The sequence below is a fragment of the Numida meleagris genome, chromosome 17, assembly GCF_002078875.1.
Source record: "Numida meleagris isolate 19003 breed g44 Domestic line chromosome 17, NumMel1.0, whole genome shotgun sequence".
NCBI classification, from domain to species: Eukaryota; Metazoa; Chordata; class Aves; order Galliformes; family Numididae; genus Numida; species Numida meleagris.
Window position 1 is genome coordinate 6,789,163 of NC_034425.1, and position 142,611 is coordinate 6,931,773.

At 47.3% G+C, this 142,611-nt stretch overlaps 2 protein-coding genes across 3 annotated transcripts; one reads left to right on the top strand and one right to left on the bottom strand.

Annotated features, from left to right (window-relative positions):
• Window positions 2,284-30,342, bottom strand: GNA13 (G protein subunit alpha 13). Its single transcript, XM_021414612.1, has 4 exons — window positions 29,915-30,342; window positions 28,008-28,234; window positions 11,769-11,819; window positions 2,284-7,228 (listed from the first exon to the last, which is right to left on the bottom strand). Exons 1-4 carry the CDS (start codon window positions 30,195-30,197, stop codon window positions 6,656-6,658), a joined length of 1,134 nt encoding a protein of 377 aa, XP_021270287.1. The 5' UTR covers window positions 30,198-30,342; the 3' UTR covers window positions 2,284-6,655.
• On the top strand, window positions 30,419-69,183 carry RGS9 (regulator of G protein signaling 9). 2 transcript variants are annotated; one of them, XM_021414609.1, is made up of 21 exons: window positions 30,430-30,615; window positions 31,308-31,436; window positions 33,853-35,456; window positions 41,412-41,508; window positions 44,354-44,404; window positions 44,575-44,681; window positions 45,442-45,493; window positions 46,530-46,588; window positions 46,979-47,055; window positions 48,841-48,922; window positions 49,545-49,616; window positions 55,407-55,436; window positions 56,113-56,174; window positions 58,111-58,224; window positions 59,151-59,266; window positions 59,723-59,810; window positions 60,300-60,438; window positions 61,558-61,643; window positions 63,451-63,568; window positions 66,708-67,087; window positions 67,854-69,183. In XM_021414609.1, the coding sequence occupies exons 3-21, from the start codon at window positions 35,394-35,396 to the stop codon at window positions 68,005-68,007; spliced, it is 1,947 nt and encodes a 648-aa protein (XP_021270284.1). In that variant the 5' UTR covers window positions 30,430-30,615; window positions 31,308-31,436; window positions 33,853-35,393; the 3' UTR covers window positions 68,008-69,183. The 2 variants fall into 2 exon arrangements, with proteins under 2 accessions (XP_021270283.1, XP_021270284.1); XM_021414608.1 differs by lacking the exons at window positions 66,708-67,087; window positions 67,854-69,183 and having other exon boundaries at window positions 30,419-30,550; window positions 63,451-66,045.

Consider the following 142,611-nt stretch of genomic DNA (forward strand, 5'->3'; position numbering starts at 1 on the left):
TTTGAAGTCACAAGTGGGAAGTTGCACTGAACCAGAAGCCTCCTCAGAACAGCCTACATCAAATTCAGACTTGTCAAATCGAGTGCTCAGCAATTAATCAAACCGTTCCACTTCCTCTGCGGAGCAAAGCAGACATAGCAGCGTGGCCTTCAGTGCCTCTGACTGCATGCGGGAGTGGGGACCATTTCCACCATCTCAAGTGTACAACTCATTTTTGCTGGATGTTTTGATTCCTTATCTTCAAGTCACTGCAGCTTGTTTACTGGACTCATGTGTAAGGATTTTGACTCTGCCACAGCAGTTTTCACAAGCCAGAGTGTGAAGCTCACTCTAGGGCCTGGCAAGAGCCTTAGGGAGCAAGAAGCACAGAGCCCAGACAGCAGCTAAAAATGGAAGCTGCGCTCTACCAAGAAAAAACATTTTGTCCCTCAGTAAGCATGCATGAAAGCATGAGGGAAGAATGCAGAATAATTTATAACAATCCAATACTATCTAAAGTTAGGCTCAAAACAACCCATGCTCCTGCAGACCCTGTGGGACTTTTTGGACTGCGTTCATGTAGCAATTCCCATACAGATGAAAAGAGCTTGAGTGCATTAGGAAAGATGGTCAGAAGTAACTTGCACCAGAGCAGACTCACCCCGTCTCCACCCATATCCCCAGAACAGCTCCCACTCGGCAGCTGCTGCTCTAGCACTTTGCCATTCAGCTGCTCCAGAGCAGAATATCCATGTCAGCTCCTCACCAGGAGCAGGGCTCTTGAGGTCAGCTCCAGGAGCAGCTCCTGCCTGCAGCCACGCTCAGCTCAGGCAGCAAGCAGAGCTGCTTCAGCAGAGCTTCACTTGATTTTGGTTCCCTCGTGTCAGTTATTGCACAATCACTAACAGGAAGGAAGAGGCTCAAAAACCCAACCTACATTCACCAGGACACGCAGTTAGGTGTTTCGTTAAATAAAGAACTTTTTGAAAGCAAGGAGACTTCCACTTGCTCACAAACCCGGTAACAGCCCTTCCCTGCCCACGTGGCTCTCCCTGCTGCTGCCACACAGCACACTGCCACGTTACCAGAATCTGCAGGTTCTGCTCACGGGGCTTGTGTTTAAAGACCAGCAGCATGTGTATTTCAGCAAAGTCATTCGATGTTACCAGTACTTGTTACAACTCCCAACGAATCCTCAGGCAGGCCCTCCCAGCTAATAAGGAAAAGCTATTTCTAATGACAGCTTTATTCAACAAGGCCATAGCTAGAAGCCTAGGTGAACCTTGATGCAATTACTCTGGTAACACTACACTGCTGAGTTCTCTGCATGTTGTTAGTTCTATTCCGCAGGCAGCTGACCACATCTCAGAAAATAAGACGTATATGAAAACAAGCTTTCAACATTACAAAGACTGATTTTCCAAGTCAGAGAGGAAACATCACTGAGGCTGTTCCAATACAATTGTTTCAGTGCAAAAAAGTGGTCAAGTGCTAAGCTTCTGAAGAACCAGAACCACCTGCTCTAGAAACAGGCAAGACCCAGAAGCAAAACCGCACTGCAAAGCACAGCAACTTTTGGGGTTATCTCACTCCTGATTCCAGAGAGGGGAGGTGTCTCCATAAAAAAAATTCTGCTCTTCACAATCCATGCAGAGGGCTGGGGAGAGGATGCAGGTTCCTATTAATCCACAGCAGATTCACATCGACCCAAGGATTTTTACAGCTTATATATTAACATTACTAAGGCAAACACTCATGCTAAGAACTGCCCATATCAATCATTACTACTTGGACTGAACAATGTCAGAGGTTCAGTACCCACAGCATGCCAGCCACATCTGGGCTCTGATGGAGAAATTGAAGCCTCTCAGGCCTAAAAAAAAACCCAATAAGAAGAAATCAGTGTTTTGCTGCAAAACATTGTTTCACAGAGGCCCATTTCTGGAGGGGGCAGAAGCTGGCTTATTCAGAAAACAGCTGAAAAACAATGAAAAGCTGCAATACTGAGATACGTAATTTATACGGAAGCTTGCCGCTTACACCAACACACACAAGCATCATCAATACTTGACATATCAAGTACCAAACTGGTTGCCAAACACAACCTCAGCAACAACACAAGGATCTGGACGAGCCCTTGAAGCAAAGAGCTTGCTTGAGCCCAGAGGCTTCCACTGTTACCTATTTGATGTGAAGTGCAAGCTGTGGCAGAAGCTGGCCCCAGTCGCCCAAAAGACAAGCCATCTGACTGCCTCCACACATCATTTAAGTAGGAATCTGAAAAATGATTTCATAATACCGATGTGAGGCTGTATATGTTTATTCATCGTCAGTAATTTTGTACACAAGGCAAATATTAATAGCTGAAAGGCAACGCTTCTGGAGAGTATGTACAGAGCCATGTACAAGCGAATGGAAGAGGTTTTAAACTATAAATTGATTTAACCATTTTATAAAAAAGGAAGTGATGTTTTGTCCTCTAAGACCTCCCTTAGAAATAACTTATTGCCAATCTTTAACTAAAGCAAGGAGAAAAAAAATTTACAATAAAAAGTAGTCCCTGGAAAGTTTATAAAAAGTTAAACATATAAAACTGTAAGCCACAAACATTTATACAAAGCTAATACAAATCTTGGTTTTGTTAAAGATCTATGAGATTGTTACAAAATATATTTTTACATAAAGGTTTCACTTAAGGTAAGCTCTCACTGCTACTGAAAGCGCAGGAAAGCGGATTTAAATAGTCTGCAGTTCAACTTATCTTCAAGTACAATGCAAAGAAATTGCAAAATGGCACTGTATTGCAATGCTGTGTAATTAAAAAAACAACTATGTTAATGGTACCATCAAATAGACAAGACCTGTAAAGTTAACTTGTGAGCGACTCGGTATGACATGAAACTTCGGATCCTTTTGAAACGGGAAGCTGTTGGAAAATGAACAATCTGCAACTGACCTTGAAGAGAAATAACTAGGGAAGTCTTCGATGGCAACGCACATGGGAAACATGCATAGTTCTCAGCCGTTAAGCAGTGAGCTGCTCCTAAGCATCACGAGCAGATGCAGTCGGATAAGCTGTCTGAAACCGATCATAAATACTATTATTAGCCAAGTGTCACGAAGCTTGAAACACCTCATCTGAGCAATTCACTGGAATAATTCTGATATACAGCCGACAAGATGAATGAACCCACCTTTTTTTTTTTTTTATATTATTATTTTCTTTTTAAATGAGTGGGTATCCCAAAAGAAAGCTTTACATTTTACATAAGCTGATGGCTTACGCTCCCACATACAACACACAAAAAAAGTAAAATTTTTAAAGCCCTGATGAACAGCCACAGTTTTAAGGTGTCGATCAATGCAGTTGAACATCCTGCAGCAGGGAACAGTCATTAAGACACGGGTTTCACTTCCAAGTACAGTAAGCCTGTACAAGACAGTGGTATATCTCCTTATGGTCATCCATCAGTCATCTTTTTAACAGGGCTTACTCCACCAAGGAGAACTGAGAGCTCTGGGAGCCCTGCTTTGCCACCTTGCACCTTGACTTGGAATGCAGACTACCAAGCTGACTCTTCCTACCCAACGGTGATTGCTTCAGGGTAAGAACCAGCCTGTTCCACACCAGCAGTCCTTCAGCTCTTGTACCAAAATTAAATAATGCTGTACAGAAGTTATATTTAGAATAAAAATCTAAAAAGCAATACAACAGTACGCGATGTGCTCCTTTTCAGGTAGCTATTAAGTTTAAAGATGGAAAAGCCCAATGTTGATTCAGTTTGTTTATCCAGTACGTTAACATAGGAACCATGTAAACAGTTACATCAAGGTTGGTTGCCTCACTCCCTTTAAAGAAGTGGGAGTGAGAAATGCAAGTGATTTCACTCAGTCATTTCATTAAAATAATTCATTTTTGCCTGAGATTCATATAGTGCTCATCTCCCAGGGACTACTACTTTGTCAGAAGAGCCCCAACGCTGCGGGGTGCACCTCGCTGCCCTACAAGCCCCAGCATTCACAGGGAAAGTCTTCTGAAAGGATTAAACACAGCGGTGGTTTGTTTTGTGTGTGCTGGTTCATGGAGAAGCTTGCTGAGTATTTTCCTACTTGAGCTCATGTCACAAGTGTCTAGTGCCTTGGTGAAACTGACTACATCCTTAGACTGACATCAGTTGTGAGGATTTTTTTGTAAATTAACAGGTCCCTTGACACAGAAAATTATCAACACTTTATTATTATTATTTTTTTTTTTAGACAAATTCCTGGTAATATTCCTCATCATCCAATATCCAGTCTTCAGCCTTCTCTGTAACCACCCAGTCTGACGTCCCACAAAACACTTACTACAGACTCCCTCCAAATTAATTACTTTAATCAGCACTGACACAAGCCTCTTTTCAAAATAAACTTGTTCAAACAACTGTCAGCAATGGAAAAAAAAAGTCTACTCCTCCTCCTGTCGGTTTGTTCCAATGGTTAATTGCCCTCCCTACACGGGCGTGGATTTGTTCAACTTCTGCTTGCAAACAATGGACTTTGTTATGCACTTTGAGGCTGTGAGGCAGAGGTTTGTCGTCTGCTCACACAGTATTTACAGCCTGACCAAATCAACCTGGCATCTTCCCAAGAGGAAAATGGAGAACATTTGGACTGACACTGGAAGCATGTTGTCCAACCCTTCAAATACCCTCCACCAGCCTTCTCTGAGGTCTCCAGTTCACCATCCTTGAGCTGCTAACACATGAACTGAAGACATAAAAGTAACCGTATCCATGCCTACTACAGAGGCAAAATCTAAATATCCCCCTCTGATGATTGTATTGACCCTCTTGACATCAGCATTGCACTGACTTTGTTGATAATGCACTGTGGCTTCTCCCAAGCTCTTTTCAGAATTCATGCCTCCCGAAATAGTGCCTCATCACAGCAAAGGCAGACTAATCTATGTCTATTCATTGGATGATATCAAAAATAGAGGTCTTTCAAAGCACTTAACTAAATAAAAATACACTATTCCCCTTCTAAGAACAGGAGAACGAGGTACAGATGTTAGTACAACTTACAATCACAGTAAGTAAAGGCTAAGTTCAGAAGACAGGCAATTTTCCTATGTTCCAGCAACATGATCGCACCTGCAGGGACGTGCTCCAAGCAGTGAGAACATTATGTCACACCTCTTGCCACATACGTGGTACGCTGATAAAAATTCATTTTAACAAAACATTGGCCAGCATCACGATCCACAGGAATTTGCAGGTTCCACGGGGCAAAGTGGCAAGCTGAGCAGACTAAATGGAACTACAGCTCGGGGAAAGACTTGGAGCGGCACTACTTTTTCAAAACACATGTTGGCAAGCTTACTTTTATTTAGTAGCACACTGCATGGTGTATGAGGATTTCTAGGCAAGAAGCATTTTTTTTTTTCTTATCATTTTGTAATCACATGGCAACAGTAATACCAGCCCCCTACCCCTTTAAAAAAAAACTACAATGGAACTTTTGGTAAAATATTATTAGTCACAAGCAGCACTCTAAGGTACGCTATGCAACATGTTTGGCTCAAGTACACTTAGGATTGCTAGACCCAACTGGAAAGTCTCGGAAAGAACCTCATCAGCTGAAGCACGTTCTACTGTGATGTTCTTTTTTCAGAAAACACATTCATCTTCACGGTGTCAGCTACACAAGGCCTCTGCTGGGAACACACATTCGCATAAGGCCACTGAAAATACTGTAGGACAGAACACAAGGAGGCACTTAGGTCTGCAAGCACTTCTCTCCATCACCAAATCCTTACTGATCCCAAGGAGGCACACTGCAGGAAGTCATAAACCAGTGATATATTAAAGCGCTTCAAGAAAAGGTAAGGTACCTACATGTCACATCTGGTTTGTGAAGATAAGATAAACAAGTTTAGCTTGCTCTCCCTTCCCACATCAGAATTTCAAGAGGACCGTATCATAGTGCTCTGTGTTTGCCATGGCTCCAAGACATAGAGTACTTACAATGCAATAGAGTGAAACAGTGTACTGTGTCATTCACTAAGCCTCGCTGCTGGACTTCTGCCTGCACTAATACTTCCAGCCAGGTGTCTGAAGTTCCCAATCCATGGATTTTTAAAGCACATCCTAGTCAAAACCCATGCAAAGGTTTATACTTAATAGGAAGAACATTACACCCAGGAATCCTAGCTTCAGATGTGTGACTCCAGCAAGGGTTTTAAGGGTTTTCTAGCCAACAATAGACCTGAGAAATTTTAAGTCAGCTACAGTATCACAGTCTTCATTAGGAAGTTAGATGTGAAAGGTTTGCCCCCCTAAAATTACTGCCAAAGCTCAACAATTGCAACAGTTTCACTGAAGTTTGGACTCGGAATCTGAAGACAATAATTTTTTAGGATAATATACATGTTCTTACAACGTCAAATTTAATCACTTTACAGGTAACTTAGACATAGGTCTGCTATAAAATTACAACTTGAGTCAACTTGAAGCTACACTGGAAGAGATTAAGCCTGAAATTCTGCAGAAATTGGCAATATTGTGTTCAGCAGCAGCTTTTAGCCACGTATCAAGAAGTCTGACAGGATCTGGATTTCTCTACTCCTGCTGTAAACTTCTAGTTAAAAAAACAACACACAAAAGTTACTCAAATAAAAATGTCTTTTTGCACATCACTGTAGCATAAGCTGCTTGAGGTTGTCGTGAAGGATGGTATCCTTGACATCACGGAAAACTAGCCGGATGTTTTCTGTGTTAATAGCAGTGGTGAAGTGGTGGTAGAGGGGCTTCTGCTGCTGGTCCCGGCGTTTGGTACGAAAACAATCCACCAGGAATTTTTGGACATCTGTTAAGCAGTGGGGATCCCCTTCAAATTCGGGAAAATAGTCTTTGATGCTCACTTTTTGTACTTTTTCCTCAAGCAAGTCCGTCTTATTTAAGAAGAGAATGATGGAGACGTTGCTGAAAACCCGGTTATTGACTATTGTTTCAAAAATGTTCAGGGACTCCGTAAGGCGATTCGTTTGCCGATCCTCCATAAGCACTTGGTCAAATTCACTCGAGGAAACAAGGAAGAGTATTGATGTGACGCTGTCGAAGCATTCAAACCAACGTTTCCGTTCTGACCTTTGGCCACCTACATCAACCATTTTGAAAGGAACATTCTTTATTTCAAAGTTGTACTCGTGAATCCCTTTGGTGGGTCTTCGTGCCAGCAGTATATCTTGCTGTGAGGGAAGATAATCCTAAAAAAATAAAGCAGTTTGATGATTAGGACAAGTCACAGGCATGATGATCACAGCTGACTTGCAATTGAAAAGAGCTTGCAGAGGAACAGCATGAGGTTTTGAACAAACATACACGTGTATGTATATTTATATTCCGACACTGCAGCATTTTGCAAAGATCTGGAGTCAAAACCAGGAAACACACCCAACATTAAAGCAAAACATCTACTGCCCTGCAGAGAACTGAAGCTTTCCATTTGCCACATGACAAGCATTCGTAAACAACCCTGAAAGGTGCACCATCAGTTCCTCATGCCAGTTTCCCTCATTCTGGATTACTTTCTGCTTCATCCATCATCTTCCCACAAAGCTAGGAAACACATCTGACATCGACACAGGAATGCAGCAAATGGGGTCTAAAATTGGTTTCTCAAACCAGTACTCATGGTAGTATTCCATTCTAACTATGGGCATCCAATTTGCCTCATGTTCTCATGCATTCTGCACAGCTGCCTCTAGGCAAAAAAAAAAAAAAGAGCTGCTTCAGTTACTAATTTAAAGCAATCAATTAATTATGCCAGAAAAGCCAAACCTAAGCAACTTGCTGTGTTTGTACCACGCATATTTTGGACCCAGCTGAATCTGTCCAAAAGAACAAGGAGCGCTTCTATTAATTAGCTGTGTCCCTCCTGTGAGCTCCCACAGCTCGGTTTTGTCCAAACATCCTGCGCAATTGCAATTAGTAGAACAGAAGGAGAAACAAGTTGCTGATGACAGCAGCGCTTTTGCAGTAGCGTAGCCTAAGGAAACACCTGAGCCAGCTGTCCCTGCAGTCCTCCAGGCTGCCTTTCTTCCCAGAACTACACAGGCAGCGTAACAGTTTCTGCACTTCTTACACCATCACTGTCAGCAGATGCAGAGGCTTATGGAAAGAGGAATTCTTATTAGTCAGCTTTCAATGGCATGAAATTCAAGACTCATCGTTTTGGATATTTCTTCACTTCAAGAATTACACGTAAGTCTTCTCCTATTTAAAAACTGCACCTAAAGCAGACAGCTGGCTGATGCTGAAGTTCACAGCTTTTTTGTTCACTTCTTACTGAAACTCTTCCTTACATTTTTCCAGCATATCTCCTAACTTCAGAAAGAATAATTTAGGTTTCAGAACTGGAACTTTAGCCTCTTCTTAGTGATCTACACCTTACTTCGACACTGCCAGTTACCAAACTGGAAGCTTTTATAAAGACGTCCAAGATCATAGTCCAGAAAGCCTGATTCAACTAATAAGTAGTGAGTTAGGAGGGAAAATATATGGCAATTCAAATACTGGTATTTCCAAGTTTAAAGAGAGCTAGAAAAGTTTGAACCACAGCAAAAATTGTAAGGGAAGCGCAATGCTCCAATAATTTAATTTGCTTTACTTTGTAAGCTCAAAAGTGAAACTAGCTAGGCTGTTTTGTTTGAACTCCTTGCTCTCTTTATTTGAGCCGCCCAGGACTAAGGCACTGATTTTTATCTTGCAATCACAAAGCAGCTCTCTGAAGCACAAGATCCCCACCCTGCACTTTTTGCTGTACCACTAATACAAATCCCAAGCTTGCACCAACTCAGTCTGCAGGAGAGTTCAATAACTATAACAGTACCACGTTCTTTCCCTTCCAGCTGAGCACCAGACATGTACTTCCAGGCCCTTCTGATGAAAGAGAAGGGAATATAAGAAGTAATGGGATGTTTATATTAGTTACATTAATCTTGGATTTTTTTCTACCAAATGCTGCTAAGAGAGGGAAGACGACCAGAAACACAGAGCAATCTCGAATGGCGCTGGGTACACATGAAGGCATTTCGAGTAATGCTGACTGTTAACTTTTTGGCAAGAGAGCTCAACACGTATCCCATCTTGCAAACAGCCACATACAGGGTTTCTTATTCAGGAACTCAGTCACATTCTCAGAGCAAAACCAGAAGTCCTCGAAAAGCTCAGGAGTGGCTGATATTCTTAAAAGTACATAAATGAATAAAATCAAGTAATAGGAAAGGCCTCATATACTTTCCATATGGAAACAAGAGGGCAAAGCAAACTACTCTGGAAGCTGGCCCTGATTGTTGATTCAGTAAAGCTTTCAAGAAAAGGGCTTCATCCTAGAGTTCCTGACAAATTCCCTGCACACTTGCAACCACAGATAAAAGACTTTCAAGTTCTACATACACGGAGAAGACCTTCCACATTCTATCCTACGTAGCTGGCTACTGCTATCCAACAGCCCTCAAATGAGTGCACTGCAAGGCAAGTGCTTGCTACAGAGACATCCTTTGCTTACAAGAGACTAAATACAGCAACTCCAAAGAAATCTCCCAGTGTTTTAATGCTCTTTTTGAAGGATGATTTCGTTCTTTTCTCCCTCACACGGAGATCTTTGTGATACTAGCGGCTTGCTACTACAATTCCAAAGTAGCCCTTTCCTCACTGTTGATCCCATTCCATGCTGCATCCACTGTACTTGTCCTGCACCCACTCTACTCTTCTTCACTTTGTCCACTCTTCTGTGTGGACTGATTTCTTTGTTACCTTCCCTTCTTTCCCCTTTTCCTCCTGTGCAGCTCTATTTGTCTGTAAGCACTGGCTCTTCCCAAGGATACACACTGGCAATGATTCCTAAAACCCAAATCAACGTTTTTCTACCTCCCGCTTTCTTCTCGAATTGTCACCTTCCTCAAATTCACTGCAGTCTACTTCCTTCAACAGCACAACTTCTTTTAGTTATCAGGTAGCTCTTTTGCCTATCACATCACTGGTTGCCTACTTACAACTGGCATTCAAGGTACAAATAAGAGCCAATCACACCATGGAAACCATTGTCTCTCTGAGGTTCTTTGAACACATACAGTCCGTGCTGGCAGCAGAAGTAACAAGCAGTTGCAAGGAATGCAGCCGATCCCAGCCTCTCTTATTTTGCTGAGCTGATTAAATCTGAACAGCAAGTTCTTTTCCCTACATGCTGTTATCAGCAGCTCCCTTTTTGGCAACAGGCAAAAGAGCTCCCTTTTGGCAAGGGGCACACAAATCAGAGGTCTATCTGTTTATACACAATTCAGTTGCAGGCCAGCTTCCCTGTATCAGATGATCAGATAAAAGCAGTAGAATACTTACATTAATACAGTTTGTTGAAACAATCATTAGATAAATCTTGCATACAGATAAGAACAAACCAGAAGAACCTATCAAATCTTTCACTCTTAGTAACGCAACTTAGCCAGCATTTTTTTCCACCAAGATTTAATATTTTCTGTGACTGCAGATCTTGAAGAATCCTTTGTATCTCAGTAGTATTTGGTCTCGCTTTAAGCCGGAAATGTTGTCATCTGGAGTTCAGCACTCCCACAGCAACATCAGAAACACAATTTGAGTGTGTATGCATACACATATACACAGACGTACACAAATTATTTTGCCTTTCTTTTTTTGGACCAGTGACTTTTAGTCTCACGCTGTAATCAAAGAATGGAGGAAGGTCTCTCATAAGGAACTTTGAATGAGAGACTGCAAACATTCACACACAAGTGTGCATGAATATGTGGGGAAAAAAGCCCTCTGAAGTTAAAGTGGCATTGGATTTAGAGACTATGAGAAATCCACTGCTAGCAACAAGTTGAGTCGTTCATTAAAGGGAATTAAAGCAGTTTTGTATTCTCCCGTAACTGAAGATCAATGGAAATTCCAAGAGTGCACGCTAGACTGCAAGCAGGACACCTGGCAGCATGCATATTCCACAAGATGATTACAAGTGCTCTATTTAGAAAAAAAGAATTCACAGTAGAGAAAGTCTGGCTCCACTTTTTTTTTTTTTTCCCCAAATCTGTTAAAAAGTAAAATGAAATGAAGCATGGTGTAACAGCATTCATCTGAAGCGGCTCGGATTCCTCCAGTATTTGTTACCCATCTGCTGGAAATGACCACGGAGAAACGACCTCCCCACGAGCTGAAGCCAGCACTCCATTTCAAAAGCAATTTTCACGTGTTATTTCTGCAGTACAAGACTAATGAGCTCTGGCATGTAACTTCATCACTGAAACAGAAACCAGCATCATATCGACAAGACTTCTACGGAAGTTTCAGCTTTTTCCCCAGAGAAAACACATTTCATTCTGTACCAAATTTGTCCACCTTAAAATAGATGCTATAGAAAGGTACTTCTGACCTATATATTGGTTTAGCTCAGCATTCCTAAGTGTGTATACATATATACCTTTTGAAGGCATTTTTGGATATCAATTCATCTTAATGTGCTATTTTAACAACCTTCTGGGTGGACAGCCATTGGTAACTCGCTTCTTGCTCAATTTCCACAGAAGAGTTTTATTTCCCAAGTCTCTTGGCTCTCACGTTGCCCTGTGCTTTTGACACACCAGTGATGAACTGCTGGGGCAATGAAGTAAGCAAAGTTAACTGAGGTTATTTTAATAGACACTAACTACATTTCATCGGCTTAACATCCAGCGATCAAAGAATCCTTAAAACTCCCAAGAGAAGAGGAAAAAAAAACCACAAAAAACTTACCTGTTCTCCAAGTTTATCCAAGTTGTCCAAGAAATATTTTACAGACTCCCCCTAGAAACCAAAGCAAACAGTTATTTAGCAAGTGGCCCACTCGATCTCAATGGCTTATATTCTCAAATCCGGTTAATCTAAACTGAATTGTTGTAAGCTTTAATTTTTACCTTTTTCCCCTTAAAGCAGCAATCCTAAGAACACAATTGATGTTTTATTCAGGCCAGTTGATATTTAAGCTTCAAAAGCACAGTCAGCCGCATTTATAGTAAAATTCTTTCCAATTTTAGAATTGCTAGATAAATCCTACAGTGTTATTCACTGTTCACAGGAACAAGCAAGGAAGCAACCACGCCTTCACTATGAAAAGATGCATTCAATTCTCCCAGCCCTTTGAAGGCTCTGGGCACATGCATTCAGATGCACTGGAGGCAAGTTATAAATTAACTTTACTGCCCTAGGATCCCACTCATATGTACTCCCCCGAGCACAACAAATGATGAGCAGAGGAGGGGAAACAGAGGAAGAATTTGACTAGACTTTCCTGCCAAAGATCAAGTTGGAGAAGAACTCCTTACTCGGGGATGAACAAACTGAGCTCCGTGCTGCAATGATGTGTGATACTGCATCTACTACGTGGGCAGCCTTCCAATTCAAGCTGTCACTATTACAGTAACAACAGTTCTTAATCACCTCAATAACACAAAACTGAAGATTCTCTTTGTAACTGACTATGGTCAGCACTCCCAGACTCTGTAAGGGCACTAGGATCAAGGAAGAACTCTCACAAGGATGCTGCTGGACCCACAATTATTTGCAATAGGTAATGTACCAACTGAGCTTATTGAAAAGGAAATTAGTATCTTAGGACTCTCAGCATCACAACAAAAACAGAACACGCTTCCTTCTGACAGCTCTTCATTACCAAGCTGTAACATAACTTACTTTGTTATAAATACACAGAGAAAAGCATCTGCGTTCCCACTCTGTGGATGAAAGAGCAGGAGTTCTGACTGAATTCTCTGGATGAGAAAACCATGATGTAGCCAAGACTGGAATGGCTTCATCCAAGCCAGACACGTGAATTAGGACAGCAGTTACACCACAGTAGTAATGACTTCTCACTTGAATGGAGCTCAACAGATTTCTCTAGGAATTATATCAAATCTCAGTGTTAACCTGTGTCCTCAAAGCAGCAGCACCATGCCAGGGTAAAGAAACAGTGCAAAACGGGTTGCAGCAGACACATGAGCCAGGCACCTTTGCAAGGTCTGCAGGTCCTATAAGCCACTTAACAGGAGTAATGCTGCACCTTTAATTGGGCAATCTGAATGTCAACTTTTAATTAGGCAAGAGTGAGACTTCAGTTGAAACATGCTTCGTGCTTGACACACCTACAGGAACAGAGTCCAGCACGGACCTACCACTTTACCTGTCCTCTCTGCGGGGACAAAGTGCAGTGGTAACACCATTTTAAAGCCTGCTGATGCACAGCACGAACTGCTTGCAGTGACTTCACTAAGTATTTTATTATATTTTTCAGCATTTCAGAAATCTGTTCTAAACACGGCCCTGTAAGGAAAGCGTAGGTGGAACAGCATGCTTATTTCACAGGCAATAAAAACACAACTGTGGTACACAAACCTACCAGGAGTACCTCTGCTTCGAGCTTCCCAAACAGGAGTAACAGGAACACAACTCAGCCTTCCAAATGCTAAACCCACTGCCTTTAGTCAAACGTTCTGGCAAAATAAAGTCAGACTCAATTTTGTGTTTAGGTTCTAGCAGGAGCTGAGAACCTTCCTCCCCCACAGGGTTATGTAAAAAAACTGGCCAGATTTCAGATTCATTAAGATATTTATTCCAGAATACCTGGGCCCCAGGAGCTGTAGGTATGCGTGTGCATATATGTATTTTAATATCAGCTCTTTTATATACTACTTATGGCAATGCTTGTTCCCTGAAGCATTAACTCCACAGTTCTGGAATGCATGAGTTACTGCCTCTCCTTCAAATCCTGGGGCTTACTGCTGCTCAAACAGAGCCGGCAGCTCACGCACACAAAGCAGCCACAGCCCTCAGAGGTCAGCAAACAGCACCAGAGGCAGCTTCCCAAGGAGGGGATTTCCGGAAAACACGAATGCAAAATGCATCGTCCTGCAGCAGCCGTAATGCTCTACAGCCACACGTCCAGCAACAGCCAAGTAACATGGAGAAAGCCACTTAGGTTTCTAGGCTGCCACGCATCAAAGTCAGTGGCAGAGAAATATCAAGGTGGCCATTCTGAAATTCAAGAGATTAAACGATGAAAGTCATCAGGTGTAAGAACAGTGAAATTAAAAAAGCAGAGGTGCACCGAGCTTCCCTCCTCAAGGCCTTCGGATCAGTCCCTGGGCTCTTTCCTCATGAAAATCTTTTCTGACAACCAATAAGACAGCACACTGAGCAAGTGCCTGCCAGCGGGACTCAAACCTGGAGCATCTTTAAGCCGTTCACTCATTGGCTTTTACGTATTTGGATTTCATAAAGAACTTCCAATAGCTTCAAATACAGCCTGTTTTTCCTTCATATTCCAGATACCCCTACAGCCACAAGGCAGAAAACCACCTCAAACTACCACACTCTGACCTCAGCATTCTCCTATTAGCAGGAAAAGCACCACTAATTTCAGATACTCTTGAACACAGCGAACTATCACGATTAACAGATTGTTATCAGAGTGCAATACTGCAGAACTGAAGAGTTTAACACACTTTAAATAAGCTTAAAAAGGCAGCATCACAAAGCACCCAAGAAAGACTTCTGATGCTTTGCGAAGGTGTCAATCTCTGTATTTTATGCAATAATGGAGAGCAATCCACAGAAAGGAAAAAAACAAAACACAACCCCCAGGAAAGACTTAATCCCAGTAACCGCTAAAGCTGAGTAAGAAGATGATCTGTCTGCAATCTTGTCTGACAGCAGGTCCAAAGACAGCTTTCACATCAGGCTATTTCCTGATACTAGATACAGAACTAGATCTCGCACTGTGAACTGATGGCGGTGACTATATTTAAACGGTTGGACTCAACAAACATCTGTCACGTTCTAAAACTTCCCCTTAGACAAACTGTAAACTATCTGGTTTACCTGAGATGACTAGAAAAAAAGAAGCTGGGTTTCCCCGTGCCGCCCCAGCAGCTGCGCCCTACCTCTGCCACGTGGCTGCTGCAGCCGCTCAACTGCTCTAACATTCCCAGCTGGGAAACAGAAGAGCCACCAACGAGCAAACCGACAGCAGCTTGGGAAACTGCAGGATCTCCCTCTGTTAAAAAAAAAAGGCAACTTTTCCATTGCATTCCTGTTGTCTTCAAACCCGCATTCTGCGAGCATGTACCACGGGAAGTCCAACTTAAGGTCTAGTTAAAGCACGGTGATGCAGGGAGCTTACACTGGATGCCTCACGCTACATAGAGATGCCTGAACAAGTCACAAAGCCAGGAATCATGCATCTTTGATACTATCTTAATGGTTAAGAAGAGGACATCGCAATGCTTCTGTCAGAGTCAGGAGAGGAGGAAAAAGAAGAAAGATACCACACATACTGGGTTTGAAACCCACTACATAAACGTGAGGTAAGGATCAATTGCTCTCAGGTAACACGACCACGTTCACAAAAAAACCTCATTACATAATACAGCATATTTTTACTGTGCAGAAGTCACAGGTGTTGGGGCATTGGGGTACCACCAACGGCCTCACCTGGCCATTGCTTCCTTCTGCTCAGCTTGCAGCACAGCCCCAACGACGCCAGCATAAGAGGAGAAGTCAGACACAGGCCTCAGCACATTGCTTGTACACACGTTGTCAAGCAGCAGCGTGAACCAACAAGCACTGCAGTCAGTGCAGCAAAAATGAACGGCCTAGCTCAGCTTCAAAGACCTCCCAGCGTTAGGTGACTGTGCTTTTGCACCTTTAATACGGGACTAAAAAAAAAAGAAGCATTTTAGAATCGCAGGTTTTAAGCGATGGCTGTGACTGCTGGTACAAGACGCCCTTTTTACTTCAAACAAAGCGTATGCATTTCAGCTGCAGCCCTTCAGCCTCCTCCTGATTCAGAAAAGCATGTAAACCACAGGAAGTTGACTGTTAAATAACTTTACTCATAATTGTCAAGTATTCCATTTTCAGAAAGGTTTGATTCAGAACAGCTTGTGTGCCTCCCGGAGCCCTGGGATCCCTACGCTGAAGTCAAGCCAAGTCATTCTACTGTGAACTCAGGAGTAATTCACAAAACACAACTAAATCATATTCTTATCGAGGTACCCGACATTAAGACAACAATTTCCCTCACAAAACCGCATTTATTTTAACTAGTCCTGCCTATGCCTGTACCATGAAGGACCTCGAGTTCTGTGCGATGCACTCTTTCTGCAGTGGTGATTTGCCTGTTGGGCACCAGTTCATTTTAACTGCTGTTTTAATTCAGAAGACCAGGAGATTAAGAATCCTTCATACTAAAACATGGTACACAGACAGACTGTCTAACACATCACCAGTGAGTACCTACAACACAGCAACCACAAATATTTTGTGGGGAAAAAAACCTACATGAAATACACGGCAGATGAACACCTCTTTTAAACCCAGGAAGTGGCACCAACTTACTTGGTTTCCATGAAAACAATATCAGCAATCAAATGTGACTTATTGATACCTTAAGATAGCTGAATGAAGTTCTAGGGGAACACAGACATTACTTTTTTTTTTTTTTCAAAAGCTATAAATTAAAAAAGGGAGAGAAAAAGCATCAAATAAAGATGAAAGTTCAGCGGAACATACTGAGTTGACAAGACCTAAGGACCTGGAAGAGTAAATCAGGTATTTAATGAGAACAGGAGATGCAGCTTGGTAACTAGAGTAGGATGATAGCAAACACCAATCAGTTTCTCCTCCTGACCTTCCTTGAATTTCTGGGAAAAGAGAAACCAAAATTTCCACATCTATTAAAAAGAAACAAACAAACCCAAAAAAGCATGTTTTTTAAAGCCTAGTTTACAGGAAGAACAGGTAACTACAATGGTTTTGGGTTGCTATGTGTATGCCTAAGCTGACATACAGAGCAAACTGCCTATAACAAGGGAAATGCAGCTTGAAGAAGGAAAAGATGCAGGAGGAACCATTTGTTAAACAAAATTCTGCATCCTACCACACCCATACACTCAAGTACTTGCAGCTACTGCCATTAGAGGCTTAATCCAGATAAAATCGTATCTGAGGATTTTTACAGATAGCCCAACAAAAAGAATCCCTAACCTTTATTTTCTTGAGCTCCCTCTGCCCCAGCTGATTCAAAGGAGTTCTGACTACAGATCAGTGGTGCTGCTCTTGATGTTTCACCAGAAGTCTTCTGAAATTTCAGCAGTAAGCACAGGAGCAATCCTCAGAGATGTCTGAGTCAAGCCAGTGACGCTTCCTAGTGAGACAGGCAGGTAGCAGCACTGCAGCTCACCCCTCACCCCATCCCCGAGGCTCAAAACACTGCAATAAAGAGTCAGATGATCAAGATGACACATTTATGCCATAAACACAGCTAACCCTAATTAAGCTATCCATCGCCAATCTCAAATTATTTTGATAGTTAGAGCAGTTAAAGCTGAGCCAAGTCTTATGTCCAGACATTAAACCTGTTCCGTTTCTCTCACTAGCCTCAGAGTGAGAAATACTCCCTGGCCATTCTCAGCTTGGACATTTCTACAAATGAATTTCTCTCATTGTTCACTCATCCCAGTGCTTTTTAATGGGGGTTCCTCTTTCAATCACACCTTGGTCAAGAGAAAAGGATGAAACACGTTCTACACGTTCATACATGTAACTTGACTGTTCTGATTAGAAGAAACACAGACACCTTCCCTACTTTACAGGAACATTTCTGTCATTTGCTTGGTGTCTCCTATGGCTGGGGAAAACTGTTTATTTCCCAACTGCCACTCGTCTGTTCTTACACTTGGTATATTGCTTTTTGCTTAAAGAGAAACTTTATTAGCAGTGTTTCAGGAGTTTGCAGTAAGAATATACAATAATTCCTTTTTAATAAAGTACTTGGAGAAAACTGTCAGTGTAAGCAACCGTCCATTTACTTACTAAACTGAAAGTCTAAGCTAACAGAGCAAACAGCTCCCCAGCAGAAATACATCCCCTTTCTTTAAGTGTTCATTCTGAACAGCGTTACGTTAAAACCAGCACAAACTGGCGGTCTCACCAAGACAAACCGCCCCATTTATGCCCACAGAAGCATAATCACAGCCCTGTGGTACAAACAGATCCAACATCTGATCCACGTTAAACACATTCATCCCTAAGAAGGGATGGCAAACTGCTTTAAAGCAGGGCTGTGTTAGAAAAACAGCCTCAGGAGGGCTGAAGCACAGATACCTTATGTCATTATTAGACCTTTAAGGATCTCCTAGTTTCTTTCTCTCCAGCACAACCATTTGAACAGTCAGCTTCAGTCTGTTCTGCCTGTTTAAGATAAATTTTTAAGCACACTGGTATTAACCACAGGTTTTTGCAAAAGAGCAGAGTCTCAGATACAGACTACATCTGCTTTTACGGGGGGTACAAAACAATCCTCCACCAACACACGTCACAAATGCGTCACAGCTCGTCCTACCTCTGCACGGCACTATCCTATTTCCTCTTTTCAGCACTTCCTGTGTGCAGCTCACGTTGTATTTGACTTTTCTTCAGAGCCAGCAGAAACGCATCACGCAGCGTGCAAGCGAAACCGCGTTCAGCCACACGACTGAGGATCTGTCCTCAGAAAAGAAAGGCTTGGGTCTTGATTCATGAAAAGGAATCTTTTGTAAAACCTTTGGGTAGTAGAGCCGAATTTGGATTTGGAACAGCTGGATGCAATTTGGTGGAGGGCGCTCAGTAGCACGAAGCTAAAAATGAACCAAGAAAGGGAGGAGTCCCGCTGAGTTCACTCCACGCCTGACGTTTTTACCTTGTACAACAGCACTAACAGCAAAAGGTGAAGGAGTTTAAGCAGGGTTTTTAACCCAATTATATCCCTTTAATCTATTACTCCCTATTTACCAAGTAATCCGATTAAACAATAATTCTCAAAATGTGGTTAAGAAATGGAGGCAGACAGAGCACGTCAACCCGAGCACGTGCACCGCAGCGAGCGGGCAGCACCTGTGGGCTGCTGGATCCTGAGGACACCTGCACAGGCTGCCATGCCCCAGCAGCAGGAAGGGCCGGCTATGGCAGGCCACCAGCACTCCAGCCTAGAACGGAGTATTCCTAATAAGGCTCTAACATCTGTTTTCTTCCTGCACTGAATATGGTTTTGAATCATCCTGCAAAGTGCTTCATTGACTTAAACCTCCTATTTTGTTAGCTAGGTATCCTTCCTATCTCCCGAAGGAGTGATTTAATTGCCCGCTTCCTAATAAAATTTGCTTAGGAGATATGAAAATACACTACAGCTTTTAGGCTAGAACAGAGATAGCTTTCCATTAAGGCCTGTAAAACTACAGTTTCTTCCACGCATGTCCCTGAGTTATGACATTTCCAAGCAATTCTGAAAGCCTACTTGGAAAGCAAGATGTGCCATACTCCATTAGCAGCTGAGAATTTTAAGAAATGGAATAATTTGGAGTTGTACGAAGTGATATTCTGTTTGTACAACTCAAGAGCAAAACCCAAGAGTCTGCTGAAAAGCTTTCCCACTGCTAAAAGCCCAAGCAAAACGTAGCACTTACACTGGCATGCCATGCATCCCTAGGACCACTCTAAATGATGCAAACAGAGGTCAGAGCCAGGTTAGCAAACACCATAAACAACACATAGGACAACATCTGCAAAACCAGTACATTGAACAAATGTGCTCATGTTTGCCAGAACCTGAACAGAAATCAATCCTTGAATGCAATTTAGGATATACTGTTCACAAGATTGGGTACACTTCTTCAAAGACCATCTTCACTCACTCCCTCAGTATTTACAATCCACACTTGCCTTCCAGAAAGTTTCCTTTAAGGAAGACACTCAACTCTTTGCAAAAAGTCTTCAAAATGTCATTGATGAAATGGATCTTTCAAGTCAAAACACACAGAGACCTAGCAAGAAGCCATTTGAAAACAGGCACTGATGGAGACGGAACAGCCACCTCCCAATTCCTATTTACACTCCGGGAAGCATCTAAGTAAACTTCAGATGTTTTGCACACAAAACAGACTGGAACCAGACTGTAAACATTTGTTCCTTTCAGTGCGCTGACCCACTGGCTCCATGACTTCATGTGTTTGCAACTCAAACTGCATTTGATCTAATGCTGAAGCAGCAGTGAGTCTGCAAATCCGCCATCCATCATTTAGAGCTTTGCTCGCTTCCAAGTCGTACAAGACTGGCAAAGGCTCCAAAAAAAATGAGAAGTATTTGGCATGTGGGAACACATCAGCACTAAAACTGGTCACGTTGAACTTTAAGATGCTTGAAAATCCCGTTATTGCATATTCAGTAAACCAAATCATAACATTTTAAAAGCAGAACCCTAAGCTAGATACTGATGCATGCACTGAGGTATCCCTAGGATTCAGTTTTATAGCACACATTTGGTTTCTATTTCAGCCTCGTGAGAAATCCAGGCGACCAAATGCTTTTTAGTTCTTCCTCTGCCTCCATTAGCAGAACCCGTTTCAATTAAGTTCTGATATTTCTGTTTGCAAACAGGGCTAAACCAGCAGAACTAAGCATTAGTACCATACTAGTATATCAGAGCTTGTAAGAAGATATCAGATGAGATTTAGTGATAAATTTACTACCTTTTAGAAAGATCTACAAGTGCTATTAGATGAATGTTAATTTCTTTAAGATGTAGCAAAAGCTGTGTCTAAAGCACTCAAAATAGTCGAGTCCCAGATCCTCCCTTAACAGCAGCAATATCCAAACATTTCACATCACTTGTAGAACTTCACACTGGAAAATAACCTACTAAAAGAACTCTGCAAGTGTTGCACATGCTTTTGCAGAGATGCTCTGGATTACAGAAGGTATCCGCACGCTGCATTCCCTTGCCTGCAACATCCTTGTCCTCTCCATTCAGTCACCGTGGGGTGACCAAGCACCATGGCTCCTGCAGAGAGAAGAGCTCCCAGCTGGCTGCTGAGCCCCCCGGCAAGCTGCTTAAAGCCATTTCTCTACCACAGTAGCCAGTATAGTTACTCTACGGGTTTTCTTATGTATTAAGGTCAGCTGCACTTTTGCTTTCTCACATTTTCTTAAGCAACTTCCTCAGCTACCACAAGTTAAAGCTTCCTACCATTTTGCTGCTTCTGCATAAGAGGTACAGCATGAGCAGGGTACATTTAAGCAGCACACATCTCAAAGTGAAGTCCAGGCCGATAAAGACAGCCTATGCAGACATCCCAATACAACCAGAGTATATACAATGTGTGCTCAGCAACAGCAGACTTGAACCAGCCTCCAAGGCTGAAATCTTGCTGCACTAAACTCAAATTAGGGAACAGCAGCATGAATCAGTGCTGCCCCTGGCACTGCACCTTAATCCTAAAGGATCCCACGTTGGCATATGAAAAAAGATCACTCTATATTCCTTGCCTCAGGTGTAAAACTAATTTAATGTATATAAATGGAACATCACTGCTGCTTTCACACCACGTGTTTTGCCAGCATGGAGATTTGCTGACTGCTGCGAATACTGGGATCTCGCAGTGCAGATCAGCTTTATACTAAGTAATTTCCAAATGGACAGAGAAAAAGTCCCAACTGCTGCCACATCAAAACTGTGTGAAGTAACAGCGCTCCAGGTGCTGACATGCAGGTTAGGAGCCAGTCAGGAAATCGGCTCTTAGCCCATGGTTGTACCAAGGTCTCACATTAGACTGGAGGGAGCAGAAGCAGTAAAAGCTCATCTAACACTTCTGCACAGACTTAAAAGAATCTGCTGAGAAAAGGTTCACTCACTTACATCATACGAAAGGCTGAGAAAAATCTCTTCCTCTGAACTCTGTAGAGGTTGCTGACATGTACAGTACATTCAGAGCAGCACTTTTCTTTTACCTTTACTGTTGATTCTAATCAAGGCTCATTTATAGAAATTCAGACTTTTGCAGGAAGTCCAATGTCACCTTCTAGTCTTCTGCAACAAAACGATTAGAAAGCTAAGGCACACCATCAACAACACCGCATTGACTGTTCAAGAATGAATTTGCATAAGAATGTGGCTCTGCGCCCTCAAACTATTGTGGAAGTCAGTATTTTAAGAGCAGTTCTCCATGAACAGAATCTGGATTGAGTTTTAAATAAGAGTTCCACCTGTGCACTGAAACCGCACAGAAAAGATATGCTGGTACAAGCCAAATGTAGCACACCAGCCTCTAGAAAGCTGCTAGCATTCTCCTGGGTGGAAGTCAGCTCAGCAAGCTCCCATCTGATGTGTTCTGACATAACACATCCACACCAAGACAGCCTCCACTGAAAAGATCTCAATCCAGTCACATCTGTACATTAAAATAATAATAATTTACAAGCATATACATACACTTTCATTTGGAGTAGTTGAAAAGAGCTGCTTATACAGCCACTAGCTGCACCAAACACATCAGCAGTATGCAGCGTAACAACCACGTTATCCACTCAACTTCGCCAGTGGAGACAAAGCCCATACCAAGGTTACTTCTAAACTTGGAAAAAAAAAAATCAAACTGTTGCGAGTAACAGCAAATCTACGTCCTAGGTGTTCACAAAAAAAACACGACAAAGATGTCCAGCTGTAAAACCAGGCCAGCTTACACTACAAAGCTAGCTGGCAATACAAGGCTGCTGCTCTCCAGATATTTCAATACCTTTCTGCTCAACAGCAGTAGCTGTAGCAGGCAGAAAAAGAAGAATGGCAGAAAGGAAAGGAGGCAGTCCCAGAAGCGGCCATTCGAGGCACAGGAACTCACAGAGGTTGAAAGAGAAATCCTAATCTGAATGTGGAAAACGATGTAAGTCGGCATTTTGTGTAAAATTAGGATTAAAAGTTCATTTGAAGGTAATTCAGCTCCATTACAATATTATGATCAATCCCCATTACCCAAAGCGCTCGTAGACATGTTGGAAGGCTTTCTAGACAAAAAAAAAATAAGCCTCGTTACTGTTTGGCTCTAGCGTTAATCTCTATACAAAACCTTATTAATATAAATCAACATAATCTTGTCACTGGAGCAGGAAAAACAGCAGAACAACGGAGACTCCCAGTCTTCTCTGAGGATTTGAACGATTCGTTTTGTAGAAATGAGTTTTGTGGAAATTCGTGTTAGCAACAAGCTTTGATAAATCCTTTTAATACAAAGTAAGGACAGAAGATGGCAAGTAGCTCTAACCTTTCCAAGGGTTTTAAGGAGTCATGCTCACTGTACACATGCCATCTTGTCATGTGATGTTTAGCAGACCTATTGATCAGGGAAAAAGGGGAAAAAAATCATATTTCAGCGTTGACAAGGCAGCAGCAGCTTGTTATTTTTTTATGCAAAAAGTTCAAGCAACGTGCAGCGCAATCACAACATTCTGTTTAAACACACTAACTGAATGAAGTCAATGCACATTTACAGAAACACCGTGTGATTGGATCACGAAGAAGATTCTTTCATGAGTCAACAAAACTTTTTGACAGTCTGTGCACTGAAGCTTGCCCTCCAGTTTGGGGAGGATGTAGAGGATAAACGGTGAGAGGAATACTGACACATTCCAGAGGGTACAAGCTGTTGAAAGCCTTCTGAAATTCAGAATCACAAGTACGATGTAGAAGACACTTCTGATGAGGCGTGGGCAAGATATCCTGTGTTTTTCCACGTTCTACTCTGGCAACTTCTGAGATGCTGAAGCACTGACTTCACAGCTGCCTCTAAGACATGACTTCCTCTTTCTCATGCGTGGATGCATCTGCTACGTCAAGCAGCTCAGTCTACCTTCAAAGCATTGGCCTTCTCGGGATCACTACTCTGTAATTCAGCATATTTCAAAGATACGTTGCCTTCGGAGCTGAAAGAACAGTAAATTTTGCTAGTACTTTGCAGAGGCCATCTGAGGACTGATTCTTTCCATAAGAGCTCATTTAATGTTCTCTTACACACAAGAGCCCCATCAATATTCAGAGGCAGGAGCTAGAAAAGCTCCAGAAGAATAAAATGAAATACAATCTTCCAGTAAGCTGAACAACACTCTCCAAAAACGCTACTCTGCCAGACAAAAAATACTACAGAGAAGCTGCAGCAAAAAGAACTTCACTCTGAACACACCTTTTCCTGTCTTCTATAATCTGATCAAGCACTTGCAGACATGTCACAAAAGTAAACAGGACCCAGAGGTAAACACATATCCAATCATCTGTATGTGCTATCCGTGCCTGCAGTTCTGGGTGAATGCTGCCAGAATGAAATGTCATCACTGCCTCCTCACACTGAAGGGTCATGGCATTAAAAAAAAAAACAAAACTATCTGTGTAATCTGCAAGTACGGCAAGAAGCAAGTATCTGAAGATCAACAAATGCTGGTAACAAGCATCGAAACCCACCCAAAAGTTATCTTTACCGAGAACAAGCCTTCAACACATTCAAAGCTTGTCATGCAAATGAGGAACCCAGCTCTCATCCCACTCTTCCATTCTCAGAGAGAAGCAGGCTGTCTCAGAAGCAGCACTCCACACAAGTGCTCTCCTCAGCGTTACTGGATACACGGCACCAGAACGAGATGCCTCCTCAACTGCCACTGCCTGAAAGCAAACCTCAATGAGAACAGCAAACCTGTACAACTACGGAATGAAGGATCCCACGGGTATAAACATAAAAGCAAGGAAGTCTCTACTTAAGCACTCAGACATCCCTCACAATTTGTTAAAAATACCTCTGCTTCCCTCCTCCTCCAAATAAAGCAATACAAATTTCACTCCAGCGCTCAAGCAGCAGCTTCCCAACTGACTGAAAAACCAACTTGCTTTTGTAGTTAAATCACCGGTCTGCAAGTCACAGAATTAAGAGAATGGATGGGTTCATCCAAGTCACTTCAGGAGACTGCATATATGTATTTACTGGAAATCAACTTGTTACGGGAAACCCAAAGTGTTAATGAGATGACAAAGCATTAGGGTGACACAGACTAACTCCATAGCTAATCCATGCTTGCTGCCAGACACAAGGTCACAGTAGGAAAGCTCCACAGATGAACGAAAAGCTTGAGGATGACCAAAATCCCAAGAGCAAATTACAGGAACTGACTAAGCTATGGAGCCAATAACCTGTAGTTAACCGTGTTAGTACCTAAATAGTTTTGGTTTGTAGTAAAATTTGAGGGATTATAATACTAACCATCAGAGAAGTACTAAAGTAGCACGTATTGCACTGTAATCTGTCATTAGTTCTTTTCAGTTTTAAAGCATTACCCAAGGATGAACTAATGAATTTTCATAAGTACTGCTGTGTTACTGACCAGAAGGCCCTTATTTTTATATAGAGGGAACTAAGAGATATTGACTATTCCCATGACCACTTAAGTTAACAAAATGAGGAAGGACACTAGTGAACTAGGCATGGAAATGCTGATTTCTAACTCTATTAAAATACAACCGCATTCCTCCCCCCCTCCCTCACATTGCTATAAAAAGACTGTGCTGTTTCTTTAGGCTCCTAGCATCGTCTCCAGTGCTACGAGTGAAAGATGGAGAAAAACAAAACAAAAAAAATAGCTCAGCGATCTCTCACAAATGTACAGGCATCTTCAAATGCTAACTACACACGTGCATAAGCTTTCATCTTAATCTTTCCTATTCTATACTTATCTGCTTAGGCTGTACATGGCATCCAGAATCACACTCCTGCATCCTTCCCTCCAGAACTCCTATGCAAGTTTTTGTTGTGCTCCTTATCCATCGATGCTCTGTTCTTCATTTGCTCACTTTTGCCTTCGCCCCAAAGTGCCTTACTCCCATCACAAGCATTATTTTCCCAGCATTCCTGCCTGTACCCTTATAATACCAGCCATGTTTTTCAGCACAGTGTCAAACTCAGTGCAGCTAAGCTCGCTCACCACTCTGAAGTTAGAGCATACACAGGCAAACAATACTCTTATCTAATTCTTCTATTGCTGACTTCTCTCATTACAGGTTTTGCTACATGCAGTTGAACTGGATGTAGAATGGTATTTTACTTTTATTCCCCGCACTGCAACACCATCTTCAGTCTTTAAGCCTTATTTGAAGAGTCAGAACTCAGTACAACTGAGCCACCTGCGTGCGTCTTCCAGCTCCCCCTGCTCTGCCTCAGGTAAGCCCCGAGCTCCTGTTACCTGTTTGTCTTCCTTCTACACCACTGCGCACACCTGGACTCCCCAAAACACTCCTACAAAGCTGGCCAGATACAACGGAAGCACATACTGCTTTCAGGAGTTCTCTGTCATTCTGCTGACCATGTGTATCTGTCATAGTCTAATGGTGAAGTGTACTAGGGTAAAATTGAGACTCAGTGCTTGGGCAGCACTTACATGCTGCGATGACACCATTCAGCTTTTTTTCTTTTCATGTTTATAGCTTATGATAAATAAATCCTTTCAGAATCTCAGCACAATTTGGGGAATAAGGCAGTGTAAGTATAAATAGAGCAGTTAGCTGATCTGCAAAACTTATTACTAGGACAGTACTCAACTATGAATAGCACGTTAAGAAATACTTCAAATTCTGCCTAAAGCCCTAATTGTAATACGTGTTTTTTGCAGAGACCATTACACAGGTTTAGGAACCTCCACAACAAAACTTTCTTTTCCCCCTCCCTTCACAGATTCAGTAGAAAACGTTTTCAGCTCCTACTCAAAGTGAAACTCTGCACATGGTTCAGTTATGGAAAGAACCTACTTGTCAGAAACCCAAGGTGGCAGAAGCAGAAGCAAAGGAAAAGGGAGCTACTTAGCCTCAAGTCATTAAACATGTCTAATAAAAGACGAAACGTTTTTACTTAATGGATTTTAAAACAGATCACTCCAGCATAGCAATTATGTCAACTAGAAGTCACATTTGCACCAGATGAAGATCTTGAATACAGTAGTGCAATTACCCCTTCGTGATAATTTCCAATGCAAAACGTAAGATGCAACAGGCCTCATTAAAAAGCTACTGAAATAGCACAGAACAGGCTGGGCAGGCGATAAGCTAGTTGGGCACCTGCCCCCTCAGGGTCCTCTCCAAGACATTCCAGGATCCGGGCAATACATATTTATAAAGAATATTTATACAACCTATTTAAGCCAGCCTGTGATTATACAATCGTTCATAATAGCTCAACAGGAGACATCATCAGCCATTGTTCAGATACACATTAACACAAAGGTTATTTTTAAGACATAAAAACACAAAGCCAGTTAGGTTTAAGAGACCTACAAGAACAGATTTAATCTATTTTAAGGTTGTCAAACCCCACCCTCGCCCCTAAACAAGCCTATGTCATTGGCATTTATTACACAAGCCTACAATACAATAAACAGCAAACATTAAGTCTTCATTTCCTCTTGCACTATTAGCATGGAAACGGAACGAAGGGGCTTTAGCTGTCACAGACAGTTAATGCTTCAGCTCGAGAATCAAGACAATCCCTTTTCCTTTCCAATCCCACTATTGAACTGTATACTCCAGCTTCAGCTGAGAACTTCAATCTAACAAAAACCTCATTACATGAGAATTAACGCAGACATTCGAAATTAAACAGGAAGTATACAGAGGGAATGTTTGCTAGATTGCTCAAATTGGAATCGAGAAGGGAGTGGTTTTTAAATTCTTCTCATTAACCCATGCATATCTTTTCTTAAAAATCACTTTAAGTCTTCCTTTATTGCAAACCATGCTGTTTTTTTTTTTTTTTTTTTAAAGTTAACACACTGATTAGAAAAACATAAAAATAATCATACGTTAAGAACACTACACAGTTCCAAGCTTTGTTGCAGAACATAAGAAGCAATCGATACTTCAGCTTTCTCACATACTAAGTAAGGACAATTATGTCAGGAGCTCTACGTAAATCTTGGTTTTGAAAAAAAAAGGGGGGAAAAATGGAGCTAAATGCATCAGTTTACAGTAACACAGTAACAGACTACCATCCAAAATGCTGAACATCCATAAGGAGGGCACGTAGCAGAAAGCGCTACACCAAAAAGCAACGTAGGAACCAGACAACACACACAGCCCAGACTAAAAACACAGAAAAACAATCTTACCAACTGGAATTCTCTGCGCCTGTCGTACGCGTGCTGGATCCCACTGTCTGCCCATAGAGCTCTTATGGCTGGAAGGTACTGTAAAAAAACTGCCGTCTCCACCATTCCTTGCACCACCGTGACTGAGCGGGTATCAAAAGCCATCATCGTGTCTCCGTTACTCTGGTTAACAGGATCTCCCCAGGGGATATGGAGTTTCTCTCTGGCATCCACGAGGACTCTCACACCTTTGACAACATGAAAGAGCACTGCAATTAGAATTTCTCTGCGTCTGCGGAGTTATAGGCTAGCAAAATGGTAAAGATTCAAACGATGTGCTTACTCTGTACAATCAAAGCTCAGTAGGACTTGGAACCCAGGAGAAAAATCAGAAAGGTTCAGAAGAATTGAATTAAAGTACTTCATTTCAGGTAACAACAGAACTCAAAAGAGCCGCTATCAGAAAAACAGCCTTGAGAAACAGTGTAATATCTGAAGTACAAGTTTAACACTTGCAAAAGTGCAATTTTTAAATTACTCAATCCCCAATCCATGGTATTATGTAAATATATTTTACATATATTTACATTTTCCTCTGATCTCCAGAACCATTTTACAGCTGTTATATTTACTTGGCAGGAATACAAGACAAACGAAGCACATTTAAAAGTTTATTTCAGAATAAGTTAAGCCAGTTGATGGCTTAATTTTAAGGCTCCCTAGTCCTTGTAATCTTACTACCTTGTTACATTGTTGTATTGAATTGTAGAGGGCTGACAGCCTTTAACATTTTCATGATGTGTAGACTAAACTCACTAAAAACACAGCGCTTTCTAAACTGTGTGGTTTTACTGCTTAAGAGCAGATGGAATTGCATTTACATGAAGCCTTTCCCACACTGACTATAGTTCAAAAAAAGTAAATAGTCTCTAGGAGAAATTGAGCATCTTGAAATTGTATCACACAGATCTTAGAGGAAAAAGAAAAAAATGTGTTGATACCGATCACATAAATAAAGGCAAATAAACTCTAGTATTAGGTTTGCTAGTAGCAAAAAAAATAAAATCTAGAAGGAATAAGCAACCGTAATAGCATGGGGAAAGTTTATGTATACTAATGGAAGGATAGCAACGTGCTTCTGAAATACCAAAGCATTCTTCCAAAATTCATTCTCTTTCTGTCGCTGGTGTGTCTGTCAAAAGTAATGACTACAGCAAAAGATCTGCACTTCCTACACGTATACTTTTACAGTAAGAATCACCTGACTTCACTAACAGACTATCACCTCAATATTTCTGCTCGTGATTTCTACTTCCTCGCTACGTTTGAGTTTTTCAGCCTTGATTTGAAGCGGTGTTATGAAACAGCTCGTTAAGAATCGCCGGCATTCCGGAGCCCCATTCAGGAGAGGGGCTGATGCCTGCCCGCGATTCGTAGTCTCAAGAAACGCGGTGAAGATTGTACCTAAGCACTGCAGAGCTCAAACTCAGACCGCGATGAGCGAGCAGGCCGTGAGCAGGCAAGGCTGCCGAGGGCCGGCCGGCTGTCAGCAGCGTGGCGAGGCGCCCAGCCCTCACCCGGCGCGGGGGCCGTGGCAGCGCTGCTCCGAGCGTGCGGCTCTGCCCGCCGCTGTCAGCCCGCGACCACCGCTTCTTCCACGGAAGCAGAACGCGAGGCGAGCTTCCTCCCGGGCGCGGGGCACGGCCCAGCCTCAGGTGCACCTCTTCCCCATCCACCACCGCTCGTTACCAGGAAACGGCCGGGCGGGCCGGGACCTCGCGGGACGGAACCGCCGCTCCCCCCCCACGCGGTTCGGGACCCCCCCCGAGCTGAGGGCCCCGCACCGCCGCCCGCACCGGGGCTGACAGCCCGGGCCGCCCCCCCCGCCCCGGACCCCGTCGCGCTCAGGCCGCCCCCGGCCGACGCACCCTTGATAACGTTGCTGTAGATGGTGGCCCGGAACTCCTCGCGGGCCGCCCGGTCCCAGTCCTGCCCGTGGATGATCCGCATCTGCTTCAGGAAGGTGGACTTGCCGCTCTCGCCCGCGCCCAGCAACAGGATCTTGACGAGGCGCTTCACGTAGGTTTTCTCGCGGTTGAGGCACTTATCGATCTCCTTGGACTTGCGCTGCTGCTCGGCCTCGCTGCTGGTCAGCAGGCAGCCGGGGAAGCAGCCCGACAGCACGGAGCGCGACGGCAGGAAGTCCGCCATCTTAGCGAGCACTGCCAGCGAGGGGAGCGGCCGCCCGGCCCGGCCCGCACCAGCCCGCTCTCTGCCCGCGCATGCGCACCCGCCACCCCACCCTCGGCGTAGGACGTCCCCTCCCGCCTCACACGCGCGCTCACGTGACCGCCTGCGCCCGCCGCCTGCGTCACGTGACGGTTCCAGCGCACCCGGCTCGCTCGCGCCGGGGGTGTCACGTGACCTCGAGTCGCGCCTGCCCTGGGCGGGGGCGCCGCGCAGCAGCGGCTGCTGACGGGAAATGGCGGGGGGCGATGGCTGAGGGGTTCGTTGCTGTGGACGAAGTGACTGAGGGAAAACGAGGCCTAGACCGGCCGGTCCAGGTAGCAGCACTTTCACCACGGCCTGGCACGGTGCTGGGAAGCTGGCAGGAGAGCGGCCGGGGGAGGTCAGCCTTCGGTCAGGGGAGCAGGATGGAGCTTGCCAGCTCAGCGGTTTTTGTTCTCGGTACCAAAAGAAAACAGTTTTGTGAAAGCGCTCCGAACGGTTTGGCACGCACTTCCTCTTCGCTCCTCTGAGAAGAGCTTTCCAGTAGTGCTGCACTGTGGCACAGACTGAGCAAACCACAGAGCACACACCTCACGGTGATAAAAAGCAAGTGGAATGTTTATTTACTAACATTAAATGAGCAAATACAGCGTTCTAATGTGTTTGGTAGTAAAGTTTTCCTGAAAGTGGACAGCTTTTCACGTGGTGGGTAGAGCAAGTGATTCCTCTTGGATTTAAGTAGTGTTCAGTGAATAAAAATCCCCCCAAATGTTTATCCTGTGTTTATTGTCAGTGAAGTGAAACTGCCAGCTGTGCTTTCCTTCAAAAACTTTAATGTTCTTGATAAGGGAAATTGAACATCTATTGCATCCTAGTGATGGAGAGAGCTAAAAACAAAGCTGAGAACAAAGCATAGAGACCATACTGGTTGTCTCCTTTTTGAAAGCGAGTTAATGCCCACCAGTGAAGTATAACAAAAAGGGATGTAATTAGTCATAGAAACAGGTTAGGAAAAATAAGAGCTGGGCAGCAGAAAAGAAAGCTGACAGTCACGGTTGTGCGTGGATGCTGTAATGAGTCCTTGCCTTCCAGGCCAGCAGATAAATGCACCTAAAACCTGTGCTGCAACAATAACGAGGGAAAGAAAGAAGAAAGAAGCTATTTACTGATGTCTCCCGATGGCAATATCAACTTCCTCATCCAGGATATCCCTCGCAAGAGGTAATTGCTGCTTTAGGACAGACAAGTGTCTCCTAGTGCTACCTGCACTTTATTTTAAGGCTACTTCCATCTCCTGTTGCCTCTCCCTGGCAGTCTTAGTTTTGCCTTTTTCCTTCCTCATTTTCCTCCTTTCACTTCACTTTCCCCCATCCACTTGCCCGCCCGGTTACTTTGCTCAAACCCCTCCCTCCAGCTGCTCCTGCAGCAATCACGCTCTGTCAGCTGCTTCCTGCTGCCCCTCCCTGTGCAGGTCCCTATCTCAAATCTGTCACCCAATTTTCCGATACTGCACCGTATGTTTCCAGCTATCCAAATCACCAAGTGCTGGGTCATCCTTGGCCTCTTCCCAGCACTGTCCTCTCCTCTCCTCTCTGTACTCCCAACAGCTGCCAAACTCTCCAAAGCCGCCTAGGTGTGGCATTCCCCTCCCTTGGCAAAGCAGCATGGTCCTCAGCATGCTTCAGCAAGAGGGGCCTATTCCTGCCCCGAGGATGATGGATTTCCCTGGAGAGGATGCTGAAGTGGGCTGAATGTTATTCAGCTCAGCACTACATTAAGCGTGAGCCCAGCTGCATTCTCTCTCCCCAGCAGCAGCCTGGTTTCATCTCTGAGGCATGGTGCATAGAATCTTTCTCTGTTTCCCTTTTTTCCTTCCTCTTCGCCACTTCTTTGCCACTCCCTGGAAAGACCAGGAGTGACGGGAGACAAATGCTTGTTGGCTATTCCTGCTCACCACTCTTATTTGGCAACTAAGGATCCCTCTTGTTTTGAGTGCTTGTGCTCTACCAGATGGGACAGTGGACTCTGTAGATAGTGCTTCCACTGTTGCCTTACTGGGAGACCTGAGATTAAGTCATGTCTCTGTCTGTGCCAAGTTTACACTATTTTCTGATAAACTACTTTGAAATCTTCCTGGAAGGAACTGCTTACTGAAATTCAGCCTGAGCTTGACACTCAGAGTGCCATTCATTTACGTTGATTCATTTACGTTGATTCATTGATTCATTTACCTACCCCTTCCTTCCCCTCACAGCTGTCCCCAGTTTCCTTAGATAGAAACGTAGTTACCACACGTCTTTTGTGTTGTATGATTCAACTTCTGATGTGTGAAGAAGGGGCAACCACTTAGGAAATGTGATCTTTAAAAAGGGGGGGATTCCACCTGCAGTACTTTCCACAATAGAAAGCAACAAGGATGTTGCCTTCGCTGTGAAGGTATCTTGTGAGAATGATCATTACTGAAAGGGGCTTCAGAAGGATGTCAGTATTTAACACGGGGAGCTGGAAATAAGCAGGAAGACGGGGAGTGTGCATAGCTTCTGCTGGCACTCTGCTGCTCTGCCCTGCTGCACAAACCCCTTACTTTCTTGACTGACAAATTCACCTATAAATCTGCCAGATTATCAGGGACAGAAAAAGTCTGTTTCCTCACCACAAGTGAGGGCTTTGTCATTAGAAGCCCAGGTCTGTCTGCCCTTTATGAGCTTGTATAATCTGATTTAAGTGCCTCGTGCTTCACGTGGCAAAGCTGCCATAACGCATTAACTGCTGGGGTAATTCACCTGGGCAGCAGGTGAAACATGGTTCATCTCTGATCTCTCTTTGGTGGTTTACGTCATTTCCAAATGGTATCCAAATATCCAATATTCCAGATGGTTGAGCTTACGTTTGGCATTTTTGTAACAAAGACATGAAACAGATTTACAATACACAGAGAAATGCTCTTACATTTTATTTTAGCTTGTCAGAGAAGACCAGAAACTGAAAAAATCCAAACCTGAGCTATGAGGGAGGTATCTAGGGTGGAACAGCAGGGTTTGAAATTACCAGGAGGTTTGGAGCTCAGCAAGGTTAGAGCTCACACCACAGCTTGAGCATTTTCAAGCTATTTCTCCTGGATCTCCTGCAAGGAAATTTTGTTTTTCTGAATTCATTTGTAGACCCAGTTTTCAAGTGTTTCTCCTAAATGGGCCACCTGGATGGCTCAGTGGAACATTTAAAGCGAGCATTTAGGAGTGGAACGGCCATTTTTGCTCCTCTTAACTATGTGAGGCACATGTGGTTGGTGGTGACTGATCCTTTTTTTGGCCAGTGGCTGCATGTCATCTGGAGTACTTCTGGGTCCTTCCACAACACAGCAGGGGCAATGCCAACAGCCATACAGAGAAACCTTTTGCAGTTGGTCATGAGTTTTCCCGGTTTGCTTACAAAGCCAAGACATTGAGCTACATCTTTTTGAGGGCCTTTTCTCCTGATACCACGTCCAAAAGAGTTACTTACATTTATCTGTCTCTCTCAGAAGTGGAATCACTTCTCGTAGTTACCACCTTCAAAATGCCCGCATGTTTTCACTGTTATTTCCTTTGCCTCTTCTTACTCCACTTTTAATTCCCTCTCTCCTGCTGTTTGCCTACAGAACAGTCTGTGCTACTGGAGTTTGTCACCTTGGCAGTATCAGAGGGCCACCAGGATCTGAGCTTGTTTTGAAAAACCAAGCAGCAGCTCAACACTGGAATTACGAGACACTGCAAATGCACGAAGAACTTCTCCTTCTGGCAGTCAGCTGATGCCTTGAAGCATGAGGTGTGATAACTTTGATATCAGTGGAATGACAGGTTACTCATTGTCATTACACTGGCTGGCAGCACAGAGCAGAGAACGGTGGAAAAGCCTTTGGAAAGTAAGAAGTGTCTGCAGTCCAGCGGCTGCTGTGACTCACTGGGGGATTTCACATGGGAACGACTGAAAGCAGACACAGAAGAAAGGCCTTCCAAAGCACTGGCTTGTTCAGATAGTATGAAAGAGCAGAGATAAAGATAAAACCCTTCAGTGAGGGCAGCAGAGCGACTGGGAAAGCAGCCCGTGCCCTCAGGGTATTGTATGAATGGAGAAGCGCTCCGCTCTGTATTCATGCGCTTTCCTCAAGCGCTTGAGCCACGGATTGTAATGTCAGAGCAGCAGCACTCCTTGAACTGGGGAAGGCAGTGCCCTGAGAAGCAGCTAAGCACGCACGTGTGGATGCTCCAATGCATGACTTCAAAACGGATGTGTAGCGTGTGAATGCACACGAGTATGGGTGGGGTGTAGATGTGCCTGTATGACCTCCATCTGTGGGGTGTACGGGAACACGCCAGCCGTGCTGGGTGGGGGAGTGAGGACCTCCTCTCCTCCCGGCTGTGCTGTCTGGCTGAGCCTTGGCAGCAGGAGGAAATGCCACCATTCTCTGAAGAAATCAGAAACACAAAGCTCTTGGTTTCCAGCGCTACCAGTCAGGTTCTGTTCCCCCACCCACTGGCAGGAGCCAGCTCTATCGTGAGGAAGCGCCCTGTAACCCTGTGGTCTTCCTCTGGTCACCGTTAGTCATCATTTCCCCACATGACAAACCCGTTGAGTTCCCCAAACCACCCTGCTGCCTGACAGGCGAGTGGCGTTCCAGGTGCAGCTGCCCGAAGCCTGCCCGCCTGTCGCACGCACGCGTTGCTCCGTGACAGCAGCACAGCTGTACGTGCCCTTGCTTCACCCCGGCTGCATACTGCGAGCGTTTTGGGAAGACTCCTCTCTTCTCCCCAGGAGCGAGCATTGTGGGGGGGCTCTGCCAGCTGCTGCCTCCCCCTCCTTAAAGCCAGCAGCACACTTTACAAGGACAGCTCCCAGCGCGCCCAGCAACTTCCGTGCTCGGCATCCCCCAGCAGCAGCCTGCACCCCGCACCCCGTCCGGGTCCCGCTTGTCTCGGCCCCGCCCGGCTCTCACTAGCGCCCCTAGGCGGGAGCCGTGCCGCTCTGCGCCTTCATGCAAATGAGCGTGGAACGGCAGGTACTGATTGGCTGCGGCGCACAGCGCCGGCGCCACCCCCGGCGAGGACAGGAGCCGGTGGCGGGGGGCTGCAGCCAGGTGCGCTGCCGGGACTGCTGCTCTGCCCACCCGCCTGCCGCGTTGCCCGCTCCATCGGCGGCACCATGACCGTCGCACGGCTGGACCAGGGGCAGCGCTACCGCCCGCGAATGGCCTTCCTAAAAAAGGTGAGAGCTGGGGAGCTTCGGGTGACGGGCTGCACCGCTCTGGGCGTCAGCACCGGGGACACGCCGGGATCACACCCGAGCTGACGGTGCGATGCGATGCGGTTCTCAGGGCAGCGCTGTGCGGTGCTCCGGGTAGGGATCCCCGTGTCCGTATCGCGCCCCAACCCTCCGAGCATCCTGCCGGGAGCTGCTCCTCAGAGCCCCCCCCCCCGGCGTGTGCGGCCCGGCGGGAACAGTCCCGTCCCCAGGGACATGCCGCGTGGCCACGTGGAGCCCTCGGCACCGGGGCTTCGGCTGGCGGCTGAGGGGCAGCGTGTGCAGAAGTCGCGGGGAGAAGGAAGCTGAAATTCTAAAGTTATTTCTATTTTTATTATTATGATTCTTAGCTTAGCTGAATTGTTCGGACAGTTTTCCTCCCTCTCCTATCTTTTTCCCCAAATCCCTACAACCCAGTCGTTCCCTAGGGGAAAACTCATCTGCAGCGCCGGGCTGCCCGCTGCTGCTCCGGGCCGTGGCCGGGGCTGTCCTCACGCACTCAGCTGCTATCTGTTTTATGAGCGTGTGTCATGGCCAGCTCCTTGCTTCCTGTCTCCTTCCACTTTTTCAGAGACGAGCGTATTTGTGACCAGAAACAGTTGAAAGAGTGGGAGGACGTATGCCTACGCTTTTGGATGTGATGCGTAATGTTGTAAAGCATTCAGTGCTTTTTTTTTTTTTTTTTCCCCTGTAGCATTCATTCAAAAGTGTAACTGGTTTTAGTGCAACCAATATCTGCAGAGATTTTCAAAAGCAGAGCGTTAAGCTAGCTTTTCTTCCACCCACCTCTCCTGCCTGTGGCTTATCTTGCTGAGCGGAATTAGCTGAATTTCCAGTGACAAGCACAGCCAGCCAGTTGCTATTCAAGTCAGCTCTCCTGCAACGCCTACGACCTACAGAGACAGGAAGGTTCCAGGGACACAAGTGAGGAAACTGGGGGCTATTCAGTGCTGAGGTGTGAACCTAGCAGAGCTTTTCACGCTGAGGGAAGGAGGGAAGATACATTCCTTGATACTGTGTCTTTCAAGGTACACTTGGCAGGGAAGCCCCGCGGAGAAAATAGACAGGGCCAATTCTGCACTAAGTAATGCTTAGTGGGGTTTCGTGCAGAGGTGTAGAGGAGAGGCTGCATGCTTTGCGAAAACAGCCTCCCACAGCTGTGCTTCAGCTGCTCAGTGGGTGTTAGCACTCTTTGCAAAGTGCTCTCAGCTCCTCAGGTGGGAAGATCTTTTAAAATACAGCACTGCTTATGGAGCATGCGCAACTCACCCTGCAAGAAGCAGAGGGTTTGTGTAGTTTCAGTGCTTTGGGAATATAAGGCCCAGTGGCACTGTGAAAGGAAGCTCAAGGATGCTCCACAAGCAGGCTTTGGCTCTCTTCTCTGCTTTCCTTCCTCCTCTGCTTTTTCCAGTCCTTGGAGAAGCCATGGACGGAGCCTCAGCTGTTACACTGCAGCGTGTGCACGGTGATGGTTGCATCCCCTGAAATACTGAGTCCTTCAGCGTTGTCCCAGAGGGGAGCTGAAGATGCTCGGCACACATCCAGTGAGCACTTTGCAGGCTTAGAGCCTCGAGGAGCTAAAATCGTAAAGAGAAGCTTTGTTAATTGCTTAAGTCCGTGCTCAGGCTTTGCCACGGGCTGACACGTCTGCTGTAGCCGTGGGTTTGTGCCAGCAGCATGGAGTGGTTTCCTGTGGTGCCCTCACAGCTGCAACTTGTCTCCACGTGCTGGTTCTCCAGCAGGCAGCTTCTGACCGATCCGAGGAGGAGAAGAGCTTTACTCACGAGCTAATGCTTAGGTTGATGTGTTATACTTTTTCCTGAACTGCCATGGTAGAAAGAACATGGGCAAGAAAGCCTATCAGGACAGGGAAAAAGCCTCCAAAATGCACGTTTCAATATGTATGCTTCAGCCCAAATACTGTGCGTGTTTGATAGTCTGAATCAGACCAAGCTCACGGTGCCTGCTACCCCAGCAGTGAGGATCTGGCCCTGCAGGGCAGCAGGCAGCGATGCACGCAGCGGCATGGGGCTGTGCTCCCAGCACCTGGTGGGCTCTGTGTTTTCCTCTGCTGTGCTACATGAGCTGCATTGTGACTCATACGTTGTGGGCTGGGCTGATGGATGCCTCTTGCCTTTTTCTCTGCCTCTTTCTTATTCAGCTCCTTGATGTCCAGGCGGGCAGAGATGGGCCAAATACATGGCGTTGCCTGGGGCTTCTCAGCCCAGCTCCATCTTGGCTTGAATTCTCCCATCTGAGACTGTTCAGCACTTGCTTCTTGTCTGTCTGGATGTTTTTAGAGGGGTCTTTGTGCTGGAATTGTGTTCTGGCTGGAAGAAGCTCCTCTATAGGCTCCTGCTCTTGTTTAAATGAGGCTCAGAATGTTGCCAGAGCTGAACTGTCAGCCTCTTGGCTTCCTCGGCGCTGTGTGTGTTTTGTCCCTTCCCCATGGATGAGGCAGCCTGAGCGCACGGGCAGGGGCAGTGCTGGCAAAGGGCAGGTGATTCCCTTCCTCATTCCCTGCGCTGTCTCCCAGGTACGAGAAGTTCATCACCGAGGCATCTCACAGGGCTTGGCCCCTTCCCATCCAGAAATGCCGGTGCTGTTTGTGTGAAGTGCTGCACAAAGTGTGAAATGCCATGAGCATCCCTGGCGAGAAGCGGTGTGTGCAGCTGGGCAGGGCTGTCTCTTGGTTTGGTTTTGCTTCCTTGTAGGTTTAATTTGGAATGGGGATGGTGGTCCAGTGAGAAAGGACAATGCGTGACACAAGAGCCGGCTACAGCCCCTTTTCCCTATTTGTGGATTTACTTCTCTTGGATGTGGGATTGCTTTGCTCTGGTGGGGTAGGAACAGTCCTCCTCCTGTCAGCCTTGATTAAGGAAAAGCAGGGAGTTTTAGCTGGTTAACAAATAACTCTTTTATGTCTTTTTTTTTTTTTTTTTTCCCTGATCATCTATGAATGTGCAGAGCAGGGCTGTTAATTGCAGACCTAGAAAACTGGTTGAATTAGTCTTCTGAGCCCAGAGTAGCAGTGAAAGACTGTATTGCTACCTGGGAAGTCAGAGCAGGGAGGGATGATCTTTACTAGGCAGTGAGTGGGACTAGAACTGCGCCAGCATTCCTGATGGAGAAGGCAGCAGATGTTTAACTGTAGCACCAGGAGTGGGCACTCTGCACGAAGCTGGAGCCTGCTGGGAAAATGTGTCTAACGTCACGAATGGAGATGCCTGTGCCTGGCATGAGGGGGCTGAACTCTTCCCTTTGGCATTTTACTGTTGTGTGTCGGACTCAGCACCCAGCTCACCCTGACCCTGGTGGGTGCCCAGAGGGAAAAGCCAGGAGAAACAGGCATGGGAAGCATGCCCAGGCAGCTGGCCAAGCTGCCACCAGCTGCCACTTGTCCCCACTGCTCCTTCCCATGAGAAAGCCTTCACAGGGTTGTGGTGCCCTGACAGTGGTGCACTGATTGTCTGCCAGTGTCCCCAAAATACAGTGATGCTTTTTCTTATGGTTCGTGAATGTAAGAGATTTGCTTAGCACTTAATGAACCCTCTGACTTGCAGTTAGGAGACGGTTTTCCTGTTGTCTTCTCTGTGGCTTTTGGGGTGAAGTCACGTCTGTGACTGATTCCTGTTGATCTGATGGGAGACCTGAGTGGGGTTCATGGCTTTTGGTGGCTCTGTGCTTGAGGTGAGCTCACCCCAGAGCCCGGCACCGTTAGCAGTTTTCCTGCTGATATTTACTTCTCTGCACATCTCCACCCATCATCAAAGGCAGGAAGTGGCTTCTAACTGTACAAAATTAAAGCCAGACCATGCTTCTCTGGCTGAAAGTGTGACAAAATGTGTGAAAGCCCTTAGCAAAGCAAGCAAATATTCTTGCTGTATTTTAAGCAGCCCTTCTGGCCTCCCGCTGGCTGGCTGGTGCTGAGAGCAACTCCTGCCTCCAGCAACCTGCCATAAAGCAGTGTTCCCTTGGGAGGTGAGGAACAGGCAGGCAGAGTATTGATCAGCAAAGTGCCTGGTTTGCAGCCAGAGCAGCAGGCACCCCTAGCAGCAGCTCTCTGGCTCCTCTCACTTGTTTCTTTTTAATATATGTTATTTTTCCGGTGACGAGGGGGAGCCCGGCACAGAATGAATGCGACGGCAGTCAGGAGCTCTTTGCTCATTAGTGGAAGCAAACACGCTGTGCTGGGAGGTGTGTGTGGGCTTCCAGACCAGTTCCACGCTCTTGGCTGCTAAAGACCTGTCTGGAACCCACCGAGGAGGAGAGGGCAGCCCTGGGGTGCTCCAGCCACGCAGGCTGGGGCAGGGAATGCTGCACTGTACTGCTTTGCTTGCAGGCAACAAGTGTGGCTCGAGCCAAGGGATGTGTGCCGCAGTCCAGTGGTGGTGGGCACTGCTGTGTCTGCCTCCCAGTATCCCTTGGGGTGAGGAAATAGTGGATCTGGCAGAGATGGTGCTGTGGGCAGGGTGCTGGATAAGTGCACTCTGTGGGTCCTTCAGCCCGACCTCTGGTGCCACAGCCCAGGAAACATAGGGTTCGGTTAAAATATTACCAAAAAAATCTTCATGTTCCATTGGTCTGGGTCTGGTTTTGCTGTCTTAAAGTATTTATGTAAGTATTTAAATGCAAGCGTTTGTGTGAATTTTGACCAGATTTCTCTGTTTTAGTATTAATTTGTTGCTGACGTTAAGAACAGCTGAAAATACATTTTTACTGTCAAGCCTAGATTGCATCCTGTCACTACGGGCTTAAATCCTCACTGAACTTGGCAAGACTCGGGACCAAAGTCACTGTGGTGCCTGTGAAAACAATGCCCTTCATTGTGCATAAGTGTCATCGAGTCACATTTGTTAAATCCACAAATCCTAGTTTAAAAGCTGCAGCCTCTCCTGAAGTGGATGTGCAGAGAGACCAAATTGGTCTTGTTGGACCAATTCTGATTTAATGTCTCTGGAAGCAGAAGCAAACATCAGAGCATCTCCCACGATGCCAGAGCTCTCGCAGCCCTCAGCTGAGCGTCACATGGAATGAGGAGGTGGGGAGCATGTCCCAGGCCCACCCATCCTGAGCACAAGCGGGATGCTCTTGCACTTTTAGGATGCTGTTATCAGGAAGTCAAGTGTAAGAGAAGGAAAATGCCTTTCCCACACGTAGGTGCTGGTCCCTGTTGTAATCGGTCCATTGCCCGCTTCAGAGGCTTGGTTCCACCGTGGCTGTGCTTCCTCAAAGGATGAGCCCTTCTCATCTCTCTGGTGTTTGCACCTCTTGCTCAGCCCCAGAGCAAAGCAGTGTGCTTTTCCTGCTGCTCTTCTCAAGTCTTGTCTGGTTATTATCCGCAGACCAGAAACAGAACCTTTAGTGTTTGGTCACCAGCCAAAATACTGCTTTTTTTTCTTAGTGCATGATACAGTATCTGTGAGTCTGTGCACAGCTGGGGTATTTGTGCAATAAAAGCAACTTTACAGATTTTATTTCCTTCTTTTTTTTTTTTTTCTTCTCTTATTGCCCCGGCAAGCAGCCCACGGAACCAGAGAAAAACTTCAATGGGTAGCAAATATTTCTGTCAATAAAACAAAATCATTGTGGTGCTATGCCTCATTTAAATGGGGAGGGGGAAATAAAACTGTAAAAAAAAAAAAATTCTGACTTATCTCTTCTGGAGTGATTATCTCCTGTCCCTCATGTGCAAAGCCTATCTGTGCCATTTGTAGGTGGGAGTGACACTGAGAGTCGTTGGGAAAGCTGACATGGGATGAAGTAGCGTCTCTAATGGAATGGGGAAGTTTGGAAACAGCTGTAGTCACTGCATCCATTCCTGTGGCACTCACCCTGGGATGCTGCACAGGGCTGCAGTGGTCCTTGGTGTCCTCCTGTCTGCTCCTGTAACGCAGCCCATCCCACCATGCTTTGCAGATTGAAGCACTTATAATGGAGATGCAGAACCCAGACACGGGCATCAAGACGCAGACTCAGAGGGTGATGATCACAAACATCCCACATGCCGTGGCAGGTAAGAGCTTCTCCAAGGGAAGGGCTGCGGCCAAGTTCAGCAAAGCAAAGCTGTGTGAAGACCCCCTGTCCATCCCCAGGTGGATGCTCAGAGAAGTTATGGATGCCCTGTCCCTGGAGGTGTTTAAGGCCAGGTTGGATGGAGCCCTGGGTAATCTGATCTAGTACTTGATCTGGCAATTGGCAACCCTGCCTGTGGCGGGGGGGTTGGAACTTGCTGATCCTTGAGGTCCCTTCCAACCCAAGCCATTCTATGATGGAGCCCATGTTCCTGATGAACATTTGCTGTATGTCCTTTGAGACATACCTGCCCCTTTATCTCATTCTCACTTGTGTCTCATTTTATTCCTAGCTCTTGGAATAAGAGACAAAGATTTCTAATCGTGCACTTACAGCTGTCTCATGTGAGTTTCACTCAACTTGCTGTGCTTTTTCTTGGAGTAGAGGTGAAAAGGTGCTCAGGCTCCAGACCCATTGCATTCCTGGTGTTGCTGGATCACAAATAAGGCTAAATATTAGAATCTGATTACAAGAGGCAGAGTGGAATCAAAATGAAATATTGTGCTTCAGAAATGAACAGCAAACCATCACTCTCCTTTTTAACGTTTTCTGATAGTTATCAGTTTTCTTCAACCTGCAGGAAAAGAACAAAATACTCAGCCCACTTTTCTGCCTCTAAATGACAGCTTTGCCTCTTCAAGCAGGCAGGAGGATAAGCAGACAAGTAGCTGGGCTGTGATGTGTCACATCTAGTGTTACAGGCAGCTCTTATCACAGCCCTCCTTTATGAGTGCTAGCTCCTTGCACAGGGCAGCAGAATGCACTGTCAGTACCTCTGCTGCCCTGTTCTCCAAGCCTCCAGAGCAGCACTAGTGAGGGATCCTCCGCTATAAATATTCACACATCCTTGTACTGGTATTTTCTCCTGCTTTGTTTTTTTTTTTTTTTTTTTTCCTGCAGCACTTTGAAATTCAGAACAAAAACTCCTGCTGAAACCCCTGAGCTTGCTCTGGGCAACTCAGGAAAAAGTTTAGCCTAAAAAAAAATTAATTCATCCTGACTGTTTTTGTGAAGCCCTGCAGGCCCTGCATATAGCTTGCCTTTTTTTTTTTCTCCCCTCAATGCAGAAGCAGAGGCACACAGATTAAGTCGTTTGCCCATGGGTGCAGTCAGAGTCAGTGTAAGGAGATATCTGAAGCTTGTTTGGAGGAGCACCGCTGTGCATTATGGTGCATCCATTGCCTGCCTTGCATAGCTGCTACGAATGAATTTGGTGGACTGTTTTGCATCTGCAAAAGATCTGCCCTTGCCTCCCCTAGTTCCTATTGAATGTTAAGGCAGTGCTGTAGAAAAGTTGCCCCGTTGCTGTAGATGATGTGCCAGCTAGGTGAAGTGCACTGGGAGCAAGTGCTTCTCTTGATGTCTGACCAATAGGAAATACCACTTCCTAAAAGTCTGTGGCTAGATAATGTGGAGGGAAGATGCCCACTGGTGCTCGTTGCCTTTGTGTGCTGTCTGCTTTATTCTGGTTCCTTAACCAGAATTGTTATGAGTTTTCTTCTGTATAAGTCATAAATTATGGTCAACTTCTGATGCACAAGTGAGTTACAGTTGCGTGGCAGTCATCACTGTCTAAACTGGTATTTTTTAGGGCTGCAAAACTTGCATATGTACTGATTGGTTTCTGGGTGTTGCTTGAGAGATTAACTCATTTTTAATGATGGAATGGGGAAGATAGTAGAACAAATCAGTCAGTGGACGCACATTCACTGCAGAGAACTTTGCTGTTTGTGTGCAGGAAGTGAACGGGGTAAATTCCATATCAGTAAAATGGCTTACAACAGAAAAGGCAAAGAAACCTCCTTGTTAAATGTGCACCTGTGGGAGATAACACAGAGAGAGCTGTCTAAAAATGATTGACGAGATAATCCTTTAATTTCATCTATTTCAGGAAGCAGGCAGTAGGATAAGAGTTCTCAGCCCTTATTAGAAAGTTAAGTCATTGCTGCAATGTCAGGAAAGGTTAGCATCAAGATCTACAATCCTAGGAGACTTCGGGGAGAAAAGACCAATAGCTGATCAGGGGTTGAGTACATTTTTGCCTGGTCTTACCAAGCAGAAGGAGGTTCATGTAATCTGCCCCCCAGAACATGAAAATAAAACCAGTGGAGATCTGTGCTGACTTTGGGTATGATTGACCACATCCCAAGAAAAGAACTGGGAGAGCTGCAGTGTTTGTGAATCAAGACAACTCACTTGCCTTTGATATATCCTGTTATCGCTGCAGCCTGGATCTACTCAGACATCCCTTCTGCTCTGAAGGTCATGTTCCTTAAAGCACCAGAGGGGACCAGTCGTTGGTCTCTAACTAAAACTGAGCCAGAACCGTGCTCTGTGAATCTGGAGATACTGTGCAGTGAAACTTCAAGACAAGATAGTGCAAAACAAGGGACGCTTACCCTTCCTTGGGGGTGTAAGCTGTTGCATCACTTAAGTCCTTTCTAAGCCAGTGATTAGGGTTTGAGTGTTGCTCAGGCCACGTGGGTCTCCTGCACGCTCACAGTGTGTCATCCTGAGCTCATTGCTACCTTGTGCTCCCGCTCCCAAAGCCTGGCTCCTGCTTGGTCAGAAGAAAGCCAGAGTGACAGCGTGGCCAGTGAGACGCTGGTTGTGCATTTTATCTGTGTTTCTCTTGCATGGCACGTTTGAGAGCACGTTTGCAAGGAGGAAGCTGTAGTCACTGGGTTCCCAGGCTGTGTTAGGGGTGAGGACTGGAAAGCTATCATTTTGGCCCACAAATTGTACACTTCTGGTTTCAAGTCCCTGGTATTTTCTTTGCTTTGCAGGTAATGATATATTTCAGTGGATTCTCCAGCGTTTGCAGATCACTAATGAAGGTGGGTAGAAATGTAAGATACGATGCCTTTTCAGATTAGAGTTGTAAAACTTTAATATCTCCATAGACAAATCCTCCTGGATGAATTCTTCTCTCCTGTGCAGCAGCTCACTTCTAAATTCCAGTGCAGTGTTCCTGTGCAATCAAAAATTCTGCCTTCCCTATTTTCAGAGGCATTACACCTGGGGGACCTGTTTGTCAAATATGGATACATCTACCCTCTTCAGGAGCCAAAGAATCTCACCCTTAGGACAGATGGCATCCTGTACAGGTTTCAAGTGAGTTACGCTTTGCCTAATGCCACCGGGAGGGAGTTTAACACAAGTTTTGAATACAGGCACCTAGGGCAATTCCCTAGGAGCCAGAGCCATGAGTCCCAGCTGTGCAGCCATGCTGATCACCAGTGCATAGGAGGAACAAGGGATCTACAGAGAAGCTGGAGGCCAGTGCACCCAGTCAGATATCTTTTCTGTGTATCAGAGCACAGATTACAGGCAAACTAGGATACTCCCTTCAGCTAAGTTAGTGCTCCAGCTTGACTTAAAAATAGCTGTGCTTTCTTCCAAACATGTGTTTCCTTCCAGGTTTATCATAGCAAATGGAATACAAGATTGATTGTAGAATGATCTGGGGAGAGTGAATAATGAATACACAAAACCCATGGTGATAATGAGATTTTTATCAAAGTTCTCAGTTGGAGAGTTTCCACTCTGATGGGAAGTTAGGGTACTCTCATTAATACTTTGAATGAGAAAGTACTAATGAGCCAAATCACGCTCCAGTGTCTCAGTTCATGCGGCAGGGAAAGGTCGGACACGCTGACTGTAGAGCACAAGTGGATTTGATATTGTCAGTCTGATTTCCATTCTCATGCTGTAGCTGGCCTGCACCACTGTGCACACTGACACACAGCTAAGGAGCTGAGGTTCTGGGTATAGCAGAGAAGCTGTTCTCTCCTTCCATTGTGGGCAGCGCTGTGTGCCACTTGGCATGAGTTCACAGCTGCTCTGCACTAACAAAAGACTTGTTTTTCTGCAGACCCCGTATTTCTGGCCCGCACAAAGCTGGCCTGCTGATGACACCGACTATGGTAAGTGATAGCTTTGTATTTAGGAGACATAATTCTGGTCCAAGTGTTTGTGTAGGCAGTCCTGCATTGTGCTTGCTCTTCATCTTTTCATGCTGTGTTTCCTCACGGTATGACCAGCCCTTGTGTTCTCTTTCATACTATCTTGTGAATGACTGCAAATAATGCTGAACTGAGGGAATGCTCTGGATGCGTGCACCTTGTGTGCCTTTGATGTAAGGGGCTTATCCTTCTCTTACATTCCAACCAGAGCCATAGGACTGGAAAGCATCTAAAATACTCTGCTGGGTTGGGAAGACTTTAAACACAAGGTTAGATTTCCCTGAGTAGTTAAGAGTATTCCTGGATCTGAGCCCAAAGCTGTCTTCTGTACATTTGGATCAAGCCCTGCATTCAGAGATGAGTCTTTCTTTATATAATGTGCACTGACTGCCAGCATCTCTTGACACCTCTTCCCTTCGATCTTTTGCTGCCATTGTAATGCCTTTTACTGCAGGGCTGGTCACGAAACTTGGGCTGATCAGCTTAATTTGCTCCTCTAGGCTGTGCAGTTCGCAGATGGGTTTGTTTATACCAAGGTTGTCCTCTGTGGTTTTTATCTACATTATGCTGTAGATCTGAAAAAGAGCACATTCTACGCTGGAATGTTTTTAATATAACTTGAAACAGAACACTGGCCTGTATTTGGAAAACGTGGAGGGTGAACTCTAAGAACCTCAGTATCTTAAAGATTTGGCTCAGTGTGCTTTGGCCCACGAAATCCTGGCTGAGTTCCTAAAGGAGGAGCAGCTGCTGGTGGAAGGCGCACAGCACCAATTGTGCATGGCTGCTCCCACCATGAGATGGTTTGTGTGGCACTGATGGCGAAGCAAAGCACAAAGTTCTTTTTTCTTCAGTGAGCTTTTGTGAGCCTGGAGCTCATGCTCGGAAGGATACTGTAACAAAGATTCCTGTATTTGCCATGTAGGCAATTTATTAATTATTCTTGGAGTTGTTTGACGAAGTAGAACTGACTGCTTATTTGTTTCTCCCTCCACAGCAATTTACCTAGCAAAGAAGAACATTAAGAGGAAAGGGATTTTAGAAGAATATGAAAAGGTGAGGAGATTCTGTACTTATTCCACTGCAAGCCCTTCATTTGCTAGAGCTTTAGCCCTCTGCTGCTGTGAATGAAGCATAGCAAAAAATCACCTCTTTTCAATGAGGTGTTACTCCAGTGGTGTCAAAAGCCAAAACTGTCAAAGTGAAAAATTGGCTGGTGCAGAAAAATACTCTGAAGTCAATGATAATTTTAGCAGGAGTAATTGCTCTCCTTGCTGTGGTATTTTTAAACTGTTGCAATTCATATAATTACATTCAGAACAATCCAGATTTCTTGGCTCAGTTAGCAGCCTGGCCTAGCTGAGCTATGGAGAGTCAAGAAACCCCTAGCATGGGAGTGCCTTGTCCAGAATATTCACACTAACTGCTTTTTTATTTTTATTCCAGGAACATTACAACATGCTCAATAAAAAAATAAACTACAAGTGGGATTTTGTTATTATGCAGGCCAAAGAGCAGTATAAGTGAGTTGACTCGTGTTCTGTTATTTGCATCAGAGGGGAGGGTATGAGAAAGCAGAGCTTCGCTGTCCTGCTACATGGTTAAATTACAGTTTAAAGCGTAAGCTGCAGTTTTAAAATAACTTGCAAGTACCCCTCGCAATTGTGAAACAAACCTGCCTTTCATATCAGGTTGCAGGTTTTTCCATTTAATGTGGAAACTTTGTTCAAGTTGCATTTCGCAAGGGAAGGATTGCAGCCGTTTTCGGATGAGTGGACGCCTGCTTGCAAAGTCTCACTCTCTCCTCCTGCATCTGCCTTTCTCTCCCCGCCTGTCCTCTGACCACCGAAGATGTGAAATCAGTGGTTTGTCAGAGTGAGAGCATGGGTGGGGGTGGGTGACTCAAGGCCATGCCTCTTTGTGAGTGACTTTTGCACATGGTAAGTGAGCTAGAGGAGGCTTAGGTTTTGCACCTGATGAGATTTCTTTGAAGAAGCCGAGGTCTGATGCTGCAGCATGCAAGCCCTCATGAGCTACAGCTTCTTTTAGCTCAGGCATCAGAGATGTCCTTGTGTAGCGATGGGTCAGCCCGCTGGACGTAGGAGCTGTTATTGGTCTGGTTTGATTATTGTTTGCACATCTCACAGCAGAACTTCAGGCCTGAATCAAGAAGTAAGTGTTGCTGGCAGAGACTTCTGGAGAAAACTGAAGTGCATTCTTAGGTACCCAGCCAAAATGGCTTGATGTGGGGAGCTGAATCCTTTAAATTCCCATGAAAATTAGTGAATTGGGATGGGATTACTCCTTTGAAGATAAGATCTTTCCTAGTTCTCTGGATTCCTTCTACTTTTTTTCACCTGCCACCTCAACAAGCACAATCTCTACTGTTCAACAGCCATTTCTGTCCCCACTGGGATGGTAGCCAAGTCTTCAGAATACAGCTCATCAAATAACTGTCTCATTAAGCACAAGACTGTTGTTCTTGTAAATTGAGGTCAGACTCTGGCTAAGAGATACCAAATGCAGTTTTAGAGGTGGATACTGAGGCAGTATCTGAAGTAGCAGATTGAACGCTTCTGGGGCTGTCTGGGGATGCTCCAGCTGGTGGTGCAGGGCAGCCTGCACTCCCCCTGCTAAGCCACAGCAGGGTGGCCATGTGCAGACAGCCTGTTGGGAATGCTCCCGTGGCCATGCTCAGCGCTGAAGTGTGCCCAGGACTTGTCTTGGGGAAAAAAATTACATGGTTCAGGCCCAAACTGTGCTAGTCCCTCTTCTATTTAATTGTGGAGATGATTGAAATGTAGTGCCTGGGAACACTGGTGCTGTTTCCACATCGTTTCTGTGAGAAGTGCCCCACTGAGGGATGGGTCAGACTGTGTATGGGTAGTACCTCTGTGTAGGGGCCCTGGTATACTGCCTGGTAACGTTTGAGATGGATAAACATCAGGCAGCAAGGCTGACTGCAAGTAGTGGGTTGCTGGCATGAGACTCTATGAAAGGGCTGTCTGTCTGCTCTAAAGAGGATGTGTCTGCTTCCAGCTGAGCTCAGGAAGAAGATGATTTCTCAAGAGCTAAGAGCAGGGAGGAGTAGCAGTCACGTGTGACCATGTGAACTGTGTGATCTGCAGTCCAGAATAATCTGGGATAAGATGTGGTCAGGAGCCTGTATCAGAGCATCATGCAGGCAGACTGGAACCCGCTGGGGAGGGGAGGTTGGGGGTGTGCCCCCTTTGTCATCCTACTGGTTTTTGAAGAGAAGAAATCATGATTTCTTCCGATAGAGTGAAATCCTGTTCTTGACTTTTCAGGGCAGGAAAGGAGCGGAAGAAGGCGGACAGGTACGCTCTGGATTGCCAGGAGAGAGCATACTGGCTTGTGAACCGAACTCCTGTAAGTTGAGGATGACAGTGTGCGGCTTTTGTGTCTCAGCAGGGCCCTCCTTAGAGCCCCTGGGACAAGGTTCTGCCCTCCTGGGGATCAGCCGTGGGCATGGGCCCAGGTGTGCATCCCATTGCTTTGCCACAGGGAGACACGTGAGAAAGGCAAACGGGTCGAGGAATCAACTGACTCAGTGACAGTCCTGGAAAAGAGGCTTGAAGGGATGTTGTATGTACAGACAGAGGGAACATCCCACAGCTTTCCCAGCCACAACCAGACTGGGGTGCAAAACAAAGCCCTGACTCCACACCACCTTCACTGTGATGGTTTTCAAAGCTGCAGGGGAGGGAGGTTCAGCTGCAGCATCCGTGTGGAGAGGGGAGTGTTCCCAGGGAGGGTGTCAGGCTCTGCAATGCCAGGCCAAGCTGTGCTGCTCGCAGCCTGACTGGGCTGTGCTGAGATGTGCTCCCTGCCCTCCAGTCAAAAACATTAATCTCATGCACTGGGCAAGGTCACAGTGGAGAGTGACGAGTGACAGCCCTCAGGCTTTGGGAATCTCCTCATGCATTAGTGTGTCCAACAGACTTGAAAACAAACAAGTGGCAAAGCTTTTGATGTTTCCTGTTCATAACAGCCCGGCATGCTGGACGTCCTGGAATATGGAATAGACCGTGTAACGGATCCCAATGAAGATAAGGTAAACCAGGTGAGGAAGCACTTTTTCTGCTGAATCTGTTTGGGAGGATCCAGGCAGTGTTGCTGGCGTCGTGGTTTTTTTGGAGAATGCAGGCAGAGCAAGCCAGCTCAGCCATGACAACCAAACAGCCCAGAAGCTGAAGCTGTCTCATTGTCCACAGGGTGTGGAGCCCTCAGAATAGGCTTTGGCAGCTTCTTTTGGCTTTCAAGTACTTTATCAACTTTCTTGCCACATCAGTTAGTGTGAGTGTGTAGCTACGGGAGATGCTTTCCCTGCTGGTGAAGCTGAATGAAGGAATCCTCTACCTGTGAATGCCTGTAGCTGCCTTGTTATTAGTGCTGAATGAGCTCAGTGTGGAGTTGAGGGGTAAGAAGAATCAGAGGAAAGATCCAGTTTTAAAATATATAATAACAGAATACCCCCCAAAAGGTAACGTGTGGCAAAAGGTGAAGTTGGTGTGGTGGACAGAGGCACAAAATGTTCCCTAAGAATGCATGCTGTGCTAGACCATAAAGAAACAGAACTGATGAACTGAGACTGGCGGGTCTGTAGCTGGTTTAGAGTCCACAATACAATGAAAGCAGTGCACGAGGAGCTGAAGGCAGCCTTCTCTACCATCAGTCCTTAAAGGGATCCTATATTTGTGCACTCAGTGGTGTTCATTTGAAAGTGAAGTCAAAGTGTGTCTCAGCAATTAAATGCAAATGTTACTGCGATCACACTCACTGTTTTCCCACAACTTCTCATTTTTATAACAGCCTTTAAACATCTCAACAGCCAGAGGCAGGATAATTGCTTTGGCCAACTGTGTTCTGTTACCATAGAGACTGAAAATGAGCAAAATGTAGGTTTGGGGTGGTTTTTTTGTTTTTTTTTTTCATGCCATAACTAGCAGCTGCCGAGAGCAGGAGAGGAGGAAAGAGAGAAAGGAGGAAAGAGGAGTAAGCCAACATCTCGCCCACAGTTTTACAGCTGACACGGAAGGAGAGTTTCAGTTTGCAAACAGTCTGAAAGCCCATAGCCATCTGCCAGCGGTTTGGTAACACACAGAAGTGAGCTGAGGGGTCTCAGTTCAGCTCCCACCCAGGGCACAGGGGAAATGGACAGTTCCCCCTCCTCGACAGGGACTGAGGGTTCCTAGGGGCCAAAGGACACCGCCTTTGGGGTGACTCACTGCCTTCCTGCTTTAAACCGACCTCTGAGCTGTATGTCCTCTCTGGAGGCTGAGCTGCAGGGGGAAAGTTCTACTTGCTTCACTTCTTGGTTTTGAAAGAGCAATTGGCAGTGCGCAAGGCAGCCTAAAGCTGACATCCATCCATCATTGGGCTTGCAGCTTTTTTTTGTTTCTGCAAGCAGAAAAGCACCTGTGGCTCAACAGCCTTTGTTGAGCAGGAAGGATGGCCCAGGTTCTGCCTGTGAGTGTGGAGCTGGGCTGTGTTTTGTTGGACATGCCCTACCCCTGCTAAAAGCAGGTTATATTTATTGTTTTTTCCTGTGAGCTCAGCCTCTGCCTCTGACAAATGTGAAAGAATGGAAGCAGAAAGTAAGTGCGTGAATCCAGCACCCATTTATTTGATTTGTGACTCTGTTCCCACTCAGTCTAGCTTGGCAACACTGGCCAATTAGTTTACTTTTATCTTGACAGCTGAGTAAGAAAATATTCCCAGTGATAATTCATTTCTGACATCAGAATGACTTCTTTGAAGCTGATATTGGCACACACATCTCCTTTCAATTGCCTCAGACCCTTTGGTGGGCGGCTCCCTCTCTAATTGATAGATAAACAGGTGCTCAGCCAAACGTTGCACAATTTTGAAGGGGACTTTTATCGCTGACCCGTGGGCATGCTGTTATAATGAGTTAGGAGCTGTAGGTGGACAGACAGAGTAAGGCAGCAGTAGCTGTCCATTGATCAGCTAATTAAGGGCTGCTTTAGCCTTTTGTTACCCAGGTCTCAGGCTCATGATCAAGCGTCACTGCTTAGTGAGTTACCAAGCAACTGCAGAGCCCGCTGTCTCCTCTGTACTTACTGCTTCTGCATTCTTCTGTAAGCAGAAAGCCATTCTAAATGGTACTTAGGTTGGCCGGGATCACTGTGCTAGATCTGGGGACTCCTGAATGAAATACTCCTGCGTGTTGCATGCAACAACTCCTTGCAGTCTTCTTCCTGCAACAATTCATGGCAGGACGTTTTTAAGTCTCTGTCAGTTTGGCTGCCTGATAAACACATAACTTCCGCTGCAACCCTCGCTCTTTTTGAAACAACAGGATCAGAAGAAAATAAACAAGATAGAGGAAACCCAGCTATTCAAAGGAAACCAGACATCTGGACAGTTAAAAATCTGATTTCCAGCTGTTGGAGTGGAAACACCAACGCAGCAGAGGTGCATGTTCAGATGGTCTTATGTTAGATGAAGGCAGAATTGGCCTCTGGATTGCACTCTCACAGTGTATATCTGTGTGGTGGATGGAGGGCACTACCAGCACTCAGGAGAGGCAAACTGCAAGGCACTTTTGCAGTGACCAGGTCTAAAATGACCTCTGGATAACCATGTTCTGCTTGTTCTTTGCTCCAGGCTCTGTCTGGGCATACACACAAAAGCTGTTGTCCAGCTGTTCCTGGCCTCTGTAAATGCTGGACAGTGGCCAGACAGGCAAAAACACAATCACCATAGTCTCCACAGTGTGGTCAGAAAGGCCCACACTTGGAGCAGAGGAGGTCTAGCCAGTTGAAAATGAGCAGGAGAAATCCCAGCTCTTGTAGGAGCTCTTGGCTTCAGCCATGTGGGTCAGCTCCGGGCGCAGAGCCTGGGCTGGATCCCAGCTCTGCCTCAACGGCTGCTTTGCAGCAGGGGGTGATGAGGCTGTGCAGGGTGTTCAGGTCCTGCTGTGCCTCTCAGGGAGGAGCATGTGTGGCACTCAACCTGAGACAGACTGAGGTTTATCACTAATTGCCATTTTGATTTGAAGCCTGAAGGGCTGGGGAGCTTATCCACAGTAATTGCAGTAAGTCACTCGTTAAGAGCATTGCAAAATTAATCTCATTATAAGAAATGACTCCTTTGTTCCAAATGTTATTTCCAGTCAAATGATGGAGGGGATGGGTGCTGTGGGATGCTTTGGCATTGCTGTCAGTAGCTGGAGGTCAAGATGGGGAAACTGGTGAAGACAACTGGCAGCATTCAAAAGGACACAGAATATTCGGGGTATCTTGTAACAGCAGTAAAGCTAGAAACACTGGTGATGGGAGAAGGGATGGGATATGTGGGAGAAAGGGAAATGAAATGATGCTCAGCTATGGGGTGAAACCGCTGCGATCCTTCCCAGTTACAGAGCTGAAAAGGGCTGAGCACAGCCAGCACCTGCAGCCCTCAGTGGGGTGGGCTGATGGATGCTGTGCTCAGTGCTGGGCTTGTTTGGTTCCTCTCCAGTTCAGTGTTGGCCACTACTGAGTGATGCTCAGCCCTTCTTTTCCCGTAGCGTCCTGCTCTGTGCAATCCCTTCCCCACCTTGAGGTACCCTGCCAAAGCCCCCCGAGCTTCCCAGGACCTGTGCAGAGGGCTGACCTACCTGCTCAGGCTGTGACAGGAGGGATCCTCGGTGTGGGATGCACTTTCAAAATACTTTCTGTTTGCAGATGTGGCATAGGCTTTGGTTTTTTTACTTACGTACTGCTTTTCTGCAGTAATGACAATTTAATTATTATTATTTTTTTTTGCTCTGTGTAACATTTAACTTACTGGGTTCTTCTTCTCTTTCCCATCAGCTGGTTGTCTTGTGTGTGTGTGGTGTGCTGCATGCCTCACTAAGACCCCCGTAGAAGACTAATACAACTAAACTACCACCTGAGCTGCCTTCAAGCTGCTGTGCCGGCATCCGCCTTCTCTTCACGCCACTGCACCGCACCTGGGCAAGGAATCCACTTGACAAAACAGAGGAAGACATGAGAGGCCTTTTAAAATCATCTAGTGATTTTAACGTGTTGATTTCCCTAAAGTAAAAGCCCTAGCCACCCTTCAGTTTCATCAAATGGAACAGATCAGCTGGCACATTGTAGATCTAGTAGGGCCTGATTTGTATCTCAGGTTCCCCAAGGAGGTAGTGAACTCCTATTGTGCAGGAATTAGGTGGCCTGAAAAAGAAACAAAGTTCTCTGAAGAGGGCATTTCTGGGTCAGTAAATGCAGCTCGTTTCGCTGTGCAAGCAGGTGACTTATTTTGCCTTCCATTTCTACTGCGTATCTGAAACAGTAATGACTGTGTAAAAAAGAGGGGAAGCAATGATGCCTGCGTGAAAGCTTGCCTGGCATCAGGAGTATGGCCAAGAGCCAGGAAGGGTGAAAAGCTGATATTCGGTGTTTGTATCTTCAAATCGTTCATAAGATGTCCCAGGAACCTTTGCATCAGCAAGGGAAGCTGCACAACCCTGTGGCCAATGATCCTATTGTCCAGCAGCTTTGTGCTCCTGTTGGCGTGTCAGCCCTTAACCCCTCACGTGCGGTTCCTCGTGTGCAGCCAGCAGGGCACCTCTGCTGGTGCAGCTAGTGTTTGCTTTCCTGTGTGTCCCAGCTGGGATTATGCAGTCATTCAGAGTTGGTCATGGTATTTCCAGTAACAAAAGCTTCCTCCCATTGCAATGCCACCACAGTGAGGATTCCTGTTAGTACTACACCTGCCAGGCTAGGTTTGTGTTATGATCAGAGGGGATGGCTTTGTGGTGGTGCTGTACAGATTGGCTGATCTGCTGCATATCTGGCTCCTGGTACTGAGATGGTGAGTGTGCCCTCTCAAAAACAACCACATCGCAGCAAAATGTGCTCGTTTTTCTTCCAGTTATAGAATAGTTTCTCTCTCCTAGAAGGACTGCTGATCATGCTTAAAATGCAAAAGCAGATCTGTATCAGTGTCTCCACTGCAGTCCCCTCTGAAAGCAGCCCCAGGAGAGCATCCTGCCTTCCCCAAGATAGGGGCAGTGCAGTACAGGTTCTCTGGTGAAGAGAAGCAGGCTGCCCGTGTCGTTGGACTGCAGATGTGCTATTCCTCGTGGCTGACAGACACTGTGCTTCCACAAGGCGCTCTGCAGGCCACAGTCTGCCACAGGGTTAATTAGATAGGATAATTCTGGGCTGCACATTATCTGTGTGGCTCTCGTTAGCTAGAACAGGAAACGCAGAACTGAAAGCCTGCAAGAGCTTTTGAAGGCTTGCTGGGAGCATCTCCGACTTAGCCTGTCTTTCCCTCTCCTTCTTCAAGTTTACTTCACACAAAGTAACTGTGCTTCAAAGGAAGCTGTGTGAATAAACACCCTGCAGTTAATTTCTTGCCTTCAGTTGCTTGCTCATTTGTGGATGACGTGTAACATAGTCTGAGTTACTCAAATCACAACGTAAGCACCCTTTGCACAGCAGATGCTGCTTCTGAGGCTTTTAATTGTGGTGTTTCTATCTTGCAATGTGTTGGTTCCTGTCTCCTTTACCTAATATTGAATGATCTAATCTGTGTCTTGTAAACGAATCTATTTTAGCTCCATTAGAATACCCCTTTAATTGAAGGCATACAGGCAGGCTGTGATGGAAGAAGCAGTGCTAACAGTAAATACAGCTAATGGAACGATTTACGGTGTGTGGATGCTCTTAGCTTTGATGATACCCTGATTAGCTGAGCTGCTGTGTTTGATTTTACTTGTAATGAGAATTAATTGGAGAGCACTGCACGACAGCAGCCGTGCAATGGTGTTTTCGTGTCTCAAGATGAGTGAAAGCACCCACCCCAATTTCATTTTTTTTTCTTTATTTTACAGAAAAAAACAATGGATGTTTATAGGAGAGAGGTAACTGATCATTCCTTCATTACTACTCATCCAACCTGTATGCATTGCTTATATCACTGTTCCTCAAGGGTCGAGAGCCCCTGTTTGCAGGGGATAATCTGTTTTAAGAATGCTTTGGTTTGGCTGGCAGAGTCTCTGCCCCACAGAGCTTTAGGTCAGTGTGTTTCCAGCATGCACTGCAGCAGGCAGGCAGCAGCTCTCACAGTGACATGAAGAAACACTGAGGGCTCAGCAAGGGCAGGTACCGGGGCTAAAATCCAACAGATCAAAATTAGTGGTGGGGAAATCATAGGAGAAGCATCCAGTGGCGCCGCCGGTGTAGAGACAGCCAAGGATCAATGATAATTACATGCTAAATCATCCAGAGCATTTCTAAGTGCCTAGAATGGTAGCTCCTATGCAATTTTTATGTAGCATGGAGACTGTTTTTTAATTAATTTCACATTGAAAAATGCTCTTCTGGTATTTTCAGTGAGCTCAGTGAGAATAGCCATTTTTCTCTGACAGTTTAGGGATTTTGACGTTCCTTGAACATCCAATAAAGTGCTGGGAGGAGGTGCTCCTTGTTGTAGATAGCCTTGCTGCCTTCGGGAGGGCATGTCTGCTTTTTGGATGGAGTTGGCCTTGTCTGCATATCTCATTTCTCCTAACCATGGGCACGTCTGATCCCTTTCAGATCATGTACTATCAGCAGGCCATCATGAAGTCCAGAGTGAAATCTTCTGTCTCCCTTGGAGGGTGAGTCCCGATTTCCTTCTGTCCGCAGATTAATTAATCTTCGTTGCTCATCTCTTAGTGAGATGATGGAGCTGTCTGTTCTGGCAGCTGGTGACTCAGTCAGGGGAATGGCAGCCACACGGCCTGTTGTTTGTGTGCTGGTGGCCGGGCTGTGTGCTCCTGTGCCAGAAGGCACAAGGCAGAGGTGGGAGCAGATTCCTAGTCTTCAGGGAAACTAAGCAGCTAAGGCGGGCTTTGCTGTGAACGTCTGTAGAGCAGTGTCAGCCTCTCAGTCAAGATCCCCTTTGAAACAAGAGATGTTCAGGCTGACTGAGGCTGTGGCTGATGGGACTGGCACAGCTCTGCAGTTTGGAAGGGTTTCTCACCTGGAGTCATGTGCTGGGCAGCTCCTTGGAAGTGCAGACCACGCCACCAGCCCGTGTAACATACATGTCATTGCCATCCAGCAGTTCCTCTCAAATCCACGATAAATGTGGAGCTCAGGCCTGTTCCCTCCTAGAAAGATAGTCATGGATGAATGAAATGGGAGGGAAAGTCTAGGAAGTTGTACCAACTTCTGAGAGCCACAGCTTGCAGGGCACAAGCAATTCTGCTCCTTTGTCTGTCATTTACAGCCAGGTCACATAAAACTCTCCTTGCCTTGGTTATCTGAGCTGTGAGATGGAGCTGTCTATCTTTCAGGAATTCTGGGTACTTAAAAGGTTCCTTTGCCGAACAGTTACACGTTAGTCCTAGTCTTATAAAGGATTGTGCCCAATACTTGGAGCAAAAAACACTCGGGAAAGTTGGATCTCCATCTTCAGCTGTGGGATTGGCTCCAAATCAAATTATTGTTGACGAGGATAAGATCAGTAACTAGATAGTGTGCATGCATCAGAGCACCACATTGATTTAGGAGGAGCTGCAAAGCATTAATCATTAGAAGAACAGAATGATGTTACCTGAGTTGACAGGTTTAGATTTGCAGCTTAATTAGAATGTATGGACTGAAGAGAATTATGCAGGTGCTGAATGCCTTGGCATTTCCAGTGAAAAGATAGGATCAAGCACTTGTGTGCCAAACCTGTGCTATACTTTGTGCAGAAGCATTGTATAATCCCAGGATCTAGGCCAGGGTGCCTGTTAGCAACAGCCCCTTGGACAGTGCACTCCCTGGTTTGAGCACATAAAAGCAGTTTAGCCCGGAGGGAATTTTAAACAGAGAAACCAGATGATTTTTTTCAAGAATGAAAAGGGAGGAGAGAATTAAAATTCCAGGACATTAGTGAAATTGGCTGTAATTACAAGTCTCACCAACTTAGAAGATAGAAGTGTTGTCTGGTTCCTGGTAGGATAGGGAGATTTTTGTGTTGTGCTGAGCCCTCACCTTCATGTGTATGGAAATGGGCTTTATAGTACGTGAATGGAGAGAGAAGGAGAAGTCAGGATGTGCCTTGAACACTGCCTCACCTCTTCCAGAACTTGCTGGGATCTTGTACACCTTGTGGGGAGGCTGCAGAGGATCCAGTCTGAGCGAATGCAGTGCTTGCTTTCCTTTTCTCTGCAATGTGTGGCACAAAACTGCATGGGGGGCAGGCATTTCTTTATCTGACCTATTGGCTGGAGGAGACAGCAGTCTTTTGGGGGCTTAATCCCACTTCCTTGAAGAGAAGAGGCAAAAGGAGGTGACGAAGGAGTCTTGTATTTCCCAGAACTTGACCTGACAAAATCACTGCTCTGGAAGACACTTGGGAGATTTCTGTTTGGGAAGTACAAAAAGTTACTGCACTAATGAATCAGTTTTTGCAGTTAGGCAAGGGCCACATTCCAGATCTCCATGGTAAGGCAGCAACTCTGAACATACCCACAGTCTGTGCAGCCATTCATTTGGTTGTAATGGGGCTGGCTGCAATTCTGTTGCAAATTAAGATTTTGATTTTGTTGGATTTACTTGCAGGCTTGTGAAGTACTCTGAGCAGTTTCTCTCCAATGATCCTATCCTGTCTGGATGCCTCCCTAGCAACCCTTGGATCACAGATGACCCTGAGTTCTGGGATCTCAATGCAAAGCTGTATGTAGTTTTTTTGCCAGCTTGCGGTTTACACTGACCTTTGTGCTGATAGAAATCAGAAAGGGGAACCACTGATCTCATCATGATACCCAGTCCGTGATCATGAGCAGGGAAACAATTCCCCTTCTGACATAGCTGAAGTAAGTGTCTGTGGGGAATACTTCATGCTGAACTCGTAACGTGATCTGCTTCTACTTGAAGTGGAACTTATCCTTAACACCGTGAACATTCCTAAAATGTTGGGAGTATGCACTTAGAAGCTGCTCAATGGGCCTAACCCTTCCTTGGATGAGTTCAGTCCAGTTTTACTAGCACAAGAGTGGAATATGACCAATTATGCTCAGGTAGAGCACTTGATTTACTGTTAACCTTGCCAGTTTAGCCCCTGCCAATGGTGTAGCAATTCAGAGTTCAACTACGTGGCTTCTTAGTAGGGCGTTTGAACTGGGGACGCGTACATCCCTTCTCTGGGGTCTCCTTTGGTTTCTATTCAGATAGTATTTGCTAATTATATATTGGCAACTCTGGGGTTGAAGCATACAGCATATTACTGGTTCTCATTTGAGACCAGCAATCCTGTTATAGTGATAATATCCCATTAAGACAGCCCCAGAGGATACCTTCACAGAATGGAAGCTTTGAGCAACAACGATATCCTCCACCAGGATGGGACTGAGTCAAACCTCCAGCAAAGCTGGGCCGGTGTTGTGAGAGCAGAATAAGCCCAAGATAAATCCTCATCCCATTGTGTACCAAGTTGTTTAATTACTGCTTCCTTAGCTGGCTGCCTTGAGGAGCTCATTACAGCATTCTGGGAAACAGAAAGCGCTAAGTCTCCTGACATTCCAACATTTTGGTTTTAATTAATCTGCCATTTAGACAGGCCGCATGAAACTGGCAGTACTGTTTGTATTCAACCTTTGCAGAGTGGAAATCCCCACCAGAATGCGTGTGGAGCGATGGGCTTTTAATTTCAGCGAGCTGATACGAGACCCAAAAGGTCGGCAGAACTTCCAGCTCTTCCTGAAGAAGGAGTTCAGCGGTGCGTGCCTTGTCTCTCTTTCCCAATGCCTGGGCCACGCAGCAGGATGCTGCTCAGCTGAGCCAGGGCACCAGGAGAAATCCGTGCCTTTGCCATAGATGCTGGGAGCTGAAACAGCGTTAGATCGCAAAGTAGAGCGACTGTGCAGCCAGTGCATGCAATACCACCTAGTGGCACAGGGCGCACAGTACAGCTGCACAGGGCACTCGTAAGGGGACTGTTGCAGACAAGCTGGAACTGGTTGGATTTGCATGCTCGGACAGGTTTGTCACTGAGCAGAGGGCAGTGGGAAGTTGTCCCCTCCTTCAGTCTCAGGAGATTTTTAGGGCGACTGTAAGAATTAGAGAGACTCGGGATTGGGGCTGTCTTGTACTGAATCAAACAACCTCAGTTTGGGAGTTAATAAATGGGGTTTCCTTGGTCTCACTCTGTACTCACTGAGACCTTGTTGTGCAGGAGAGAACCTGAGTTTCTGGGAAGCCTGCGAGGATCTCAAATATGGAGACCAGTCCAAGGTCAAAGAAAAAGCAGAAGAAATTTACAAGTGAGTGTGATGATTTTACATTCTTATACTCTTTCTACATGAGTCCCGTATGCTCCTTCCACGTGTTGTCATTCCCCAGGTGATTTATTCCTGAGGCTTTGCTATGACCCCATGTAGGTAGGGAGCTTGTGAAGATGAAAGCTTAAATACTGTTACATAGCTGCTTTTCTCCAGTGTAATGTTTAAGAGAAATCTTAGCTTGTAGTTTAAATACCAGAATAGCAAATGTCTTGGGCTTGTTACAAAGCAAGTGGAGAGACCCTTTTTGCTTCCAGAGGGCTAAAATTTGGGGGTTATATTGTGTGTTTCATTGCGAGAGGAAGTGACTGCATGTCACAGCTCACTTTGCTGGAGAGGAGATTAATTGCCCAAGATCAATTACAGCAGATTGTAGTGGGAAGTTGAAGGGACTTTTCCTTTCATCCACAGACAGAGGAATCTCCGGGAATTCACTTGTTAATGACACTGCTGATCCACCTCTCCTTGTAGGCTCTTCCTGGCCCCGGGAGCCAGGCGTTGGATTAACATCGATGGCACAACAATGGGCATCACGGTCAAAGGCCTCAAGCACCCTCACCGCTATGTTTTAGATGCTGCTCAGACCCACATTTACATGCTGATGAAAAAGGTTTGTTATTTGTTGCCAAGCCTTAGGGGGATTCCTGCTCTCGGGGCCTTTCCGTGCCTTTAACTGTTACCAGCTGTCACTTTCGTGGCCTCTGTTTGAAAATCCCTCAGATTTGCTGACTTAAGCAAGCACTGGGTCAGGCCTTTGTATTTTGCTGCTGCTTTTTCCCCCATGGTGGCCGTGGTTAGGTGTCTGCTAGAAGTCCTGCTTTCTAAATATCTGCCAAGTCACCAGCTCCTTCAAGGTTTGAGCAAACCTTTTAGCTCCCTGACTGAAAAATGGAGATGCTGCTGCCTTTTTACTTGCAGAGCTGACATGAGACTGAGTGTTCATTCAGCACCTGAAAGTGTTCTATAGATTCCTGGCATCAGTATTTCATATAGTAGCAGCTGTATTTTCTCTTTAGGGTCATCCTTTATTCACTCAGTCCCACTGTGGGTGCCACGTTGGGTATCCCTGTGGTGAAATGCTTGTATCCAGCTGTTCTAGCAGTGGATGGAAAAGGTAGTAGCAATTGTGATATAACTGCATGAGTCTTGTACTGAGAGCATAACCAGACACAATTCCTCTCTCGGAAGTAAGTTTTAATGATTTTTTTTTACACATTTTTCTGTGGTTATGTTGATGAACACCCCTTTTTTAGGTCTTTTGATGGCCAGCATACATTGTGTCACAGCTTTCATTCAAGCATGAAGACCGCAGGTAACCTGTCATTCCTCCTTTTGGGTGATACAAAATGCACTCAGCAGGAAGGAGCAATGTTGGTCAGATCAGCAGCTAATGCAAACTGACAGTGGAAAAAAAAAAGTTGATTTTAAGCCAGTTGCTGAAAGTTTTTGGCTTCTGAAACATAAATTCTTCACCCTGCAATGACCGTGGGACACCTGGATCGTACCTGGGAAGCTTCACTAGGAGATGAAAAATCTTGGGAATTTTTCAAGATGAAAGGGTATTGGTTTAAGTACCTACATTTGCCTGAAAATGCAAAGTCACTGGGGCTGCTGGGCGAGATTATCCAGTTCCCAGCCTCCTTGGCTCCTGAGCAGATATATTTGGTGGTGATTTTAATAAGTGTATTTGCAGCCCATAACTACCAATTTCCCTTTTTTCTCCTAGTAGGACTCCTACGGCCGCTATTTAAAGTCTCCAGTGTACAAGGAAATGCTGGCCAAGGCTGTTGTGCCACAAGAAACTGTCAAAAAAAGGCAAGTGAAACTAAATGCAATTGTGGGTTTTGCTTTTCTTGGAACAAGGGTTGAAAAAGCCCGAGTTACAGCAAAATTACTATGATTTAGATGTTTGCTTAATTAAATACATTTTTTCACTAAGAAGATGCCTTTCTTTGAGATTCATTATGCTGTTTATTTGTGAGCCCTTTGGAAATGGCTCATGTGCAATCAGTATCTGCTTGATGATAACTCAGCTGCCTTGCCTGTTGGGTCTTTTCAGAAATGCTGTGATTGTTGCATTAATCATGGCATCTTTTTTGGAAGGAGAGAGCGCTGTGTACTGGGCATGAGAAAACTCCCAGCCATGAAACACTGGCTGCCAGAGGGGATGCAGAGCTGCTGCAGGATCCTCCATGGTTTCTGCTCAGCTCTGCCTGGACAAAGCTGTTTATGCCCTACAAAATGAAGGTGAAAGGCACCTTACCCATGAATGATACAGAAGGGACAGGCTTGAAATGGCTTTTTCCAGACAAAGGTGAGAGTTGCATAGCAAACGCAGGCAGTTTGAACTGCAGTAGCTTCTTAGAACACAATGTGCAGTGTCAGAGCCAGACTGGGTGATGTGCTCTTCTCTCTGTTCCTCTTCCAGTCATCAGCCTAGCAAGTGAAAAGAGGAATCATGGACTTTCACACTGTTGTTTCTTCTAAAGCCCAAGTCTGTGGCGGGGGGAACACCCTCCTGTTTGAGGCTGGGTTAGTTTTTCCCTGAGCCACACAAGGTCACTGGCAGATGCTGGTTTACCCCGGTGATTACCATCATGTCTTTCAGTGCCTATTCTGGCTACACAACACTGAGACAGCATCCTGTATAAACTAGAGAGCTAGTTCCCCATCCAGAAGTGATTTAACATTTGTTTTCATTGCTGCTGGTCATGATTCTGCTGAAGCTGGTAGCAGGTGTTTTTTGGGGAACCACCTATACTGGACTTGATCTGATGGCCACTGTTTGTGCTCACACTGAGTGTTAGTTATTCTCATAGAATCACAGAATTGTAGGGTTGGGAAGGACCTCTAGAGATCACCATGTCCAACCTCCCTGCTTAAGCAGTATGGGGCTTCCTGTGCTCCAGTTTCTGCCCGTTGCCCCTTTTTCTGTCGCTACATGCCACCAAAAAGAGTCTGCCCTCATCAGCTTGACTCCCACGCTTTAGATATTTATGAACAGCTATGGGATCACCTCTCAGCATTTCCTTCTCCAGACTGCAGAGTCACAGGTCTCTCATCTTTTCCTTGTGTGGGAGATGCTCCAGGCCCTTTCAAATGCTTAAAACAAAAAGAGTAATGTTCTAGATATCGTCCGGCTTTAGTGTCTCTCATTAAGATCAGGAACAATGCTGCCTTTACTCTTTTAGTAGTTCTGCAGCTGCTATATGACAGTCACCAAGCCCTGATTTAAACCACTTAGTCTGCGTTTGCACTTCCCTGTTGTTATGAATGTGACAGCATCATGTATGTCTCTTTATCTGAGCTTGCCCTCCTCATTAAATGAGCTTATGGAGTGCTTGCTGGCTTCTCTCTGGGAGAGATTTTAAGAGACAAAAGTGTTTAAGAGGAAAGTCAGCCAAAATGCTAAGATACACCTCTGTATTTAATGAACAAGGTGCCTTTCTTCTGCCTCGTCAGGTAGCAGCAGGTGCTCTGACAAGTGCCTCTCTCCCCATGCCTCAGGGATTGAGCCCAACAGTGGATTTTCTGATTGATGACTCTGCTCTACCTGAGGTCATCCAGCTATGCAGGGTTTCTACCTCTCAGTAACATTCTGTTTCCTTCTCTTTCTGCCCAGTTCCAATTTCCCGTTTGGACGCCGTCATCTCCGCTCCAGCCCCAGCCCCATCATCCTGAGGCAGCGGGAGGAGGAAGCCAAAGCCAAAGAAGCCGCTGCCACCGTGGACATCACGCAGGTCATGAGCAAGCTGGATCGAAGGAGCCAGCTCAAGCAGGAACCTCCCAAGTAGGCTCTGAGCCCTGCAGGGCACAGCGCAGGGAAAAGACAAGCTGAGGGCGGTGTTGAGCTTCGTCTCCCCTTCCTGAAGGTGTCAGTGCTGCTTTAGGTTTCCCAGGCCAGCTCTCTGCCAGCAGCCTGCTTCCTGCATGTTGCCATGGCTTCTGCAGCAGCAGATGTCACTTCCCAGGCACCTCGGGCATGGGAGTGCTGCTGAAGCCAGGCTGCTGGCTGTGCCAGATTCACAGCATGGGGCCAGAATCCCTCTGTGTGCACCGTGATGGGGGATGCCTTCTGGCTGCCCCAAGCCCCAGGAGACTGGGCAGCCTGTGTGCCTCTCTCTGTCTTCTGCTCCTCCAGGAGCTGGGATGGCATGAGGTAGAGTGAAGCTGTGCTGTCCCAGACCTTTGGGTTCATACTGACCTTCCTTGGAGCAGCAGTGGAGGACTCTCAGGGAGCAGAGCAAGGCACCCCACCTCAGAGTGTGTCCGTGCTGTGTCCATCCTCTCAGCAGGATGTGCACCCTCCTGTGGGGTGCCTCCACTGAGAGGAGCGGTCACATAAATTCTCCATCTGCTCTAAGGCACTTCAGGTATCCTGCACCTCCAAATCAGTGCAAAGGAGCTGCAGGCAGAAGAGCTGGGTAGACTTCTTGTGAGAATAGTACAAGGAGCATTTCTGAAGATTTGGGTGTCCCTTTGAATTTTAATGACAATCCCAAGTCCCGCTGGCACGCTGGAGATCAGTGGAAAGCTCTGCTCTCTCTCCATTCCCCTGCACACAATGAGCTAGGTGTGCAGGCTTAGAGCTGTCTCTCACAGGAGCTTGCAGGAGTGCTTGAGAGATGCTGCCATATCTTTGTGCTTCTTTTATCAAGTCCTTTCTGCCTCTTGTCTTGTCTTTTTCCTGCTATTCTGTTTTCTGTAAAATAAAAAATAAAAAAAGTAACAGGAGGTAGTTCCAGTCACTGGTTTGTAGCCCAGAGGCAAAGAAAAGTCAGGGCAGAGGTGTTAAGAGCTGATTTCAAGTTTAAGTAGTGTTTTTTTTCATTTGTGCTGTCTCTTTTGCTCCTTAGAATAAGGAAATCTAAACAACTATGTTAGCACTAAAGAGCTTGGGGAGATTCCAGGCTTTGCTGGGAAGCCCCAGCCTGTCTGGACCAGGCTGATGATTATCAGAACTGGGAAGATTCCTGCAAAGCTCGGTAAAGGCAATGGGGTGGGGGTGGTGAGGCAGAAAATCTTGTTTGTTAGAACTTAGGGGAAGCAGACAGGAAACTTCTTAAATCCTCTTTGCATTGTTCATCCATTTTTACTACTGGAATGAATTTGCAGGAAAACGGAGATAGAGAAACCTGTGTGTGAGTGGGAACTCTCAGGTCCATATAGACCAGCCTCTCACTGAGAAGGAGACAGCCAGGCCTTAGGCCCAAGCAGCTTTGAACAGGATTCTTGCTCTCCCTGTGCATATTATCGGGGCAGAATTAGGGCTACATGATCTGATCTGGTGTCACTGCAGAACCAGCCTCCGTTTTGCAGCTGAGCTCTGGAGATTTCCATGACCTCTGTTAACCTAATGGTGACATAACCTTTTTAGAGGAATTGAAAGCAAGTTGCGTGAGTCTTTTGCTCTGATGTCAAGGCCTGCTCGCTAAGTCTCTGCTCCTGTTCCCAAAGGAATCAATGGTAAATTTTGCAATACCATAAGGGGGAGCAGACTCAAATGAAAATGCTTAAAACCACAAGGCTTATTTACACAAGGTAGCAAGCACCATCCGCTTACCTTGACAAGAGAGCACTGAAGGGTACTCAGGAGCTTGGCGGGGTTGGTTTAAAGCTGTTTGGATGTGATGAGCTCTATGCTCTTTTCAGTGTTTGTGTAACATGGAGCACTGAACGTGTTGGGATTGCCAGTAGTAGTAACATGTGGAAGATCAAGTCAGGATATAAATAATAAATAACAAATCTGTGTGTTCCAGTCAGTCCCTCTGATTCTACTTCTGTTTTGTCTGTAGCTTTGCTTTTTATGTTATCTCTATCCATTCCTTTCTCTGATTATTTTTTTATTTTATCATCTCAGCTTTACATTGCTGTCCCACTGACAAGGGTTAATGCTGCCTGTTCTGGAGCCCCAGTACTTGTGAAACACCAGTCCCACACTCACAGGCAGAAGCTGGCTCTGTTCTGCTTATAGGCTGAATAAGCTGGTGTGATGCAGTGTGCCACTCCTTGGTCCCTTGCTGCTCGGTCCCTAAAGAGGAAGGTTGTGTGGTACAGAGTGTGACCGTGGTACAACTTGAACTTCACTTTATGTCAGCCAAGAAATTGTTTGTTTCCGTTGGAAATCGGAGCACTATGTTGTTTGTTTCTTGGCCATTGCTTTCATGCATTCATCTGTCTAATGAAAATAAATGTAGAAAATGAAAAAAAAAAAAGAGAACTGTTCATCCTTCTCTGTCGTGTCTCAGCGTGTTCATCCTTCACTGCCATCTCTTCACCATGCATTTTCTGTATGTACTTCTGCTCTCAGTGCTTCCATTTGAACCCTTGAGCTGGTTCATCCTGCTGGCAGCGAGGCCCTGGGAGCTGGGTGGGGGACCCTGGCTCGCAGCCTGTGCTCTGTGGATGAATCTCTCCTCCTGCTCAGCCCGAGGGCTTTGGTAACTGAGCCTGAGCCATCGCAGCACCAGCTGGAGACATGGGCTTCAGTCTGGGATGTAACACCACTCTGTGCTGTCAGTCACAGGGGCTTGAGCTCATTGTCCTATTTCTTGGGCACCACAGCAGCTAGCACCTTTGTACCTCAGGTTTAACATGGTCGTGCCATTCGTAGCCACATTCTCAGGATAGCAGGCTCTGTGTGTTGACAAACTGATGTCTCCTACAGCAGCGTGTCAGGCTGCAGCCTGGTCCAGCGGCCCCACTGAGGCCAGCAGTAACGAGCCTGGTGCATTCCACGTGCAAACAACTCCTCTGCGTGCAAGCAACAACTCCGCTCTCCTGCAGGAGCTTGGGGACCGGCAGGCAGTGACAAGGCCCCATCCCCATGGCTGGGGACACAACCAGCCCTGACCAAACCTCTCCTTTTCCTCCCCACAGCCACGCCTCGTCTCCCCGACCCCTCACCCAGCCATCTACACCGGCACCAGCAGCCTGCCCCATGGCCCCACAGCCCTGCCCCACAGCACCGCCTGCCCCTCGCCCATCAGCACGGCCCTGGAGAGCGGCGAGGTGCAGCAGGAGCCCAGCACTGCCGGGCACAGCCGCTTCCCCTCAGCCACCGGGAAGGCGGGAGCCATGGCGCCGGGCAGGCCTCACGTGGCTGCGCTCTCCTTCGGCCGCTTCCTGAAGAGGGGCTGCCTCAACTCGCCCGTCTTGGCCGCGCTGTCGCCGAGGTGCCCGGCCGTGCCCCATGTGAAGGTGCAGCCGCTGGGCGGGCGGGAGCAGCAGCTGCGGCGGAACACGACGGCGGTGAGCAGGTAGGCGCCATGACGGGAGCCCGCCTGCGATGGCGGCCGCCAGCCGCTCTTCCGAAGCCAGCCCCTCACGTCGCTCCCTGTGCTTGCTTTCCGTGTGGAGCGTTTCCTCTGGTGAGCGGGAGGTGCTGGCGGCTCTGCTGCACTCGTGCCTCCTGGTGATGGTGCAAAGCTCCCAGGTTTTCCTTCAGATCTCCAAATTTTGAAGGTCGTTTGTGTGTGTGTGTGTCTGTGTTTGTTCTCGAGCTCCAGTTGAGGTGTGGTTTAATGATCCAAAAGGCAGAGGAGACCCAGAAGTAACGAGGCAGCAGAAGTCTTGAGAGAGAACCTGAAAACGTTTGTTGTTTTGGAACAGGATGCTGTGAGAATGGGGATTTTGGGGCAGCCTGTTGCTGCTGAGGCCAATTCCTGGCCTTGTCCCTTAATAAATTAATGTGCTCTCAGCCTCTATATTAATATATGCATATTTTATAACTGCCCATGCTGCAGACTGAGTGGATGAGTGCATACTATAAATTCAGAATCTGAGGGCCTGGCTGTGCTGGGGCTGTGCTGCACAGCAGTTCTGCTTCCAAGGGATCAGAGTGCACCATTTCTGCAATTTTCTTCATTTTCCATCTATGTGGGCTTGTGCCCAGGGGTTCTGCTTTGGGATTTGGGGGTTGAACTGTAGGAAACTCAAAGCCAGGCTCCACGCTGCGTGCACGCTGCCTCAGAGAGCACATCAGAAAATGCCCTGTGCGTGACGAGTCTTTATTTCACAACACAGCTTCTTCCAAGTAAAAATGGACGTTCCTCTGGAGAGCCCAATCTGCCCCATAGACTCTGAGGAAGAGGGCAGGCACCACCGGGCCCGTGAGGACTCTGTGAAGGAGGTGATCTGCCCGTGGGAGAGCCCTGCACAACAGGGCAGAGCTGGGTGACCTGTGGTCCCTGAAGCAGACGAGATATCCCCTGTTAACGAATGCTGCTCACCGAGATGACGAGCTCTGCCGCGTTTGGTTCTGTGCATGAGCCACGCTGCTGATGAAGTGCATTAGAGCTGTCCTTCAGCATCAAGGAAGCTCAAACAACCACAGCTGTGAATAATGGGCCCTGATATACCCATGTGCTTGCAATTCAAGAATTTGAAGCATTTCTGGACTTTTTTCTTCCTGTCTTTGGTATATTCAGATCCCTTCATTACAAACTTCCTCTTGATAAATGAAGCTCGTTTCTTGCCTTATAGCAGATGGAGAATTTATGTCCATATATCCTGGGAAATGGTCTTATCTGAATTACTTTCTTGGCCATGAGGTGTCAGCACGCTGTACACAGCACAGCTGGAGCAGAGCTTGCAGACATTTCTCAGAGTGGGACTAAGACTTCAAGCACCAAGTTCGTTAAGAGACAGCTAATAGCTGGGGACAAAAAGAAAGCAACCTTAAACCCTTCCTGTGAAGCCATGGAATGGCATCATTCCTTAATCAAAACCAAAAAGGATCCCAAAGTGCAAGCAGTGCAGGAGAGCAGCACCCCCGAGCACTTCTCTGTGAACACCACTTTCCCTTTTGCAGCTTCTTGGTGCCAGGGTGGGTCCTGAAATCACAAATTGGACCGCACCCCTGCAGCATGTGGGGAGGGCAGAAACAAGTCTGCGTTGGCATTTTGAGCCTCTCCAAGCTTAGACTGAGGCATTGCCACCATTTAAAACTGTGTTATTGGGAGTGTTAGAACACTGCTTTCCTCACCATGTGCCAGTGTTTCAAGATGGTTTTTTTTTTGTTCAAGTGTGGAGGGGTTTCCCAGATGCGCGTGGTGTGGGCCGTTATTCTGTGAATTGCCACGTGGCCTTTGACTTTCAGTGTTGCTGTTTTGTACTTCTAAGTGTAAATGGAGCATTGCCTGTGGGGCTGACATGGTCCATCGTGCAGATTTTTGCTGTCGGATGTGGTCTCTCCTCCATCATGCTCAGTGGTCCCCACCCCCATGACAGGAGGTAAAGCTGCTGATCAGTGCATTGTACAGGGCTGACTTTGCAGAGCTTGGAATCGTGGAATCATAGAATAGAATCATAGAATCATTAAGGTTGGAAAAGATCTCCAGGATCCCCAAGCCCAACTTCAACCCAACCCACCGTGCCCACTGACCACGTCCCTCAGTGCCACATCCCCACGGCTCTGGAACACCTCCCTGGGCAGCCTGTTGCTGTTTGTGTGCAGAGAGCACAGCCTGTTTCAGTAGTGTCAAGGCCGCAGTGGGCAGGCTGTGTGGGCCTGCTCCTAAATTTGGATGCTCCAAAATCTGTAGCATGGTTCTCGCCTTCAGAGTTCTCCTAATTTCAGGGCACCTGGGGAAAAACAACAGACTGTGACATCTCCATGGCCAAAGACTCTTTCCCAGAGGAGCAAAACCCTGCACTACCCCAAAGCAGAGGTTCAGCAGGAGGATGCAGCCTGCATTGTCCCCATTTGTGCTGTGCAGCCACTAGAGGTGGCCACCTGTTCCCAATGAGAGACAAATGTGGTGTCTTCTGTGATGATAGGAAGACATTGTGGTGGAGGAAAGTTATCACTTTTAATATCATGCACACATGAACATTATAACAATGATTACAATATTAATACTTCTCCCATTGATCTGGGGTTCCGGGATAAATGCCTTCTAGTTCAGGAGTCAGCAGATGCAGTGGATCTGCAGTGTGTGTTGGGACTGGGACCTGTGCCATGCTCTGTGGGGATAGTAAACGCCATTACCTGGAACCCTATCGCCTCTGGTTTCCTTCTCATCCACGTGCACGGAGGGGCCTGGTCCATGCTGACCCTGCGGCTTCCTGCTGTGCCAGGGCTCGGGCACCCTCTCACCACCATGCAGTTACACCCAGACAAACAGATGCAGACACATCCCATAGGACAGCACTGGAGTTTCCCATCTTTTCTTTTCTTTCAATCCCTCTCCGTTAATGGACTCGTATATATTTTTCCCCTGTGTGGTCGATCTCAAACCTGCACTGCTTTCCTTCCTTATGCTCAGCCCTCGTGGTCTGCAGACCCTGGGCACCCACTGGCTGAGGGTTGGAAACCAGAGCTCCCGAGGCCCCATGTCCCTACTGCCACTCGGTGCTCGCATGGTGACATCTGATGCTTTTGGCCCTGTTGGAGGCCGGGCATGCTGGAGTCAGAGTGCTTTCAGCTCCGGCAGTTCAGATCCCCTCGCTGTGCAGCAGCCCATTTAAAGCTGCCTGGAGTCACCTGGAAGAATTAGCTCACTGCAGCAACTTAGACATCCAGACTATTCTGATAATGTGAGGGATGTGTAAGGTTAATGACTGGAAAAAGTGATGGCTCCCTGTGGGCAGTTTCTCAGAAAACTCCCCGCTGTTTGGCTGAGAGAAGAAAGGAGGCTGCGGCAGCGGAGGAGCCCAGTGCCCTGCTCGCTGCTGCTGCGGGAGGGGCACATGGCACGGGGAGAGCTCTGTGCCTGAGCTGCCATGGTGCCATTGGACTTCAGGTATGGCTGCAATGCACGGGGAAGAGCAAAGGACGGCGCTGAATTCATGAATGCGCTGCTCCCAGGTGGCGGTCCTGTGCCATGCACCAGTTTGGGCTCCTCCAGCCTCCTTTGCTCAGCCTGCCCCATGAGCGCCTGGGTTTGTGGCATCCCACGTGAAGATCTCTATTTTTGTGATTGTATGTTTCTACTTTCCTTGCCCTCGCTTGGCTACGAGGGCAGCTTCTGGGGTTCCCCACTTCCCCGGCTGCCTCCCAGCATCCTCAAGGGGACACTGTTGGGACAGGATGGGAGCAGCAGGCAGGGCACTGCTGGCAGCTCTGCCACTTCCAGGGCTGCTCCGCATCGGGCACGCAGCGCTGGTATGACCCAAAGGCTGGAGTGTGGATGACCCTGTTAAAATACCCAAATTAAAACTGTTCTCCAGGTGATGGACGTCTCTCAAATCTCCCCTCCAAACCTGACGTTTCCCTCTCTCCTCTCCAGCTGGGATGCAAAGCCCAAGTGCCAAAAGCACCAAGCACCTCTTTTTATCTTTTTCCCTCAAGTCTCGGACTCTGCCTTGCTCAAGCCTCATGAATTCAAAAACAAAGAATGTTCAGCATCCCACAGGATCAGGCCTCGGGAGCAGGAAGCACCAGTTGGCTCAGGAGAGAGCTGGTTCCCATGAGATTTGCGGGGCAGTTTCGGCAAGCTGCATAGCTGGGATGGCTCTGCGAGCAGGCACGTCCTGCCTGAAATGCAGGGCATCACTGCATCCCCCGGTGAGATGGGGCTGGCAGGAACCGTGCTGAGCCCACGGCAGATCAGTGCTGTGGGGGTGGAACTCAGCTCTGCTCAGGGGCTGCAGCGTCGCATCCCGCTCAGTCCCTGGGATAGGATCAGTTCGGAGCACGCTCACCCCGATGTCTGAACATCTGAGTACATGAATGCTGATAAACACACTACGGAAGAGTCTCCGTGAGTCAGCTTTTTTGGGGTGCGGAGCCTCGGGGATGCAGGAGGAAATCCAGGCAGCGGGGGAGTTTTCTCCTCGCCTACAGGGATATGTTTTATGCATTTTGCACTACGCCCGGCCCGGAAGCAGAGGTGAGCACCTCACAGGATTCCTTTTGGGCTACAGGTTCCCAGATCTCTTTTACACCACACCAAAGAGGCAAAGATAAGCTCTTGCAAGTCAGTTTACCTTTTAAAATTCACGTTGCCATAGCAGCTTAGCACACTGTCTCAATTCCTCCTTCTTGCAAAACTTTGATCACCATGAAAACAGAATTATGTTGTTCTCCAGCATGTTCTACATGTAAATATACCAAAGTTCCCATGGTTCATGCTTCAGCACCTCTGCTAAGACCTCTTTTATTTCTCCCTCACAGCATTTCCCAGGCCAGAGGACAGCGCTGTGTATCTGGGTGCACTGGCGATGCAAAGCCGTGCTCCCAGTGCTCATCCACCAGCTGAGGTTCTGCTTCCAGTGCTTTCCAACACACGCTGGTAAACCACAGCACTGAGCTAAGCCACCAGCCCTGCCCCATGAATGGCATCAGTGCTTCCTCCCTTGGCTCTGCTCTCTGCCCACCAGCCCGATCCCTTCCCCAGAGCATTACAAGGGGACACCTGAATTTATTCTCAGCATCTTCCTTGGTGGAGCAGCTCTTGCTCCTCTGCCTTCCCTCTCTTGCACTGTGCTGGGAGCAATGGAAGGAAGTTTCATAAACGCCAGCACTTCAAATCCTGCTCGGAGAAATCCTTTTGCTTCCATCGTGTGTTCCATTTTCTGGTTGCATTCATGCAAACAATACTGGAAATGACCAAAAAAAAAAAAAATCAGGCTGGACAGGGACAAATTTGCAACAACCACCTATGCAGTCATTGGGTTAAGCAGCACATTAACCCAAGATACTGTCTTGCTGCTGTTGTTCGTATGAATCCATCTCCCCACCCCAAGTGAAACCCTTCCAGGCCAGGACTGGGAGAGGGCAGTGGGATTTCTATTAATGTGCACAGCCGGACTTCTTCTTGTCAGCTTTTTTCTTCTTCTTCTTTTTCCCAATCAACTGAAGGGAAAAAGAAAAAAAAAAGAAGAAGGAGAAGAAAAAATTGGGGTAAAAGTTGAAGAACACTTTAATTTATAAGAAAAAGAACTAAATAATTGATGTAGTCATGGTGCCAAAGGTAATTTCTGCTGCTCCCTCTATCTCACAAAGACATTTAGCATTGATTGAGATCAAAGTATCAAAAACCCCTGCTGCTGAGCTGAAAGGCAAAACTTTCGGCTGCCTTTCTCCGCTCTAATAATATCGTCTTTATGTAGTTAATAAACTGCACACTTCAGTCAAACTATATCATTACAGAAGACTTAGGGAGCTAATAATTTAAAAGCAAAGAATTGCCTCTGTTCTTCGCTTTGAACTAAACAACATTCTGTTGAATGAAGGGGACATCAAAGCTTTGTTACTATTACCAATGTGGCTGGAGCATAGGGCCGCACAGAGTGTGTACTTCAGTCATCAAGAGAAAAAAAAAAAAAGATTAAAGATATTGGCTTATCAACCCACAGGCAGAACCAGGTGTTTTCTTTTCTGCTGTGCAAGCATCAGGTGGTTTGCTTATCAATGAGTTTTCTTGTTAAGTAAATGTACGTGACTTAGGCTGATCCCTCCCATCCCGGCTGTGGTCCTTTTTATTTTCTTTGGAAAACATGGGTTGGTGGCTGTTCGTTGGCCAGCCAGGCCTTCTCGCAGGGGCTACTTCCAATTGCTGCCCCACTGCCCACTTTGCTCCACGTGCGCGACACAAGCTCCATGGCCACAAGAAAGGTCTGGTCCAGCCCTAGCTTCTTCCCCTTGGCCATTGCTCCATTGATCATTTCTGAAAACACTGACACAAGAATGAGAACTGGGTGGATTTTCTTCGGCCTTTCCATAAATCTGACTAAAACACTGAGAGTTTTCCCTGGAGCAATAGGAAAGTGAAAGCGGAGTCCGAGGGGACTTTCCATGACACCAGGCTGGACCTTCCACACCCTGAGGCCGGCGATGCTCAAACACGGGGCTGCGGTGCAAGCTCTGCATTGTTCTTTTGGTGACTGATGGGGTTAGCACCTGAGAACAGGGCCTCTCACCCCTCCTGCTTGTGCCTCGCGGCCCTGATGCTCCCCTGGGTGTTCCAGGCAGATCTTGGAGCTGACAGTTTGGTGTGGGCTCTATTATGGGATGCTTCTACTTCTTAAATGCTGCTTTTCATTTGCATCAAAACCTCTCCTTGGTTCTTGGCGGTCTGGATCTTATCCCCTATTAAAGACTAGAATTTAAAGAAGCAGAAAATAATGGCTTATTTCAAAGTAACAATACGACTGCTTTTTGAAGCGGTGTCCTCATTCAAAACCACTTAAATTTATACATATTTCTAAGTCTTTATTATCCTCTGAGGCTGAACCAATTTGGATCTTGATTTCTGCATCAGAAAGTTGAGATGTGAGCAGATGGGACGTTAGCCGTAGGTAACAAATGGCTTCCTGAGAACTATTGCTTAAGTTATTCCTTGAAATACTTTGCAAAGCCTATTAATCTGGGGAGAAACTTCGTATCAAAAAGTCTTCTGCAGAGAGGCGATCTTCTGCTTCCCGTCCTGTCGAATCGTGGGCTGGAGCTTGTGCCAGAGCACGTGTAATCGTGTGAAGAAAGTCTTCCAGCTCATGGCTGACATGCATCTTGTGACCAGAATAATGAAAACTGCCCTGTAGACAGAGAGGAGCTTGTCCATCACTGCTTGCTTTCTGCAGGAGTGATGAAGACAACCTCATGGGTCGTCTCTCAGACAACCTGAGCCAAAGGACCCCGACATGCTCAGCTCGATGTGTATGGACGGTCTCTAATGGGATCTGTTGGGCACAATATCCATGATTTGCACATAGAAATTAATGCTCAGTGTGTATTTAAGTCAACCTGTAGAGCAAAGTACCCAACGCAGTTTCTGGAGAGTAGTATCTGTCCATCTGCCTGTTTATCTGTCTACCTACAGGCAGATTCATTCACGGAATGGTAATTTCTGCCGCACTTAGAAGTGCTCCCACATCCACACAGTGCTGTGAGCCAGCACGGTGCTGAGAAAGCCTTTCCAGTTGGGCAGAGATGCAGAGCTAAAGGCTCTTGAGCCAACCTGCGCAAGATCTGGCAATACAAAGAAAAGAAAGTGACTCTGATGGGAGTGCAAGGCAGAGTGAGGCTGTCTTTAGCCTTTACCAAAACCACTGTCAGTGCTTTTGCCTTTTCACAGCACAGCTCTTCGCAAAGCTAATTGGGTTAGTGCCTTGCAGGGGGTTTTCAGTGTCTGCAGGAGATGGGCTGCTGCAAACACCTTCCCCTTCAAGGCGCACAGCGTTGCCTTTTTCACACCACAGCTCTCTCCCTGGCTTCTGTTCTCGAAAAGCAAAAGTCCCAGGCTGTTCTTCAGTATCAGCCATTACAGCATTTCAGTTCTTTCCTCCCAGCCATTTTCAAATGTTCAACTTAAAAGGAAGATGTTTCATTTTAGGCCAAATTCCCCCCTCCTCTCCCTTTCCCCTCTCTTCCCCTTCCCCCCTCCCGCCTTTCTCTGGAAGAAGAACAAAGTCATTCAAATCAGGAAGCTGAGGAACTCCATGTACACTTTCCACTGGGACCTCAGTCCCTACTGGTTTGGCTTGATTTGATTGAAGTGTAATTTAATCCTTCACCATTTGTCATAATGTCATTTATATATAAAAACAACACCGCATCCAAACGTCAGATCAGCAGTGAGGAGCTCCCCGGGAGGCACGGAGCCCAGCGGGGTGGGCTGTGTGCTGGGGCTGGAGGGGCTGTTTCCCCGTTGGGGTCGTTGCTGCTGGGATGGAGGGTCTGTGCTCACAGCACAGGGACAGGATGACGGTGAGCACATCCATGCACGTGTAGGTGAAGATACCATGAGAATAGTGCAGTGGTGGTGATAGCAGTGGGTATTGCCCTCCGTTGCCCATGGGAGCGTGGTAGGGCTGCACTCTGTGTAGCTCAAACCATTGAGTGGAAACCACTATAGTGGAAGGGAAGGGCACTGCAATGGGAATTCCCTTCCATCATGTGCAGGCTTCTTCCATCCCTTTCACAGTGACCTCTACATTTTTGGGGCTCGCCTCCAAATGTTCACATCTGCCACCGGCCCAGCATGAGGGGAATGGAGAGGCACTGGGAAAGGTCTCAACCAGAAGCTCTGGGGCTTTTGCTTCAGCTCCATGTCTTTCTGGGGCAGCACTCAGAGGAGCTGACCTGGCTCAGTACCATGCAGGATTGCTCCCTGTCCCTCTCCAGGCTCGCTGCCTCACTGCCCAAGGGCTGCTGGCATGGTCTGGCCTCGCAGCAAGGTGTATGCTGGGATGCACATGGACTGGTACCTCAGAGCAGGAAGGTTGTGGCCAACCTGCACGTGTCCCACAGGGTGCTTTCACACCGGGGTTTTTTTCAGAGATGCCAAACATCTTTATTTCCCCTTTCCTATGCATTCACCAAACACCCTAAAAGGAAGTACGAGCGAGGGGAAGAGATAAGCTTGATCCCTCAGAAAGAAAACATTCCTGCAGTCATAGTGTATAAGCCAGATACCTCCTGCCTTTCCAGCAGCCAGAGCCGGGCTCTGTGCTGGGGCTCAGGACCAGAGCCAAAGGTCTCAGCCCTGAGGTACAGTGCCTGCAGACCCCCATCCCCCTGCCCCCCCTGGGGTCCAGGATGCTGCGAGCTGCCCAGGGGAACAGGGGCTGCTTGGAGGCACTGAGCAGCAGGAGAAGCATTGAGGGTCGTGCAAGGACCCCCCAGCTCCCCACTACCCTGCTCTGTCCCCTCGCTCTAATAGCAGTGCAGAGTATCTATGCCCAACACTTGTCAAAAATTAAAGCAGAACCTTCCTTCAAATGCTCCGTCTGTGCTTGACTGCCAGAAAAGCGATTCTTCCTCCCCCAAAAATTTGCATTTAAAATTCCAAATATGCACTTTTCTCAGACGAAAGAATGTGTGTTCCCGCTTTCAAGTCGGGCTCTCCGTGACCTCTAAGTTTTAATATTTTCAGCAAAGTGTCATTTGACAATTCAAATACAGTCAGTAAGCACAGGAAAGTAAATGTCCTTTAAGATAAGCGCGTATTATATTGAGAGCTGGTGATGAGAAGATTTCACCTACAGCTAGAGACTTCACAGCAATATGTATGACTCTCTGCATATTAAAAAACTGCTTTGGTGAAATATTGGTATTTCCAGATTTCAGCTTTGCCGGTGCTAATATATTCCCGCTGTTTAATTCATAGGGAAGCGTGTGGAGAGATCTCACTGTTTGGCTTCGGCTTTTCAATTAAAAAGAAATCAGTGCTGGAACGCAGCTTGCAGCAGATCACAGCGGCAAAGGACCCCCAGGTCCAGAGGGATGCAGCCACGCTGCCCACCCTCTGTGTCGAGCTGGAGCCGGGTGCTGGGCCCCTGTCCCTCAGCTGTGGGTGCCCTGCGCTCTCCCCTGGGCTCCCCAGTTTCCTTGCATCCCTTTGGCTTCATGGCTCACATGGGGCTTGTGCGGGTCCCGCACACCCGTCCCTCCAAGCACCACTCGGCACACAGATCTTGTCACAATAATTAATAGACCTCCCTGCGGCCCCTGGTAATCCATCCCAGGGCCGCACAGCACCGGCTCTGTTTTGCTTAGGTACGTGTAAGCCTTAGAGCTGCCCCAAACAGAGCCTTTTTCATGGAGCTGATTCATTCAACACCTTATAAGGGCTGCGGGCGCAGGGAGGGGGCACGTTTACACAGATGCTAGTGTCTCAGGACGTGCTAGCAGGTGTCTCCTAACTTTACACAGACCACCCTCACACTAAAGGGACTCTTTTGCTTTGAGCCTGTTTGAGTTACAGGGCTTTGGTCTTCGAGTTCCTGCTCAGCAGACGATTTATGGCGTTGCTCATTGATAACGCCCCTGGAAGCAGAGGGCTGGGCTGTCAGCCCCCGGTGTGGGTTTCAGAGTGGCCCCTGATAGCTGAAGTTCCCTGAGCATGCCATTCCCGCAGCTTTCTAGGGCAAGGAAAACAACAGCAGCCCAGGGGCTGAGGGGTTTTTGGCTGTTTGTTTGTTTATTTAAAAAGGGGGATGGGGAGGAAGAGCTAATGATAGGTTTAAGCAAACAGTTTCCTCTGAATTTGGCCATTTTCTCTTGCTGAGGTCATATGACAGCTGAGATTACACGATTAGGGACATTTTAAGGCATTCTTGCACCCTCAAGAGGGGAGGAGGGCAAATATTTGGGGATTGCTCTGTGTGGCTCAGGAGCACACATCTGAGCAGCTCTTCCGCGTGGGGCAATGGCGGAGGGCAGTGCCTCTCCAGGGTGGGGGGACGAAGCTGAGGGAGAGCAGGAGGCCCCACATGATGCCAGGTATGGGACGGGCTGCTGCCAAGCTGGGATCATTTCTTGCTGTTCTCTCAAATCTCTCCGCCTTTTCTGCATTCAGATCAGTGAGGGCACCACTGCTGGGTGCTGGGCTCCAGCCGTGCTAATGCAGAAGCAGCGTGTCCCTTTGCCACTGCAGAGCAAACCTGGCCTACCTCCATTCTCCTTACGTGTTAATGGTGAGAAAGTGTTCCTGGTGTGACTGTTGCGCCTGGAAACCTCACCCCAAAGAGCTGGTCTCTGCCTCAACTCCCTGCTGCAGGCACCTTTCCTTCATCTCCATCATGTTGTTCATTGCTGGATTCATTGCTCCTTGTCACCCCATAGCCCTCGTTCATTCCCTTGCACTGGGAGAAAGAAATCAGCCTGGAGACATCTGGAAACAAACATTAGCTCTCTTTCACATGGGTGTGCAATAGTGCTCTGACAGCGATAGAGGCACTCACTGACCACACTGACCACACTTGGGTCAAGTACCAGACCAATGTCACCTGGTGCCACGTGTGAAGGGTCCCAGGCAGCTGGAGGATGTCTCTCACACCCAGCTCCCTGCCTCACACCTGCTCTTCTGTGCCGTAAGGGGTGAGACTGGACAGACATGATAAAAAATAAATGAGTTCGTTGTGCGTTTGGAACGAAATAATGCTTTAATAGCAGAATCCTTTTTCAAAGTTAGCAGTTAAGAGCAAGCAGTACTTTAGGCAATCCAGGCATCTGCTGCAGGGACTTTCCCTCGTAATGAGTTAATGAGCTTGATGTACTTTTCTCGTCTAATTAAGATGCCATCTTTTCAGAGTGGTGAAGTTTTGAGCCCTATTGGAGATGGGTCCCTGCCTGGCCCCAATCTGTGCATCCTGGTGAGCTGGCAGCCACCTCTTCCAAAGAAAATGGAGCTAGACCAATCCCTGCTCATTTCTATGAAGAGCTCCCTGGAGCTGGGGGAGGCTGTGCCATCAGTCCCACGTCCACCCCTCATGTTTCTCCTTGTATGTTCTGTCCCACATGCGGTGTTTGCACCCAACCCAACTGGATGCCTCTTCAGACCTAACAGGACTGGGTGGCTGCACTGGGGTTTCTGTCGGCCTCGTTCCCCAGCTGACCCCATTTCTGTATGCTCCCCTCTTCTCAGCTGGGCTCCGAAGCCTGGATGTGTTTCCTCCTGGCCTGCCATCATGCTGATGGGATTTAAATATGAAAAGCATGACTCTGTGCAAGTTCAGACTTTGGCTAAAAGTGCAGGATGTGAAGAGGTGCTGAATTTTTTCAGTCTCTCATAAGGTCTTTTTTCCACATATCCTTTTGAGATGGCCTTGAAAGTCTCTGATATAATGATCTCACACACAGCACAGGCTGTATTTCTCCTCCCAGTATGTAGAGTTTTCCTAGCTCATTTCACAATAAATTTCATTACACTGCCATCCTCAGCCACACGCTCTGGAGGATCTCACTGCCACACGGTCCATGTGGCTGCTGCTTGTGTATCTGCCTTGAATTAATGCAGATGGCCTTTGTCTCCTGCAGCCTTTTGGCAAAGCTCAATGAGCTCATTCCTTGTCCTGCAGGATAAGGCCCCAGAGCCACCCAGATCCCCTCCAGTGAGATGCCTCTACCCCCACCCCACAATCCAGCCTTGTCTCTGCAGCCTCTGAGCTCCAGTCTGAGCTCCCCTGGTTTGGGAAATGGAAATGCTAGAGCCTTGGACAACCAGAGCAGCCCATCACATACTATTGCTCCTTGTGCCTGCATTTGGAGGAGTGAGGTTGCAGAAGGCTCCTTTCTCCCTACAGAAGCTTCAGAATAAGGGGAGAAGGAAAGAAAAGGAGAGCACGCATGGATTTAGGACAGTCACCACCATAAGCCGCTGCCTTCTCCAGCCCTTCCCTTATGTTTTCCAGAATCCCCCAGCCCAAGGCCTTATGCACAACCCAGCACTGTCAGTGGTGTTCTTCCCATTGTCTTCAGCTGGCCATAAATCCCGGTCCCTGAAGGTGAACCCCCAGCCACATCCCCTGCCTTGGCGCCAGGCATGACCCGTGCCCTCTGGGGTGGCATTTCTTGGCACAAGACCCCACCTATATGACAAGGACAAAGGGGACCATGGGTCACGCAGCAGATTTTTATGGTCGCATCGCTTCCTCATGCCCAGCCAAGAGAAGATTAATTGAGGATGAGGGGAGGAAGAGAGAACAAGCAGAACAAACCACATGAGGAGGCAGTCCAGCTCTAAGCCACACCATCGTGTGGGTGCCTCCTATAAGCACACATACACAATGCAGGGTTGAACAGGAGGGAGATTCTCCCAACCAAGCAGCACAGGGATGAGCTCAAAGCACCACTTCTGCTGCTGTCTTCCATCTGCAGCTGTTCGTGCATGTAAAGGCACCGCTCTGTGTTACAAGATGTCTGTATACCTACCCTCAAATTCAGCTTTATGTGGATTAATTGCTGCTTTTCCATTCTTTCTGCCATGTTTTGCTCTAACTCTCTGTTTGAACAAAAAACTAGAATTACAAAACCCAGCTGAAGCTTAATTGAAAACACCAAGTTCCATCTGGCCTCGAATAAATTACAGTCAAAGTTGCCATTTTAAAGAACAGTTGTTGTTGTTGTTGTTGTTTAATGCCAAACTATAAATCAGCTCAAATTGAGTTCAAACCAGCTCCAAATTGGGACCAGGTTCACTTGCAAAATTTGGGCAAAATGTTGAACTTGGAACAAGCCAGGCAAGCATGGGGCTGTGTGCTGAGCATTATCCCAGAGCTGAATGGCTAATGCTTGGAGCTGATTTGGGCCAGGTGAGGCTGTGGGGGGATGCCTTTGCCTCAGCAGGGAGGCACACAGCCCAGGTGGCTGCACCAAACACAGATGTCCTCGTTACACCCTGATGATGTTGCTGGTTCTGCCTAGCACTCCCCGAGCTGTCCTTAGTAGTGTTCATAGCACTGCCCAGCTCCTGCACTGGGGTGTAGGGGACCACCAGCACCCCATCCTTGTGCTGGAATAGTCCCATGCTAGCACAGTTTGCTCTGGTGAGTGTCTGCTGTAGAGCTGAAGGACAGTGGGACCAGGAGAGCCTGACGCTCGAGCTGTGCAGGTAAGATGAGAGCACTGTGCGTGTGGAGATGTGTAAGGGCTGCTGCAAAGGTGCTGGCAGAGAGGTGAGTGTGTGTGTCCAGGAGAGCCTGGTCCCTGTGGTGTAGTCTTATTTATTCTTAAAGTAAGTTGGTCTGAGATTTGTCTTTGTCTTTTTTTTTTTTTTTCCATTAAAATCTGTTGTATAATGCTCACTTTTAGTCATGGAAGCAATGTAAGTCTGTGTTTTACATCCTCCCCTGGCTTTTACTCCCTAGCCAGGTTTGGGTGCTGGGCTGGCACCAGTGCTGTGAGCTGCAGAAACGCTGCCTGAGTGTAGGGAGAGCATGGCCCTGAGACATCAGGTGCATTCTACAGCCCTGTCCTACCTCTCTGTGGCAGAGTGGCTGTTGAGAGGCTGCGAATAACACAGGAGAGGTCCTGTGGGATGGTTTTGTTAGAGGAGTCAGAAGTGAGATTACTTGGTGACGTGAGCAATGAAAGCATCTCTGAACACACCGGTGAGTGGTGGAGTTAATCTCTGCGTAAAGCACACGTAAATTGTCTGAGCAGAAGATGCTGCTGCCCTTGGGAGGGTGAATGCGAGATATTTTGGCATTTTTCTTTAAGGCTGCACAACTCCAAGGCACAAACACTCAGCTGATCCCACTTCCTTTTTGGCTGACTCTGTGCCTTCTGGAGTTGAGCATCCTCCTGTGATGTGTAAATGATGAGTGACTTCTGATGATCAAAGAGCCTTGATAGACATATTTCAGCTACCTACTTGATACCCAGACAGCGTTTCCTATCAGCGCTCACATCCAAATGGATATTTCCAGAGCACTTACTACATTAATTCTCTTCAGGCAAGCAGGTAGATGGGATCCAGTCCTTCTCCAGGCTGCATTCCTGCTAGGTGTGTGGGTGCAGGTGGCCTGCTGGTGTGGCATTGCCCCTGGGGCCCAGGTGTGCTCTGGGCAGGAGTGGGAACGAGCTATTGGGAAAAGCATTAGTGCTGTGTCATGGTAGTGTGGATATGAGAAATACACGTATGTGCATGTACACAATTTCTATATATATGTAAAATATAAAATATGCATACTTTAAAAAGGGACAATTAATGCTAGTGTTCTCCTTGCTTTATCAAAGGAGGACTCCAGCTCATGGCACGTGGGGGAACGCGTTGCTCTCTTCCCTTTCTGATACTCCCTTAGCTGGGGAGAAAAAACCAAAAGGCAAAGCAGCGTGTGCAGCTGCTGGAGGGAGCTGCTGCAAAGCAGGAGCTCCCTGCACAAAAAGCAGCGATGCTGGAAATAGCTTTCCTGCACCATCTTGAGAGATGGGACCAAGGTGGTGGGGCTGTGTCCTGCTACCTCACCTTCCAAAGTGAGGAGAAACCCTCCCGGCCTTTGAAGGAAGCAGTGTGTGGCTGGCACTGGCTCCAAGATGCTGCAGGAGTTGCGGGGGCTTTGATCTCTCCCACCTCGTCTGCACGTGGCTCAAGATTTTTCCCAACATTGCCCTTCTTCACGTAAAAATTCACCTTTGTGTTGCTACACGTAATGACCGAATAGCGGTAATAACAATAAAACTCCCGGGAAGTCTCCCTGTGGCAAGAAGTAATTGACCCAGGAATTCTCCCTACAAGGAATTATTGTGATTTTATTTTTTTAATAACTGCGCAGCTCCGGAGATCCGCGCGTCCGTCGGGGGATGCACCACCATTGTTCTCGGCAGCCCTGATGCTTCGCCTTCACCCTTTGAGTTTTCTCAAAGGATGGAGATTATTTGGTTCCTTTGAAGAACAAAGGAGGAGGAATTTTTTTTAGATGACTGGCTATTTTGATCTGCAAGGTCTGCGCGCAGTGTGAGGGAACAAACATCACTAAATCATTAAGGGGGAAAGGAAGGGTATGCATAATGGAAAGGAGGAACACAAAAGCCCCCGCGCCGTGGTAGGGCTGGGCGCTGGGTGCGGTGCTTCTCTGGCCCCGGGTTCTCTGTCACTTGGCAGGATTGCTTTCTGACTTTGTCAGGTTATATTCCTTGGTTATAACTCCTTTTCAGTGCCTTGCGCCTTTAGAAATAACGGGCATTAAGCAGGATGTCTGACTTGAGCAGTGCTCTGCTGCACGGTGCAGACCCTCGTGGGGGGTCTGAGAATCCCCGCAGGGCAGGAGCTCTCCCAGCCTCAGTAACTGCCCAGGGCCGGGGGTTGGGTATGGATGGTCTTCAAGGTCCCTCCCAACCCAACCGTGGTCCTGTAGCCATGGGTCCTACAGCCTTGCCCCCATTTGCGGTGCAGCGCAGCTCGCCCTGCCCGCCAACAGCGCTGTCAAAAACCAAGATTGCTCCTCAAGCTGTGTGCCATAGGATAACATACAAACACATGTCCTGTTCAGATGTGCCTCTTCTGTTTTGGGAGATAAGAAAATACCACGTGAGCAGAGGAAACAGGGTTAGCCTGTAATTAAGCAAAAATCCTTCTATTTGGCATAATAATTTCTTAAAAAATTAGAGTGTTACCTGCTAATTATGGGACTCGAATATACGTAGGATCACTGAATCATTAAGACATTGCTCTCTGTCCGTGCTGCCTGGGCTGAGCGCCCTCTGTGTGATGGTTTTCATCTGGACCCAAGTTTTGCAGCGCAATTCTTGCTTAGGACCTACAGTCATGTTGAGCTTGTTCTGGTTTTGTGAAAAACTGTTAAAACCTGGTGTTGTTTCCACCAAGTCTGGGTATCTGCAGTTGAGTTTGGACCATGTTGCGGTTGAACTTTGCCATTTCTCTGTGGATCGTGGGAAGTGACTTGCTTAAGCTGCAGAGGGTGACTGAACTTACTTTCTCTAAATGCTGACCCCCCCCCCGTTACTCATCAGTTTTAGATTTAGTTCAGGATTCTGCAAGCACTTAGGCACATGTTTTACTTACTTGCACACTTAATGGCAGCATTCACTTATATACCGTTAAACACATGTACCGTTCTTCATGGGATCCGAGAGCCTGCCACAAATATTCCGGGTTCAGCTTCCACTTTGCATCCCCTGGATTAGAGCTGGCCTTGCTTCAGGAACAGCCCAGTGCCCTGACCGGTTGTTCTGATGCACTGATCCCCTCCCTGCTCTCTGTAACCGATGTGAGCCTGCCCCTAATCTCCAGTAGGGATTTATTCCAGTGACTTCAGGTTCTGTGTGTCTCCTTGAGATGCATGAGTGCTCCTGACACATGAGATGGTGGTGGCTGTGGGATCAACCAGGCAAACTTCTGAGAACACATGGAAGGAGAAAGCCTCCCATTTTCTTCCTGCAGCTCAGTATTTCCTTCTGAGTATTTGCCCGTGCTTTGGGATCATGGACCAAAGGGGATGGATCACATCGAGGTCACTTTCTCTTGGGGGCTTCTGTGTGGAGCCGGGAGCTGGACTCAGAGATCCTCGTGGGTGCCTTCCAACTTGGGATGTTCTGTGGTGCATGGGCGTGGGCTGGCCCTAAATGTGGGGTGAATGGGGCAGCCACCCCATGGCTTCCATGGGAGGTGGTGACAGGGCTGATGTATGGGTACTGACCGTGCTGGGGTCACTGCTTCTCCCCATGCCTCGGTTTCCTGCCAGAGAAAGGGAACGTGAAAATCCACCTTGCAGCAAAGTGAGACTCCCTCAATTAACAGAGGTGCTCGCAGGCTTGCCAGATGAAAGAAATGCAGAACACCGTGATCACTTCTTTTATGATCATTAATAATAGTATAGCTTACCTGAAAGGCACAGTGCATGTCCCCAGCGGTTTTGATCTGTCATGCCTGGCTGTGCGGGATGGGGAAGGCTCTGCCTCTTTGGGGAGTTGTGAGATGAGAAAACAGGCAGCAGAGATTTCTCCACCCCCTGCTTCGCTCTATTCCCAGCACTGCACCGCTCCCAAGGATCAATATCTGAACTGAGAAATTATATTATTAAGCTGCATCTCATAACCACACATCAAGTACAGTCCACTGCTTTCCCCTCGGTGCCCGGTTGCAGGCCCTGATGGAGTGATGTTTCTTTTGAAAAGATTAAGAGCATCCAGCAATGCAAAATGCGTGGGGTGCAGGAGGGGGACGGCCCTTCAGCAGAGCCTGACTACTTTGTGCGGATCGCTCCTTCTGAATTTGCATTACAGAAAAACAATCTTTTATTTATTTAAGTTGGAAATCCCTTTGCATCTGAACTTCAAGTGTGCAGCAAACACACTTTGATCATTTTAATGCAGAAGTCACTGATTTACAATAAATATTGTGTTTTCTTTTCATACTTCTTTTTGTTCTTTGAGGAGATTAGAGCAAAGGAAGGAAAATAATTTTGACCTCGTTAGAATTGCCTGGCAAAAGAAGCAGGAGGAGGAAGATGCTGGGCTTCAGCTGTCCTGAGCTGGGGACAGAAGTTCCAGTGCAGAGCTATGGGCCCTCGGTTCCTGGTGCGATTCATGGGGAGGGGAGGAGGAGGGATGTGATGTGTGGAAGTTTTCCTTTGGCTACAGAGCATCAGGAGGGACTGGTGTGTGGCCCAAGGAGGTGGTGGAGCCTCCAGGAACAGGGATTGCTGTGATGAAAGAAACCTGAGAAGCACCTTTGGGGTCTCCTCAGTGTATGCTTTCCAGCTCACAGCCCAGCCTATCGTCTTCGCTTTCACTCTGTGATGATGTATTGTTATACAGGACTGCAATCAGGGTTGATCCCCAAAGTGATCCACCCTCAGTTACATGCTACTGCGTTACCTCTACAGAAGGACCAGAGGCAGCCCCTAACTCTGAGCATCTTGCACAAATGGAGCAGGGGGTTCATGACAATGTAAACAAATCCAGCTGCCCTTTTTGGAGAACCGTGTTCGCTCATTATGGGCTGTCCCCATGCACTGAGCTGGGGCGGCATTTCTAGTTATTACCCAGTGGCTGAGCTTAGGTTTCCCAGTGACAATACAGCAGAAGGTGATTAGCACTAATAACTCCATCCAGTTTCTCCTCAGTAAAGCTCCTTGCTTTGTTTTGGGGCTCGGAAGAGGAATTGTACATCACATTGCTTGAAAGCGTGCCCTCTGTTGTGGAAAATCTTCATCTATTTTGTTTCCGTGTTATCTGCGTGGTTGTAATTAGAAAACAATGTGCCTGCTACGTGACCTCCTCATCAAGAACATAGCTAACACGAGGCAATAACATTCAATTCCCTTTCTAAACCATCAAAAAGAAAATGGTTTTCAAGGCATTTCTTCCTCCTGCAGCCGCTTGGGTGGTCTCGTCTGACAAGTTTTACAATAGAGGGCTTTTATTTTTATGGACATACATGTAAGTGCAGGAGGAGATCTGGAGCTGGGACACAGCCCTTCCCCCTCCCCACGGCAAGCCCTGAACATCAGCAAGTCCTTTTGCTGCTCCTGGAAAGGCAGCGCCAGAGGGAGACCTGCTTGCATGGGAAAGCAGCTTAGCCCTTTTGTGCTCCCACCCACGTTATTTCAGCAGAAATCTCTGCTGGAGGGAGCAGCAGCAGTGAGGGGAACATTCCATAGGAGCAATGTGTTCCTGGTGCTCCATGGTGCTGCTGCTGGTGCCTCCATACAGCCAGAGCCCTGGGGACAGAGCTGCTGTGAGCTCCTGGTGTTGATTAGCAAAACATCATGAGCGTGACTGTCACCTCACTGCAGCCCTTTAAATGCCTTTGCCAACCTGAAGAGGCTTCATTATAAATGAGAACTTGTATTCATGGCAGTGAGCATCAGCACTGGAAGGTGGCTGCAGGAGTATGACTGCCCAGCTCAGCTGTGCCCTTTCCAGCCCACAGCACGTGCCAAGGGCTGCATGCATGCGTGCACGCAGGCTGCACCCTGAGCCCATGCACTGGCACAGCTGTCCAGGGGGTGGGGGGGGTCCCTTTCCCTGGAGGTGTTGCAGAGCCATGGAGATGTGGCACTGAGAGAGTGGTCAGTGGGCATCGTGGGGTGGGTTGGGGTTGGGCTTAGGGATCTCAGAGGTCTTTTCCAGCCTGAATGATTTCACGATTCTTCTTTTTCTGGATTATTTCCCCTCTCATAATTTATAGAGCAGCATACACCAAAGGTCTGGGTCTGTTCCGGGGCATCTCCCCTTGGGGTGGGGATGGTGAGGAGTAGGATGCTGTGTGACCTTCCCAGCTGCAGTGAGCAGTGTTTGGTCCCTGGGGCAGGGGACAGCACTCCGGGCTGCAGTGCCTGCAGCAATGGGGCTGTGAGGCTCAGCCCACCTGAGATGACCTTCCTGTATGATATGTGATCCATATCGAGGGCAAGTCAAAAATATTTTTCCCCTCAGCCTTTTCAAGATATTTCCTATGAAAGGTGAGCTCCTTGCGATCCTACTGGATCAAAAACGCTGCACCAAGGTGTGCTGCTGGAGAACATGCAGCAGAACAGCCCTGCTCGCCTCGCTGCTGTCGCTGCTTTATGGTCTGTGCAACCAGAGCCGAGCGGAGCTGCTGTTTACATACGGGACAGACCATGAGTGACAGATCAAATGATCAGATTTTAGTGTGATTTAGGGAAATTAGTTAATTTGGTAAGAGAAATCACGGGTCCCCCTGGAGTTTGCAGGGTAAAATTTGCTTCAGATAGTTCGTAAACAAAGGGATGTGTTGCTAGGATTGCCAAGTTCAATGGATTTTGCTTTTGCAACCCACTGCTGTGGTTTTACTCTTTCCCTTTCTGTCTGGGAGATATTTAGCTGCCTCTCGGTTTTATGTTTTCCTTCTGATTCTTTTTTATTTCTCTTTTTATTGTTTTCACCAGTCCTCGCAGCAGGACTTGCCTCTGCAGCCTGTGCCAGGGGACCAAAAATAAATAAATAAATCAGATGGTAAATAACAAAAAAAAAAAATGTCAAGTGTCCATGAGCAAAAGGAGTGCCCTGGGGCAGCCCAGCCAAACCGAGGGCATCTCTGCAGAACTGGGTGCATGCATCCATGGGCAGGTGGTGGGGAGAGGAGCAGTGGGTGCTGTGGATGGGGCGGGTCTGTCTTTTGTCATTGCCCTTCGGCACGGTTTGGTGCTGTGCCAGGGTGTCTTGGCACATCCCCCGCTGCCATGATGTTCCTTAGTGACTCTTTCTGTTTGTTCTCAGTCTCGCGTTGCAAAACACATCAAGATTCCTTGATCTTCCCTTGTTTGGATCCTTTATGAATTGCCTCCATGTGTCCGAGGCACTGAGCCCTTTCACATGATTGGGCAATATTTGCCTGAAGATCAGCATTTCTTTCCTAAATGAGCGTGGGTCGTTGTTCCCTCCGGTCCCAGGAGTGCCAATGCAATGCACAGGGCTGGGATCCCTGCACATGGCTGTGTGTCCAGGACACAGGGCTGCAGGACAGCGTCTGCTCCGTCCGTGTGTCCCTCAGAGCAGCCTCCCCTTCCAGGACAGCGGCCGTGCCTGAGACCACTTAAAACTGCAGGGAGGGCAGTAGCCTGTCTGTTAAGGGGGTTTTGTGCCAAAGCATGTTACTCTGAGCTCTGCCCTCGCGTGAAAACTAACTGCAGATCAAATGCAGCAGAATTAACCCCAGAACCAGGGCCAGCTTGGCCATGGCTGCTTGCACGCAGCAGGCAACTTGTGAGCCCCTCTGCATGAGGAGTGATGGCTGAAGAAGTTGGGAAGGCTCTTTCCATCCCTTCTGATGCATGTGTGTGCATTTTGCTCACTAGATAGAATCATAGTATTAGCTAGGTTGGAAAAGACCTACCAGATCATCCAGTCCAACCATCCACCTACCACCAATAACCCCACTGAACTGTGTCTCTCAACACAACATCTAAACGCTGTCCAACTGATGTGTCCAGCTGGAACCATCTCTGAAACCTCACTCCAATAAGAGCCTGATTTCATGACTGGTCCCAGAGGTGGTACCTCAGGAGGTCAGAAATGGCTGCTGCCGTCAGCTGGGATGGAGTTGTTGCTGATGTCCTTGTGCCGCTGTCTGCAGGCAGTGTGCAGATCTACAGCACATCACAGGACAGCTGCATTTTCATATGACTTTCTTAGAAGATGTTGTTTTCATTCCCATTCACAGTTTTTCGTCCATTCTCCTGCTGCATGTCTGGTTTATCAGAGTGGCTTTACACATGCTCCTTCCTCTGTCTCTCCTCTCCCTTGTTGTGATTTGTAAGCAAATCACCACTGTTTCATGGCAAGTGAAGGATGGGGAAAAAAAAAAGTGATGTTTTTGTGTGTGCTGTGCCATGGAGATGATGACTGAAACTGCTATTAATGATTGCTCTCTGCATGCCCAGGCAGGGAATTGGGTTTCTGAGTAATTCTAGCTATCGTGGTGTATACTGATGACACTGTCTGCACCTTCACTTCTGGAATCAGCCAAAAATCACGTGTTGTTGTCACAGGGCTGTTGAAATAGCAGCAGGATTAGGCCCTTGGTTAGTTAAGAACACTAGCTAATGGTGTGGATTTCCAGGGGTTCCCAAATGGGATTTTGATCAGTTTGGTTTGAGGCCCTCATTCTCATGGATGTGACATGGAACTTAGTGAAAATCAAGTCTCTGACACTTGCATGGCCACAGATGGAGGCATTTAATTGGCCCTTGTGTTTGACAGTTATAGCCATGAATTAAATGGTCAGCTGGCTTGGGAGTGCTTGGGCGTGGAGGTGCCAGGACTCTTGGTTCCAATGGAGCCCAGACTCTTGGTGACTGGCAGATGCTGTCAGGCAGAAGGTCGCAGCAGACGCCAGCACCTTTGTGTCCTGTTCCCACCCATGCCATCATCCCCTTCGCTACCTGCAGAGGTGACGTGTCTGTTGCCGGGGGTGGAGGTGGCCCTCATCTCCTTTCCCATTCTGCTCCATGGCACAGGCAGCGCAGAGCAGTGCTGGGCAGGGTGAGTGTGCCCACGGGGGAAAAAAAAGGTCGTATCATATTCCTAACAAACAGATCCCGTTTCTTCTCCAGCAGAGAGGCACCATCATCACTAATTGGAGAGACGGGAAGGTGAGGGGAAAGGATACAAACCTTAGGAAACAGGAGGGAGCACAGATCCCAGGCACCAAGCTCAATGCCGTGAGACGTGGATGGAACCACAGCACGCCTGCACTGTGGGAGTGCGGAGCAGGAGGGATGCGATGGGGCTTGCAGAGGTGATGCTGTCAGTTCAGCGAACCCAGGGATGTTTTGCTGGATGGGCTGTGCCACAGAGGGCTCCTTCTGTGGGAAAAATCAGTAGCTGGAATGGGTCGGCCTCCGTGCCACAACAAACCTATACTTAAGTGTGATTAAAATGCTTTCGGCAAAGGAAATACCCTGTAGTTGAAGCCAAACGTGGGGACATCCTTTCTCCCTCTGATTGATGTTATGGTGGTTTATGCGGTGTACTACATTCTGAACCAGTCCCAAGTCAATTAGGCACCATTTCAAAGTATTTTCTCATGCGGCCCAAGGTTTTTCTCGTGCCAACGAAATCTGAAACTCAGGGAAATGATAGTGGGAAGGAGTTGTGAGACCGAGCGCAGCCGGGCCGAGGGGCGAGCAGGCAGTGAGCTCGGCGGGACTCCCTGCTTCAAGGGTCAGGCTGCCTTTTTCAAGTCCTGAGATTTAATGGCCTTTTTAGCTGAGATCAAGCGTAGCATTGGTTTAATATCTGATACAAGCTCTGTCAGGAAAGCATACCCTACCTTTGTGAAGGGACAAGATGATCTAACTCTAAAGCGATCAGATCCTGATAGCTCTTTCCCAGCCCTGGGCCAGGTGGGATTTCTTCCCCATCTGGAATGCCTCTGCCCTGGGCTGCTGGAAGCTCTCAGACAATCACAGTGTGGGAAAGGACAGTCCTTGCAAAGCTTCCGACCTTTCAGTCCTGAAATATCATTCCTTGTGGTGGAGGAGAGTCGTAACATGCGAGAGCGGCATCACAAGCAGCCAGCAAAGGAAATAACAGGGTGACCTTATGATATCAGTGCCGGGAGAAAACCCCAATTATAGGGTTAAATGCCACTGAAGTAATGATTCTCCAGGTTTATCTCTCTCGTGATACGCTGTATTTCAAACCCAGCCACTGGGGACAAGTGAAATGGTGCTTAAACCATCAGCAGAAGGTTCTCTTGTTCACCAGACACATTTCCATGTATTCCAAAACAGCCCTGGAGTACGGGCAGGCGATGAGTGAGCTTAATTCCTTCCTTTGTAGTAGGAGATCTTTGAAACTCCTATTTGATCGCTTCCCCAGATTAGGACGATTCCGCGCTGCTTTGGAGCACCGTGTCCCTCTGCCCACCAACCTCCTCCCCGGCGCGATAAGGCATCTGTAAACACTCTGAAACTCTTTACAGAACCTCCTCTGCGCGCCGCTTTGATGCGGAGCTGCACGAAGACCTCTGTACCGGCTGAAAATATCTTGCAAACTGATAAAGAAGTGCAGGTACAGCTAAAATCCACTGTGTAATAAGGATTAGGGAGCCCAAGGAGGTTTGTGAGGATTGAAGATGGAGTTGAAACACGCGAGGCTCGGATGAATCCAGCATTAAACTCAACTGGGGCTCCATCAGCCACCCCGCTCCGTGCTCTGGCAGTCAGTGCTCAGAGCTCATCGATCTGAAAGGAGCGGTTTGATTCTCCCACCGCCCCGTGTCCCCATTGAAGGCGCTGAGCATCAGCTGTCCCGCGTCCGCTGCGCCCGCCTGCCCATGGGCAGGGCTGAATGATCTCCTGTATGTGGGCAATTGCTCCGCCGAGCGCGGCCTCTGCCAGCCCCGTTTGATCCGCTGATGGTACCGGAGCACACATCCTGGCTAATTGTATCCGTGGAAATCAAGTGCACTTTAACTAATGAAAAAAAAAAGGGGGGGGGGGGAGGGGGGAGATAACGTGGTCAAAGCTTATTTGAAGAAATGACATGTTTTAAAACCTGACATGACTTAAAACAGAATCATATAAGTTCCTTTGCTAAAACACTTTCAGGATATATTAGGTATAACAATAGTTTTCTACATGAAAATGGCTTTGAAATCTTAAAAGAAAAGTATTTTAAAAGAAAAGAATTTTTGCGGTGCATTAAATTGGACGTGAATATGACAGATTTCAAAGACTGTCAAAATAACGAATTTACATCATAAATGCACGGGCTCCCTTTTTAAAGGCCTCTTCAACAACTCAGGAAGGCGTTTAATGGTGAGCAAGTTCAAAGTGTCATGGACTCCCACTGGTATGAAAAGGAGGCAATACCCACTATACTCTCTGTGTTTCAGATAATGTATCTGTCTCTTTTCAAGTTAATAAACTGCACTCCTGTCAAATTGCAGATAAATGAAAGCGACCAAGACATTGTTTTCCCCGCGTATTGCTAAGAAAGATATCTCCCAATATTTCTAAACGACCAGTATGCTAAAAGGAACTTGAAATGAATCCACCCTGCAGTTATTTTACAGCATCAAAGACAATGAAATTTCCACAGAGGCACTTTCTGAAGTTTTAAATGCTTTATTTCTGATAGCTGCTCATTAAGAAGCTTCGAAAGCTTTTTATTGTTTCAAAGGCAGTCATCTAAATTTTTAATCATTCTCCGGTGCTGTATGGTCATGATGTTACTCTCTAGCTTTAAAAACCCTTTATATTTTCTAAACAGTAATGTCAACCCAACGTTTCCCCAAATAATTGTTGGGTTCGGCCTTACTCAAAAGGAACGGTGAGAAGGAGAGGAAGGAAAAGGAGGGAGAGGATTTTTCCAGCGCCCTTTTGCGAGGCAGGAGGATGAGACACGCGGGGAAATGGAAGCCCGAGACCGTGGGTTTGCAGCGCTGGACGCTGATTTCAGACACCGGGTTCTGGATGACTTCAGCCTGGATTTTTTTTATAGCAGGGGAAGTTTGCGGTGGGGATTCCCCAAGCCAACAATAGTGCTCTGCGGCCGGACCCTGCTCGGTGACACGTGGATGTCCTGAGGGATTGAAGGGGATTTAGGGAGATTTCCTGTCCCTGCCCCTTGGAGCTGCCTCCCATCGCACGCACCCACCGTCCCCGCTGTGTGCCCACCTCCTGCACGGGGCTGTGTGTGCTGCCCCTGTGTTTGCATCTGGTTTGGCTTTGCTCCTCCCTGCAGCACCCACAAAAGATGGGATTTTCTTTCTCGCTGCCTGGGGCTGCAGATTCTCACACGCGAGGCGTAGGGATGAGATTGCCTTTTATTTACTCTATGAGCATGTATTGCATTTCTCCCTGCAGAAACCACAGCCCAGCCCCTCTCCTCTTCGGGGACAATGAGTTTTCCATTCTCAGGATCTGAGTGTTGGACTGAGCTCATGTTCCCACTCAAACCCTCTCTTGTGTCTGCACTAAATGCGCTCAGTGCACCGATGGGTGAGCGGCAATGAGAGGTGTGGGCAGACCCAGCCTGGCAAGGATGTGGGTCCATGTGCAGATGCTCGTTGGGTCCACTTTCCTGTTTCCAGTTAGAATAAATGCAAAAGGAAGAGAAGACCGAGCTGCAGGAATGGCCCGTGCATGGCTCTGCGTTCAGAGGATCCCAGGAACAGAGAACCAGCTCTTGCTAATCTAATGCTTTGCCCTCCTCTAGTGGTACTTTTGATCTGTGTCTCTCGAAGGAATTGCTGGCATCAGCGCTGCAGCCTTGTGCTGGCTCCATGGCTGTGGCACAGTGGAGGCCCCGAGGTGTGGGCAGGGCACCCACCGCACCTGCACCTCCTCCTTTGGTGGTGGAGATCTAATCCAGTCTTCAAAGGATGACTTTTTTCACATTGAATGTGGTGGTGGTGTGTAGATCTCACCACTGTTGTGCTGTAGGAGAGCTTTTGGCTGCTATAGAGGTGCACTGACATTTTCATAGAATCTTTCGGGGTGGAAGGGACCCCTAAAGGCTCTATCAGAGCTCAGAGCCCCTTCAGCTTGACCTGAATGTATGCAGGGATGGGGCACCACCGCCTCTCTGGACAACCTGTGCCATTGCCTCACCGCCCTTGGTGTAAAAATCCATTTTTTTATATCTGATCTAAGTCTGGACCCAATGTTGCTTCTTAGACTGGGTCAGGCGGGTGCTGCAGTCGGTCCCTTGCTCCTTCCATGGGCTCCAGCATTCCGTGCACCTGTGCTGCCTTTGGAAGCCTCCACGTCATCTTCCCAAATCTTATTTTTGCGGAACACACTTTTCCTGTGATGACAAAGGGTGAATTGCAGCCACCCAGAATCTTGTCTGAAAACAATTCCCATCCTGTGTCTGGGATGACCAAGGAAAACAAATGGCATGAATAAATCATAAAATTTGCAGAACATACACTTTGCCAGAGACAAAATAGATTCAGACCTAATGTGCTATGTTCTGAGCTAAATTTAGAACCCACGATTTTGGACAGAGCTCTGAGTATTGACATGCAGGGTCTCGGGCCCTTCTCGCAGATTGCAAACATCCTGTGTTCTTGGCTGCTCTCACTCTGGACTCAACCTCTGTCACCTTTCCAGGGAGAGTTCAGCTCTGGCCCTTTGCATGGACAGAGCCAGGGGCTTTGAGAACAGCTGGAAGCAGGCAGTTCTGTATAGCACTACATTTGGCCCATGTTTGCAGCATGAAAGGAGAGGATGGAGTAAGGAGGCACAGCTCCTGCATCCTTGCTATTCTTCACCCTTTGGCCGTCTCCCTGTAGAGCTGCATTTAAGGAGGGTTTCCCAACTTAAGATGTAGGCACTGCGGTAGGCATTGGCTTTCCCAAACCCTGCAAATGGAAGGAGATCCCAGGGCAGCCTCTTGGAGCTGTTTCACCCCTTAAGTTGAGCATAACCCTGTTGACTTCAGCTGAACAACTCCAGTGCAAGCACAGCCCTGGCCCTGCTCATTGCACACTGGTAGTGCCCATGCTGCTGCTCCCCATGCTCCGAATCCTCTGTGTGCTCTGTATCTGTGTTGCAAACAGCAGCCCAGCTCCTGGCAGCTGTAAAGCTGTCCTTGGAGGGACGTGATGGATGGTGCTGTGCTGTTTCTGAGGGTGCTTCTGACTAGCTGGCACATTCCTTGAGGTGATGCTCTGCTCTTCAGAGTGAGCCACAATTCCCCACTGCTTTCCCTTCCCAGTTGCACTGCTTGCTCTGAGGCTGAAGCTCATGTTTCCAGTGCTGATGTCCAAAGAAAAGAAGCAGAGCTTTTCCCTCAAAGCAGAGTTCACCATATGACTCAGCAGAAGCTCCAGGTGTAGTTATAGAAAATACCACCTTCATTTGTTATTCTGAGTGATTTGTATGTGTCTTTGTACTTCATTTCTCTCTGTTTAATCTGAAAGAGTTAAACTTTATCATTCCATTGCTGTTGGCAAATTAACTCTGTCATATGGTATCGTTTCTCTTCCCTCCTGAATGACTGAGATGATTGACTCACAAAATACTTAAAATGCTTGCTCTGAAATTTCCTTTAGGGTAATGCTGAGGGGTTTGAACTTCAGGCTCCATTTCTGGAGAGCCTGGTGAGGCTGGAGCATTCCTGCAATGCACCAAGCCAAACACCTTCAGTGTTATCCCACTCATTCATAAATCCAGAAAAACATTTGCAGTGCGTTGCTAGCATGGCTCGTCTCTGAAATGTGGTTGTGGAGGGTGGGATCTCTCTTAATGTAGCCTGAACATGAGCTGTAAGCAGCTGCAATCAGATAGCTCCCTCTGCAAGGCAAAGGCATTGTACTCAAGGGGCGCTTCCACCCTTTGGTTGGTATCTCCTATAGGAGCTGCCTATGCAGCTGGCTGAGATTTGCACCCAAAGGTTCTTCGGTTCCACTGAAATAAATGGGATTCAGTTTAGATAAGACAGACATTTGGGAGATCTGATGTCTCGCATGTTTTTCTAAACGCTTCAGGAGAACGTGTGCCTGAATGTTCTCCCGAGTAAGGTCAGATTGGGCCAACAGACATTTAATACGTTTGATCTTAATGTGACCCTCAGGAAACAACAAACTTTTATTTCAGAATAAACGCCTGATTTGGAGGAATTGAAAATAGAGCCTTTCCTGCTGCTTCTTTTGGGTGACGAGTTCCTTCCCACCAAGGTCCTGACTGCGCTATGTTCATGGAACTTCACCTTCCCTTGGTGATGAGGGGGAAGGTAGCATGGGCTGAGTCCCATTATTCCTTGGGATGTACAGGACTAGAATAACTTTTCTGTTCCCCATAAAGACTCTATATATTTCTTTCTCATTTTAAAACACTTGTGTGCTCAGGTCCAGGTGGCCCTTCTTGTGCTGTAATTTGTGGCTGTCTGATCCCTTCAGGGTCTTAGCACTGCTTTCTTCACCACTCCTGATCTCCCAGACCTGGAAGGGACTTGGGCTCTGCTGACTGCTCTTGGAGATGCTGCTTCTTGCTTGAAAGCTGCAGGAGAATAAATCTTCAGCAAGAAGTTCAGGCAGGGTGAAACCAAAGGCAGCTGCCAGATGCAGCTCCCTTCATTCCTGGTTTTCCTGCCCACACTTCTGCTCATGAAAGCTGTGCTCCGTGAGCAGGTGTGTGTGCGTTGGAATCCAGCTGCGCTCCTGCTGCAAGATGGCAACGAGGCACATCTGGTTCCCCTTGATTACACTGCTGGGAAATCACCTTGTTCTCGTTTTGAAGCGGTGGAGATGGCAGAAGGTCCCTTTATTCACAGTAATCAATTCTAGTCGGAGGGTCCTTTAAACTTGCAGACAAAAGAATAGCAAGATCCAGTAAGCTGGAGCTACCAAAGGTCAAAGCAGAAATAGGACGAAAAGCTTTCGTACAGAGCATAATTAATCATGCCAACGTCCTTTTCAGATGTATGGCAGGTTTTCTATCACTTCAAGTCTTTAAATAATGACTGAATGTTTCTCAAAGTTAGATTTGAGACAAGCAACAGGTTACTGGGCAAAGTGCAGGAATCGTTGCAAGAAATTCAGAGCCACTTCCAGGGAAACACAGCCCAGGGTCCATGCACTTCAATTCTTGTTAAACACCGCTGTGGGATCCCACTGTTAATGAGTCAAATGTGCTCTGCTCTCACTTGACACCCAAGGGCTGTCAGAAGGTCCTGGTGCAGGAGCAGAAAATGATCGCAAATCTCCAGGCTTACAGCCACATCTGCCTGAGGCTTTTGCTTTAGTTCTAAAGAGCAGTGCCTTTCTCCCCAGCATACTTTTCCCATCCCCAAACTCAATCCCAGGAGCCTCCATCACTTCCTAATCCTGCACCCCAGCAGAGCAAAGAGCTGCTTGTTCCCACTGCAGTGTGTGGTGATCAAACTTGGAGATGGAGCTGACCCTATTTTAGCTTATTGATTTGTGCATGACTGGGGCTGAAGCACCTCCACAATTCCTGCATTTGACCAAGAACATTGCTTTAGAAGTAGTGGCTTTGAGTTGAATTTTGAGGGCATCACTTCATGCAGAGCATGGGCAGTGTAGTGCTTGGGGCTGGGGGAAGAGGACACCAAGTGGGGATGGAGTGAGGTGCAGGGACGTGATGCTCTTTTCAGTTTGGGCCCAACCACTGAATGGACGTGCAACTTGGGCCAGCTGCTGTGTCGAGCTCTTTTTGTAAAATAACAGGTTGGGGCTTTTTGCTTCTCCTTGTTCCTTGCGAAAGGAAAAATATGGTATAACATCCTATCTGGAAAAGCAGATATGGTATCTTGGATCCCTGGTAAATGAATTTCAAGATGAAATCAAACTAAACAAAGCTGTTAACTAACCCAGCCCCGCTGCTCAGGTGTTTTGCTGGGTTTTCAAACATCTTTGTGATGATTCTGTTCTTCTCCTGTTCTCCCAGTGCCATGTCAAAGCGTTACATGACTTGAAAGCCCGAAAGTTGTGGAAGGAGGTAGGGGAGGGGAGGAGGAGAACACAGCACGTTGTGCAGGCAGCTATCGGGGGGAGAGAGGGTTTTTTTTCACAAGCCTCAGTAACCACATGAAAGCCCTTTAAAAAAGAACAAAACTGTCTTCTCCATAGCAGCTCTGGTAATGCAGGTAGTAAGGGCTGGTATTAATTACCCGATTGAGCTCACTGCTGCAGGTGGAAGCTTGTCAGAAACCAAATGCTTGGGTGGCCAGACATGCTGGTTTCAATAAAGCTAATGGGACAACTTGTCAACTCCAGCCTCCTCCCCAGTGCCGGAGAGCAGCCTTCTAGAGGACCCCAGAGGAGGTTCTACAGAGCCACCCGGATCCAGCCATGTGCGGGCGTGCGTGGCTGTATGCAAACCAAACCTGCTGGAAGAAGGAACGCTCAGGTGACACGAGCAGCAGCCTTTCGGAAGCCCGCCCGGTGGGTGCTCCAATTAGCGGTGCCACGCCGATCGCTGTTGCTCATGAGTTCATTACAAAAGACAGACAGACATCTGCAGGGGTCTTAAAATAATGACTGCTTTTATCTGGTGATTGGCAGAGGTGGGGTGACAGGGATGTGCTGCTTAGCATAAACTGGCTTTTTCTTCTCTTTTTTGGATACCAACAGAAAACATAACGCGGGCACTTGAGAACAGCTCCATGGAGGGGTGGCAGGGCTGCAGCGATCCTTTGCTTTGCTCACCTTGGGGTAGCCGTGGTCTTCCAAGCAGGCTCAATCTTAGGCTCAAGAAGTGGATGAGCTTTCTGCTCCCCATTGCTCCATGAAGCACATTTTGCTTTCTGTGCCCATGTTTCCCCACTGGGGGATTGTCCCCTCCTCCCACCACTTCCAGTCCCATCAGTCTCTCTGACTTAGAAGCAGCCTCAGCCACTCCAGGGAGATCACAATTGCAGGGCTGTTCCCAGTTCAAATCAATCACAGGGATGTCCATCCCATGAGCTTTGTGCCAACTTCTTGTGAGTCGTCTGAGAGTCCCAAAGTTTTACTCTAATTTATTTTTCCTAATCTAGGCCCAGCTACAGAAAAGAAGAGATTTTTGTCTGTTTTTTAATTATATTCTGACCTTTTACAGTACATTTCGGGTCAGAAAAGCAAAGAGTTCTCCCAGCATATATGAGGAGCTGAGCAGAGATTAGACCCCCCGCCCTCAGCTCGCAATCCGCAGCTTTAGCTGCCAGCTCAGCCGTTGCTCTTTCTGGCATGGGAAAAGCAATTGGGAGTAAGAAGCTATTACTGGGGCAGGCAGTCTGTAGGGGATAGAGCTACATTTTCTACAATAAAGTATTCTTTAGGATTGGGTTGCGATTGGAGATGAACTCAAGCTGCAAAATTCAGAGGCGCTGCTGGGACTGAGTGCTGGAAACCCCAGAGAAGAGAAGCATTTCAGTCTGAGCTTTGGGAGCTATTACAGCGGATTTCCAGACATGTCCATTCCAGGGGCCTACTGCACATCTTCTGCAGTGCTCATCTCTTGCCTTCAGTGCTTCACTTTACCATGCGGAAGAGATGGGAGGGTTTTCTGTGCCATGTCATTAAGACTCCTCCCTTTGTACTGACCAGCTCAAATTTATTTGAGAAAGTGATAGAAGGTGCAAGGCTTTCCAATTGAAATGTTTGCCTTTTCTGCCTATTGCACAGCTGCACATTTGGAATGTACGCCAAAATGGCAAAATAAAAGGGGATGCTGATCTGTTTTCTTTCCTTTTTCATTTGAGGATTGCTAGTTATTTGCAAACTGAACTTAGCTGGAAGGCCACAAGAGTTTAAACCTGATTAAAATGTTGCAGGAGAACATGAATTGCTGTTCTCCAGAAGCCATCAGACTCCCTGTTAATCTGTGCTGACACCTTTTGAGCATCAGGGTTAAGAGACAATAAAGAACGTGGGGCATCTGGGATCGAGACAAAAAGTGAATTAGTGAATTAATGAAGAAAGATCTTGAGAAAAATGTCTTTGATACCTAAAAATAACCAATAGTGTGTATTAGTCTAAAAGCATATTTTCGATGCAAGGATAAGTGCACGCAGCAGGGAGGAAAATACAAGAGAGAAGCTCTAGTAGGGAGTGTAGCGGGTGAATTTAACTGACAATAGATCACTAGAGCCTGTGGTATCACGTTTAGAGGGTTAAAAGGCTAAACATCTTTGTATTTAATGGAAGATGCTCCTAGAATTCTCAAAAGGGAAAGATGGAGAGAAAATCTGTTGCCTGGGAGCTTGAAAGAGATGTACTTTTGAGCCCGGAGCCTGGCAAGCTGCAGATCTATTCAGTGGGGAGACCCAACAGACCCATCCCTTCCTTACTGCGCTGCAGGGAATGACCTCGGTCCTGGGGGGTTTCCTTTCAGCGAGCCCACTGCCAGGTGTGCACCCATCCTGCCCTGTGCTGGAGCTGCTCTGGTGTTAATTTATCTGCAGGTTAGGATGAGGGGAAGAGTGCTCAGGGTCTTTCAGTCACAGCTGTAGGCAAATGCTCTCCTTGAGCATCGGGTGAGACCCTGAGCCAGGAGATGGCTGGTGGTGGTGCAGCACTGCGTTTTGCCTCTGGTTGTTCTGTGGCACTCCTCAGCACCCAGCGTGGGCTGGGAAAAGGGCAACGCTTGGCCTCACTCCACTGAAAATTGCTTGTGGGTTGAAGTCAGATTGGAGTTTACAAGGGCTGGAACCAAACCAAGTGGTTATAGTTCAGAAAACTACTATAATTTACTCATCGCTGTCTTCACTAGGGTTATACCACAGGGCACTTGAATTAAAAAATCACTTTTTTTGCCCAGGTAAGGCATCCTCTGTAGGTAACCCGCCTTCTCTAATAACCAATGAGCAACGTTCTAGGAGAACAAAGATCTGAGGATGCTCTGTAGAAAGGAGAAACACGAACAAAGCTGTACCATGCATTAAAACCGGCAAAACTGCTTGAGGCGATCCAATTGCATTTTTTTTTATTAGTATTGTGTTGTGATGCTAAACAGAAAATGACAACTGTGAATAAGATAAAGGTCTTCATTGTGCATGAAAAATTTAAATTGTTACTTTAAGGAAATTTTTTTTTTTTTTTAATCCCATAAAACATTTATGATAACATTTTACAAAATTAGGAAGGGGAGAATTGTCTTGAAGTCTTCTAAACCCATTAAATTTGCATGCTGTTGTTCAAAGCAATGGTTAAAAAAAGGAAGAGGAGGAAAAGGTCTGGAAGGCATGAGTATATGGATTTGAATACATATTTGAGTGTTTTATCTGGGAATCAGAAATCCGGTGCTTGAACCAGTTCAGAGCAGAGAAGTTTTAGCTGTGGGTTAGGCTGGGAGCTTCTTAGCAGTGAACCAGTTGCTGAAAGTTCAGGAAAAAGCTTTTCTTCCCACCAGAAACCGCAGGTTACAATCTGGGCTTCTTTGGGCACCTCTGCAATAAGTTTTCTTCCCTGCAAAACACCCAGGGCAAGAATTCTGGAGGAGAAGGCGTTAGAGGTGCCAGGTGCAGCATGGAAGCGAGCAGGCCAAGATGTGCCTGTGTTCAGCAGGCACTTCATGGCAGCTATTATTTACTAGTGGGATTCTCCCAGAGCAGGATCAGTGCTGCCAACCCACTGCACAGATGGGGACTGTGACACCTCCTGGGCTCGGGTCCCCATCGTCCCATGCCCAGGGACCCCAATTCCTTCCCCGCCTCTTTGAGAAGCGGCTGCAACGTCACAGAGCTCCCACACGGCCCACCCGGCAGGAACAGCGATTTGTTCCTTCTGAAAGAAAAATTAATTGCGGCACAGGGAGGAATGTGAGAGCTTCAAACGAACCGGGGGCTCCGACCGGAGAAGTTGGCACTCGGAAAACAAACACGAGCAGCAACATCATCGCGTGTCACGCTGAACTCTGAAAGAGACTTCTGAAATCCCGGCTCCGGTCGGCGAAGCGGTGGGAAACCCGCTTGCTGCTTTCTGTTGGTTAGCAATTACATTTTTCATATTTTATTTATTTCCTCAAAAGAAACAAGTAATTATTACACAATCCTTTCCCCATACCGCTTTGGAGGATTTATCAATTATAATCTAGGAGAACGGCCCCGTGTTAGACTTCAAATGCGTCTCATTAAAGATATTTTTTAGGAAGAGTGGTGGAAAAACAAAGAACTGCTGTGCTGTTGTCTTTTACTTCTCTTTAATGTCGGGTTCAGAAGTAATGATGTTGGGAACAATCATTCTCCAAGCCTCTGTTTCCTCATGTTTACTCATTAAACACGAGAACCAGGTGCTCTCGTGGGGAAATGCTCATTCTAACGTTGGCTTAAGAAATCAAAAGTCTCTTCACTTTTGCTAACAAGCACTGCTTCGCAGGAAAGGGGCTGGGAGGAAAGTAAGCAGGACCTGTTTTAAAATGAAATATTAGTACCCAGCCCTGCAAGATTAGCTCATAGACGTCCTGGTTTTAGAGAGTTATTGGTGGGAGGTGTGTGATGATGGCGTATTCATTTTGCTTAATGCTTGCTCTTGGTGTTCCGAGCTCCCTGCATGGCTCACAGTGAGAGGGGCTCTGGGGACCTGGAGGTCTCACTCTCCTCTGAAGTTTGCTGTCCTTCTCCTTGCTGATCTCCCTCCATGCATCACCCCTCATGGCAATTCTAGCTCTATGCCCCTTGGGGAGCAATTCAGTGACTCAAATGTAGGCACCTTGTGCTGCTTTGGGCTCCTTGGGGCATGCAGGAGGTGTGTGAAGGCTTGTGGGAATGCACGCCTTCTGCTGTAGTGCATGGAGGTCAAGGGGGGTGCCACCTCAATCCTGCATTTGCACACCTGTGTTAAGACTTAGAAGAGCTCTTCCTTCTGCAGGAGGTTCACTCAGTTTTCTTGAAGTTTCTGTAGGCAAAAATTAGAAGCCCCCAGTACAGGTCTGAGCTGTGTTGGCTCTGTCATCTGTGTTCAGAATATTCCCAGTTTGGCACTGGTTATTCGCTCTGAATACCTTGCATTCCATGGCAAAGAGGGATCGGGGCAACTTAAGATAAAGACTTCTTCCACTGTTTTTCTAATGTGTGTTTAATGAACGTGGTGAAACAAAGCCTATTCATTGTGGCTGTCACCACCAAGGGTTGGAGGTAGGAAAGTGCTTTCCCATTGCACAGGGAAATGAATGCATATGCAGCAAGAGGCAGAGCAGAGAAGGCGGCAATGCAGCAACTTTTCTCTGTAGGAAAGACCTTGGGTATTTCAGTAGAGTACTAAAAACTTCCGTATTCCCACAAACTGGCTGAAATGTTCAACAAATGATAGAGCTCTTTTCTTGAGGAGCAGAAAACTCATGTTTCTCTGGAGGATGCAGGACTTCACCCCATCCTAATTTTAGCACCACTTTGGTGAAGCTCGAAACATCTGTTTGTGCCATTTGATCCGGGGCATCCCCCAACCATGGGTGATGGCATTGGCTGATGCTGTCTGTTCCGGTGCCGATGTTCACCAGTGCGCATCCAAACCATGACATGGCCATAGTGGGGCTTTCTGCAGCACCTGGCTCCAGAGTTGCTCCTATTCCCAGCAGCTCACGGCTCTCCGGCGCCTTTGAGCAATCCCATTGATGCAGAACCTGAAGATCTGTGTTAAAAGCTGTGAATGCTGCTCTCCTGTTTCTCGCCTACCTTCCCAGAGCCAGTCGCTTAAACTTTTTACTTGTCCTGCAGGAAAGCCTGTTAGTGGGAAGATATCAAGGGGAATCTGTATAGATCTGATTGGCAAGCTGTGTTCTTAGTTCTTGGTGCTTTTTTGAGTCGTCGTCTTTTCCCCAGCAGTGCCTTTTAATTCTGGTTTTATAGCTGACCTTGTTACTGTTGTTAGTACAGTTTTTTTCTTTCCCTTTTTTTCGGCATAGCACTTCTGTAAATGTTTTTGTTCTTTGTTCTAGTTCACTGTCCCTTTGAGGTTCCCTCTGATGTCTAGTCAGTGGCGTGTTTTTGATAAATTCTTCCCTAGCTGGTGCATCTTCTCTCCAGGTATCAAAAATCAGGGCAATGGTTATTGAAGGGACGCTCATTAGAGCGATATATGATTCCACTGCTGCTGCTGCCACTAAGGAGTGGGTGCCTCCGAGTCAACAAACAGGCCAGCATTTAAACAAAGAAGCAGGAGCCCTGCCCTTGCAGACCACCGGGCAAAGCCTCAGCCGTGCGCTGGGTCTTTGTGTGAGGGGCTTTGATGGCATGATGGGGAAAGCAGTGCCTGCGCTCCCTGCCCACAGCCCTGAGAGCAGCGCAGGGCAATGCTTGCTGTCCCTTGCAGGGCTGGGGAGTTCCTCAGATCCTGTTGGCATCAGAGCTGAGAGGGCCGGTGAGGGACTGGCACGGATTGCCCAGAGAGTGGTGGATGCCCCATCCCTGGAGACACTCAGGTCAGGTTGGACAGGGCTCTGAGCACCTGATGGAGCTGTGGGTGGCCCTGCTCATGGCAGAGAGATTGGACCAGGTGGCCTTTAAGAGTCCTTTCCAATTCAAACAATCCTATGATGCTAGATCCACTGGATCCGTGATCTGTGTTGTCCCTTGGATGCCCCAGGGCAAGTTGAGCTGGCTCTCACCCCATCTCCAAATATGTTGACCTCAACCAAGTCCTTGGCATCTAGCTTACCCAAACCAAAAAATTCTGTTGTGGAGCAGAACCTGAGTGGCATGCAGGTCAAAATGCTTTCTTCAAATGTTAAGGGGTCGGTGTGAAGCTGTCTCCCTGGGAGCCCCTGTGTTCATCTGTCTCCAGGCATTAGTGAATCAGCAAGTGCACACAGTGTTTCTGAACCCAATATAAAATTTGTTATGTCTTCTATAAGTTCTCTATGGACAGAGAGCAGAGCGGGAGAGCCAGCAGCTCCAGGTTCTTTGTAGCAGCCAAAAGGAGACTTGGGGAATCAAGGGATCCTCATAAAAGGAAAACCAGCAGTCCCACCGCAGACCTTTCCCAGCCTAGACCTTTTGTCTTGGATTATTCAGGAACCTTTCTTGTGTTATGCATGGTAAATAGGCTTTCCTTGAGTCTCTCTTGTGTTAGAGGTTTAACAACATGAAGGGCTTTGTTCTGGTTACAAGCATTGCAAAGAACATCTCCAAGGTTTGTTTACACCAAAGGGCAATAGTCTAATAATCCTCTGTACATCATGCAAGGGCTTGCAACAGGAAAGGTAATGTCTAATGACCTTGATTTCTTAAATGCCTTCCAAACTCCTCCTCAGACACTAGAGGGTGAAGCTTTACAATTCCACTGACAGGTAAAAGTGAGAAAATGAGGCACTGAAAGGTCAAAGGCAGTGTCTGAGCCTGGAGTCTTGGCTGCTTTGATTGTGTCAGCACTGCCCTATATCCTAAGAACCTGTAGGAAATTAAAGAAACGCTTTGTTGGACAAAGCTAAAGTTAAAAACAAGATTGAGTGGCCTCTGGCAATGCCTTTTGTACTTCTGAACCCTCGCAAGGTGCAGCTCTTCGAGCAGACAGGCCCTGCGGAAGCGCTGAGCATCCAGCAGAAATTCTGCCAGAGACAACGTGACACAGATCCACGGGAACAGCAGCAAGGCCGCTCAAACAAGGCGGCCTTAAAATAAGTTCAACCAATTCATCCTCACCGTCTCACCTTAGGATTCAAACCACTGCCAAGTACAAGCTCTGGAAGCAAATCCCTTAACATTAATCTATGCTTGTTGCAACTTGATAGGCATACTCCAAATGCACTTGTGCTTTGTTCTAGCTCTAATTCACCCATCTGCACCTGCCTAAACTGCTGGTGACTTTCACAGTTGGATGCACGTGTACGCATCCTGGTGCTGAGCTGTGTCAGCAAACGCTGCGCCTTGTTGCTTTTAAAAGATTGCAAAATGCTTGGTTGGTGCCAACGAGCAAGCTTCGTGCAGCCAAAAATGAAATGCAAATGGGAGGTTTGGCCCATCACCGGCGAGAGTCTTCAAAGCAGGGCTCCCCTTCCTGTGATGTGAAGACTTTGAGATGGAATCCCCCCAAGCAAGAGCAGCTCTCAGAAGGGATGCCAGCACCTGGTAAAATCAAAGCTTTGAAGATGGGCCTCCCCATTGATAGAAGTCTTTGCATAAGTACCCTCCTATCTCCTCTGATGCCTTTCCAGTGTCAGCAAACTGGAAGTTACAAAATCAGGAGCGGGGTGGGATCCCTCTGATGCACCCTCACTGGAACAGCAGGTCCCGACCGACCTTTCTCTGCCTGACAGAGGGGACTGGCAGGCGGGTGCTGGCACACCTCGCTGGGGAGCCTGCAGATGTTATCGCTCCTCCGCTTTCCTCTTATGGCCTCACCCTGCGGCACAGGGCCAGCACAGGGAGCACCCGAGGGGAAACCCCACAGCTCCGCTTCGGAAGGGAGGATTCTGCCAGGACCAAGCCTTGATTCCCCGTGCTGTGGGAGCAGGAACCTCCTGCAGGCTGCGGGCAGGGAGGTGCTGGGGCTGGAACAGCACAGAGAGTTTTTCAGATCTCAACCCAAGCGCTGATGTGCAACATTCTCCATTTTGGGTCTCCCTGAAGGTGATGATGATCATCATGTATCGTCGTGTTGTCCTCCAGTGGAAGCACAATGCTCTCTGCTGTCTCTTCTCTTGGCTGTCTCACAAAGAATTGCTCACATCAGCCTCTCCTCCTCTTCCTCAGGCTGTTCTTCACCAAAGCAATGCTTTTCCCATACCAGAGTACTGATGGCTCACAAGTTATTATTGTTATTATTTGGTTGGGCACCATTTTACCTTAACGTACCACCTGCTGAATTGCAAGAGAAAAATATTTTATGGTTTTAAAGGTCTCTTTCTTTATAAAGAGCCTTCAGCCTCCCTTTTTTCCTCATCCCTGAAGACTCCCACTACCAGGGCGTAAGGAACAGGAAGGAGTGAGGCTTCATCTCGCTTCTGGCCCGGTTCTCCCATAAAGTGGCACTGCCGGCACCCTGCGATACCTGTCCTGGAACCTGTTTGGGGTGAGAGCTGTCCTCTGGCCAGGAAGCAAGGGGGTGGAAATGAAAAGAAAGCCCTCTGGCTCTCCTTGGGAAGAGGAACCAGGAGTGCAGTGGCTTGGGTTCAGGAGAAGGTGTTGGCTTGTGAAGTGCTGGGGAAGTCTTTGTCCATGGATAAAGGCAGAAGGAGCCCGTACTGACTGGTTGTGTTCCTTGGGAGAACAACGTGGGCTGTGCTCCTGAGAACATCACTGAAAAGAGACATTGTGCTCCTGGGTTTGTCTTTCTCTGGGTCCCTGAAGATCTTCTCTTCCTTGGGGTGCTTTGGGGGTGAAGTGGATGCATGCATTGAAGAGCCTGGGTGCAGGGTGCTGAGCAAGAAGTTTCTCTGTTGAGCTCCTTCGATGGGAGCACTGCTGCTGTTGGCAGAGGGAAACAGAGTTGGGCTGCTCTGTTGGATTATTTTGGTCATTTCTAAGTGTTCCACCTCTGGACAAGAAGCCCACTGCTGGTGTCCACCAAGCCCACAGCTGGAGCTCTCCCTGCAGCGTGAAACTGGAAGTACACTAAAACTGCGCATGTTGGTCCTAATGAATTACCCGTTTTAGAAGAGAGAAAAAGTGAAGAATTGCTGGCGTAAGTGTGGAATAAGATTTTTCAAAGGAATTACCCCAGCCAAGGCCCAGGATAAGAGTATTTTCAATAATAGCATTATGCCAGGAAGAAGCACAGCAAGAAATGCCAACTGTAGTCTCTAAATGCTTAAGCAACTTGAAATCTAAAGATGAAAAGGCACTGTACACTATTTACTCTTATTAATGCTGAATTGTACAGAAGTACATTTATATTTTATACTCCTTTGAACTGGGAAATACATATAATTCCCACAAGAGGATCAAGTATTTTTGCACTGAAGGATTAGAGAGGTGCTGTTTAAAAGCAAATTTAAGATACAGCTCTGAAAGGGACGGAGATCTGACAGTAGGACTGGCTGCTGCTCTTGTGGCTTCATTAGTGCCCAAAGCTGGTGAGTGGTGGCTGCATCTTGAGAGTGAAGGGGATGGAGGTGGATGTCAGCAGTCCAAGAAATCCTCAGCAAATGGCTGTGTTGTTTGAGGGTGGAGTTCTGCTTGACAGTCGGGGAACTGATGGATATAGTTGATTCCTCTCCATCCTTTGTAAGGGTCTCTGCCACTGTGACCCACTGGACCTTGGCCATCCGTGGTCTAAACTCTTCCACATCTCAAAACCGGGAGCGGAAAGTGGTTGCTGGCTCTGAATGCTCCCGTTTGAACCCAGCCCACCTCTATCTGACGCGTTTCCCTGCTGGAAAGTTATTAAGAGTGGCAAGCCTCTCATTTGAATAAAGGAGCTGTTGTGTTCTGCAGGTGACTCCTTTGTGGTCACGCTCAGAGGAAGAGCACAGGGCATGAACACGCGTGCCTTTAAACTTTGCTATGGTACACAAAGGGGAGCAAGATAAATAAAAGCCAGGCAGCGCACGCTCGCTCGCCGTGGAGTTAGCATGCCCCATCCCATCAGCAGGAACGGCTGGGAAAGGCTCTGCCCGTCTGGAGCTGAGGCTGCACCCGAGTCACATTTATTTGCTTGAACACATCACCGACCCAAACCGCCCATGCAACAAAGCAGACATGAGCATGGGAGGGCCCACTCCCCTGGTCCCCGCGCCATTGCCCTGCCACCCCCAGCCCGTGGTGCCATCAGCAACCGGGCAGCAAATCCTGACCAGCAAACAGGGTTTGAAACCGCCATTGTACAGCCCACGGTGGGGAGGGGGAGAGGAGCAGATAATGAGCTGCGGCATGATCAACCGCAAGAAGAAGGTATAAAAGATATAGACCATTAGAAAAGAACAAGGCTTAAATGCCATCTGAGATTTTAGCTGAAAAGGCCTTTATTAGGTTAAAAAAAAATCTACATTTAACAATATAGAGTACCCAGGCCTGTAGATTTCTACCGCAAACTCCTCTGAAGTAAACTACAAAGGGTTGTGATGTTTCTTCTTTCAGACTTTTTTTTTTTATATGAACTTTTTTTTTTAAGGCACCGTATCCCAGTGAACTATCCTCCATTTCTTTTTCTTGCTGAAGCTGCAGATGTACATTATGCTAGTGTGAAAAAAAGCTAATTAAACTGCATAGACTCTGCAGGAGGCAGCGAAGGCCTGCAGTGCACGGGGGATGATTGATTTGGACTGTCACACAGCTCTGCTGGGTGTCATAACTTAGTGACAAATAAAGGATTACAGTGTCCCAGAGTAACTCTCTCCCTTTCATTGTTCACCAGACATCAAAGCACAAAAGCATATTAGCATTTTTAATAAGTAGTTAGGTCAGTCGTGGCTTACAGTTTGGAATTACTTTATGTAGAAGTAAAAAAGAAAAAAAGAAAAACCAAACTTATTGGTAGATTAAAAATATAATACCCACAAGGCAGGAACGATTCTTCCACTGCTTTCGATGGAGAGCGCGTTATTTGTCTAAAACATGCAGGGAATGCCAGTTCCCAGCCCATTGTCTGAAAGCTGGATTTCCAGCTATAAAAACATTATTAAGAAGTCAAAAACGTTTTATCAAAAAAGCAATTATTGAACTTCCAGCGTTCCGGGCCTGTATGGCGTGTTGTTTGTGCATTTTTCATGGGGAGCTTATTGTTTTCTGCTTACAATTAGCAGGATAAAATGATTTTTTTTAATCACCTTATCTCTAATGAACACGTATCCCTGGAAATGAAATCGTGGGTATCGTGTACTTTTTTTAAAAAATAGCCATTTGTGGGTGTTTACTTTAAATAAGCAGAACTCAGATATGGAAACGTGAACCAGGATGGAATAATGAAGCTGGTATTCTTATCGGGATACAATTAGCGTGGCGTAATTACTGCACTGCAGTTGGGTTTGGTTGGCCCCAAAATGCCCTCAGCCATCAGCACACCGCACCTGCAGGACCAGGTGCTGGCTGGGGCAGGATCCTGTCTGTAAGGGCTGGAATTAGGGTGCAAACACCGCTGTCCCCAGCTCCCCTCTCTATGGCAGAGAAGTGACCAAAACATTCTCAACATCCAGATGCTGTTGTTAAAGTCAGTTTTATTCACCCCCAAGCTCTGTTATGTATTGCTGTTGTAGTACCATCGTTGGCACAGTGCTGTTATGCTTTATGCTGGTGTTTGGGAAGTTAAGTTGCTAATGGCTCCATTTTACCTCGATGCTTCCCTCCATCCCTTGCTGTTATATTCCATTGCACGCATGATCCAGCGCTAAAGATGTTTTTGGTGCTTTTGGTGTTTCAGGTTTTCTGAATCTAATCTGAAAAATAATAAGGTAAAGCGCAAGCTTCTTCTACAGTTTGTATGAAAAAGCCACACTTCCATGTAAGCTCGACTCGGATGCTCCTGTTGCATCCCCTTCACCCCCGGCCCCGTCACCAGCAAGTGCTGACAGCGCTCTGGCCGTGGGACCAGGTGTGCTGCCCACAGTTCTGTGCTGACAGCAGCCTGTCCTGGGGGCACCTCCCATCGCTCCCAGTCATCTCCTGGGAGCTGAATTTCTAAGTCTTTTAGAATTTGTAATTTTCTTAGAGGCCCCTTCCTTACTCATTTGCAGCTGTGCCTCCTGCCCATCAGGACCACCACTTCCCTCTGCCAAGGACAGTGGCTGCTGCAGGGGACAAGCAGCATTAGGAAAGAATAATGTGCGTTGTTAAGCTGTATTTATACAGTTTAGGAGCTGAAAACGAAGAAGAGATGCAGGATGTTGGTGGAGCTCCAGCAAATACGCCATGGTTCATCAGTGGTTCAAGACCACATTTAGAGAACTGCTGAAACAGGCCAAAACAGCTATAAAGCAGATACAGTTTTCAAATGATCCCTGGAGGGATGATTCCTCCTCTCTTATAACAATTCTTTCAATACCTTTTAAAATGAAAACTCATTTTCTTGGTATGAAATTACCTTTAAAAAAAACCCAAAGTACTTAACATGAGAAAAAACCTGGCACATGGATACCCATACATCAGGCACCTTGTAAACACTTGTGATAAATAAGAAAAATGGACATGAATGAGTGAGCCTGTCTTTCATCTCCAAAGACAAGAAAATGTTTCCCACTTAAAGCTGATGTAATATTATTGCCCTACTCTCTTGTACCTACCTACATGAGAGACATTTAAGGTACGGTGGAGACGTCCAAAGAGTATGGAATTGCACTGACCATTTTGTAGGTGCCAAAACATGACACAGTGCAGACATTTTTGATGACAGGATTTCCACCTAAATTTAATTTTCCTTCCCTGGGTCAAATAAAATCATTCAGTTAATCTGAACGCAGCGCTTTTTAGTGAATCCAAGATTATGAGGCATCTAAGCCTACGTCCAGAACTGAACGTTGCAGTGTGAATCCACCACTAGTATTTCTGTGAGCACACTGCAAGGCACTGCAATTACTGTGTGTTCCCAGGGCTGCATGGACATGGTGGAAGAGTCAGCCTTCGTATTACAGGCAAGCTGGAAGCCTCAACAGGCCCCGGGATCTGACTGCTGGAGATCCTTAATCTTGACAGGAGTCAGCAAGTGACTTCTGTACTCAGACTACAAAAGACCATTTGCATACGGATTGGCACAAGTTCCACTCCTCAGGATCTCATGTTTTTGCAGAACTGCAGTGACTTCCTCCTTCCCCTGCAAGGAGTCAATAGTGCGGACTGGTTTTGTTTCTTCTATCGGACACATTTGCATCATTCATGCATCCCTGCTTTGTGTCGTCTGGTGGCTTCTCGGACATCTCAGGGGGCTGGAGCCTCCCTCTGTGCTGTGAGTCCTGTGCTTGCTTGCTCTTGTAGTTTGGGAGGCTCCTGAATCTGTGAAAAAACGATGGCTTCATTTGTTTTTCCAAGTTCTTACTGAATCACTTGTTAGTGTACCAGTGACATTCCAGGCGCCGGATTAATGAAAGCTCCTTTCTTCTCTGTACGAGTTGTATTACGTCAGAAATTTCTACACACGCACACCAGCTCCAGTTATCTGATTGATATACTTAGACATCACGCATGAAATATGCCTTTATTCATGTATTTGTGTCTGTAAACTGAAAAGGACCCTTTCTTCTGAAGGAAGAGTCCTGCAGCTTGGAGCTGAACTGTAAGGCTCTGTCAACAGTTCAGCTGGACACAGGCCAAAACCCAGCCTTATCTCTCCAAGCAAAATCAGTGGAAGGAACCACAATAGCGAATTCTGAAAGCTCTGTTTGGACAAACACATTGCTGATGTCACCGCCAGTGCTGGCCAACAGCCGCAGCCCGCTGGGGCTCATTTTGGTGTCCGTGGGGGCTCCCCACTGGTGACCTCTGGGCTGAGCCAATCTGCCCCCAAACCCATCCTCGAAGAGCCCTGCTCGTGGGGCTGTGTATGAAAGGAGGGGCCTGGTGCCAGCTGGTAGCAACGGGAACTCAGCCAGGAAAAGCAGTGGGAAAAGGGGCCAGCCCATCTCAGCCTCTTCTGACCTGATCCAAAAGCAGCTCTCTTTTGTCTCTGTTGTATTATTGCCTAAATTATGAGTATTTGTAGTGAGCAATAACAAAGTGGGAGCCTCAGCCAGACGAGGGCACCATTGGGCTTGGGCACCAGCTCTCCCTGAGCCTTTCAGGGCACATTCTGATGGGTGGAGGAGGTGATGCTGAAGAGCAGATGGTGTGGAAATAACGTCCTGTAACGATGGGGATGTGACCAAGAGGAAAATCACAGCCACCACCTACCTGTGTGACACATGTGAGGTGGAATGAGGGAAGAGTCGGGGAGTGTTCCTTAACATCCTGCACCTATGGGTCACGTCATGGCAGCATGGGATGCCTTTGCAGGTTGGCCATGCTCAGACAGGTGCTGAGGACACCAGAGGGATCAGAGCACTGTTCCTTGTTCATCTTTTGGCCACATGTCCTCAGGCTGCAGGTGTCCTCCTGGCTGAGGTGGGGCCCTGGTTCATTCACCCTTTTTATGCCAGGCATGGATAGCTGGGAGAGACTGGGTAAGAAACTGTGGTGGACCGAAGGCAGGCAGAGCTGGCTGTGGTTTTGACCTGGTAAAACACCGAGGAACAGGGTTTAATTTTTCATTCAATCATGAACATCAAAGTTGAGAAGATTTTGGTCGAAACAACCTTTGCTGGCCCTGGCAACCATCATTCCAAAGCCCATCCTGAGACTTTGCCTTCCCCAATTTGCTCAAAGTTTTCCACCACCCCAGAGCCATTAGTGACCCGCTCAGGAAGGCCCAGCAGGGAAGCTAGAGCCCAGATGGACTTTGCTTTTCTCCTGTCCCTCCTCAAAATGGGCCACAGCTATTAATAAACCCCAAAAGGGTTTTATTCCCTTAATGCAAAAGTTGTAGGATAGAGTACTTGTTCCAAGCTTCCCATATACTTCCTTACTTTTAGCACTCAAGCATGTGCTGCCTGGGAAAGGGCAGCTGTATTTGCAAAAAGCTTTTTCAGAAATATTTGTGCATCTTATGCAAAAGCAAATCCTATCAATGGCCAATAGGAAAAGCAAAGCCCCAAAGTAATTTCTAACTAGACAGTCCAAAAGATGGGGAAAAAGGCAAATTGGTAGCAGGTCTGTGCGGATATCTGAGAGTGAGCATGTCATATATATTTCAGGGTGTGCGGAGGATGCATAGATTTGCTGGTGCTGTAGGGAGCACGGAACAACTTTCATGCTCTTGCAACAGCAGAGGACTTTTTTCTTTTTTTCAGCTGAGAGACGAATGAGCTGAAATGACAGAGACAGAATGGAAAAAATAAGCAGACTTGGGTCTGGACTAAATATACTAGCAGGAGGGAATGTTAATTTTACCCAGATTTGGTTTCGCTTGGGAAAAACAACCACAACGCGTTGTCTCTCGGAGCCGTCTGCATGATGTAGAAATGTGGCAGTCCCCAATGTCACTGTGAACAGACAGCCACAGCCAGGTTGGCCCTGTATGCACTAATTGATAGCTCGTTGGAGGTGTCTCACATCAGCATGTGGCCTTTCTAACACATGTGTGGTGGGAGAGCTACATGTGAAGCCGGGAGACTCAACTCCGAGTTTCCTTGCTCTGGTTGGCTTGCATCAGAGCTTAGCTAAAACTGGAGTATTTTGGAAGTTAATTAAGAATATTGAATTAATTAATAAGACACTTAAATATCTTACTGTCGTAATACATCTTAAATGTCAAAGTTATCTGCGAAGAGTTTGGCGCTTTGGCTGCTGCTGTAGCTGATTCCTGGTTTGATGAAGATTCTCAGCCATTAAAAAGGCTCAGTAATTAGCGCTCATCTGTGGCACGAGCTATTTCTAACCACCCACCTCTTACTGAGCGCACTCCCTCCTCCTTTAGAAGTGGCGCTTTTCAGATGTAATTTGGAGAAAGCCCAGGAAATTCCCCGCCGTTAAGGAAAAGTTACGATAGGAATATGAATGCTGTGCACTGCGCGGACGTGCAGGGCGCGTGGGGCTCCATCCCAGGTCTGACCCTGCCCTGGGTGGAGCAGAGAGCGGAGCAATTCAGGTGGAAGGGACCTAAGGAAGAGATCATGGAGCCCAACCTGGTGGTCTTCTTGCAGAAACTGAGGACAACACCAGGGCTGAAATCTGAGGGCTGTATCACGCAGTCGGGCAGGGAAGGTCATGTCTGATATCAGAGAGCATCTCTGGCCCTCAGCAGCAAAGGAATGGGGAGGAGGAGGGTGACCTTGGCTGTAAAACCCTACTGTCCTCTGCGGCAGCGCTGCTCTGGCAGAGCAAAGAGCATTGGCAGCGAAGGAAGGGTAATTTCTGCTTTGCGTGGCTCACAGAAAGGTCTCAGCACATGAGATGCAAGGGAGATGTCCATAGGGGCCCTGACCTTCTCTAATCGCAGTGACATTAAAATATTCTGCCACAAGATCATAGTGACATCTGAAACTTTCTTTCAGCCGTTTTCTTCCCCCTCCTTTTTTCTCATCTCTTTGGGTCCTTTGGCCCATATGTTGCTAATTTTCTGTCTTTTCAAAGCACTCTGTTTCATTTAAAGTCAGAATACATTCTATTCATCACCATGAGTTCTAGGGAAAGAAGAGATCTCAAAGGTCAGCGTTCCCCTTAATATATAAAATAAATGAGCAAAGCGCTCTGTTTTTTTCCTTTAGCTTATTACTTTTCCTAATCTAGTTTTTAGCTCTACTGTGTGAGATCACAGGAGGGACTTAAGCAATCGCTCCTAGAAAGGCATTTTAGATATCCTGCAAGAAAGGAGTCCCTCCGAGATGCGTGCCTTTGTAGTTTGATGTGCTGAGCCAGCCCTCAGCCGAGCTAATTACTGGTCAGCGAGCGGCCGTGCACGGCGGTGACATGCACAGGCACCCAAAGGGCTTTCCTTGACAGGAGCCCCTTTGCTGTACATCACCTTGACCAGGAGAACAGCCCCTTCTCCATCAAGGTATTGCATCTAACCCGTGGAAACCTGTGAAGATGAGGAGAAAACACGGGCAGTCGGATGGCTGAAGTGATGATCCAGTCGATCTCAGCCTTACCAAGATGCCGAGACGTTAAACTCACTTGGAACTCAGAAGAGCGCGTGGGAGGATCTGCTTTGTCATATTCTGTTGTTTAGAGATAGGGCTTGTTTGTAAAAGGAGACTGCGGGACTGCATTTCTGGAAGGGCATAGAGGAGACTGCCATACAGCCTGGGAAGAGCGAGGCTGAGAGAGCTGGGGCTGTGCAGCATGGGAAGAGAAGGCTCCGGGGAGAGCTGAACGCAGCCTGTCAGTACCTACAGGGGCTGTAAGAAGGACAGACTCTTCAGCAGGGTCTGCTGGGATAGGACAAGGGGAAATGGCTTCGAACTAAAAGAGGGCAGATTTAGACTGAACATAAGGAAAAAGTTGTTTGTGCTGAGAGTAGTGAAGCACTGGCACTGGACAGGGCTCTGAGCATCTGATGGAGCTGTGGGTGTCCCTGTTCACTGCAGGGGAGCTGGACCAGGTGGCCTTTAAGTGTCCTTTTCAACTCAGACCATTCTGTGATTCTGTGATTTCTGTAGCCCACTGTTTCCTTGTTTCTCTGCCATCTGCAGTGACAAACACTGATCTCCCTGCAGCTGTGACAGCGAGGCTGGGGCCAGCCCGCATCAGCCTTGCAGGCTGCACTGACCCAGGAGACACAGCCAAACCCAAGGCAGCCGAGAGCTAAGAGAACCTTTCTTTACCAAACCTCAGACCACATGAAAGTGCCTGTGTTTGTGTCATGTTATGAACCTGGGGCTCGGGCCAAGTGAGTTAAAACGTTCTTCCAATCTCATCAAGACTCAGATCTTTGTAGTGAACCTGGGCCTGAGAATGGGACTAAAGCTGGGCTCCAGCTACGCCCAAGGTGAGTGCAGGATGGAGTGGGACGAAGAGCAGGAGATGCTTTTTGCTGGGTGCCATGCATATAGGTGGGGATCTGCTGTTTGTTCTGAGCACTTACACAGTGACTCTGCTAATAAATAATCTCCTGAATGTTTCCTTCGGTGCTGTGAGATGCCTACTTCCATCTGGCAGCACTTCAGGGCTGGCACTTCATCAGTAGATGAACAAAGCCAAGGAGTACAGTACAAGCAAAACTATTACACGCTGGGGTATTTCCAAAATGAGGTTCTGACCAGAGAAAAAATAAAAGGAAAAAGATGGGAGAAGTTGGCAAGGAGGGGACTTAAAGCTGTTAGCTTTGAGCTGTAAATTTGGTATAAATTTTTGAACAAGCATAGAAGTTTCAGATCTGTAAGTGAAAGTTCCTTGCTTTGTAGAATGGCTCCATCCATCTCAATTAAGAACATTCAGTGGGAACCAGGAATGATGCTACTGAGAAATCATGCTAAAAGCCAGTTAGCAGGCAGCTGTCCCTGGATGCCTTTCCACGTCGGGGCTATTTGATCTCTCTGGAGGTTGAGGCAGGTCCTGCAGATGGGTAATGGGTTCTTTCTGAACAACAGGCCTGCAACGTTTCTGCATCTGCAATTGAAAACACTGTGGCAATGAAAGGAAGCGGGGTCTTTCAGGTCTTGTTTCTGGCTCTACCACTAATTTAATGCATGACCTTGAGCAAGTCAAAAAGCATCTCTGACCTCAGCTTACCTAGGGAGAAAATGGGACTGGTAGCACTTATCAGCTGCTGCGGTATCCACGATTTCACTGAATGCATTTCCTCAGTCTGCTGGGACAAGTGAATCAGTATCCTGCCCTCCTGCAGGCCCCGCTCCGAAAAGCAGCCTCTCCTTGCGGAGGTAACACATGCTGGAGAGAATTATAACCTGCTGCTGACCTCCAGCATTGCCAGACAAGTGTGCTCCAGCTAATCCATCATGATACCATCCTGCCCATCACCTGGCTCTTTCCATGGCGTGTTCTCATTGCTTTCCACCAAGAAGCAGAATCATGTTTAGAAAACCACACACGCTTTAAAGCTCGACTTTTCTGTCTTGCGCCACATTCGTCTTGCACACAATTAATTTAACACCCAGCTGGTAGTAAAATTAGGGGCTTCCTGAGCATTTTGTTTTTTAAATTGCTTTCTTAATGCGCTCTGCTCCACCAGGGCTGTCCTGCTGAGGAGAGGGTGAATATCTCCTCCCAGATTCAACTTCTCACTCAGCATTGCTGTATAGCGGCTGTTGTAAATGTGGCATTTTATCAAGAATGCCTAACAGGCTCTCCAGAATTCTTGCAAATCTTCCAGTCTGGAGGTGGTTTCAGATTCCTGTGCTGTGGTTCATTAGAGCTTGGATGATAATTGCTCATTGGGGACACCGTCCGTTGCGTATCCAATAGCAGTGAGCCATGCTCAGCCCATGTGCCTTGTTGGCCAAGAGGACCTTGATGTTGGCATAGCAAATTGTGGCTGCTCTCTGTGACAGATTCCAGCTCTGGGAGCCGTGAAACCAAACCTACTGCCAGGCTTCAAAAGCCATAGCAAGTCACAATAGCTTTCCCAACCTGCAGGAGAGGGGAGGGAGGAAGAGAGGAACCCTACACGAGACATCCCATGTCTGATTACACTCCATGCATCCACGGCTATTGAAGCTCTCTGATTCCCCTGTTTGAGATTTAGCTGCAACATCCCATTTGTTACAAGCAGATATGTAAAGCCTCCTTGGTATTCAGGTTCATTTAAAGATTTACATTTTGTATTTCCTTGCTCTTTTTCTGACGATGTACATAAAACAGAATTGTAAATGTTTAGGAAAATCAAAGCTATTCTTAGATGCCTGCAATTCCACTAAGTTTGTATTCTCTAATTTGCGCCATGAAAGGGAAAGGAAATCTGGGAGAGAAGCTTGTAGTTTGCTTTTTGAGGTTTTCTTTACTGCATTTCCATTGAAACTTGGGGCTCAGTTATGCTTCCCAAGGCAATTTGAAAGTCTTCTCAGCAAGCATTCCTTCCAAGGGACATGCCTGCAGCTGCCTACCCTACCTTTTCACAAAGCTGTAGTGGAGTGTTTGAAGGTTAATTGTGACAGAACCAACTTCAGCAGTTGCCCCGAAGTTTGGCTACACTCATCTACCCTGGTGAAATTAGTGATACTTGGTAAGTTCTGCCTGGTTTTTGCATAAATTCTACTGTCTTCAGCATAGAATGCAATGCCCGGGGCGGTGCTGAGATGTTGCCATGGCCATAATAAACTGGATTTTGAATATCATGAGCCAAAAGGCCAGTTCTTCTCTATGCTGAGCTCCTGGCTTGTCCCATGGGTACCAACAGCTTCCCAGTTCATCTCTGCACATGTCAGAGGCAGAAAACTACTACGGGGGAGAATAGGAAGAAGTGGTTTCAGATTAGGATCTCTGGAAGAAAATCACTCCCTAGGTAAATCCAAGGTAGATTAAATCTGCCCTTCTTTCTTCTGCTTTACGCAGTCAGCGTCTTGAGAAAGTTCAGCCCATACTTCCCATACAAGTGGGAAGTGAAATGCTGAACACAGCTCCGAACTGGCAGAACAAGAATTTTTCAAAGCAATGAGAATTGCATTCCCTGAAGCCAGCCCCAGCGCCGCTCTTGGTTCTCTGCTTCTGAATTTGAAATTAAAAAGGAAAAACAAAACAAAACAAAACAAACCAACAACAACCAGCAAACAAGAACAGAAAGCCAACAACAAAACCTGCTTGGAACAGGGAAGGTGGTTGCCTCACCCTTTGCCCAGGTTTGCAGCTCTGTGGGAAAGGCAGGGTTCTCCAAGCAGAAGCCTTGCCCAGGCTGCGTGCCTCGGTGAGCAGAGCTCTGGACTGGAATTCAGGAAAGCCAAGCCCTCCTTCCTGCCCTGCCACCCGTCTGCAGGAAAACTCAGAGCTTCCCTCCTCATGTGAGGTAACGAGGATTTCCAGTCCGGAGAAAATGTCTCATATCTGAAATACCTCTCTGAATTAAAAATAAAAATAAAAATCAGAGATGTGGAATTTTCCACCAATGGAAAAGCTCTGTTTCGGAGAACCCAAAGGAGGGCACTCCCACCCAGCCCTGCTCCTCCGCCCCATGCTGGGTCCTGCAGCTCTGGGTGGGACGAAGCGGTGAGGACAGAGCCCTGGTGAACCTGCTGGTGAGAAACATGAGGCAGAGAACTGACGTAGCAGATTGTTTCTGGGGAAGGTCTCTTTGATGCTCTTAAACCACAAACGCGCTACCAGCTGGCATGGAGAGCACATGTGCTGAGGACAAACACGTGCGTGCTGGTGGGACCGGCCTGCTCTGCTTAGCGAGGGCTATGGCAGGCATGTGCCCAGCCCTGCTCCCTTCTGGCTGAGCCTGGCGCAGGGCAGACATCAACACATCTTGGGGGAGTTAGAGGAATTTGGCATGGGGCTTTACCTCTGCGAGGCTGCGCTAGAGGAATGCTTTGCACATATGAACTATCTCATGCTCACCAAACCGCTTATTAGTTTCAGGCACTGGCCCCCGTATTATTACGGCCTTGATAACTTTATTAAATTCAGCCCCAGCTTATTCATCTCGCAGAATGGCCCTAACTATTTGTAGATATTTTAAAGTAGCCATCCTTGCGTCGTGATCGCTTCCAGACCTCGCTGCGAGACACGCATGTGTTTGAAATGCCTGCTTTCCTTCTCCATTTCACCATAAAGTAGCCAATTTAATTTTGCACAATACCATTTGATAACAACCATGTGTGTGCGTCTTCAACGTTTATATACTTCAGAGAAGGTACTGCTTGGTCAGTGTGAGATAATTTCACAAAGAAAAACGGAACCAGATGTTGCTCCTTTCCATTTGCCTTCCCAGTCCGCTGATCTCGTTTCCAGTGTCAATCTCTGTGCAGGTTTTCCATTACCTTGGGAAGGGGATATCTTTATACTTTCTGTTTTCATTACCAGCGTGCCTGACAAAGTGTGTGGAGTAGCTGAGGTAGATGATTATCAGCTTAGCACCTCTGAGATTGTTATCAAACAGTAACGTTGCTCGGGAGACAAATAAAGGGAGGGCGTGGAGGTGATTGCAGGGAACTCCACGGGGTTGCATCTTCAGGTCAAACCTCCTGGATGGTGGCAGGTCGTGTCAGATGGGCAAGCTTAGAGATGGGGAAAACTTGCTGCTGTTTGTGGTCCTCCTTCATGGTGGCAAGGCAAAGTGGCAGCACTGGGGTGAGCTGTGCTGTGCAAGCTGTGTGCCAAGCACATTGTGTAGACAGTGAAGCTCAGGTGGTCACTGTTGTGCTGGCCAGACCCTGTGGACATTGCTCTTAGAATCATAGGATCATTAAGGTTGGAAAAGATGTTTAAGATCATCAAGCCCAACCCCAACCCCACCATTGATTGTGTGCCTCCGTGCCACGTCCCCACGGTTCTGGAACACCTCCAGGGACAGTGACACCACCACCTCCCTGGGCAGCCTGTGCCAGTGCCCAGTTGCTCCTTCCAGGAAGAAATTGTTCCTAACATCCAAGCTGATAGCTCTTGTTGCTGCTTGCATGACAAGGAGCCAAGACACTGCATTATCTGCAGTGCTATTGCTAGGCTGTAAAGTTATGCACCATCCCATTCACTGGTGCACCTTGATGCCTACTGAGGTTAATCACGCCCCATTAGGAGCACAAGGCATTGTGATCCTCTGATGACTTGCCAGTTCGTGACACCCTGGCAGGCTGAACACGTGCTGGAAGGAGGTACCACGGGGAACGTCCAGTCCTGCTCCTAGCTGCCCTCCTGCTGCCATTTGGCTGGTTGTGCAGGAAAAGGTGGGGGAAAAGCGCGACTGGAAAGCTCAAACCAAAAAATTCAGTTGCAAAGCAGCTCCCGTTTCCTCTGGCCTGGACTGAGAGGACCTGACGATGGCTCAGAAGATGAGATGAGAATTGCAGGGAGGTGTTGAGGGCCTCCAGGAGAAACCAAGTCCTTTGGCTTTGAGGGCATCGCATGCTTTCTGCTCACTGCTTTCCTTTGCCCAATCTGTTGTTGTTGTTGTTGGTTGGAATGCGAGCTCAGCCTGAGCCTTGCATGTATTACTCTTAGTTAAATCACCTCAAATTTGCAGAAAACCTTATATAGGCATAAGCTGATCTTATGAGTCATGCTCATTGCCGTGAATACCGTATGACATATGTGAAGCACTGCAATGGGACACATTCCCCAAGCAGCTGGCTGGAGTCATGCTAATCCAGTTAGTGGGTGACATGTAGGCCAATGAGCAGAGGTCCTGCAGAAAGAAGTCCGATAATCACCATTTCTGAGGGACTAATCCTAAATGGTTTTGCTCCCTGGCACTGCTTGCAGTAATAACAGCAGGTGCCCATGCAAAAATCCCTTCCCTCGCACTTTCTTCATGTCTTTGCTTTCCAAGAGTGAAGTTGAAAGGCTCTCTGATAAGGATATGGAGAAAAAAAAAAAAGAAAACAGTATCAATTTTTTAAAAGCCTTTTTCTCTTGAATTGTCAACTGCTTGTGATTTTTTTTTTTTTGCAGTCATTAAAAAAGTAATAGTGTTGTCACTCAGCTTCCAACCTGGTATCATGGAGAAGGCAATGCCAGTGGAAGCCTGGCTGGGAGGAAGAAGAGTATATTTGCTTAATGTACTTATATCTGGTGATCATCCTGGCAAGTTCTTAGTGGTCAAGGTGGCTCTCATCACTGGAGCTATAATTTACATCTGCCTCTCCATTTGCTCCTTCCTCCCTTCCTCTCATCTTCCTCTACCTGAACCAGCAAAAATCCACTTCCTGCCCCAAACTATTGAGACGCATGGAGATGAAGAATAATGCCTGGTGCTGATTAACGTGGTTGAAGTGGTGGGAAGGACACTGCAGGATGGTGGGGACCTCTGTTCCCCGCGGGGCTCATGGGAGCAGCCACCCACAGCCAATTGTCCCATTGATTTCAGTGGATGTCAGATGAGATCTTCAGCTCCCAAGGGTGAGATTATCGACCTGGGGTATCGAGGGTGAGGCCTCAGTGCTGCATGAAGGCATGTTGTTAAGGGACTAGAGTTGTAGAATGGTGAGTTCAAAGACTCCACAAATTCTGTATACTACCTCAGTGAGCAAAATCCTCATCCCCAGGTGCTTCACACGCATCCTCAGGTGCATGGCTTAGGTGATGCAGTTCGGCAAACACAAACTGCAGCTTGTTGCCTCTGTCTGCAGAAAGCACTGTCTGGAAAGCAAGGTGCCAGCGCTTCTCGCTCCCCTGCAGCCAGCACAGCACTTGGTGGCAGCAGTGCCACCGTGGCCCTGTGCCACCGAGCAGGGCTGTGTCTGGCTGGTGGCAGTGCTGTAGGTACTGTGCCCACATAACCCGGCAGACATCAGGGTGATTTGGAAAGTCCTGGAAAAGCCTCTTGGAAAAGGGGCTGTCCAAGTTCTGCAAACCCTCGCTGCATCTCCTCATCCCTCCCACACCCCAACACCCCGTCTGTGTTTTCTCGGTCATCCAAGCATGGTTTTCTCTTCTTTGTAAACGCTCAGGTCATTCGTTAGTGACAACGGGATAGATCTTATGGTGATGTAAATCAGTGTCACTTCAAAGCTTCGATGGAGCAATGCTTATTTACACCTTCAGATATCAGATCCGTATGTTTTGCTTTTATGTCTCTTGGAGTTCTTTTTTTCTGAAAGGTAACATTTTGTTGCAAATTTCTATAATTAAGCCACCTCGTTTCTATGGCAATAGACACTATAAAATTAATGAAATAAATATTCCAGCGCAGTTTAATTCTGGCGAAGTCAAGCTAAAAACCTTTCCATCATTCCTCATTATGAAGGCAGCAAAACGTGCTTAACAGACTATCTTATCAAAATTAGTGAAAACATTAAACTTCCCGAAAAAACCTTCTTTTGAAAAGTTGTTCTAAGCAAGTTTCTAAAATCTCAGAAGTATTAAATCCTCATTAATATAAGCTCAATGTATTTATGGTGTCAAAAATATGTTTTATAAAAGCCAAAAGCAGAGTTGCACAAGTTGCCTCATTATCAATAATCTAGCATCGTCCCTTTTATGTGTCATTTCTTTACACAATATACTATCATTTATGACTTTTAGCAAATACATCATGGCAAAGGATTACTCTCATCAGAGGCAGTCTTTGAAAAGGATATGCTAATTTCTAGAGAGCAAGAAAACATCAAAACAGTGCCAGCAAATAGCCAAGGGACTTTCATGTCTTAATATCCTTCAGAAGTGCTTTATCTCCTAGTGCAACGTGTATCATAGAATAAACAGGAAATGAAACAGCCAAGGCATCAAAGAACCACCAGTGCATGGCTGTAATTTTAGATCAGGTTTAATAAAGGTTATCTGCAGCAGGCTAATCAAACAAAAGGGTGTATGTTTTAAAGCGCCATTTGATAATTTTCATTTAAGGCTCCCGATCAAAGAGATCCTAACAATGTCTTACTGACTCCAGATAGATCCCTTTGCCTCACTTTTCAAAGTAGCTTCGTTTATTGCTGGTAAAACTGGTTTTGATGTTCTAATTTTTTAGGTGGAGGAGAGATCAGAAACTGCTCTGGTTTCCTGTGCACCTTAATTTGAAAAGCTATAGAAAGAGAGCTGAGAAGGAAATGAGCAAACGTGGCCGGGGTCATGGAGATCTCAGGGTCACTTCTGCAAGTTCTTCGTGGGCCGTAATGTGGGGCAGGGACGGCCATCCCACACGCAGGGATGGTTTGCATAGCGAGGAGGGAGAGAGGCCTGGCCAGGCTCGGGCCGTGCCATTCTCTTGCTCATGGGAAGGCAAAGCAAGCTGGAAGTGGGGCAGGGAGAAACAAGCGGCCATGCAGAGCAAGCCAGACGGCTGCCTGGTGCCACCTGGGCATCACACTTGTCCCAGATCTGCTCCCCTTCACTTTGTGACTGGTTCCTTGGTTGCCCTTCAGTCCAGATCCTGCTGGAGGAGGCTCAGGGGAGACCTTATCGCTCCCTACAGCTACGTGAAAGGAGGGTGGCGAGGTGGGGGTCAGCCTCTTGTGCCACGTAACTAGCGATAGGATGAGAGGGAATGGCCTCAAGTTGCATCAGAGGAGATTCAGGTTGGACAGTAGGAAAAATTTCTTCCCTGAAAGAGTGGACAGGTGCTGGCACAGGCTGCCCAGGGAGGTGGTGGAGTCACCGTCCCTGGAGGTGTTCCAGAAACATTTAGATGTTGTACAGAGGGACATGGTTTAGTGGGGAAATATCGGTGGTAGCTGGATGGTTGGACTGGGTGATCTTGGAGGTCTTTTCCAACCTTGGTGATTCTGTGATTCTATGATCCTACTGAAGTTCCTGGAGAGATTATTGTTTATTGGGTTCTGGAAGTGCAGTAATCTCTCCCAACAGGGGAGATGTGAGAACTTGGTGCCTTGCAGTAAGGTCAAAGAGCTTGGCCATGCCAGTTTAATCTTCTGTGTTTCTGATTTAATAATTACTCCATTTGGGGAGCAAAGAGGGAGCTGACAAATTTCTCCAAGTACAAACTTTACCAAAATCATTGTTTCTAGCAAGACACTTTTATGTGAGGAACTAAACACATGTCTAACATTTGGTCAGAGCTTTCCACACTACTGAAGCCCAGGAGTGTTTCAGAGTGGGTTTCATACAAAGAGGACACTCTGCATTAAGCATGACTTCTAGCCCTGAAAATTCAGACATCGGTTGCTCTTGCAGGGGATGCCAGGATGGCACAAAACCCTTGCAGGCCCCAGCCAGCTGTTCCTGAGCTTCAAGGAGAACCCTGTGCAATTTGGGGCTGGGGGGCTGGGCGAGCTCGGAGCTGTGCTCTGTGACCTGAATGTTTGTAAAGCTTGTTGTTATTTTTCATGACCAGAAATCCAAAGCACCACAGGGGGTGTTTCTAAAGAAAAAATCCAAATAAACAAAAAAATTCACCCTTGGGTGCACTTAATATCGTTGGTACGAAATGTGCTGACTCCCCAATGTTCTTCTTCCCACACACTTCACGAAGCACTTGTTTTATACATATACATGTGTATGTATTTCCTGCCATTGCTCTCTTAAATATTTCAAAGTATTCTCCCAATCCAGCACACTTTTATCACAGTATAAGTAAGAGCGCAGGACCCTGGTTGTACCCATTCAGCTTCGCTTTGCTTCTTTTCCTTTTCAAGTAAATTTTAAATTACCAAAGAAGTGCTGATAGTCAGAAAAATATAGTTACTTGCCATGAAAACTCAGCCATAAGTAATCACCTCCAAACCAGTCCCATGAAATATTCATGCTCCAGGAACGCTGCTCTGTGCAGGGCAGTCTCTTTCGATAGTAAATGCTCCAGGAGGAGCAAAATGGTGACTCGTCTGCCTTGAGAAGTGAGAACATTGCCAAACTGCTTGGCAGAGGACGCTGTTGGAAAATAGAAAGCAGAACTTGCTTCTCGTTGAAAAGCCACAGAGAGCGAGGCTCCTGTCCCAGGCTGCAGAGCCAGCACTGACCCTTGGCGTGCCTGCAGCCGCCCCGGTCCGTCCTTGTGCTGGATTGTGGCTCTGGTGCAGACACGGATCGATAGTGACTGAAGGTTAGTAATAGCCAAACATCAAACACTTTGGTAGCAGCTTATTTGAACTAATATTGGTGCTTCCTAATCCTGTGATCCAAGGATACCGTGAAAAACACCGTGGTGGTTGGTACGAATTGCCAGCCTTTTGCAGATTCATATACATGAAGCCAGGGGAAACCATTCAATATTTTTTTTCTGCTGGCCTTTATTTCATGGACCATTACATTCCATCCACGTCAAGCCCAATAACTGATGCCTGACTAAGGTGCAACTCATGCTTTGCAAAAGGATTCTTCATAGAAGGAAACCAGTCCTGATTTGGAGATGCTGGTGCTGGAGACTTCACCACCCCTTGGCAGTTTATGGTTATGACAATTTATTTCTGAGCACTCATCTGCCCAAGGAAGTTAACTCAGGGTGAGGGAACATGCACAAGTAAAGCCAACAATCTCTACTTCGTCTGCAGACACAAAGACAGGAACAAGAGACACTCAGAAACACTCTACAATGACTGCTGTGTCTACAGGCTTTATGTGGGGTTATTCTGCCTTGAGTCTCCCCTATTGGTCCTTTTCAGAATACTCCCTTGCTAATGAAGAGCCATGAATTTTACACCAATGTGCTTTCCTCGGGCCTCATCCCCACCTTCCTCACAGCAACAGTCCCTGGGGCTGGAGCATGGTGATTCCTCATGCCACCTCCAAATGGTTCTTGCCCATGCTGTGTTGGCCACATCAGAGAGTGGAGAAAGTCCTGGCCTGAGTGCCACCAGCAGCCACCAAGACAGACACCCGTCATGCCTGCAGCTATCTGGTACATGGACATCTGTAAAGTTGCTTAGCAGAGCCGCTGTCTGCAAGGCTGGGGCTTTTGCTGTGCCTGGAAACATCATTTAGCAAGCTGTGAGTTTTCTCTGTGTTCAAGATGGCTGCTCAGGCCATGCATGCCCAGTGCAGGATCTGGGCCACAGCAGATGGCTTTGCTCAGGGTTCGTCCATGACCTCGAGGCTTTGGGAAAACGTGCACACGAGCTGGCAGGTGACAAATAAAATATGGTCCCAAACATGCCTGAGCTCAGCAGAGTGTGCCTAAGTCCTAAAATTACCCAAGATTGTCTCCATAATCTTTATGGTGGAAAATTAAGTCTTCAAAGCAAAAGGAATTTAAACTATCTCTGGTTAAAAGAAAATTGCCACACGCCGACAAACATTAAGAAAGATAATATTTTGCTAAAGCCCCAGAAAATCGTTGTGTGGTTTCTCTGCATTTCCTTTCCCATTGCCATTCATTGCTCACCCATCCACATTCACACTGGGAGGTGAAGGAGGAAAAACTCCCTGTCCAAGAGAGGAGGAAAAAATCCATTTTGGTGTGATACGTTGCCCTGGGATTTGGTTTGATGCAGTGACACTGCTTCCTGTGCGGGCAGCTTCTTGGGAACATCTGCCGAGAACCAGAGCACCCCAGCCTACACAGGAGCCACCACGCAGCTTATCAATCTGTCACATTAACAACTGTAATTAAAAGCGTTAAGCAAATGCACCGAGTGCCTCTCCGGCAGGCTGCTAGAACCTGCGTCTGCCTCTGTGTTTGCTAATTGCTGCCGTTCTAGGTTGTTAAATGCTTGCGTGTGCTCAGGGAACACGGTGGAAGATAAGAAGGGCCTAGGAGATGGGATTTGGTGGCGTGAGCTGGAAGCGTGACAGTGCTGTGGTGGGGGGACAGGACTGCTGGTACGGGGGGGATGATGCAGCTGTGCTGGGGGACAGAGTGAGGCCTTGCCCCCCTGCTCACAGCTGACTTTGCTCACTTTGGTTCAGTCTAAGCAGTGCCGTACACATGCAGCAACCCGCGATGGCCAGTGGTTAGCATGAGGTTAACACCGGGTTGTAAAAGTAGCAGTAATTGAGTAATAAGGCGAGAGGAGCTCGGGCTGATCCAGCAGTGCCTAACGGAGCTGCGTACAGAGACAGTAAATCAGGAAAGTCTGTTCCCATTACGCAGTTTTGTCCTAAAGGAGCTAAGCCACTTTGGCAGCACAGATGACATTAAACAGACGAGGAACAAAAATGGCTCCAATATGATTGTAATACGTATGTGTGGCTGTCACAGCCCCCCTTCAACTTGTGCCATATGAGGATAACCTCATCAAAACTGAAAGACTTTTAGGGCTGAGGTTAATTGCAAAGAAAAGCTCTAAATAAAATAACCATAGGGCCCCAAATGTTGCGATCGGTGCGAGCCAGCACTTCACTCTGAGATTAACAGAAGAAAAAGTTTGCTCTGCACTTGCAAGCCTTGCCATAAAATAGACAAACTGTAACTATCTGCTGAAACAAGCCTGGAGCTGGTTTTAACGTGTACCAGGTTGCCTAATATCCCCGCACCAGAACTTCTGACATTACTGAGATCACTCATAAACTGCTCTCCCGTAGAGTCACAAACCCGTTCGAGTTGGGAGGGATCCTTAAATGCTGTCTGGTGCAACTCCCTGCAGTGAACAGGGACACCTGCAGCTCCATCAGCAGCTCCATGAGCTGCTCAGAGCCTGATCAGCGGCTCAATGTCAGGCAAAAGGGCCCAGGTGGGGATCCAGCATGAGAACCCCCCTACAAACACCTGCCAGCATTGCTGAACAAACCCCACAGTCTGTCTTTTTTAAATTTATCAAACATATGAAGGTGAAGCTGAGCCTTCCTGCTCCATCATAGCCCTGTCCAGCGACCTGGGTGCAGTACCGCACAGCGCCGTGCAGATCCCTCGTGGCAAAGCTCACAACACTCCCAAAGCTCACAAAGCCCCATGAAGATGGCTTTGAGGTTTTCTTTTCATATGCACAAGGAGCGCAGACCTTCTGAGAAGATTTGTGGCCCTCGTGACCACCTGGCAAGCGATTTCCCCTTCCTCTGGTGTGAACGTGAGGGTGGGCGAGGCTGGGAGCTCTGACAGCGCTTTTGCTTTCAGAGTTGGGTTTATTTAAGCGGCTCCAAGGGGTGCTGAGCCGCCTGGATCGAAGCCAACGAAAATGTTGATGCAAATCCTGCAAGCTAAACCTACCCCCTCCCAGAGTCGCATGCAGTTTATTTGTTTTCTGCTTTATTTCGTGCGACATCCCCAATCCATCAGTGTGACAAGCAACGCGGTGCATGCGGCAGCATGGAGGCATTTCTGGTTCTGTTTCTGCAGACTGGACAGAACTACCTTCTCCTGGCTCTCTCCTGCCTCGTGCTTACATTTTTAAAGGCTGGATAACAAAGCTGAGAACCCAAGTCAGCTTTGAGAATGAAAGAGCCCAAAGTTCAAGTTAAACTACTCCATACACAACTCTGAAACTCATCCCTGAACGTTGACTTGGACATCCTCTCCACAGCTTTAGCACATTGCTCCAGGTAACCCCCCTACATCTGCTCTTACTTCTCAATCTTTAGGGAGACATAGGGGCAAAAGGGCTAACTAGTGCCTGTTGTCCCTTCTGGTTTGTTTTTCTTCTGTTCCTTCTTGAGAAATTATTTTTTTTTTACCCAAATCAGAAGTTTCCCATCGCTAGCTAATTGATTCCTTAGCACTAAAACATCAGGCTGTCATGGTTGTTCTTAGGAACCTAAAGCCACAAGCTTTCCAGCACCAAGAAGGGAGACAATGATTTAATACCAGGCCATGCAGAGGCCAAAAATACATAACTTGAGTGCTGACTACAAGCCACTACTGCAGCATCTCCCCATGTACTGAAGAGCATCTTCTGGAAGCAGCTCAATTTCTGGCTGCAACAGCATTCGTGGCATTCCAGGCCAAAATTCCTCTCTCCTGACAAGGGACGTGTGTGGTGCTTGCAGGCTGCTTCCTTCCAGCACTTCTGGCCAGAAATGGCCCAGAGCGTGAGGCTGGCATTTGGTTTCACAGCCAAGCTTCGGGCTGTTGGACTGTTATGTGGTCAGAGGGAGGAGGGCAAGACAGGATGGCTATTAAGATGAGGAAAAAGGGCTCTGAGAAGTGATGTAATTGACTTCAGCCTTACCCAAGCTGCTCATCAGGAGCACATCACACAACCAACCACCCTTCCCACCACACTCCAGCACAAGGACGTGCCAAAGCAAAACCAGCTTCCTATGAACCTCTTAGGACCAATCAATCCCTTCCTGCTGGGGGGTAGCCAGGTTTTTATGCTAATGTTTCAGGTTGGAGGGGGCAAAAATGCTTCTCTCAGCTCCATGTGGGTTTGTTAATGAAGGTAAATGCTCACAGCTGGGTAGGGAGTGCTGCTGGGGCTCCCTTGGGCCTTCTGGCAGAGGAACAGCTCTGGCACCAAAGTAGCAGGTCTTGTGGCTCTGCAGGGGTTTTGCAAGGTAAGATTCTGATTTTTTTTGTCTTCCCTTTGATAAACTTTGGTGCTCAAAAGCGTAGGGTGAGTTCTGCTCTTGATGTAGTCCTCGTTTGCTTGGTGTTGGAGGTATAAGGAGCTTGCTGTTCTGGATGTTGCAGGAGCTGGTGGCTGCTGCTTTTTGTTTCAAGTGGGAGTGGATGCAAATAAACCCTGCTGTTTTGATCCATGTGGGTGACAGCAGCCCTGGAGGTTTGAAGTAGCGCTCAGAACAAACTTCATTAAACTTGTAGCGTGTCATGTGGCTTCCATGCAAAGCTATAAACCACCGCTGGTGCCCGCAGTTTGCTCTATGTGCTCGCAAACCTTGGGTTGGACGTTGGGTTGGCTTGTTTTTTGGACGCATTGCGCAAGGGTTGCAAGCATAAGTACATGCAGTTTTCTTGCCCGTTTGCAAGCAGAGTGCCAGGTCTTTGGAAGCTTGCACTGGAGCAGATGAGTTCTAGCTTTTTTGGATGGCTTTGCAGTGGATAGGGTGCAGGAGGAGCACTCTGGGAACCACCCCTGCTCCTCTCAGGGACACGGGGTGTGTGCAGTCAACAAAGCGAGCTGCGTTATCTGGGTGTGAGAGATCCATGTACGTTTCAAAAGCAACAGAGAAGAGGGCAGCAAGGTGGGAGACGAGGGCCTCGGCCGGCAGAGATTAAAATGTGGGCTTGCTAGGTCAAGGACCCGTTTCGTTTTAATTGAATTTGCTCCTAAACGTGTCTATCAGCGGTACGCAAGCCATGAAACGCACCTGTGGGCTGCGTGATTGCGCGGAGAAGGGATGAAATGCGTCCTGCCAACCTGCATGCTCCTCAGAGCAGCGTGTGGTTTGGCTGCCAAGAAGAGCTCTGGGTTACGATAACACAGAGGGGGCATTTCGGAGCCATTAGTGACATCTGCAGCCTCGCAGGAATGTGTCAGATAGTTAATTATTGTGTCGAACCGTAATTCTATCGTGCCGGAACAGAAGGAGTTTGTTTGGGTACCCTTTCCTCCTCCCTTGCTGAAGATGAAGAGGTTGAGCTTAATCATTAAATCTCCATCTTGATCCATGTAGGTCACGCGCCGAACCAAAGGCAGATAGCGCAGCGTTCAGCAACCTTATCTCCTCCCCAGTAAAGAGCGAGCAGGAAGGCGGCTCTGTTGTCTGTTCTATTTTTTAATATATGTTTATTTTAAGAAAAGCCATCTCAAAAATGGTAGTGGGGCGTGTGTGTGGTGTGGGGGGGGGGATCTTCCAAACAGCAGCTTCTGTAAACAGGATGAAATCAGATAAAGAAATTACTGTAAAAATATTGCCTCATCTCTGAAGCTCAGAACTTTTTTTTTTTTTTCTTTGGCTCTTTTTTATCTTTGAGAAAGATAATGAAAGAGGAAGCTTGAAACCACATTTCCATTGATGTTTGAATACACAACTGCTGGATTTAAGAACTGGAGGAGATCAAAGAGAATGGTTTTCATTCCGATAAAATTATAGCAGTTCTGGTATAGGGTGATGGGCTCATTTATGAACTCTGCGACACAAATAGTTGTTAAGGCACCTTTTTTTTTTTTTTTCCTTTCCTTTGCTAAGAACTAAATGAAAAACGCCTGGAATTCCAAAGGATTAATTAGGAGTGTGGCTAATAACGTTATAATAGATACATAGCATGAGTGTGCGTCTCTCTCAGAACATTCTCTGGGAGCACAAAACATCTGTGTGATCCAAAGGGAATGGGAACGTCTGCTCGTTGCTACTGTATATTACAGCTCACATGACATGAAAACTTAACAGCGTTAGGTTACAGAAGCGTGTACCCTGACACCGTGCGATGGTGATTTAATTTTTTATTAACACATTATCTGACACTCATTACCAAGTGTAAGCTGCAAGTTAAAGCCGTTCATGCGTGTGGAGCGAGCGCAATTATTTATCAGACGTGCTATTATGTTTTTAAACTGTGCAATAAAAGTAATCAGGAAGGATCTGCATAAAACACGGAGATGGCGCGTCTGTGATTGGATGGGAGATGGCAGGCCGCGGTTCTGCAGCGTATCCATGAGGGGATCCTGGGCCTGTGGAAGGATGGGAGGCTCTGCTGGCCTGGGAAGGCTCTGCTGTATTTGTTGGGAGATTTTGGGGAGCTCAGGATTGTATCCGGGCTTGTGTCAGCTGCAGCGTGCTAGCCTCACATCTGCATGCCCTGGGGACATGAATGTGCTTTAATGCAGTTCGTGCAGAGATGAATTGGTCTGTGCCAGGCATAGAGCCCGGCTTGCTGTGGAATCTGGTTTGGTGCACACTGATCCGCCTTCTTGTAGGCTCGAAACGTGAAATTTTGCAAAAAAAAAAAAAATCTGAATTGGTCACAGCGTAGAAGGGAAGACGTGAACTTTCAGAAATACTTCTGTGGTGGGGTTTGTTTGTTTGTTGCAATGTTGAAATCGAAAACAAGTCGGACCATCTCTACTGTGGGCAAAGCACTTGGCTGGCGTGCTGGGCTGCCTTGGGCTGCTTGGTTGGCCGCTCACCCGCAGGCCTGGGTCCAGTCCCAGCAATGCTTGGTGCTTGAAGAGCTGAACAGGTGCCGGGGAGGGAACCTCTTCCTCCAAGGGGCTGAGTGATGGCACCTGTTGCACTGTTGATGCTGATAGTAGATGGGGACGTGGCGCTGGAGGCGTTGGCCAGCACCAAAATGGATGTTAAGGTGCGTGATTAGCTTAGCAGACTTTCAGTTTTAGCTTTAATCCACACGTGCAGATCCTCCCAAGCTGGGATGGGACAGCAGGAACAACTCCACACTGCCCCGGGGCATCCCTGAAGGGCAGGACCACTCCTCTCCTACCAGACCTGATCCAGCCCGCTGGCTGAGCCCTGCCTCCCCTCTGCTCTCCGTTAGTCTTTTTATTAAAACCTGGAGTAGAGCATGGTTCTCATGGCATCACTTCTGCCAAGTTCCTTATCAGATGTGGCTTGTACCTCAAAGAAACAGAGAAATGGGTGAGTTCTTACCCTGAGTTCTTTTATTTAGTTTCCTTTGCTGGCAAAGTGCCCCACTTGACGGCACGCTGGGCTCCCAGATAGAAAGGAAAACATTGCTTCAACTTAAAAACAGCTTGTGTTCATGGTGGGCATGGAGGACAGCCTGAGCAATTAAAGTGGTGATTATCAAAGTCGTGCCTAATAAAGTCATCTGTGACTTGCTGAACTGAAGTTAATTACCATGCGATGCATGGTAAATAATGGGACAGCCATTAGCGTGATGGTGATGTACCACAGGTAGCCAGTGCAAGGCAATAAATAATATCAGGTGTTTGACAGTTTAAATGGTCACTTAAAAATGTTATTCCTGTGGTTACTGTTTGAAGTTTATATTTTACTTCCAGTGAGGCAAGGCTGGAATTTGGAGCTAAGTGCTGGGATTGCTTGGTGGTGCTGGAGCCCATACATGGGCGTCTCGTGTTCGGTTCAGGAGCCAGTTGAAAGTGAGCAAAGCATCCCTGGGCCTCCGTTCTGCTCAATAGGAGCTGAAAGGATGAGGAGAGCTGGGGACAGAGAGGTAAAATAGGAATAAAGAGGTTGAAAGTGTAGGCAGATTGACAGGATGAGAGGTAATGGCCTTAAGCTGCACCAGAGGAGGTTCAGGTTGGTTATTAGGAAATGTTTCTTCTCCAAAGAGCAGTGATGCACTGGCACAGGCTGCCCAGGATGTGGGGGAGTCCCCATTCCTGGGGGTGTTCCAGAACTGTGGGGTTGTGGCACTGAGGGACGTGGTCAGCGGGCACACTGGGGTCAGCTGGGGTTGGACTTGGGGATCTCAGAGGTATTTTCCAACCTTAACGATTCTGTGACTCAATAAAATGTACGGGGCAAGATGAGGATGTGCTCAGAAAGACACCAGTGCACTGGTTGACATTGCCATGGAACAGTCCGGGAACTGGTAGAAGAAATGCAGGAGCTGGTTTTACAAATGGAGGCTGAAATCTTGAAGATGTGTGCAGCTAGGTAGCAAGGTCCTGAAACAGCTTCCCAAATAGAGCTGGCTGGGAGAAACAGATCCTGGTTTGAAGCTGGAGCTTGTGTCAAGGCTGGGTGGTGCTAAGAAGGGGTCAGCTGAGTAGCTCTGCTCTCTTGGTAGCAATGGAGCACTTAATACACCTGCGGGACTTGAACTTGGAGTATTTCTGCCCTACAAGTGATGGGGCTGTTAGAGAAAACAGCGCAGCAGAAAAGCTTTAAATCCCACTTGAAAAGATGATTTGTTTGTGACATCTCAAAACACGTCAGTCTAGCAGAGGAAGGCAATCCACTTCATAAATATTGTAGCAGTGCTCTGCAGTGAGCCTGCAGCACATCACTGGAGCTGGGGCATTGTGGGTGTTCTTGATGCCCTGCACTTGCCCACCTGGCCGGGAGGAGCTGGAGTTTCCTGAGCTCTCCTTTGGCTGTAGACATGGAGCTCTGCATCTATGTTTTCCATCCTGTGGCATCCTGGCCAGCCTTCCTAAACAGCTGGCACAAAGTGATCTAGAGCTTTTCCTCTCTACTTTATTGTTATTTTTTATTATTCATATACTTTAAAAAAAAAAATTGGGACCATTAAGCACCCATTAATTATTTTTGTTGTAGATGGCTGGAATGGCTCTGTGATGAAATATACAAGTACTTATGCTTACAAAGAGTAATGGGTTTATGTTTGTCATGTAGGCAGTGTAGGTTTGCTGAGGCAGGGCGGCAGGTAATTTGGTGTTTCTCAGCAAATGTAACCTTTTTATTTCTTGCTTTTGGGTTGTGTTTGCACACTTCAGCGTAGCTCAAGCACTGGCACAGGTTGCCCAGGGAGTGGTGGATGCCCCATCCCTGGTGACATTCGGGTCAGAATGATGGGGCTCTGAGCACTGATGGAGCTGTGGGCGTCCCTGCTCATTGCAGGGGGTTGGACCAGATGGCCTTTAAGGATCCCTTCCAACTCAAACAATTAAATGATTCTATGATAATGTCCATGGTGGAAGCAGCACCAGCTGCACCTCCAGGCTCAGCAGGCTTCTCCAAAAACCCATCACAAGGGAAGAAGCAAACCCTTACAAACCCAGCAGCGTGCCCATGTGTGGCTCATTCTGCGTTGGACCAGCTCCCGCTTTGTCCTGGTGGAGGGGGCAGGGGTGGCACAGTGGCACCCTAGGGTGAGGGTGGAACACGGTCCCTGCAGCTGAGCCCCAGGGGAACCAGCTGCACAGCCCACACTGCGCTGGAGGAGGAGCAGCCCCAGGATCCCAGTGATCTCCTTGTGCTTCATCTTCATCTCCAAGCGCTCGCAGCGTGCCCTTAGAAGCACGTTTTCCATATAGATTGTCCACCTGAGGATATAGGAGCCCTTTGTAGGCACTACTTAATTAAGTTTCACCGTGCTTCTTTGAGGCGGGCAAATGATACTCCATGGGTTTTTTACACCTATGTAAACTGAGGTGCAGAGGTTGAGCATCTGCGGGAGAGTCCAGAGGCACTTTGCAGGAGAGCTGCTGCCGAGAGTTGTGTTTCCTCAGGAAAGAAGAAAGAGAAGTCCTAAAAATCAGGAGGGAAAACTGCAAAGCCAGAAAAGCCTCAGAAAAGGGAAAATAATGTTTCGGAAAGTTACACATTGAAGCAATTTTAAGTAAAGCATTTGGAAACAAAGCGCGGCGGTTAGTTTAAAATTAAAATCTGCTGGTGGGGCTGAAGGGTGGGGAATAGGTTCTGCTTCAAACACTGCCATCTGAAAGGCAGGTCAGCCCCAGCTTTAGGAAGGGCTGGGAGGATTTTCCCTGCAAAGTTCGAATTGCCAGAAGGCAAAGAGCGTAAACGGGGGGACCAGGGGAAAGGAGAGGGCTGTAATGCGTCCGGCCTGGGAGAATCCCCAGCCCTGCTGAGAAAATGAGTTTTGTTTAGCTAAGCCCCAACTCAAACACACTTGAGAATTCAGAGTTTTACCAGGCGGGTATCGGGCTGCGAACAAGTCGCTATTGTTGGGACAAAGAATGCTGTGCTGTCACCCACGCTCGGGGCACAGACATCGTGCTCAGCCCCTGAGCAAGGCAGGCACAGCAGAGGCTTGAGTGCGTTAGGAAACACCAACATTTATGCACACAATATACAATGCTAACCTCTTGTCTTGCTCCTCCTCTTGCCATGCACCTGGCCAGCACCGCTGGGTGATGTGCTCCGATCGCGTTGCTCAAGGTGGTACCTGGAGGTGATATCGGCGGCGCTGCCGTTAGGTGCTCTTCTGATAGCAGCTGTTAGATACTGTTGGGGTCTTTAGCTTTGAGACCCTAAGCCTCTGTCCCCGCTCATAAGTCTCTGTGCTGCTGCCATCTTTCATAGGATAGAACAATTACGGTTGGAAAAGACCTGCGAGATCCCCAAGCCCAACCCACCCCTACCATGCCCACTGACCATGTTCCTCAGTGCCACAACCCCCCGAGTTCTGGAGCACCACTGGGGATGGTGACCCCAGCACCTCTCCAGGTCTGGGTAGGTGATGCTCTGGGGAGATGCTGATCCACAGCTGCCCTCACGCAGCCATGAGGAGGACAAGGGCTGGAGGTGGAGCACATCCCCTCCTTCTCGGCCTCCTCTCGCCCTCCAGCAATGTGCTGGAAGAGCCAAAAGCTGGTTGTGGGGCACAGGCTGGACACGAGAGAGGTAGGGGACAGGAAAGGGTCCAGCCTTTTCAGTGCAGTCTGTTGTACATTACACAGGATGAGGCTCTGTCCACCATCATGGGGGCTGGCAAGGAGGGGTCTCCAGCCCCACACTCAGTGCTTTGGGGGCTGCACAGGGGTTATCACATGCACACAGCCCACCAGACTCCGTACAAAGGCTGTGGTGCTCTGTGTCGCTGTGGAATCAGGAGCACTGAAAAGGCAATTGCTGTTGGTCATCACTTTGAGGAGCAGGGGGTTTATCTGTGGGTAATTCATGGCTCACAGAAGCTGGGGAAAAGAAAGCAATAATTGAAGCTCGTGACCATTTAAAATACTTCACATCAGAACTGAAGAACTGAAGCTGTTTTTTCCATTGCAGAAATTATTTGGCCTTGAACCATACAGACCTCACTTGCTATTCTGCAATTGAAAAGAGCCTTTTGTGAGGATTTTTAAAAATAATTACTACAAAGCACTTCAAGAGGAATTCTGATTGTCGTCTATTTTTCATTTCATGCTTTCATGACATTTTTGTTCAAGGATGAATCTTTTATGAAATGTCTATTTTAGGTTACACCCTCCAGAACCTTATTATTTGCCTTAAAAAATCCATCGTGGGCAGGAGCATATTCTTTAAGCTCTCCCATTAGTGTAACTAAATTCATCAGAGTAATATTACTATTCATGCAAAATAGGTGTCATCTTTCTTTTAAACCTCTTGGCAAGTGGTTAAACTGATTTTTAACAAGTATGCAGTGCCAACTTCTTAAAGCCTCGAAATGTCTGAAGATTCCCAGGCTGCAAAGGACTATTTACATGGTTACAATTATATACGTATCCCCTCTACTTACAACTGTCCCCTCATCACATAAGACCTTTGCAAATCCATTCTGACTTCAAACGAAGGAAAAGTTCCTCTTCCGAGATCTTTTTTTTTCCCCCTGTTAGCACAGCCAGGTTGTGAGAGCCACCCAACGGATCTTGAGGTTGAAGTCTGGTTTCGTGGCTGCTTCTCCCATTGAGAGAGAAAGTGAATGTGAGGTTATCTCTTTATGAAGCCTATTGAAAACGTAGTTGTAGAGGTAACAGACAATGTTAGCGATCCCACTGCCTGCTCTTGTAATGTGTATCTGCTGTGAAAACACCACAGGTGATGCCATGAAATCCTGTGGGACGCCTTCCAAGCTGATTATCCCGTTTACAAATGACGCCTTCGCTCTTGGCCTGCCTTTACGCCGCTGAGTTCTGACTCCTTTGGCACAGCAAGTGACTCTGACTGACCCTCATGCGCACAAAAGGGAAACTTCAAAGCTGCATCCTCAGTGCGCCTTCATGGGAACTAATTGTTTTGCTTCGTAGATATATTCAGGGAAACTATTTGCAAGTTGGTTTGGCGGAGCAGCAGAAACCCACGACGTGGTGCAGCCGGTTGTGGCTGCGCGGGCAGACCTGACCCACAGCGCCTGCAGTGAATGCACGCAGTCGTGCACCTGAAACGCCGAGAAAAGATTGAAAGAGCTGCTCTCGTCTCAGAGCTGCATGTTATTGGGATGCGTTTGGGGAGCTGCTCTGGCCTGAGCTCTGTGTCTTTATTACCCTTCCTCCTGGCTTGAAAAACTTTTGATGAATTTGTTGACGTTCTGATTTGCCCAGGAAGGTATCAAGCTACAATCGGGGAGCCCTCCGCTTGCTCAGCTTCTTGCCTTGTCTCCAGTCTTGTTGTGCAGGATGTCTCAGGCGTTAGGAGGCTGCTGTGCCAACCCAGCACAATGAAAGGGTTTGGTCATGTGCTCTGGCACAGGAAGCACACAAGCTGATGTACCTATAGGTTCCTATTGTATTCCTGTATTTTATTGTATTTTCTAACTGTTCTGAGCTGGATTTGACTGCAAAATGGAGTAATGCTTCCAGGAAGGTTCTGAAAGTCATATGCTAGGCATGCTTGGGTGAGTTCTCTCAACAGTACCAATGTAAATCAGAAAACTGAAATATCGACAGTTGCCTTGAAGTCAAAATGGTTAACAGCCCACGTTGTGACTTGGGTCGCTGCTGAAAATCTGTATGCATATACACAGACACAGTGTGGTGGGAGAATGGGATAACTGGTGAACCACGAAGCACAGATCCAGATTTGGATCTAAATACTTTTGAAGTTCAAGAGTGCTCCCATCCTGGGAGCTGGTTCAAAGCCTTCCCCACATTGCATGTACCTGCACGGGGCGCTCGCTGCCATACCTGCCTGACTTGAAGAGCGACCGGAGCAGTATCTTTCTTGCAAGCCTCTCATTAGATGAATTACATAAAGTAACTCAATAGCTAACCAGGCTCTTTGGCATGCTCCTTTCCCACTTTCTTCAAAGGAAACGTATCCTGTATTTTGTATGGATTCAAACCAAGGCACAAAGGGCAGCGTGCACTTCTGCAAGCCCTGCAGCCAGGTGCCATTCTGCAGTGTGGGACATGCAGAGATGCTGACAGATCTGTGCCACAAAGTCTGGGCAAGAAGTCTCCACCTAGGTTCTTGTGTAAGAATAGAAGAGTAACAATTTCACATGTTCCTCTGCAGATAGGCAAAATGGTTGCATTCTTCAGAGTTTAATGACTGCTTGAGCAGTTGAATATCTCTGAAAGTTCTGATGGGAACCAGATTTTCTCCCTGTTTAAAAAAACAACAAACACAACAGGCACGTTTCCACCAACAGCAACCAGCCTGGTTGGCTCTGGGCTGGGAGACCCACGCAGCCCCTGCTCCCTCACTTTGCTGCAAGATGTTCCTCTATGGGGCCGTTCTGTCCTTGCTGATGTATTTGGGTGAGCGGTGCTGTGAGAGAGTGCACACTGAGGGTGTCCCTGGTAGGGACTGGCTGCACTCGGGTTCTGTGCAAGCAGAATTGCAAAGGCAGAATCAGAGCTGGCTCCCATTGGCAGGCCACTAAGCTTGTTTTGTAAGGCACCTCGGAATACCTGGGGTCTGAAAGGAAGCTCTCTTCATACCATACCGATCTCTGTTCTTTTCACAAAGCGTGCTTCGTTTATTTGCAAGGCTTCTGAGCAGTGTTTCATGGCTTAAATGGGGCCATTAGGAGAATCCCCAGGTGCTGCGAGCAGTGGCAGCCGAGGCTGTGCTGGATTCACAGCACCAGGTGCGTGAGCTGAGAGCAGGAGTGAATAGCTGAGCTGGTTCGCTAGACTCCAAGCCCTCAGTGACCAGCTCGTGACAGCACTAATTAAGAAGCAGTCAGCTCTTGCTTTCAAAGTGAAAATGCTGTCAGCGGGTGAAGGGAGAAATCCCTTTCCATTGGCAGCTGGTTAGTGGGGCACTGCCGGACAGGCCTGGGGAGAACACAAAGCCCTCAGCCTGTCCTTTTGCATGAAATGAGATGGGGGTCTTTGAAGGATGCAAGTGATGTAGCCATCACCTTCTGCAAAAAGGAGAGAAAAGCATTTAAGAATTGAACCAAATTGCACTTCCCTGATTTTTATTTTTATTTTTTTAACAAAGATGTTTTGGTCTCACCAAAATAAGTATTACCATAGACTATAAATTGTGGCATTGGCTGGCACAGCCCCTTCTGCAAGATCCCTGAATGGTTACGAGGGTTCTTCATTAGCTCTGGTAAGGTCCCTGAGTCCTTGATCCTACCGGCAGCACCAAGCTGGGGCATAGAATCAGAATGGTTGGGTTGGAAGGGACTGCTCAGGCTGCCCAGGGCCCCTCCATGGCCTTGGGCACCTCCAGGGATGGGCACCCACAGCTCTGGGCAGTGCCATGGCCTCGCCGCCAGGCTGTGCAGATGGGTCCTTCCAACTGCCCAACACAATTGGAAAGGAAGGTGTTGTCAATGAGCCTGGTGGAGTTTCACCTGGAACATCCATCCGCTGAGCACCTCTGTAGCAGAGCGATGTCAACAAATTGGACAGTATTCAGAGAAGAGCAATAAAAATGATGAAAGGGCCGGACTGATTTATGAGGAAGGATTAAAAGAGTTACATGTGTTTAGCTTGGCAAAATGATGACTAAGGGTGGGATATGGTATCTGTCTGCGAGTATGAGAGGGGTGTAAATACCCTGGGAGGACGGGAATTATTTAGCCCCGTTCAAGAGGGAGTAATGAGATTAAATAAAGGAAATAATCTTTGTAACTGGGTTGAAGGAAAAAATTCTTCATGGTTGGAGCCCATTTCCATGTGGAATAATCTCCCAAAGGAAATAGCTGAAGCCTCAGGACTGAATCGTCAGAGAGGAGCTGGGGGAGTGGAGTGCCAGGGTTGGAAAACACTGGTTCCTGCGCTTCCAGCCGTGCCATGGGAGCAGTGAGGATGTTTATATCCAGCCATTAACGGCTGCTTTGATGTGGGGAGGGAAGCAGAGGGGGAAGAGGGGGGGAAAAAAAAAACCCCAACAATTGTACAAATTATCTACGTACTTAAAACTGCCATTTCAAGAGGGAAGAAATTCAAACCGTTAGTGCAAGTTTCCCTTTGCCAAGCTGTCACGGAGGGGTGTGAAATCTTCATCGTGGCCCGGGAGCACCATGGTGAGAGCTGACCTGGAGCACCTGGCAGCACAGGCTGAGCCCCTGCATGGCTGACGGGCTTGGGATGGAGCAGGAATCCAAGCAAAGCGATCAGCAGGCTGCTGGTTACCCTAATAGCTCCCGTTTTGTGCAGCGTTTTTTCTAACGGCAATTATAAAAGGTTTTTCCCCTGTCATTGTGAAAAGAGGGGGAAAATGGTAATAATACGAAGAGAGCAACTCCACGTTACAAACAAGAACCATATGTTGACTTATCATGGGAAATATGTAAATACAGGCTTGAGCTGATCCGGAGCACATGTTGTTAGTCATGAAGCAGCTATTTAAAATTCCATGGCTGGATCATTAACTTCACAGTATCCTTTATGGAAGACAACAGAGGGCAAATAATCAGAGTGGCACTGAAAATAGCCTTCTTCTGAAGAAGTCTCATTGCTCTGAGCTTTGCGGGAAGGTCTCCGTGATCCCCCAGCTGCATGGAGCACGGTTCCTCGGTGCTGGTTCACCATGGCTGGCACTGGGAATGGTGCTCGGACCTGGGGGCAAAGCTGCTGTATGAAATGAAGAGCTCTCACCTCTAGCTCCCACCTGATGTGGGGTTTGCCTGGAAGGACGTGGTTACTGATCACAAGCTGGGAGGGAGGTTCACCATAGAATGGCTTGGGTTGGAAGGTCCCTTGCAGATCACCTAGTTTCTCTTGGCTGTGCAAAGCTTGGTTCACGTCTTCGCTTGGCTGTTTTTAGCCATTTTGGGCAGTCACTTGTGTCTATCATCTCTTCGCTTACTCTGTTGATCCAGACAAGACGACTTCTCTCTAGGGCCAGCCGTGATCAAAGGAGGTCTAGATTGAAAGAGATTCCATAATTAGGGAAAAACTCATAAAATGCAAGAAAGAGATCCTGGACCCCAGAGAAGGCTCTGCCTTAAGCAAACACTTTAGAGTGGTGAAAGAATGGATTTAGACAAAAGCAGCAACCTGGCAGGGCATGGCCCTGTCCCAGTCTCCTTCTAATGCTGTGCAAGGAGGGGTTGTGTCAGAAATCTCCACGGCATGCACTTGAGGGCCGTGTGGCCGCTTTATGACATTTCTGTGCCCTCAGAGGGTAGAGCAAAAGCTGAGCAGGCTGCAGGGTTAACAGCATTGCTAAGCTGAGTAAATTGGGACCAACGTGTCAGCATCCTCC

What these genes read in the sequence shown, in the direction of transcription:
- RGS9 (XM_021414609.1), top strand. Translation starts at nt 35,394, where the DNA reads ATGACCGTCGCACGGCTGGACCAGGGGCAGCGCTACCGCCCGCGAATG. An exon ending in GCATCCTGTACAGGTTTCAA is followed by an intron (nt 44,682 to 45,441) that starts GTGAGTTACGCT and finishes GTTTTTCTGCAG; the next exon opens with ACCCCGTATTTCTGGCCCGC. An exon ending in TTTACATGCTGATGAAAAAG is followed by an intron (nt 60,439 to 61,557) that starts GTTTGTTATTTG and finishes TTCTCCTAGTAG; the next exon opens with GACTCCTACGGCCGCTATTT.
- GNA13 (XM_021414612.1), bottom strand. Translation starts at nt 30,197, where the DNA reads ATGGCGGACTTCCTGCCGTCGCGCTCCGTGCTGTCGGGCTGCTTCCCC. An exon ending in GGCGCAGAGAATTCCAGTTG is followed by an intron (nt 11,820 to 28,007) that starts GTAAGATTGTTT and finishes TTTGGTTTCTAG; the next exon opens with GGGGAGTCTGTAAAATATTT. An exon ending in TGGATAAACTTGGAGAACAG is followed by an intron (nt 7,229 to 11,768) that starts GTAAGTTTTTTG and finishes TTATTTTTTTAG; the next exon opens with GATTATCTTCCCTCACAGCA.